Below are 137,279 nucleotides of genomic sequence, written 5' to 3'. Positions count from 1 at the left end.
CAACCCAACCCTAAGTCCTCTTAGCTAGGCCCAGGCCCGGCCCGACCCGACCCTGCCTCAGGGCCAGAAAAGTCTAACCTTGATCTACCCTCAGAGTTGGGTCGGGCTGACCCTAATTACCCTAATTAGCCTTAATTATGTTGCATGCGGTGGCAGTGGTAGTGGTAGTGATAATTTTGTTAGTGGTGCTTCCTCCATAGTGGAGATGGTAGGTATGCACTGGGCTCTTATGGTGGTAGCATGGGTATGGGTTTTGGTTGTGATCAGTATGATTGCAATCAAGGCAACAATGTAGGTGATGCCAAAGGTTATGGCCAGGATGATCCAGAATGGAATTACATGGATAACGATGAGCCCTATTGATATACTAACAAAAAGAAGAAGATAGGGTCAAGTTGGGCTGGATCGGGCTCCATCCAAGGCCTCAATCCTGGCCTGGCCCTGCCATGACTCAGGGCCAGCAATTCTCAACCCTGACCCGCCCTCAGGGCTAGGGTATCTCATCCCAGGCCATGTTCGGGCTCAAGACGGGCCAGGTCAGGTTCGAACTGTCAAGGCCAAACTTACTCCCCTAATTCAATTAATGGAATTGCATATAAGATTCAGATGATACCATCATCATACATGAAAGCTTTTTTGTTAAAAATCTAGGTCAATCGAGCTTGGCACCATTGGATGTCGTGCCTTCCACATGTCGAACTCCGAGGCCCTCATTGCACCTCACTTGCAGATGAGGGTGCTAGAGAGGATTAAATCCCACATCAGAGCTCATCGTAAGGTGCTAGTGTACTATAACACCCACCTGTTTCTTCTACGGGTGACATTTTGTCACCACGATCTGCGCTGGCACACCACTCTGCCATATTGATACGTGGTTGGCGAGAGAGAGAGTGTGTGTGTGTGTGTGTTTCCTGCCCGATAATGATCCCTGATATTGAGGTGGAATCGGATAATAAGGACTTGCTTACTTCCCTTAATCATGCGCATCAACATCCAAAATTATCTAGGACATTTGCACCTGGTTAACCATTTTAGATCTTATTCCTTTTGTCACTGTCCCCAGGGAGATTAACAACGTCGCTAACTCCTTGGCTCAAAAGACCTTGACCATTGCGTGTCAGTTATCATAGTCTACATCTATTCCCTGGTTATCTAAGTATTGTAAATCAGATCCCTTGCATGGGACTAAGGGTGTCATGCAAAATGGAACCGTAACCGACCGTTTATAATTGAACTGAATAGAACCGCAAAGAAATTATCCGTTTTTTATTTCATATATTCCTTTTCCGGTTCGATTATGGTTTCAGAACAAAAAAGTGATAGTTAACTGAATAGAAACCGTATAAAACCGTATTATAATTGATGGTTTTTTTTAATGGGGAATGATGTCGTGGAAACAATGAAGAATTAAAAAAAAACATGGTTTTTTTTTTTTTCCTTAACTACAAAACATTTTGTTCGGGTTTTCTCTAATCCTTACCTATATTTTAATCATTTTCCATAACTACCATCATCATCCATGTATTCTCTTCCCATTGTTTAATCTCTTCCTTATTTTAATTCCTATCCATGGCTGCCAGCATCACTGGTATCATGGTGGGTTACATCCTTACATATGGTAAAGTGAGTATAAAAAACTAATTAAGGCTAGGACTAATCTCTATCATTTTCTATGGGCTGACGACAGTAACTCTTTTCTCCTATCTTTCTTTCCCCCACATAACAAAGACAAGACAAATAGAATTAAAAGGTACAAAAGTGAAATCAGATCTAAACCAATGTTACAAACTGCATGCAAATCAGATAACAAAAATTGAATAAAAATTGGTAAAACCACACCACATATAAAACAATTGGTTTTGATTTCTACCATACAAAATGTATACAGAACCAACATCAGACCGTATAATCAAAACCGCACCGACACGCATGAATAAATAGACATTTTCTATAAAAAAGAAACGTAAGTTAGATAATCTGATAGTTTTCCCTCAAAATAATGGCAAAATATTGGGTTCTGGCGGTTATTTACCGTTAGATCATGCAAATGCATATCCGGTGGATAAGAGCGCACAATCCCTGTTTTTGAGGGATTCCCATTTGTGACAAAACGAGTCATCACGGTTATTCATGGGAGGAACATAAACCGTAACTGAAGTTTGATCTCTCTGAGCGGGAAAACATGGTCCCCCCAAAATGCTATTACAACTCACAAACCCACCTGCAAGTTACTACAGGTCTGCAGTTCCATACTTCTCTAGCTCTTGTCGTCTTCTCTTTCTCCGCTCAAATTTCTTCCCTTTGCGAATCTTCTTCCCCTCCATGGTTCCTAATCCTCAGAAACTCCATCGCCCAAAACGATTTACGGCTCGGCAAATGCGCACACGCGCGCATCATAACCTCTGGCCACAATGGGGACCGTTTCCTCTCCAACAACCTCATCAACTAGTCCTTGAAATGCGGCTTTTAATACTACGCACGCCACGTGTTCGACCAATGTTCCAACCGAAATCTAATCACTTGGAAGTTGGAACTCAATCCTTTCTGGGTATTCACTCTCGGCTGACATCAACAGTGGTAAAGTCGAAGACGGCTTCCAACTTCTTTGCCTTATGCGGAAGTCTATGGTGCCACCCAGCCGGCTCACGTTAGTTCCAATTCTTAAGATGTGCTTACAATCGGGTCTCATCAACCTCGCAGTTTTGACTTTTGCAGAGAAAACTGGTTTAGAATGGGATGTGTTTGTTTCAGGTGCTCTGGTTAATGTATATTGGGAATTTTGGAGAGCCAGAGAGGCACGGATTTTGTTTGATGGGATACCTGAAAGGGATGTGGTGTTATGGAATGTCTTGCTGAGGCATATGTGCAATTGGGTATTGAAGCGAAAGCATTTACACTCTTTTCTGAATTTCGCTGGTGTGGATTACCTCCGGATGATGTGTGTGGTTTGTCCTAAGCGGGGCATCTGTAGTTGATTCTGCAGAAGTTAAGAATGTGGAGCAGGTTCACAACAATAACATAGCCTTATCCCAACTAAATGAGGTTGGCTACATGGATCATTGCTCTCCAATCAGCTCTATTCAAAGTCATACATGAAACGAGGCATAAGCCAGGCTACATGGAGCAGGTTCAAGCTTATGCAATTAAAATGTGCTTACTTGATCATAAATCATATGTATATGTGTGAATAAAACCATTTCCCAATACACCCGGGCAGGTGATAATCAGGCAGCTGTTGAATGCTTTTTGGAGCTTAATGGGTCAAACATTGAATGTGACTATTTTACATTTGTTGTAGTTCTTGGTGTAGTCGCATGTATTAATGATTTGGAGTTGGAGGAACAAATACATGGCATTGTTGTGAAAATAGGTTTTGATTCAGACATATCTGTAGCAAACAGTCTTATTAACATGTAAGCAAAAATGGGTTGCTTGGAATATTCCCAAGGAATCTTTGAGGAAATGTAAGAGTAGGACTTAATTTCATGGAACTCGATACTATCAAGTTGCATGCAGAGTGGATTGGTGGAGGAATCCATGACCTTTTTCTTGGGGCTGTTATGTGATGGCATAAGACCAGATCAATTCACACTTGCAAATGTTCTTCGGGCATGCTCTGTGGTTCATGAAGATGCACACCTTGGTAAACAAGTTCATGTTTGAAGTGTGGAAGATGTTTTTGTTTTAACAGAAATTATTGATGCTTATGGTTAGAGTGGATGTATGGCAGAGAAGCATGGTTTCCCTTTAATAAAACATTGAGCTGCCTGCAATGCCATAATGGAAGCGTATATATAACAAACCAAGATGGTCATAAGGCATTGAATCTCTTCTCTTCAATACAAAAGCATGGAGAACAGCCAAACCAGTTCACATTAGTAACTGTGATTAAGGCCTGTGGTTCCATGGTGGTGTTGGAGCAGGGAAAACAAATTGATGCCCATGCAATAAAAGCTGGTTTGTTATTCAGACTTATGTGTTAGTAGTGGGATTCTTGACATGTATATTAAACATGGTGATACAAGGAATGCATCTATGGTTTCCGATGGTGTCTAAAAGTCTGATGATGTTGCCTGGACAGTCATGATCTCAGAACGGGTGGATAATGGAGACAAGGATCATGCTCATTGGCTTTACCATCAGATGATGCACTCTGGAGCTCCACCTGATGAATATTCCTTTGCAACCCTAATCAAAGCTTGTTCTTTCTTAACTGCACTGGAACAGGGTAGGAAAATTCATGCAAGTGTAATCAAGTTTGAGTGTGTACAGATCCATTTGTTGGGTCCTCAATGCTAGACATGTATGCAAAGTGTGGAAGCATACCAATTATTTAAGAGAATGGAAGTGAGGAACATTGCCTCACGGAATGCTAAGGTTGTGGGTTTAGCTCAACATGGAAAGGGCAGTGAGGCTTTGAATCTTTTTGAAAAGATGAGCTTTCATGGCATCAAACCTGATTGGATCACATTTATAGGTGTAATTTCTGCATGCAGTCATTCGGGCTTAGTGTCTGAAGGTTATGAGTACTTCGATTCAATGTAGAGAAGTTATGGTCTTGAACCTGAGATTGAGCATTATTCTTGCCTAGTTTGGGCAGGGGTTGTCAAGGAGACAGAGAAGGTGATCAAATCAGTGCCGTTTATGCTTCTGCAGCAAATTATAGAGCCCTATTTGCTGCTTGTAGGATGCAAGGAGCTGTAAAAACTGTAAAGTGGGTGGCAAGTAGACTTTTGGCTTTGAATCTACTTGACTCTTCAGCATATGTTCTTCTGTAAAATATATATGCTCCTGCAAGATGATGTGTCTGATGCTAGGAAGATGATGAAGACAAGGAATGTGAAAAAGATCCAGGATATAGCTAGATTGTTGTGCAAAATAAATTACATTTGTTTGTTGTGGATGATAGATCACATCCACAAGCAGATGCAATATATGTAAGGAGGGATATATCCCTGATACAGATTTTGTGCTCTTTGATGTGGAAGATGAGGAAAAGGAGCTGCCTCTTTATTATCACTGTGAGAAGCCTGCTCTTGCTTATGGGCTCATAAAATCATAAGTAGTCCTCCATCTACAACAATTCAAGTAATTAAAAACCTCCATGTATGTGAAGACTGCCATAATGCAATCTAATATATTTCAAAGGTTGCAGGACGTGAAATTGTGTTGAGGGATGCTAATCCTTTCCATCGTTTTAAGAATGGAATCTGCTCTTGCGGTATTATTGGTAATATTGGAATTGTATCTAGATTTCTTTTTTTTGCTATTGATATTAGTGTTGTTATCATTGTTATTTTTGTTACACAATGTTACGTCAGTTGTTTAATGGCCCTTGAATCCATAGTGGCTTTCTTTGGAGGCTAAACTTTGTGCTGTGAATAGGACCCAACATTTTTTTCCTCTTTGCTAAATTGATTTTAGTTTGTCAGTTTCATTAACTCAACCTTTTCGTTGATGGATCACATCTTAAACATGTACCTGTTAGTCTTTCATAAGTGAACTTTCTGGAGTTAAATCTTGGATGCCTGAGAAAAATACTTTTAATGGATGTGGTGGTTCTTGCATTAAGTATTAAGTGGTAGGATAACTGTAATCTTGACAGTTCTGCGAACAACTGATTGACTTATTCTATGTTTAATCACATGAAACTGATCATGAAAGAATAGATATAGGTGGAGCAAATAGGTATCAATAGATCTAGTTAAAACATTTTAGTGAATAGAAATAATCCTCAATGACTTGGTGTGGCCATTTTTGGTCAAGGATAGAAATCTAAGAGGTGGGGTTTCTCTAAACAAAATTTAGGGGATTTGTTCTAGATTTGCAGCCAATGCATAGATGAGAAAGAAAACAAGATGCAGTTTAACTAAATATAGTAAAACTTTATTCCAACTACTTTGGTTTGAAGGGTTTGCTCCCCGTCAGTCTTGTATCATTTAGAATGGCTTAGAACAGGCTCTGGAGCTACAAGTGATGGATGTGTAAACAGATGGTTCTTGGAGCAGAGTTTGAGTGCTATAGAATTGAAGAAACTTCTTAAGAAAATGAATTATAAAAAAGATGTAGATAAAGAGTACGTAAGAGTTTAACTTGCTGCGTGTGGCCATGGAGTCGTGTCCTACTGGCTTCGAAAGTTGCAGTTTATATTTTTCACTTGCAATAGCTGCTGAAAAAGATTACAGTATTATTTCATGTTTAAAGATCTCTGAGCTGTAAGTGGAGATATGTAAATGGTATGAGTAATGGCATGCTTATAAATCATAGTTTGAAGATTGGCAAGGCTTGTAGGTTTTATAGAATTTTATTGAAAATTTTCTTCCTAAACTGGACCTGCTAGAATGGAGCTTTTACAGTTTGGAAATAATAGAAGATGGCCAAATACACAAAGAGCTAGGGGGGGGACTATAAATTGATCATGCAGCAGCCCAAGATTTGTCAGAAGGAAGGGGGTGGGGAGTGAATGGTTTCAAGTGGGACCAAAACTATTTTCCTTTCAGAATCCGAATCCTCCTGTTAAGTGTGGCTGCTCTTGTTGTCTTATTTTGGTTTCAGGTCACACTATCCCAGAGTGGATACAAAAGGAACGTGTGCTGAAGGGATATCCCTTGCAGCTCACATTCCAGAGGTTCTGAACTTGACACTATCCAGTCTTGTTTAAAGAATACATACTAGGGTGATTGCTTTTTGTCACCTAGAGTGAGAAATATTTGAAGATTTTCTGAGGGACTATTAGTTACTCTCTGGAGAGCACAACATCAAATTTTTGGGAAGTAGGACACCCTCCTTACCAAGGTTACCAAGTACTCAAAGGAGCCAGAAACCTCATACTCCATAAGGCACTATTTTGTAAAGCTTTATTTTGTAAGCTTTTCAAGTTGGATACTTTCTCGATTCAGACAGAAATAGGCTTCTTTTTGTGTCCAACAGTTTCAGTAGGAATGTCATGTTCTTGGCACGGCTTCTTTGATTGGCTTGGGGGCTGTGTGTAGTTACAGAACTAGCTCTGATCTTTAGACTTGTTATTCACCATCAGTAATAAAATCTCTTCTTAATTTGTGATAAAGACTTCACTTGTTTCCAGGAAAAAAAACAATTCCCTATTTTTGTGGCTTTTACCTAGAAACAAGTGGGAGTCATAAAAGAAAAGGTAAAGTCATAAAAGAAAAAGTGTTCCCAAAGTTGAAATTTGATGCTTAACACATTAATGAAAAATAAAACATTAGTTGGTCGGTAAGTATTGCACAAACTCTTTCTAAAATGGAAGGAGAAAGACATTCATAGATCTTAGAAGAAAGCCAGAGGATTTTGACCTTGGGGATTTTGGCAGGACAAATCTGATTCCAATCCATTACAGGAATACAAATATAGCAAACAGGGCTGAGTAGGGTAAGCTTTTGACCTGCTCTATTGCCAAGGCTAGTGTCCTTCAGGTTGATGTTCCACAAGTTAACAAACAAAATGGTCTAAAATGGGTCAGCTTTGGATTTGAATTAGATTAACCACTGAGACTAAAGCAAGAAGATAGTTACATAGCAGGACATAACCCTTTTCTTAATCTGGTTAAAAAATGTCGACCCCAATCAGGGAAACAGGTACAGGATGCTAGCTAGCCAATCCCAATTCCCAACCCTGAATGAGCTTCAGGTAATGGTTAATGTATAGGGACAATGAAATTATTGTTAAAACTGATTCATAATATATCAGAGGTTCCCATCAAATTCATACTCATGGCCTGCCTTGTTTTGGTCCATGCGGCCATGCAAGAACTAATTCCACCATGGTGTGTTAATTTTTGGCATTTTGCAACTCCATTGCTTGAGATTATAGTTCCCCAACTGTATTAGATAGAAGTAATTAGTGTTTATGCTGAAAAATGTCACAAGTGGAGAAGTGACAAAACTGTGAAGGAATTATACATGAGTCTGGTATATCTTGTTATGGATTTGTGTCTACTTCAGGACCCAATCATAGCCTGTGTGACCTTAGAATATGAATGGCATTAGAATGAGTTCGTGAAACTTTTAACTCACTTTTTAACTAGTTCTCATGCTTGTTGCAGGCTTAAAGTTGATCAATGATATAGGTGTGAGATCTTCTATCACATAGTCTTACTCATGTCCATTCATCTATGCCGCGTGGTATTTGGCACAGTATAAAAGTGACTAACCGTGATGGGTGCTTTTCCAAACATTCAAGAGGTAAAAAAGAAGAGAAGATCTTTTTCTTTTTGTGATATAAAGATGAGTTCTATTACTATGATGAAAGGTCTCGTGGTTTGCGTAGATCATGTAACTTTGCTTGATTTGCATATCTAATTGTGCCATATGAAAGGGTAATGTGGCAAATCTGATTGCTGGATATCTGTGAATGATACTGATTGGCTAGGTTTCAAATATCAACCTCAAATCCAATCATTTTTACCTCCCATATATGTCCATGCTCCTTCTCATTTAGGCTTGTGTTTGATGCTCCCAATCAAAATAATTCAAATTCTAATGGGACTAGCATATAAAATATTAGAAAACCCATATGCATAAATTCTTTTAATTTGGGGAGTAGGAAAGAGTACTTGAATTCTATACCTAAACACTTAAATTCTTTATCACCATGCCGCTTTAATAAGACCAACCTTCGTGTGCCACATAGATAGATGATGTGGCTGTTTCGATTGTTGGATGAGAGAACATGGTTTGAATTTGCTATATCTCAAATTTTATACTCAAATTCAGTTCAGTCAATACAAAAATATCCCCATGAACATCGATGACTTCCTATATATGTCTATGCATGTCTATTATTTTCTTATCATTTTATGCACAGTTCCATTATCTTAACTTTTCAAAGCTCCATTTTGTCACTTGACAAACTCCAATTGAACTGAAATTTGACATATAAGCAAGAGACCTTAGTATCTAACTCTTCAAACAATTTGTCCCATCTACTTTACCATGTGGTAGATATTTAAGCTATTTTTTTTTTTTTGGTTAAACTTAGCAAAGCTGCCCATACAAAATTTTGCTTTAAATTGTATAATTTAAAAAAAAGGATAATCTTGGTGTAACCAAGAGTAGTGATAATAAGTCATCACCATCCTATGTGGCACACAGTAGACAAATCCCTCTTCATATGAGATAGAATTTATTAAAATGATAATTTTTTCGGTATCCAAAGTACCCTGTAGTGTACAGGAGTTTCAAGTTGACAGACAGCTTTGCTCAAAAATGTGGTTACATCAAGTAAAACCTTTAACATGTTAGGAATCTTATGGAAGACAAGAACCATGGCCTATGGGAGGTGGGGTGGGGGGGGGGAAGCCACCCAACTACTCTGGGGACAAGGGGGGTTGTGGGGGTGGGGGGAAGGAAGGCACCCAACTACTCTGACAGACACAAAAGTCTGTGGAAGCAGTGTAAAAAATAGAGGTGGTTGATGGAGATAAAGAGGTGTTATACAAGTAAAAAGGGCAGACAAGTAAAGAAAGGCTGAAATGGACTGTTGGGGTCTAAACAGTGTAATTGTTTCAAGGCAAGGTGAGTTGGAGACTAGTCAACACAATTAAATATGACCAACAAATAGTGTTGACCTAGGACCAACATTGTTTGGGCCCAACAGTCAAATGCTCCGAATAGCCTTGGCATATCAGTCTGATTGTCCACACTGGCAGTGTATGAGAAATTGATGCATGGCTCTTGTGCTTTGTCTCTTTTTAAGTTATTGGGTTCGGCCGACACTCATAACTCCTTAGGGAAAAGTAGGGAGGGACCAATTTGGCTGCTCTGCTTTGTCCCCACTGCTAACTAAAATTCTTCCCAATCATGATAACCAATATTTGAAATTAAAGACCTACCAATCGTTACACAAACCCTACAAGTATTAACCCATACTTATTCTAAACCAAGTTGTGGGTTAAAAACGGGTCGGATCCAAATTGAAAATTTTTAGGCATAAAACTTTATTCCTAAATATATTCAACTTAAAGCACAACATTTCTAATGGGTACACTTATTTCCTGCATGACACACTGAGGGAAGCTTTCTTTTATGGTCATATATCTGCCAAGTAGCAAATCCTGAGAGTCTAAATATCACACGTGCAAAATCAGAGAAGCTACAACATGAATATTCCACCAAAATAGGTTTTGAAGAATTAGTACATGACATGTTAATGAATTTGAAAGAAATTGTATTGAAAGTAATCTGTATGAAACTCGCAAAGCATCTATTTGTGTTCTATAAGCAGGTAGGGTTAAGGTTTTCCCTTACTCACATGTAAAGTTTCAGTCTTACATTTGCATGCCAAAAAAAAAAAGAAAAAATTCAAAAAAAAAAAATATTGAATTTAAGGAGAGATAAATCAATCATTGCATCATCATAATTTTTATCTTATTATGTTTTTTCATTTATTTTCTTGGCATCCAAACATAGCTTAGAATATCGATAAACAAAGCTGACAGGATCCACTAGAAATTCAAACTTTTGTAAAAATATTTAAAAAAGAATGGATCACAGAGAAAAAAGGGATAATGTCTATGTATGAAAGATAAATTATTGAATTTAGCTTTGTAACCACACCCTAGATCACTCTTGCATGTGGTACAAATAGTAAAATTTTGCCCATAACATAATGTATATCAGATTAGAATTTGGATGTCGAGTCAGGCCCGACTGACCCACCAATTCAAATCTAAAAAGTTACATTCTGAATGAATGCATTTTATTAAAATGGGCTTGACCCACCTTTATTCTAAGCCGGCATGCCATGTTGTGGTCCCAATTCCAGCAACTAAAGGACAATCCATGAACAGGCTTATGATGCTGATATGGGTCCTCTAAATGGCCAGACTTAGCCAAGAAAGTTGATTCAGAACCAGATGAACACAGAAACAAAACGGTTGTTATACCCTACCTGCCCCGGCAAAGCCCAAAAGCCAATTAAAGCCCATAATTTTGAATTCTGTATCAGTACTACTTCATCATCTATTCAGGACCTGATGCTGTCTAGCACGTCTTTGCCTTTCTCTCTCTCATACAAATCATAACCTTGCAATCATGGAGTTCCCCACAGACCCACCAAACTATTGCCGAATCCCAAGAAACATCAACTTTATGATGTTTTTCTTTGATTTCTTCTTCTCTGCAGTTGACTGCCTTTTCCTCCTCTTCTATAATCTAAATCACCTTCTTTACCTCACTTTTCCAAAGCAGAACCTCCTTTTAAATAGATAGAAACCATTCCACATTTAAGAATCATATTACTCAGATGTCATGGCATACACTAGTAATCTACAGAACCTCTCCTCCTCCTCCTCCTCCCTGCTAGATTGGGATCGTCACAACCTTGGAGTTTTCAACGCAGACATGTCCTTGGGTAATGATCATGACCCTTTTCTCTCTTTCTATCTTTAATGGAAAATCACTAGTAGTGTTAATTAATTGTAGTATTCTATCATTGTTTGAGTGTGTTCAGTTATGGAAGCCACTGCACCTTTCTTCCCTCTAGATGATTTCTCAACTGGGTATCTTCAAGATGCTTTGGTGGAGTGGAATGATCGATGTAAGAGAAGAAGATTAGACTTGTATGATCATGGTCATGATCAAAGAACATGTTTGGAGAACTACTGGAGCTCGAATTGGACTGAAGACCCACTTGAGAATTTTAATTGCTTGAACAAGATAACTGAAGCCAATAGAGTTTCAGGTAATTTAGATTAATGCCTCTCACCCATTTGATTAATTGTCTCTGTTATTTACTTTCTTCTTGAATCATCATGATCTAAGTTGAACCCATCTTTCTTTTTGGCTATTCCACCAATTTAACTGTATCATCTTCTAAATGGGTCATAGGGTGGACCTTGTGACCAAGAGGTCACGGGTTCAAGTCTCTAGAAACAGCCTCTCTGGGAAATCGGGGCAAGGTTGCATACATTATGACCCTCCCCAGACTCTACAGTGGCGGGAGTCTCGTGCACTGGGTATGCTCTTTTTCTTCTAAATTGGTAAACAATATACTCAGATATGGGTCTCTGTACTTGATCTTGACAGATGAATCATTGAACTCCTCAATTAGCAGCATAAGTGAAGGAGAAACTATTTTCTCAGAGATCAAAACATTAGAAGACTCAGTGTCAGCCCCTCATGAAACAAATAAATCTCCATACGAGGACCCACTTGTAGGAAAGTTCATGCATGACAGAGAAACCCAAATTTCTAGAGAACCTAGATCTTCCTCAGGTACTATACTACTTGCTAGCTTGTTCTTCATTTCTCCTTCTTTATACCTTCTAAGCTTAGAGTAATTTTGGTTGGTTTTTTGGTATTTCAGATGAAGGAGGATTTAAAAGGAAGAAGAAGGTCATAACTGGAGTGGTTTACCCATTTGCATTAGTGAAACCAGGAGGAGTGGATGGTGACATGACCCTAAATGATATCAATGAGAGGATCCTTATGCCACCAACTAGACCGGTAAGGCACCCGGTGGGGGACTTTGCTGGTCGTCCATTTGTGTCTCCAGATGGGCCAGGTCTCTCTGGGAAAGCAGTAGTGGCCCTCACCAGAATTCACACTCAAGGAAGAGGAACCATCACAATCATCAGAACCAGAGACTGAAGAAATTAATGAATTGAAGGGCTTGTTCTTAATTAATTACTTTTTTAGGTTTAATTAACCCATGCATGTCTCAATTGTATAGTAATTATAGGTAGATTATGCATATAAACAAAGAAATTAAACTGAGTTTATGGGAATTGGTTATGATGATGATCTCTATAGTATGAAAAAGAAATATTTGATCAAACCCACTTTGAGGATCTATGGTATATATATATATATATGTCTTAGATAAATTAATTTTTGGATTAGGTTTTGGTCTCTTTAACAAATGATTGATTGGTGAATGTAGGGGAAGTTATAGGCTTTTGGATTTTGTCCTTTTTAGGGTAGATGGATTAAGGTATAGACCTTAGCACAGAATCTGAAGAGATGAGTGGAGTTGAATAGATAGAGTTATCTTTCTTATTTTTGTAATTTGTAATGGTTGGTTATAAAGAAAGATTTCTAGGAGTATGTGAGAATATCGTGCTTTTGCTTTCCCACATCCCAAATACTTTCATTCTTTATTTGTATGTGGACATTGGGATTTTAGGAAGGAGAAAGTTTATCTTCCCTTCTTGAGGAAGGAAGAATTCTGTTTATGACATCATATGAATCTTTCATGACGTCAAACATATTAGTCCAATGGTTTGCCTAGACTTGGTATAATCTCTAGAGACGATTCCTATAACGGAAAATTACCTCCTCTGGTTCCCTGCCCGGCCTGTTCCCTAGTGCCTGTAATGGGGGGGGGGGGTGGTTGGTCCCCATCTAGGTAGAGTGTTTGGACAGCGGTAGGGTGGTCATTGCCCCCCTATTACAAGCATTGGGGGAATTGGGCCGGGTAGGGTACTGGAAGGGACAAAGATCTCTCTTATACATGCACGCGTCCCCTAGAATGCATCCTTGGTTCAGGACGAAGTCAAGCCGATACATACGATAGGCGAATGCTCTTCGAATTGGTACCTAAACCCTAGTTAGTTCATGCCACCTATGCAGTTTCCCTTGCTGGTAGGTAATCAACTATTGGGATAGCCAATTCAAAGGTAGGAGGGCTTCTTCCCTTGAGAAAGGGTTAGCACGGTCTTGGCAAGATCTTGCAAATATGGGAATGTTTCACTTTAGTAATGATCTTGTAAACAAAGTTAGACTGATTGGCCTAAAATTCGAAAATTCTGGTGGGCGACTTTGATTTGGACCGGTGCCTAACAAAACCAATCCAGATAGATCTACATCGGACCAAACCAACCATTAGTATCCCTAGTTGGATAGAATACAAGATTTGGAATGATCACATACCATTGCGTGTATTGGAATGCATCACATGTATGTTTGTTCATGTACAATACTCTTAACTACTTCTATACACTCCCTTATTCTTAAATTTTTAAACCTCAAAATTATTACTTGGCAAACTCTATTTTAGCATAAATTTCACATGAAAATTGGGGACAATGGATTCTGCCCTCTGCAAATTTTGCGCCCCTGGGGGGGCCCAAATGTTTTGAATAGTTAGAGCCAAGGATCCCCTATTCACATGCAAATTTGCAGCCAAAGCATCGTTTGACAAGTTGTGAACTTGAAGTTTGAAACAGGGTCGGGTTGGATTAGACTGTTTAAAATTCCAGTCCAACTTGAGTCCCCTTAGCTTGGCCCAGGTCCAGCTTGGCCTTGACTCGGGGCCTTAAAAAAACAAACTCTGACCTGCCTTTTAGGGCCGGACTTGAGAGATGAAAATCCTATATGCACTTATTATGTGAAAGCTACATTATCTTCTAGGAAAGATAATTAAATATATATTATAGATGTAGTAACTATTTATCAATAAGAATAGATTTAATTTCCTATATGGAGTTAAAGTTTGTAAATTTTAAACTATCAAATAAACAACTTCCTACACGGGCAGTGTAAGAGATATTTTCACATTGACACCTTGTTCCATTAGTAGGGATGTAAATGATAAATCAATCGAATCGCATCCGTATCAGGGGCATCCGTATTCGTTTAGAGATATCGAAAATAATCCGAATACTCCGATAAATCGTCCAAAAACAATACTTAATAATAAAAATTAAGTAAATAATGATTTCAAGGGTTTTGAAGATTAAATAAGTTCTAGAATATGATGAAAAGAGAATCATGATCTAAGAGATATGGATTGAGAGTGAATTGTATCCCTAGGGAAGGTCCGGTTACACAAGCAGATGTAACGGATGGTCTCAATCCGATCCATCCGAATCCATTTAGAGGTATCCGTATTCGACGGAATATCTCGATCACATCCGATCCGTATCCGATCCGAATCCGATCCGTTTACATCTCTAATGAATAGATGGGAAATTCCTTTTGACTTATCACTATGGTTAGGGACATTTAAGCTTGTCACAAGTTAAATATTCCTTTCCACATAGCGAATATGGCCATGGTCATCTAGTAGAGCAGAGGACCCCACATTCATCCATAGTTTGGCACATGGCAGCTACTTCAGAACTTGTGACATGACCAAACATCATCAATTGTAGTGACATACAAGTTAAACCCAACGTCTAGAGCCCAAATATGGGTACCCAATGTCCATCTCAAGCCATTGAAAAGTCCAGGCCCAGTTCATAGTGGGTCAGATATGGGTACCCCATTCAACTGCTATGGTGTTTAGTCCCACATCGGGAAGATCTTCAAAATGTTGGTTCTTTATATGTTGGGTGTATACAGCAATCTGCCGAGGTCCGCACCGCGAGCTCGTAACCCAAGCGGGTCATCAAGGTGATGGGATGCTGGATCTACTCATGTTGGGTCGGGTGTAATGATGCAACCAACTGGTTTGTCCTTTCCAAGTTGGAAGTTGAACCATGTGGTTTGGACGAAGGCCTACACCGAAGATAACAAGCCGGGGTGTGTCTTGGGCCCATGAGCTGATCTCAATCGTACCATCATTTTTTTTACAATTTCACCACCTTCACTTCTTTCAGTTATTTGATCTCAGCCGCACGATCCTTAAAAAAATGCGAATCAAATATTTGTGAATTATGATGGTCAATACCTCGGGTTCGCTTTACCCTTAGGAGTATGTAACTCTTTCCGTCTTTCTTTTTATTGCATTCTTTCACATTTTGTTTTGTGATATTTGAGAATCACCGTCAATATTTCGATGTAAATCTGGGATAATCTTTTGTTCCATAGTCTTGGGGAAATCATATCAACAAGTCTTCCATCTTGCAAATAAGGCATGTCTTGTCTTGGCAAAATTTTGGAAATGAAACCCTTATTCTCATGTCTTCCAACTACTTTATCATCTACTTTGATTTCATGTTTCACAAGATACAATATCAGCTAGGTATCGGTATTAGTTACCTTCAAAATCGTGAAGTATCAGGCGATTCGATCCCAATACCTCAAACCATACTTTAGGGGTAGGGGGATCGTTGCTAGGAATGCTAGGCTCTGTAGCCCCTTCACACTCTCTTTCCTCCCTAATATATGGGCCTTTTGTATACAAACTGTGTGCGTCCCTTTATATATATTGTCATTGGTTTGATGTGAAAGATTTTATCCTACATCAGTAGCATTGTAGAAGAAAACACACTTTTTCTTCTACCATGGGTGAATGAAACATCTACAATCTCACAGTCGTATATACTCTATTTTATATTAGACGAAGTTGAAAGTACCTCTCTCCTCATAATAATGCATATTCTACTATCATAATGCCTCATGGTCAAAAGATTCCTCTTCATTGTGGGTGAAAAGAGACTGGATCCAAATAATATATGGACTAAATTGAGGAGTTAAGGGTGGTTTGTTTAGGATTCATGTCTTTCAGGACAAGACTCCACTCCATTTGAACTAACAAATTTTGATTTTTTGAACATCATTTCATCACGTATCTTAATCTTTTTCTTGTTTCTTTCTAAATTTATTTTTCCTTTTGGGTGAAAGTTTTTAGTCACCCAAGGTTCAAATAGTGATTGGATGCTATGATCCGACCTGTGAATTTCATCATTAACTCCCACTCCAATGTGGAAGGTTTGAAATACTTCTCCCTTGGTCGAATAAGAGGATCAAACCCATGGCTGAAGAAATTCTCTTTTAGCTAAAACTTGGTCTTTTTTTTGTTTTGTCCTTTCTAAGGGGTCACATGAATCACTTTGAAAAGAATTGAATACTCATTTCCCGTGCTACTTTCAAAAGGTTTTCGAGTTTTCCTTAAGCCATATTCACTGTGGGATGTAGGGCTTTAGATGCATGCAGGAGGGTATTTTGAAAACATTTTACACCTTATAGGGGTTTGTAAACCTTAAAATTGATGATGCAGTTAAAGAAAACTTTTTCCAAAAACATAAAAGCTAGTCGGGAATGCAAAGTCTGTGGAGCCCAAACTTTGGGGTTCAAACTAGATTAGTTATTTGTTGACTCAGTCTTATTTCATGTTGTATATATGGACTGTGGTTCCTTACACGTGAATGATAGTTTTGGCACTTGGAACCATGGTTGTAGGTGAGTTAGGATCAGATGGTTTTTAATCTCAGGATCGGTCAAGGGTGATATTGATCTGGATCGCTCAAAAATTGGGTTTACTGGATCGATCAGAAAAATGATAAAAACAAAAAAAAAATTAGTAGAAGTGTTATATACATTCAGGCTAGAGTTAAAATAGACACATATTGTCAGCCAAATCATGAATATAAATGTAAAATTTTAAAAATGAAAGAGGTTAAAAAAGAAAAAAACTTTACAATTCAAAAAATTCAACCCTTGCACGTGAATTGGATGCGATCGAGCGTTCAGACGGATTCTCTCAATCCAGTGATTCGTTCAAGGATCATTCGTAACTTGGGATTGTTGATGACTGATGCCATTCTGATCCGGGCAAATCGACCGATTTGATCTTGAGATTACGAACCATGCTTGGAATCATGGCTATTGGTTGACACATGTCCAACAAAAAACCAGATACCTCCTTACCCATCGTTCTCTTTCTCCCGTTTTCTTATCCGTGCTTCCATCCAACTTTTTCAATTACTCTTCCATAAGGATGTCAATTTAGAACCAAAACCGAGTCTAGTCATTTAAAATTGAATCAAAGTAAATTGATTCGATTTTAGTTTTCAAAGTAGGATTCTTTTCTAGGTTCGGCTCGATTTCAGTTTCATGTCTAAAATCGTTAAATCGAACTGACTTGCCTATTTTCAAACCAAATAAAGAACCATCTAAAATTATATATATTTTTAATTTTTCAATCAAATGTGGAAGATTTTTTTTTCATTATTGTGATTGGGAAAAGTTTGTGGACCATAATCTTAATAAATATGGGTTTTTTATTGGGTTTTTTTTTTTTTTTTTTTTTGGGGTAGAATGGGTTTTTTATTGGTGAAAATGTAAAAAAGTTGACCCAAACATTAAAAATAGGACGTAAACCGAATATGAAATCAAATTAAATTAAAACTTACTAAGAAGCTGAATAAAAAACGAATAAAAACCAAAATTGAACTGAACCGAGTCAATTCAATTTTGATTTTGAAAATGTATTCCTTTTTTCGATTCGATTCAATTCGGTTTTAAGTTTCGACATTTATTTTTAAACCGAAATGATTGACACCCTTGCAGAGTTGGGGTGGTAGCGATGGGGTGGGGTTGCAGAGGTGCACTCCTCGTTTTTTCGTCCCTTTGCAGATGGTTTTTAATCTCAGGATCGGTCAAGGGTGATACTGATCCGGATCGATCAAAAATTGTGTTTATTGGATCGATCAGAAAAATAATAAAAAAATAAATAAAATAGTAGAAGTGTTATATACATTCAGGCTAGAAAAGTTAAAATAGACACATATTGTCAGCCAAATCATGAATATAAATGTAAAATTTTAAAAATGAAAGAGGTTAAAAAAGAAAAAAACTTTACAATTCAAAAAATTCAACCCTTGCACGTGAATTGGATGCGATCGAGCGTTCAGACGGATTCTCTCAATCCAGTGATTCGTTCAAGGATCATTCGTAACTTGGGATTGTTGATGACTGATGCCATTCTGATCCGGGCAAATCGATCGATTTGATCCTGAGATTACAAACCATGCTTGGAATCATGGCTATTGGTTGACACATGTCCAACAAAAAACCAGATACCTCCTTACCCATCCTTCTCTTTCTCCCGTTTTGTTATCTGCGTGCTTCCATTCAATTTTTTCAATTACTCTTCCATAAGGATGTCAATTTAGAACCAAAACCGAGTCTAGTCATTTAAAACTGAATCAAAGTAAATTGATTCGGTTTTTGTTTTCAAAGTTGGATTCTTTTCTAGGTTCGGCTCGATTTCGGTTTCATGTCTAAAATCATTAAATCGAACTGACTTGCCTATTTTCAAACTAAATAAAGAATCATCTAAAATTATATATTTTTTTAATTTTTTAATCAAATGTGGAAGATATTGTTTTTTTTTTTTTTTCCATTATTGTGATTGGGAAAAGTTTGTGGACCATAATCTTAATAAATATGGGTTTTTTATTGGTGAAAATGTTAAAAAGTTGACCCAAACATTAGAAATAGGACGTAAACTGAATATGAAACCAAATTACATTAAAACTTACTAAGAAGCTGAATAAAAAACAAATAAAAACCAAAATTGGACTGAATCGAGTCAATTCAATTTTGATTTTGAAAATGTATTCCTTTTTTTGATTCGGTTCGGTTTTAAGTTTCTACATTTATTTTTAAACCGAAATGATTGACACCCTTGCAGAGTTGGGGCGATAGAGATGGGGTGGGGTTGCGGAGGTGCACTCCTCATTTTTTGGTCCCTTTGCCTAGGAAGAAGAAAAAGAGTAACTCTTAAAAAAAAATTCATGAAGAAAGACGGAAAGGAAAGGTAACCAGTTTTATATTTTGCCACGTGTCAACCAACCAAGATAATACAAAATAATTGCTAGCTCTTTCGCATACGCGCGGCTGATCCAGCTTCATAGCCTGTGAGGGATCCACTCAAGCAATATGTTTTTTTTTTTTGGAGAAGAAAAGGATTATATATATAAAGAATAAGATTACAAATTATAGTAAAAATGACCTCGCATCCAATGCACCAGGGCCAAAAGCCGTGGGGGTAAGTTGTCTATACAAAAGTGAATCTCTTGAGGAGATGTCATAAAACTAGCCAAAAAATCTGCACAAAAGTTAGTCTCCCTCACTCTAAAATGGAATTCAACAGCACGAAAGAGGGCACAGAGATCCCAGATATCATGAGTAACATCTAAGGCCTGCCAAGGGGGAGAGACCACACGAGTGATAATTTGGATCGCTAAGAAAGAGTCAGAAAGGCAGCTGACGAGCCCCAACCCAATACTAGAAGCTTTGCAAAGACCTGCCCGGATGGCAAACAACTCCATTCGAAGAACATTTGGGATGGGGAATCCCCCAACGACAGCAAAGAGGGGGTGGCCGAAGTGGTTGCGGCCAATTGCCCCATACCCACCAAAAGAAGCTCGAACGGAACCGTCGCAGTTCACAGTAATCCAGCCTGGAGGAGGAGCCAGCCAACTAAAAGGACTCTCACAGTCATGATGAAATGAGACCGAGATACCCCATCGAGCAAGGAAAGAGCGAGAGGCCACATTGTCCTGGACAAAAGAAGTAAAGGAAGAGAATTTACACCGAGTATCATTGAGAATGAGATGAAGCCGTAGGAGGTTGGGAAGTATTTTGAAAGGCTTGCTTATTCCTCTCCGCCCATAATCGGTACAAAGTCGCCGAGAAGCAGAATTGTTTGATTCGAGCAGTAATTGAGACCCCCTAAAAATGGGAAGAAATCCAATCCAACTCACTCTACCAAGAGGACTGAGGGACATGGTCATATCCGCACATCCGTAGCACCTCGACCCATATCATACGGGAATAAGAACAGCCAAAAAAGAGATGGTCAAAATCCTCATCCCCTTGATAGCAAATATAACAAGAGTAGTCCGTGGAGATGCCCCAAGCTGCCACCGTGACCCGAGTGGTAAGAGCTTCTCGTGCTGCCAACCAAGTGATGAAGGCAAACCAGGGGTGAGAAGAGGAAGCCCAGACGCTACAATGCCACGTGACCAAATAGTGATGAGTCCGAATGGACTCCCAAGCAGTCTTCACCGAAAAGATCCCAGAGGGGGAAGGGGTCTAAAAAGAAGTGTCCACAGGCAATCAAGGTAGGCACTTGGTGGACTGAATCTCAGGCCAGCAAGACAGGACAGCTGGGTCATTTGGGGATTCATTATCCATAAACTGGGAAGCAAGAAGAGCACTGACCGGCTGAAAGAAATGGCGACCAAGGGCAGGCGCCAAGAGAAGGTCGGGCATGATAAGAGGGCCTCCCTGTAGCCACGGATTATGCCAAAGGAGAGTCTTCGATCCATCCCTCAAGAGAATCCTGGTACAACGAATAGCATCACATCTGGTGTCTAAGATGGTACGCCAAGTAGCCGAGCACCGAGTGGGAATCGGCACAGACCAAATGGAATGCCGGCATCACCACCGGTATTTGATGAAATCCACCCAACAAGAAGGCCTTTCAGAGGATATGCTCCAGATGTGGCGCATTAAAGAGGCCCTATTCCAGTCCTGAATACACCGAACGCCAAGGCCACCCTCAGCTTTAGGTCAACAGACCACATGCCAAGCAACTTTGTGCATCCCCCGATCAAGTTCCCAAACCAAAGGAAGCGAGCCATCACACGCTCCAGGTGCCGAGTCACAGAGGCAGGCAACTTGAAAACATTGACCCAATAAGAAATGGTACCAAAAATTACAGACCTGAGAAGCTGTAATCGGCCTACAAAGGATAAAATACGCCCCTTCCATTAGGCAAGACACTACTCCACACGCGACGTGAGAGTCCCAAAATCATTTGGCTTCATACGATGAGAAGAGATAGGCACACCCAAATAAGTGATAGGGAAGGAGCCAATAGGGACATCGAGCAAACCCAAAATCTGCTGTTGGAGTAGAGGAGCACAATTCCCAAAGAACAGCTGAGATTTAGCCTTTTTGAGAGTCAAACCCGAGAGCAAGGAGAAAGCCGAGAAACACTAGTGAAGTTCAGCCGCATCCTCCACCATGGCCTTGGAGAACACAAATAGATCATCGACTAAGCAAAGGAAAATAATTCCAGGCCTAGCACATAGCTAGTGATACTGAAGATGACCAGAAGAAGCTAGGACCTTCAGAGAGTCATTAAAAAAATTCAGAACAATGGAGAAGAGAGCCGGAGACAGCGGACAGCCTTGCCGAAGCCCTCTATTGCCTATGAAGGCCCGAGACTGACTACCATTGACCATGACCACAAAACTTGGGTTGATGATACACTCCACAATCCATGCAATGAAAGTCGGGGGGAAGTGCAAGCGATGGAGAAGGGTGAATAGAAAACTCCGATGAACTAAGTCATACACCTTCTTGATATCCAATTGCGCTGCAAACCGAGGCATACCCCCAGGAGAATGTTAGTCATGAAGGAGATCTTGACAAAGGAGCACATTATCAGATATAGAACGACCCGTCATAAAGGCCATTTGGTTCTTATCAACCAGATTGTGTAAGACCTCTTAGAGCCGATTAGTAATTAGCTTCGCAATGAATCGATACAAGATGGAGCTTGCGGCAATAGGACGAAAGTCAGCAAAGGAGGAAGGATTAGAGCTCTTGGGGATGAGCACAAGCTTAGACAGCTTAATCTCAGATAGAAGTCTCTTATGTTCAAAAAAATCTTGGACGGCAGAGCACACATCCGGGCCAGTAATATCCCAAATAGAGGTAAAGAACTTAGAATTAAACCCATCTGTTCCAGGATCGGAGTCCTCATTATAGGAGAAGACCACAACCTTAATATCATCCGAAGTAAAGGGACGAGTAATAGAAATACCCTCCTCGTCTGTGAAACACCGATCAATAGGCAACTCGAACGGAGTGCAGACTACCTACGGAGAGCCACTGAAAGATTGCTGGAAAAAGCATACAGCTTCCTCCCTAATGGAATTGATGCGATTATGACATCGTCGAGATGAAAGGGATCGGTGGAAGAAAGCTGTACAACCATCACCCTGGTCCAGCCATTTATTTCGGGACCATTGACGAATCTCAACCTCGCTACAAAGGGAAGTCCTGCGCAAAAGAGAGGTTTGCTCATGTTCCTGATGAATGAGCGTGTCGTTGCCAGCATCACTCTTTAGCCGAGATTGAGTGGCATCAAGGGATGCCTTAGCGCTGTCCACCAGCTAATCAAGGTTATGAAAGGCAGACCCAGACCAATCTTTGAGGCTTTTCTTAACCTCACGAAGTCGAGAGACCAGGCAAAAGAGGGGGGTGCCCTGCTGGGAGATAGCCCACGCTGTCCTCACTAAGGGAAGAAAAGCAGCATCCTCAGGCCAGTGGTTAACAAAAGAGAAATGCCGCCCACGGGAGGGAGGGGGGAGCCCAAGGATACAAGGGCAGGGCAGTGATCAGAAACGATGGAGTTCAAAAAGAAAGCCTGCGACGAGGGAAACATAGCAATCCATTGAGGGTTAACCAGCACCCGATCCAGCTTACAGGTAATTCGATCAGTGCCAAGACTGTGGTTAGTCCACGTGAAGGGGTGGCCGCACCATTTAAGGTCCATTAACTCGGACGCCCGTCGATAAGAAAGGTACATAGAATGAATAACGGCCGCCCAGTCATCGCGGCTATCTCGTGCGTACGAGTTTAGTCCCACATCGCTCCGTGGTGTCGCCCTCGGCCATATATTGGATCCTATACCTTCCCCTATTAGACCGGTTTTACGGGTGTGCTGGCGTGGTCCATATCTAGTATCAGAGCCAGGGAGGCCCAGGGTGATGTGATCGCAGCTATCTCGTGCGTAACGAGTTTAGTCCCACATCGCTCTATGGTGTCAGCCCTCTGGCCATATATTGGATCCTATACCTTCCCCTGTTAGACCAATTTTACGGATGTGTTGGAGCGGTTCATATTCTCATGAGGGGCCAAAACCGAGTTGAAATCGCCAAGAACGACCCAAGGTTCAGAGGAACCATTTGCAATGCCCTGAATATCCTGCCATAGGGGGAGACGCTCATCAGCAAAGTTTAACCCATAAACGAGGGTACAAGAGAACCGTTGCTAAAATGATTTGATAACCACAGAAGTGTGAATCAGCTGGGATGTGGACGAAAGAACTTGAACACCCACAATCATAGGATCCCAAAATAATAAAATCCACCCATTAGTAGAGTGGACAAAATTCATGATGCACTTCCAGTGAGGAAGGAATGCACGAGCAATAGCTAGCAACAAAATTCGGTTCACGAATCCGAGATTCAAGAAGCCCAAAAATGGAAAGGTGTTGAGATCGAACCCACTTCAAAACCAGACGACGCTTGTCGGGGGCATTGAAACCCCGCCTGTTCTTGCTAGTGAGCTTAATCATGTAAAACATGAGTTTGTAACCCACGCCCAGGCTCCCCTGGATTGGACTGCGATCACGCTCCTATAGAGAGGGGGAGATACCACCTTTAGCAGGCGCAACATCAATTCGCACATTGGAGTGGGGGATAAGCACAGAGGCAGAGGACGGTTGCTCATCCACAGTGAGAGGAGAGAACCGATTTAAATTACGATCGAGCCCCATCGTCGGGGGGCTTTTACGCTTCCCATTAATCAGTCGTGCCAGAGCCTTCACACTCATAGTCGACGTCTCAGACAAAGTCACAGGTGGGAGCGAATCGATAACATTAGGAGGGGCCGTAGGCGTGGGAGGTTCAGCTGTTGTGGGAAGCGAATCGATAACATTAGACGAGTCCATATCCAAGGCAGTCTCAGGGCCAGAAGGGTTATTGGTATCCATAGGAGCAGGTGAGGCAACCGGGCATTTGGATTGCCGACGATGCGGCAAGACAGCTTTCCAAGACGACGGCCCTTCCACAAGGGGCTTAGGAGCCCGATTTTCAGCCAACAAGGGACAGGAAGCAGAGCTATGACCAAAAATCACACACTGCTCGCAGAGCGGAGGACGCCAATCATATTCAACCACTTGATTCAGCCTAGTACCGTCGGCGAGAGCAATCGAAACATGGGAAGGGAGGCCGTCAGCAGCATGGACAAGGATGGATACCCGAGCAAAGGATAGTCTCTCACGATTCATGGTACGACAGTCAGTGCAAAGAGGATGGCCAATCACGCTAGCAAGGCGTTCTAGACACCGTTCCCCCCAAAGATGGAGGCTCAGGCCAGGAAACCTAATCCAAAGGGGCTGGAGATCCTCCTGCTTGGAAGACAACGAAATGTCAAGGGACCACGGCCTGATAATAAGGGGGCGAGCACCAAAGCGCCACGACCCATCATGCAGCCCCTGTTGGCGCAGCTCAGGCGATTGGAAATCAAATACAAAAACTCCGCTCTCCAAACCAAAAACTTCAACCGCTCCGTTCTGCTCCCAGTGAAGCTGAACGAAAAGTTTCATCGAGGAGAAAGACGGGGAAGGACCAAGAACATAGCCAACGAGTGCTGCCTCCCAACGATCAATTTCAGAAGCCACATCCTCAGCGGAGCAACAAGCAACCTTTTGGCCATCAATACACGCTGGTTCAACAAAGGATGGTGAAACCCCCTTGTCCTTTGAAGCAGCATTTGCGAAGAGACCTTTCCAACTAGCATTTGTGGGAATAGATCCCGGGGACACAACAAGAAAAGAAGGATCCACCATAGAAGATAGGGACACAGGAGCCACTGGCGGGAGCCCACCAGTGGCCATGGAACAAAACCAAAGGGAGAGGAAACCGTCGGCAAGAGAAAACCCTAAAAAATGGCCAGAGCCAAAACCCTAGCTTTTTATGTTTTGATTGTTTTGATTATAAAAAGAAAAAGGTTACCTTGGTCAAAAAGTATAACCAACATCAATTAAGGACAAAGTCAATAGATTCGCTAAATAGGGCAACACGAAATTAAATGGGAAATTGGCCCACACGTCCAACTCTTGGAATCATGACTCCGTTGACTCTTTTGAATGAATCCATCTTGTGCCATGCCATTGTAGATAAGTAATTCAGCTTTTCATATTTGCATTTGGAGGATGGATTAGACTTTAATTCCTAATCCAACCTAGCTAATCCATAATATTAATCAAATGGATATATAAGAGAATGAATGAAAACATAGACTATAGAAGACAATGGATAGAAATATATGCTTTCTAATTAATCACTCCCGTTTGGGTTTATGCATTAACATGTTGATCTTTAGATTCGTACTAAGAGGACATATGAGGTCATGTTCACTATTTTACTTTTTAAAAATTCTAGAATAGACTCTTTTACACGGTGAGTTGTTGCTTCATGCTGCTACAAAGTCTCAGTTCTGTGGGGATCATGGTTTTAGAATGCATGGTCCTAATGTTGTGGGGATCAAGGTTTTAATGGTATTGAGAGTATCGATTATCAGTAAAACAGATACGATATTGATACGATATCAAAATGGATTGAATGTATCAGACAGATTTACCCCAAATCTCCTTTAAAATTGGGTTTGTTTTTTTTTTTTTTTATCATTTTACCTTTAATCTATACCGTATCATTGATATGGTGTCAATATAATATCGAGATCGATTACTTACAAAATCAGTACGTATCGCCTGAAATCGATACCTCAAACCCATGGTGGGGATGTCCACGTAATAAATGATTCACATCCATCGTACAAGTTAGGTATTAATTCAAAATAATTAAACAGTAAAATTACCTTAAAATTAAGTTTAAGTTGATTAAATTGCATAAAAAATGTCCTTAGATTCCATTACAATGAAATAGGATAACAGAACCAGCCTATCACTTTATTACTTCATTTGACAACCCACACAACCCATCCAAATTAGAAGTCTTTTTCATCATCAAATATTTCGGGTAGGTCATGAAGATTTGACTGATTGGTTAACGAGGAGTTTCAAAGACCAGACAATAATGACAACAATAGGAAATAAAATCATTGATGGAAGTCAGGAGAGGGAGAGACGGTAGAAAAGCGAACGGAACAGAGCAGCGCCTCTGCATTTAGAAGCAGAGCTGAGATAGCCATCTTCAGAATACCTTTTAAAATTCTACCCCTCTTCGGCGGCAACCAAACTACTCGTGGTGGCACCGCTGCATCTCCTCCACCAGTGCTGTTGGTGGTAGTGGTGGTGGAATTGGTATTGGGGAGTCTTATCCTTGTCCCTGCTTCTCTTTCTCTTTCTCTTTCTCTTTCTCTTTCTCTCAATGTGCCCGAGTTTTGTCTTAACCTTTGGCCAAAGCCAAACAAAACACACATATATATAGCCCATAATCTACGTTCACGTGGAATTGGGGTTGCTCAGCCGCCGTATGAGATCGATTTCGGCGATCGTGACGTTTTTTTATCTCCACGGGAGTCTTACTCTGAACACTCTCTATCTCTTTCTATGACAATGAGAGAGAGAGAGAGAGACTTGTTGGGGGCTTGGGCCTACAATCTAGATTCAAAGTACATAGATGCCGCGTGAGATAGTTTCGGCCGTCATAATTTTGAATATCGGCGTTGCAGTTGCGTCGTCCTTGCTGTTAATCGCCCACGAAATTTTCAAATTTGCTAGTAGGATTGACCTATGAGACCTCTGTCCCCTCCCCCGGCCTGTACTGTACTAGCCTACGTCGTGTGGAAAGAGAATATTGGTCGGTACGGTCCGAATAGGATCATGTTGTCCCCTCACATGGGGGTGTGAAATGAAAACTTAATCTCGCCTGGATAGTGTGTTCGGGTAAGGGGTTAGGTCATCATTTTGTGCTCCCATGTGAGGGGACAGCACGGTCCTATTCGGGCAGAAGATAGGAGAAGATAACGATTCCTTTTCCCCCTTGCATCGTATTTGTAGGGTTTTTATAGGTATCTAGACACTCTTTTCTTAACGGCTAATTTTTGAAAAAATATACTGAAGTCATACCTCAAGGGAAGTTTGTTTAATTTATCCAATAATAAACATATTTCTTAAGAGAACAGATAGTATGAAGCATCGTTGGAAAACCAGGTTTTCATTCAGACGAGTCATCCGAGTCAAATCAAAATTTCATAAAACCTGGTCAAGATGGAGAATACACTTTGAATATGACTGCCAAGTCAACAGAATCCATTCCCCATCCCCTTCAAATGTATCACATATAGTCTTTTTTGTAATAATTATTTTACTCTTTCTCTTTTATTTATTTTTTATTGTAAAATGCAATGAGAACAAATGTATGCCATGTTAAATTCAAATTCCATTTAATAATTTTTTTTTAAAAAAATTTATTATTTAATAAATATCAAGTAAATAGAATAATGGATTTTCATCAGGCATATCAAAGTGTCTAACACCTTTCTCGGATCGTAACTTATGATATTTAGATTTAAAGTCAATTTAATTGTGGGTTCTAAACCCAACTTAATCTACCTGACGACTCCAAATTTCTAGAAAGTCTATTTTTTTTCGAAAGGAACGACTACCTGGGTGTGTGCAGTGCTTCAGTGCTGACCTCACATGCCTTGGGGAGACGGGGGAGGGTGGAGTCAAGGAGTTTGAGGGAAAAGATTAAGGGTAAAATATTCTTTTCCAAACTATAACTAACACTAGATTACGTTAGCCAAAAAAGTTATGAGTGTAATTATTAAAAAACATAGAAAAAGAGGTGTAATTAGAATAAGGTACAAGGGAGGGGGTGTAATTTTCCTTGAAATTAAGAACAACCGTATATGAATATCAAATCATTACCTTGGGGAATTTTATGGAGCCTGGACCACTCATATCTGACATCAGGAGGCTTTCAATGTCGTGCCGTCATCCATTCAGTGGATTCATGAACCTAGAGCAAAGTTTACTTGACCAAAAAGTAGAAGAAGAAAGGAAAGAAAAATTCCCAACGATGCCTAAGACTCTTCAATAAAAAAAATTTGCACCAAATAAGAAAACATTTCTATGAGTTGGATTATGACATGGTTTGATTTTGAAATTAAGACTGTGTTTGGTATACAATCTCAAAATGTATTCTAGGTTGATTTTGCATTCTCATACGATAAAAATAGTTGTTTTTATTGTCTGAGAATTCAAAATCAACCTAGAATGCATATCAAACACAGCCCAAGATGCCTAACGTGTATAGGTTTTTTTTTTTAATAGAATCATGTTGTATATAGTTGCTTTGTAAGGAATGGAAGGATGGATATTTATGAATACACTATGATGTACCTCCCATGTTTAAGGCCGTAAGGATGTCAATTTAGGATCGAAACTAAAAATGAGAGCGAAAGCGAAATCAAAATCAAAATCGGTTGTTCAAAATCGAATTGAATTGAAACAAATCGTTTTTTTTTTTTTTTTGTTTTAAGATATGGAATCTTTTCTCGTTTGTTTTTATTTCAGTTTCACGATTGAAAGCGTCAAACTACACCGATTACCTATTTTCAAACTGCATAAAATTCTAAAAACAAACAATCGAATAAAATTTTACAAAAAAAAAAAAAACCGAATAAATTATTTTATATTTTAATGTTTTAATCAATTTTTTATATGATAAATTTTTCTTTTTGATGTTTGTGAAAAGTTTAGTGGATTGTAATCCTAACAAATGAGGAGTTTTTTGTCATTAAAGATGTAAAAAGTTGGCCCAAACACCTAAAATAGGGTCCAAACTGAAAACGAACCATGTCAAAACCAAATCAATTTGATTTTGATTTGAAAAATAGGCTGAGTGGTCTCTGCACCAATGTGGGGGCAAGGGGGTCATTTCTCCCTTCTTGTGTCTGAATGCAAGTGTCACGCGACATGCCAACCTTCTTTTTTCCAATATATATTATATTACCATTTGGTTAATTCCCTTTGGACTGATATTTGAAATGTGGCAAGGGATCTTAGGTTCAATCTATCTACAAATATATATGAACTCCATGCAATTTCCATGTGCAATATATATATATACTATGGGAAGGCAGGAGAAACCATTATTCAAATCTATGGGCCTAATGTTTGAAAGTTTGAAACTATCATTTCCCCGCAAAACAGATGTTCAAAACCACTTTTCACCAAAACCAGGAAATCAATCGAAAGGTGGTTTCGATTTGTTGTGTTTTATAAAACGAAGTTTCAAAATACCTCAGCGTGTTTCCGGTTTTGATATTTTTTATTGTCTCTTGAAAGGATACATCCCTTGGGAAGAGTGTCTCCAAGGGATCTGATGTCGACTTTTTTGTTGTGTCTCTTCAAAGGACACATTCTTTGAGAAGGATATCCTCAAGGGGTCCTTCATCTCTATATATAGAGGATGCTTTTAGACACTTTGTAAGTGAATTACAAGTGTTGTTACACACTCTGTCAAGTTTTTTTCAAGTTTTCTTTCTAGTTTTTATTGTTTTAAGAGATCCTGTTATTCCATTCATGTTATTGATTTAGCACAACTCGAACGTGTCTCGACGAGGTCCAGTAAATGAGTACAACGACTATTGAAAGGGCCAAAGGGTTGTTTTATCTTGGAGGCTAATTCGCAAGAACCCAATTTGCACCATAGAGTCTACAATCTTAAAGACAGTGTCCATTGATACGACTAAGCTCATTATGTTTCTCAAGATAATTTTAGGTTCGTGACGTTATTATTGGTGCTTGAGTTATCAACATCAACCTTGGTTTGTCTACAAAACAGATAAGTAATCTAAAGTTAAAATGGTGTTTTTTTTCCCTTAAGTTTTAAGTTAACACTATTGCTCAAACTCGGTGCGGTTGTAATTTTTTTCAAAACGTGCGGGTTACGTGAGTTTCGAGCTAATTTGAAGGGAAGTACTAGTAATTTACTCAAAAAGAAAAGTATAAATTACATAGCCCTCTCCTAGACTATGGCCCGATCCCGCTCCCGCTCCCCTGTGTTTTTGAAACTTGCACCTGTACCCCTAAAGGCTAACAGTGTTAGTCAGGTGTTAGTTGTGAAATACAATAGACCATTTTACCCACGTCGTCAATCAAATGCAAACCAACGCGTGTGGATGAGAGACATGGTTGCCTTGATTGTATACCTGTCATCATTTTCTTTCATTAATAACCAACCTGCAAAATCCACAGTTGCAGGAGATGGCGCCACTCATTTTGAAGTGTTGTGGTGTGTGGTGAATAAGTTTGTTACTCGAGGAAAGCCTAACTAATATTGGAGGTAGGTGGGAGTACACACGTATTGTAGTTGGCTAATGGGTGCCCCAGTCAGTGGTGTTCTGATTGATTCTTTCATCTCTTGGAAGCCCATGAATGCGCGATTAAAATTGGTTATTGTCACTTGGACTGGAATTTTGGGGACTACTGATTCACCTCCCACTTCTCAGTAGTAAAATCTAGTACAACAAATATAACCGACCATGAGGACTCAACAACATACTCCATGATAACTTTATCACTACCCCATGTCGACTAAATAACATGCTCCTAACTTACTGCAATCACACTGCTAGTAACTCCACCAAATAGCAATATAACCAACCATCAATATACCATGTGGTGTGACATGCATGGCATGGATTATGTAACAAGCAGTGACCCTGATATTTATCTGTCCAAACCGATGATTTTGCTCGAAGGGGAAATCGTAAAGTAGATATATTATTGACAACTCCGTATTACACTGAGCATGACCCTTAAAAGTGAGGGTTATGGGTTATGACTGAAAAACTACTAGATTTTAATATAGTGAAATGGTATTCTTGCAATTTTTATGAAATTTTAATCTCATTTTGATTATTTTCTATGCTTATTTCATGTTGAAACTTGATCAACGAGATGTGCATCGAAGGCCCTAAAAATAAAAAAGTGCTAGCTTGAGCTTAAGACAAGATGTATTTCATAAGGCGGATAAAAACCCTCTGCAGTGCGTAATCTTGTGGTGTCTTTGCAATTCGGGTCTACGTGTAATGTTTTCACCATATGTGGGATAGCATCCAGTCATTGTATGAGCATGGACTAGCTGATAGGTATTGGCTGATGGACATGGTTGGATGAAGTCGTATGCGGGAGGTGGTCTCCTTAGTAGGGAGAGACTTCAGTATACCCGTTCTAATAAATGTAAAGAATGATTTTATATGTGGATCTACTTGCAGTTATGTCTTATTATGGGAGAGACATAAACTGTTCTTAATTATAGGGTTGATCCTTGCTCCCAGTCTATATAATGGTAGCAATCCTCATTAGTTGCTAACCTTTGCAATTGTATAGAGAAGGGAGTTGACGAGATTAACAAGAAGGAGAGAAGAGCATTCGAGTAATTCATCGTCAACCGATATGGATCCGGGTATGGTTCCATCGAATCTCTATTATTATATGTTATTTGTATTCAATGGTTCATCATGTTGATCTTGTAAAATTATTTTAACACTGTAAGCTCGACATGTGGAAGATGCTTCGTCCAATGGTGCGAGCTCGAGTAGACTCAGTTTTTTTTTTTTTTTTTTTTTTTTCTTTCTGCTTCAACTCACACCGTTGGATGAAGCATCTTCCATGTGTCGAACTCACAGACTTGATCCACAAAAGCACCACAAGATTAAGCACTGCATAGGATTTTTATCCTCATAAGACTTCGTTATCATCTTGAGCAACTCCTAGTCTAGCCCCTTGAAAAAAGATCCCATTTGACTAACTGGACTACCATTTCAACTGGCCTTCTTTAGACTAACAATGTTACTTATATTTCCATAAAACAAAAATAAGGACTAAATTTCCCTTCACCCATAGAAGACTGTTCACCCACCATTATAGGATTCACTATGTTCCAGAATACCCTTCCGATAAACTTTCCTGACCTCTCCCACCTCGTGGTGAATGGGATCCTATTTACCGTGGGTGGAGCGAAACTCGCTCCAAACAACTATGTTAGTTTCAAATTCAAAAGTCACAATAGTCTTGATGAGGGAACAACACACTTAATAATGGCATGACAGCGTATGGTCAGAGGCCCATTGACGGATGGAGGTTGACATTAATAATAATTGAGCTAATATTTCCCAAAAATAGAGTAACCTTATCCCATTCACAGTGGGGTGGAGCGAAACTCGGTCCAAACAACTATGTCAGTTACACATTCGAAAGCCGCAGCAGTCTTGATGAAGGAACATTACACTTAATATTAGGATGGCAGCGCATGGTCAGGTGCCCATGGTCAGATGTAGGTTGACATTAATAATAATTGAGCTAATATTTCTCCCAAATAGACTAATCTTATCCCATTCATCGTGGGTGGAGCGAAATTCGGTCCAAACAACTATGTGAGTTACAAATTCGACATTAATAATAATTGAGCTAATATTTCTCATAAATAGACTAACCTTATCTCATTCATCGTGGGTGGAGCGAAATTCGGTCCAAACAACTATGTGAGTTACAAATTCGACATTAATAATAATTGAGCTAATATTTCTCATAAATAGACTAACCTTATCTCATTCATCGTGGTGGAGCGAAATTCGGTCCAAACAACTATGTGAGTTACAAATTCGAAAGTCACAACAATCTTGATGAAGGAACAGGACACTTAATATTGGCATGGCAGCGCATGGTTGGGTGCCCACTGACAGATCTAGGTTGACATTAACCTTGAACTATTGACATCTCATCTTTAGATTAGACTAGTTAAGGGTGTTATCGATTTCATACAATAGGAGGTGGGAGTGAATTATGAAACTCATCTGCCTAAAAGTCCAATAATAGGGTTGCATCATGATGGATTAAGAGGTTCTCTCTCCATCCTGGGCTCACAGAAAACTTTTTCCTTAAATCAGATATGGAAAAATATCAGTTCTTTGGTACTCATACCCAGTTTACCACTTTGGGCCCTTATAATTTTGCCACATGTACAATGTTTGGGGTATTAAGACATAAAAGTTGGAGCCTAACTAAAAGGGTAGTTGGGTAATTTAGTAAAACCTAGTCTAGTTCAGCTTGGATTGATTCTTGATACTTCCTGGGCTTAGTTGGGCCTATTCAGATTTCAGACCCATTTTGTTCCCTTAAGTTCACACCTTGGTATTTTACTCCATTATCCTTTACAAGACACTTTACACACCCCTAGCGAATCTAAGCAGGTAATTGGTCAATTAGGAGAGTGGTAGTTTCTTACCCTTTATTTAATTAGCCAAGAAGAGATTCCTTCCCTCACTTACTTTGTTGTTTGTTTTTTTGAGTGGGGTAAAAATGTCAAAAATATTCTATTAATAAAAATGAAAAAGGATATATTTACACCCATTCTAATCTACATCCCTAGCATCCGGGCCAGGGATTTTTCCGCTGTATAAGTTGATACGTATTAATATTAGCGATGATCAATACCAATACATCGATATGTATCAATCGATACGATCAAATATTGCCTTTTTTTTGTACTAGTATTGGCAGCGACCCATACTCACATCGATACCATGAAAACTAAAACCTTGACCTTGGCCCAACATGGCTAGGAATTTTATTGGAAAGTCAATGCAATCCGGCTCTCTCTAGGGAGCTCAGTGCCCAGGGGCATCTAAGGGTGGGGTTGTGCTGCACACACCTCAATGCATGCCTAAAAATACGTGTAACACAGCCCAACGGTTGGATGCTCTCCGAGCGTAATGGGCTCCCTGAAGACGAGCTCAACTCGGTGGAGGATATATATCGGTACACAGTTGTACTTTACTTGCAAGCACATTATCAAATGAACATGTATATGAATTTGAAGTTAAAAGATGATATTCATTTTCAGCTTGACAAGGTCTAACAGTCCGTCAATATATAGCTAGAATTAGGGATGTAAATGGATCGAATTCGGTTGGATAGTGGCATTATCATATTCGTATCCGATTATATTTGGACAGATTCGGATAATTTCTGTATAGTGATTTTTTAAATATCGATTCTCCTAAATGGATATGAACACAGATCGAATACGAATTTTTGACTATCAGTTGACATCTGTACCGTTTTTATGATGAGGGTTAGGGTTGAGGCTTGAGAGTTTAGTAATTACCCTTTCTTCTACTCCTCTTAGTTTTTTATTTTCTTATGTTTTTTTACTTCTGATTTTATCTTGTATTTATTTTAATAGATATGTGATTCCATGTATCATATTGCGTAAAACAATATATGTGAACCAATAGCAAATCTAGAAAAAGAATAACATTATCTTAACTTATAAATTTATAAAAATAAGATAAAAAAATCCAATAAGGTAACTTAAAAAGATAGACAAACCCAGAGATATATTTCAGATATTTTATTACGTTTGGATTGCTAAACGAATCGGATAATAATCGGCCGGATAGGAGGATTATCATATTCGTATCCGATTAGTTTCGGACGGATTCGAATTCTCCTAAATGGATACAAATGCGGATTAAATAAGGATTTTCGAATATCCGTTTACATACCTAGCTAGAATACCATAAATTAAACTACTCGTTTCTCTCTCCTCAATTTTAATTTTTTTATTTAATTTTTCTTGACTTCTAACTTCTAAGTATAAATGAAAGATAAAAATAATGAAATTAAGGAAAGCTTATGGCCACAACGGAGGTATGGTCATCCCTTCCTCTCCTATCTTTTCCTCTCTCCTCTTGACGTTCTCTCTTTTTTCTAATCATATGCGTCCAATGCATGCCTCCATTTGCTTGGAGCGTGGGAATCCCTTAAATTAAAAAGAGGGAGAGTTTCCTTAAAGATTAGCATAGCCTCTACACCAACATGGGACTAATGAGAATATATGCAAATGCACCAATAGGAATGAGATTTTCATCTTTTATGAGGGTTGGACTGTCATTTTGTACCCTTGATGTTTACCGAGCCACACTTTCAAGGTTTTTTTTTCCAATTAAATAATCATACATGATGAACCATAATTGAAATCAACCAATCAACAGGCAACGCGTGGTAAGACCGTCCGGTAGCTAAACCGATCGATGAACCCAAACCAATCCATCTTGAAATAAGAATCAAATAATGAATATGACTCGATCATTTGACCCAGTGATGGACGGACGGATCCGAAGCACTGAATTGATCATCGAGTCAACTCAGATCGGGCTGGTCTACTCGGATCAGATTCGGGACTCCAATGCCTAATGCAGTTAACTAACCTAACAGCATGACTGACACGGTTAAGGTCATGCTTTCTTCGTGACTTCCAACCCGACAGGTGCCAAATCCTAGGAACGACACTTAGGACTATATAGAACCAAAACTACTATACATAAACGGGAAATTCCCATATCGATCTAGTAATTTAAATCTATAAATAGTGACATTTATCCCAAGTATGGAAGTCTCACTTTCAAACTCTTTGGGTTTAAAAATTTATCTATTGCAAAGATCTGACTTAAGCATTGAAATGTACCAATCGACTCAAGGTTGGTATTCTTTTTCCTTGTGTTGTTTACTCGTGCAAATCAACTTGGCAAGGTGGACGTCAGATCAGACTTGGTCGCAACAATAGAAAAATATTATTTCTTACGTGGTTTGGCGCAGAGGAAGTCCTCTCGTTTCTCCTTTCAGTATACGTGTGGTGAAAGATTGAGAATTATTTTGACTGAAAAATTATTTAAGAAAGTAAGGATATGACGTCATGTAGAGGGATGGCATCAGCCAATTAGTCAAAAGAAATTATGTTCAATGACTGCTTGACACGTTAACAACTGTGAAAAATACAAATGCTTTACCATGTTTGATAGCAAACGCTCCAACGGTGGGAAGGCACATCTCGGCAGTTGGATTGGAATAAGTTTTCGGCAATTTTTTGACCCACTACCATGATTTTAGGGTTCACCCAAGATCACGTGCTAAGTCTCAATCAGAAATGATTATATTTAATTAATCCGGTCAATAATGAAGACTGGGCTCGGTCATTACTTTCCAATACTTGCTAGTTGCTACAGAAAGTATGACGTGGATAGAAAATGCTGATGTGGCAAGTAGCCCCACTGCAAGAAGCCCTTTAGGCCACAAAGTAATAAGCCACGTCCAAGCTTCTTTAATCTAACTACCACTAATAAGTAACTTTGTAACTGCCAAAAAGAACATCGAAAAGGAGTGCTTCGTAATTTATAAATGTGACACGTGGAAACAAATTTTTTTTTTTGCACTTTTACCTCATCTGGGGATTCGGATATGGTGATTTTTATTGATACTGGACTGTACCAGTAGTAAGTGACGTAATGATGACGTGGACAAACGGTACCACTGCTTTGGAGCTTTTAGGTTTAAGGTAGCATGCCAGGACATTTTGACCGTTGACCCTTTTCCTAAACATATTCTCTTTTTCAGGGTAAATTCAAAATCATATCCACCTGAAATTCTGGAACATTTCGACCATGGATTTCAGACAATCGGAACAGTTTGATTCTGTTAAATTTTTTACACAGAAAGAGAAACAGAGAGAGAGAGAGCAAGGAAAATTGAAGCTGGTTGTAATGTGCTATCTAAGATCAAACGATATAACCTTGAAATCCAACGCCTACTGCTAATCGAAATCCAAATGCAATTCCTGGAAAAAAAAACAACACAGAACAAAATAATCTAGAAAACAGTGAAGCCCAATTGAAAAAACTGGACCTAGTACAACAAGAATGTACAGGAAAAAAGAAAGAAAAAAAAAAAAAATAGAATCCCTGTCCACCAAATTCCCTTCTATCTCCCCCTGTTTGAACTTTGAACTCTCTTTCATAGATTCCCACTTTCCGGCAACAATCTGGCGTGTACAGATTCCTATTCCGATCCACAATTCAGAAACAAAAGTGTGATTAATGGGAATAGCGAAATGGGTATATGAATTTGGTGATGGGTTTCTTGTAATAAGTTATTTGGTTCAATTGGATGGAGAAACAGAGAAGGAGCGAACACGGTTTCTCCGGGGACGGAAACATGAGAAGGCTCTCTTTAAAATGCCGATGAGAATTCGACCCCTCTTAGGAATTAAACGAGGAGCACTTCCTCCACGGCGAACGGTGACGCGAACTACAGGATGTCGGCCGCGCCGCCTCATCTGCGTTACAGTTAGGTTGGTTCGAGTGGTGGTTGTTGCTTCCATCGTAGCGACAAAGCAGAGCAGAGAAATCAGTGTTCTTTTGTCAAGTTCGTAGCTTGCAGGTTTCCCAGAAGGCTCGTCTAGGTCGACAACACCTCACCGACTCTGGCTTATAAAGCTAATGGCCTCACGCGTTGGGAAAAACCGCGTTGAACGCGTCTGCGAGCTCTCGATATATAAGACTCACAAACACAGAGGGAGAGAGGGAGACGGAGGGAATGAAAAGAGACCAAAACTCTCCCCTGTTTCTGAATGAGTCTTCCTGAGATCCAAAGACACAAACACGGTATCGTAGACGACTCAACCGTGTCTGAAAAACCCTCATCACTCTCCTCCCTTTAAATCTCCATTGGGATTTGCGAACCAACGACTCCACGGTTCCTAATCGCCTTTCTTGCTCACTAAGGTTATAACCTATAACTGTCACCCGCCTTGAATTTGTAATTCTGGTTTGACTGGCACTACCGTTTCAGATGACCATTATGTCCTCCATGAAATGTATCGATAGATACAAGGATGATCAAGAATTCTGAGGGTGTTCGAGTAAATCCAACTTCCATCCCCGGATAATTCCATTCTGGTAGTCCCTTCGTATTCTCTTCAACTTTTTTTTTTTTTTTTTTTTGCCCTTTTCCAATTTAATACTGAAGATGAAGCCGAGCTTTGAAACTGCATTTCACATTTGGTTGTGTTCACACTTCGGTGCTTCACAGCTGGATATGCTTCAAGTCGTTTGATCCATCCTGATACGTAGACGTGTACAATAACAGATTGGTCTGATAAAACCAAACCAAACCAAACCAAATATGATAAATGAACCCAAATTCTGAACCGTCCGATTAATAGGATATAGGGGGAAGCGATCTGAATTGAATGGCTAAAACTTATCTTCCTGACGTCATTATTGACAATGGCTCTAGCTAAGGTGATTACCATTTTCGAGCTCAAATAGTCTGGGTAGGGTTGCAATAGGGTCGGGTTGGGTCGGGCTTTATAAAACCCTAGTCCAACCCTGAGTCCCCTTTGATGGGTCTAAGCCCAACCCGACTTTAACTCAGGGCCCGAAAAATCCAATCCTAATCTGCCCTCAGGGTCAGACCGGGCTGACCTTGATTGGCCCTGATCATGGGGAGGGAGGAAGGAGATGCATAGGCTGGAATGAGCCAAGAAAAAAATTATCAATTTTATGTAAAATAACACTATAATAAAATATATATAATAATATATATTTAGTAATATAACTTAAAACAGGGTCGGGTCAGGCCCCACAGGCTCAGGCTAAGATCTCAGCACTAGCCCGACCCTAAATCAAGGCTAGAAATTTCTAACCCTAACCTGCCCTCAGGGTCAAGATATCTCAACCTAGACCCTGTTTGAACTCAGGGCGGATTTGGGCCAACATGACCAAATTTGCAACCCAAAGTCTGGGTCACTGTGTTAGTGAGAAATGTATCTGCTAGGGTTTTAAATGAAAGGCAACAATAATAATCTCACATCAGAAGTATGTAGCTCAATATAAAAACTTATAGGTATTTAGGCACTCTCTCTTTAATGATTAGCTTTTGAATATGATTTCTATCCAAGTCTCTAACAAATGATATCCAACATGTACGTTTTGACATTAAGATTCAACCCTAGTCCGGTCTAAGTTGAATTGACCCTTTTAATTCGGGTTATGCTGGTAACGGGTCGATGGATCCTATCCGGTACTTAGAATTTTTGAGTGAATAAATGGACCATTGGACCTGGTCCAATTTGAAGAACAGTGTCTGAGGGCAGATTTTCTATGCTGATGTTTTGACCAGAGCAGAGTTTTTGGAAAACAGCTCACACAAGAGTTATTAATATTGATTGGTGTATTGTGTTGGTGCTAAAATCTGAAAGATATTTTATGGGTTGTGATTCAAAGAAATCAAGACCAGTTTCTTAGGGACTAAGTACCTTACCAAGAATGAATGGGTTAGGAAAGTTCTTCAAGTTTCTAAAGTTTCGGCTGGTCACTGACACAGTAGGGGTCAGTTTGAGCACGTGGGATGGTGAGGTGTGAAGGACCCCACACCAAAGACCAAATTTTGAAGGACCCCACCAAAGACCAAATATGCACGATTTGATTTTATTTTTTGACCAACCTCTTACTAAACTCCTTTTAATTAAACCTTTTACTAAGTTAATTACCTAAAATTAAGAAAATATATTTCATGGCTTTCTAAGTTAATTAGTTAATCTAATGGATCAATGAATCGGTACTGTATGCTGATACTTGATACCGATATGATATTGTTACAGATCGATACAGGCCTAATATGATCTGATCCATAATGTATCGGTATTGATATTGGTATCAGTACCAGCGATGATCGAAACTGCCACCAATACCAATACCTATAACCTTGACCCACATTGCTTACAAGTTAAAACTATAAAAACACTCTGACTCTAATTCTACTATTGACAATGTATGTGAACGTATAAATCCCAAGGTCCCATATTAATATGTCAAGTTTTAGTCTTATCAGAATTTGTCATATGGCAAAATAGAATTTAGGATTACGAGAAGATGCATGGGACTATAATGAGGTGCATGGATATACACGAAAGATATGACAATAGATGAAGATCGATTAAATGGTTAGCATCAGATGTGGAGTGTCAGTCTATGTGAGGAACATCTGATTGTACACTAAAACAAATCCTAACAAATTTTTTAATTTCTCAATTGTTGATAAAGATTTTTTTTCCCCCTCAACGTGGTACACTTCATTTGGACTAATATTTACCAAATGAATAGGAGGCGATGAAGACTATATATCTAAAGATTTAAACAATCTTCATTATGATAAGACATAGATTAATCCAATCAAAGCTTAAATTAGTGGTTCACCTACAAGTAGTGGTCTCTCTCTCTCATTGAGAGGAAATAGGAATGGTGGATGGTATGACTTGGTCTCTCTCATCTTAGTTTATAAATTAATCAGTTACATTAGTTGTTAGATTGAGGTTAGAGTAATTCTTAGACAAACTTTAGGATTTATTATTTTTTCAATGGAAAGAGAAAGGAGAGTCAAGGGTTGGGTGATGAGTGATGACTTTTTTGTTTTGGTAGAACGAGTGATGACTTCACTTCATCGTAGAAAGAATGACGAGAGAAATATAAAAAGCAATCATTCTTTGGCTTATTTTTATCAAGTGAAAAGAAATATAATTTATTAAAAACCAAAAGAAATAAAAACTGGAAATTATGTGATTATTCTAACCGTTAGATGGAGAATTCGTTGTCTCGACTAGATACGTTTTAAATTTCATACTCAAATGATCAATTATTAAATTATAAGTGGAGATTGGAATAGGTTTAACTTCTAATACGGTTTTTGTTTACGGTTATGTAAATTGATTTTTAAATAATAGATAATTTGTTATATCGTCATCTAATTATTAGTTGATTTCTAATCTAATTCAGTCATGTTATATTGAAATAAAATCTAAATTCTTTATGGGAAAAGACCGTTCAACCCCCAGTAAAATCAAAATTTTCATTCAAACCAATGCTTTTGTGCGCATTCTCATTGATCCTCGTATTGATGTAGAGCCAATATGACCAATTAGCATTCTCTTGCCCAATCTTTATTTATGAAAATAAACAAGCATAACAAACCAGACATAGTGAACTATATAATTGGAAATTAATTACCGTCAAATTCATCTTTAACTTCCCCATCATCCAACGATATAGAGACCTAGACCTCCCATCTTGGGCTGATGTGAACATATTCCTCCTTTCTACCAAAAAAAACAGAAAAACATATTCCTCCCCTCCACCCCCACCTTATTAATATCAGTCCACAGGTCACCCCAAATAAGTGTACACTTCCTTTAAAAAAGTTGTTATTTGATTTTTAGGGATATGGATAGGCACATTGCTTGCATACAATAAATTAGTGAGTGGCACTGATGGAGGCACAGGACAGAACATCATATAGGACAGGCAAGAGATCGTTTCAAAGGGGAAAAAGAGAGATTGACACAACAGACGCTAGCTTGGAGTACTTTATCTCTATTTTTTTTTATTTTTTTTGTAGTAGATTGTAGATCTTGAGAGTACTTTACCTCCATGTGGTATGACCGCACAAAGGTTAATAGACAACTTCCTGTAAAGCATCTCCAAATGGATATAACGTACTAACCATACTATCGAGTAAGTCAATCCATGAACTCAACATTTCATACAAAAGGAGAGGACGCCTAGAGGTTCTGCCAGTCTGAAGGTGTAAATTGGTTTGATTCTAGATTGCTGGTGTGTGAACCGAAATCAAATCAAGAACTAAAATCAGTTTACAAATCGATTATCAAACTGAACCTGCTAGGTTTGGTTTCAGTTCTTATTTGGTTCCGACATTCAGTTCTTACACGGTTCGAGTCCGATTCCTGTAGGTTCGTAAATACTTTAATATTGTATTTATAAAATATTAATATACTATAATATAGTAGTGTTATAATTTATTTATATATTACTATATTAACACTAAAATATTCTAGTTATTAATAAAATGGGATTTGGTGCAATTGCCAATTAGAAAGAAAGAATTGTACAACAAATGGGTATACAGAAAGAAAGATGAAGTTAGAGGAACAAAAAGATATAAAGGAATAAGGCTCGTAGTAAAAGGGTTTGCATAGAAAAAAGGTATTGATTTCTGTTGCGTCAAGAAATCGTCGAGCGGTCCTGCTAGTGCCGTCACCTGCAAGTGGACCAAAGGGGTCAACAGAGAGAACCGGTGTGGTCCCGGCCTAGGGCTCTCCGATGCCAAAGTTAGATCTCCTGGCGCAAATAGATGAATAGTGATTATTCAGTATGAGTTTAGATGTCCCCTGATGGGGTTGCGTACCTTGCCTTTTATAGTAGCATATGGCGGTGTATGGCGGTGTGGAGAGTCCCCGTTTGATGGCGATTGTGCCATTGAGTGGATAGAGGCCCTGGGTAACGGGGCTCTATCCTGATTGGCCATCTCCCCGTGGGAGGGAGTGTCCTGGTGGCATCAGGATCCTTGGTGGATAGATACCCGCATGTGGTGATAACGTCCTTGGTGCTTGAATCCGTCTGGATGACGTGACCTCTAATCGGCGGTCTAGAGTCCTGGTAGTGACATGAGTCTTAGCGATACGATAGGATCGTAGATGGGTGGGCCCCACCTCACGTGCCCACGATGTTGTGCCTGGGTGCAGGCCGTGCCTGGATGTGTGGCTGCGCCTAGGTGAGGCCGCGCCCAAGTGGTGGCCGTGCCTGAGTGAGGCCGCGCCCTGGTGAGGAGGCCGCGGCCTGGGTGAGGCCTCTCCCTGGTGAGGAGGCCGCGCCTGGGTGAGGAGGCCGCGCCTGGGTGAGGAAGCCGCGCCCTGATGCGGGGCAGCGCCCTAGTGGTGGCCGCGCCCCCGAGTGGTGCTGGGACCCCGGTTCGTTCCCCTTAGCTATGGAGCGGGTCGTCTGTGACACGTGGCGGTCGTTGATTGGCCCGATGAATATTGGATGTATCAATTTCTAAGAAAATTTCCTCATGTGGTTAAAACGACTTCAATTCGCATTATGTTAAGCATGGTAATTGTATAAGATTTATGTCTTGAGTAATTAGACGTTAAAATTGGTTTTCCCCATAGTGATTTGGATGAAGAAATCTATACGCATCAACCTGAAGGGTTTGAAGTCAAGGGCAAGTAGAAACTGATTTATAAATTAAATTGGAGCTTGTATGGCCTCAACCAAGCTTCAAGATAGTGGTATTTGAAATTTGATAAGGTAATGTAGGACTCAAACATTTACATGGTATTAGTCTGACCGCACTGTGTTTATTTTTCAAAATTTTGAGAATGTACATTTTTTAATTCTTGAATTGTCTTTACAAAGTATTACTAATCTCAAGAAAAATCTACCCAAAGTTTTTTACATTAAAGATTGGGGTGAGGCGAAGCAAATTCTTAGCAGGCATATAAAAAGAGATGGAAAACCAAATAAATTATGGTTATCTCAAGAAGAGCTACGTCGAGAAGGTATTGAAAAGATTCAATATGGATAAGGCGAAGCTGATAGCTACTCCATTGGCATGTCACTTTAAACTTTCAAAATATATGTGTCCTTCAAGAGAGGAGGAAAAGGAGTTCATAGCAAAAGTGTCATATTCTTCAGTAATTGGAAGTTTGATATATGTGATGGTAAGCACGAGACCGGACATTGCACATGCAGTGGGAGTTGTCAACAAGTACATGCAGAACCCAGTAAAGGAGCATTAGAAAGTAGTTTAGTGGATACCCAAGTTTCTCAAAGGTACATCCAGTTACTATTTATACTTTGGGGGTACTAATATTGATATGCATGGATATGTTAACTCAAATCATTCAGGTGATTTTTTTTTTTTTGGGGTCAATAATAAATTTATTGCAAAAAGCGAGAAACACTCCTCGTATCCGAAGTAGCACCTTCGGATAGCAAGGGATCGGAATAGGGCCAAATCATCCTTCCCGAAACTGATAGGGCCCTCCTAGCAAGGCAGTCTGCTAGGGAGTTAGCAGCCCTTGGAATATAAGAGAACATACAATCATCAAAGTAAGAGGAGATATGTCTAATATCTTCCACAATTGGCAAGATTTTTAGATCAGGGGGCTTTGAAGGGTTCAAGAGGTAAGAAATGATGACGAGATTATTACTTTCAACCGTAATGGAGAGAGTTCCTTCTGATATGGCTTCCAAAAGCCCTTCCCTGATCGCCATCGCCTCTCCAACCAGAATGTCACTGAAGGTTGTCGGATTTGAGATGGCAATACAACTCCTACCCAAATGGTCCCTGATCACAAAGCCAATGCCACTACGCTTCAACCCAGGGTCAAAGGATGCATCACAGTTCAGCTTGAAAGCACCTAGAAGCGGGGGGGACCAAATAGAATGCGTAGGCACTCGAGCAGAGGCCTGTGAGAGCTCAGATTTACTGGAGGCTTCCAAAAATTCTTTACACGCCTTATGAGCTGCCTGAATTACCTCCTCACCAGAACAAACTTTTCCACCGAAAAGCAGATCGTTTCTAGAGGTCCAAAGATACCATAACACGAAGCAGCAAAGGGCCGTTACCTCCTTGAAGGTAGTCTTACCACGGTTAGAGAGGGAGCTCCAAGTCTGAATAAACTGGTATAGGCTGAGGTTGTTGCCACCACGAGCCAACAGGGAGTTAAGGTTACAGCCGAACCAAATAGCCCTCACAAACGTGCACTTTAGGAGGATATGGTCAACAGTCTCCTCATGGTCACCACACCTGTGACACCAAGTATCAACTGGAATTTGGCGCTAATGTAACGCAACAGCCGATGCCAAGCCTCCAGCACAAGCTCTCCAAAGAAAAGTTTTAATCTTAGGCAAAGTATTGCTTGACCATATCATCTTCCACACCGAAGTAGGTACCAAATCCCAAGAGTGAACTTTCGCAGATGAGGGTTTGGAGGACTCCCTTTCCTCCCATTGATTGGAGAGGAGGTGGTAAGCACTTTTCACTGAGAACTGCCCATTTTTAGCTGCTCCCCAGACCAAACAATCACTTCTAGGGAAGAGGCTCAACTGAATTCTTCTAATGGCTTCTCTATCACTGGGGTGAAAAAGCACGAAGGGATATGTTTTTGTTGTAGGTGAAACAGCAGTCACCTGGATTCCAAAGCTACAAAAGGTGGTTGCTCTATAGGCATCATCGGGTAGAGAGAAACGATATTCTGCCCCTAGCAAAATTTAAATCGTTAAGCCTTAGCCATCTTTTCTTTGTCGATTATGTGTTGTTTTCTCAAAGGTAACCCCGAGTCTATCGTCTCCATCATGGACTCTATAAAGGAGTTTTCTGGGATCTCTGGGCTCAAAATCAACCTGTCAAAGTCGATTATTTTCATTGTTGGTATCCCTAAATCTAGCAAGGAGAACCTTTGTTCCATAATTGGGTTCTCCTTAGGGAATTTTCAGGTTGCCTATCTCGGTTTACCCCTCCTTTTCTCGAAGCTCTTTCTGCACCATTGTTTGCCCATTCTTGATAGGTTACACAAGAAACTTTAGATTTGGAAGAGTAGACTCCTCTCTTATGCTGGAAGACTTGAATTGATAAGATCAGTCATTCAAGCCTCGTATCTATATTGGGCGAGTGTTTTTGGGATCCTAAAAACATCGTCAAGATGATTGAATCTTTATTGTGATTCTTCCTGTGGAAGAGACAAGAGAGCTCCAATTTTCTCCACACATGTAGCTACTAGGTTATTTGTCTTCCTAAGGATAAGGGGGGCATTGGCATCAAAAGTGTAAAGGAGGCTAATATTGTAGCTCTATTGAAGCTCATATAGAGAGTTGTGACTACAGAAAATTCCATATGGGTGAAGTGGATCAGTTCTAAGATTCTTAGAAAGTAGTCTATTTAGACTATTCAAAATTCCTTTACCTCTTCTTAGACTTGGAGAAAGATGCTTCAGTTGAGGCCTCTGATTATTGTTTTCAATCGTCTTCCATTGTAGATGAGGAAGACAATGCTTTGGCTTGACTCTTGTCACCCTAAAGGTATTCGTATCTCCCATTACGAAGACCGTATTCGATATGATGCTGAGTTTGATAGGTTAGCCAGAGTTTCATCTATTCTTATGGATGAGATATGGAATCCTAGGCGTCCTACCTCTTCAGTCCTTTTTGAGGCCTGGGAATACCTCCCTCTCATTCCTAGGAGGCCTTGTGGTTGCGGGGATCTCACCAGGTGGATTGCTTATTCCTCAGGTAGATTTTGTTTGCCTCCAATTGGGATTTGATTAGATCGCGGCAGCCCAAGGTTCTATGGTTTAATATTATCTGGGAGAAGGATTACTTCCCAAGGAATAACTTCATTGCTTGGAGGGCTATTAATTATACTCTCCCAACCCAAATTTTTCTTAGGAATCGATCAATCTAAATTTAATCCCAAATTGTTGTCTATGTTGGAATGATGGTGAAGATTAATCATCTATTCTTTAGCTGCCCCTTTTCTAAATCTATTTGGAAGAATATTCTGGTCAAATGTTGGCCTTCTGGTAGGCATATTCGGTCTTCAATGGAGAGTGAGAGTGGGTTCTCTATCAATTCACATGGAATTTAGTACATGATGTTGTAGGCAAAATGGTGTTTTGTGCAATCATATGGTGTAGCTCTTCGCATTCATATCAACAAATCTGGTTCTCTATTAATTTTGAGGTGCAGCAGAAATCCCTTTTGATTATCATATCGTGCAAAGATTCTGGGAGAAACAGATGGATCAGTTTGGCTTAGGATATATCTCTTCTATTCATGCCTCCCCATTATTGGGCAGTTGCAATATTTGCCCCTTCCCCCCCCCCCCCCCCGCCCCTCTCCATGTATCCTCAGCTTTTTGTTAGGGGCTTTGTATGTTCAACCACCCCCTTGTTTAACGCCCTAGGTGTTGGTTTGTTGTTGTTTTTTCAGTTTGGTTTTGTATTTCTTTTTACCCTTGGTTTAATTTTTTTTTTTGGTAAAATTTTTTTCCCTTGGGTTTAATATATTTTTATCAAAAAAAATAAAGGATAGAATATGTTGCTATCACTGAAACTAGTAAAGAGATTATTTGGCTTAATTTAGAGATTTGTGAAAGAGTTGAATAGAGTGCATGAGTGCAATAGGTTATGGAGTGACAGTTAAAATGCTATATACCTAACAACAAAAGTCTCTCATTCGAAAACTAAGCATATTCAATTGAATCTAAGTGGGGTCCGTCTCTCCTTTAAAGTGAGAAGAATCCCAACACCTATTTCCTCCTCTCCCTCCAACCCAAACTAATGCCACTCCTTAGTCCACCCCCAATTAAAATCGAGTATTCCTTTAGTCATGGTCAATGGGAAGATCCATTGATCGAGGCCTTCGATTGATATCTAGGGATCGATCATGCTCAATCAAGGACATGTTCGAACATTTGTAATTAAGGAGCAAGTTTTTATGCCCATTGATGTGAACAGTCTTCCCCTAATCAATGTACAATAAATGGCATAGTACTTAGTAAGTAGTTCAGTAGGAGTTCATAAAGAAAAAGTTGATTTTTGTTTTTTAAAAATGAATTCTAGTTGTTGAGGACACTTCCTCGCAACGCGATATGATCATACAAAATTTAGGCTGTCTTTGGTATGCATTCTTGGAATGTATTTTATTTTTTTTTTATTGTTCGATGATGTGAAATCAACTTAGAATGCATTCTAAGAATATATACCAAATGCTGCCTAAGCAAAAGTCAATTTTCCATAAAGCAATCTTTAAAAGGAAATACATTGTAATCTTTAATGGGTGAGGAGGGTAGCGGCGCTTAGGAGAGTTGAGAACTAATACTCATTGTAGTTTATTACCGGGAAAAAAAAAATACTCATTGTAATTCATCTGAACCGTTGATTTATTTTACATGAATCCTAACTGTCCATTAATTAACCTTTCATTAAACTATTACCGGCTGTTAAAGACACATCCATTTACTATTGTTTTGCATTGCGAAAATTTCCATCACTCCTTTGTACTTACCTTCTAATTACTCGAATTCCCCTACTTAAATTTTTTTTCCTGATTTCTCAAATGGGTCTGCATTTACCTCTCCTTCTCCCCCGAAAATTTTAAAATATCCAAATTATCCCTCTACTTGTATAACTCAACCGGTTTCTTCGATTCTCATTTAATTGGTTCACATGATTTGAATCAAAATCAAATAACTTGAACCAATTAATCGACCCTGCCTTCTCCCACATCTCTTACACTAACAATTTCTAAAGAAAAATCGGCAACCCCCTATCTGAAGCTGCTCTTTGTTTTTTTAAATATCAGAAAATGTGTGACCCACACCATCTTCCACAACTCATCTCATTTCTACTCATCCTCTATCCTCACGAGTTCGGTTCTTCTACACGTACCAACAGGTGAACATACATGTGAGAACCAACCAACTCATAGATTTTGGGTTTTTTACAATTATCACCTTAAAAACTTTCATAGCTACTATTATCTCATCCAAAAAACTTTCAAACAACTGCTACCCACCCTTGTTGCATATTAATAACTAAGTGACCCCCACGTTACAGACCCGTAATGGAGGGGGTTAGTAGTGATACTGTGCCATTGTCATGGAATTTGTAGGACGCAAATGCCCTTCGTCCAAAGTAAAAATTTTTACAATTACCACCCCAAAAACTTTCACATCTATTATTACCCCCCCCCAAAACTTTCAAACAACTGCTACCCTCCGCTGTTGCATACTAATGACTAAGTGACCCCCACCGTTACAGACCCATAACGGAGGAGGTTAGTAGTGATACCGTGCTGTTGTCACAGAATTTGTAGGACAAAAATGCCCTTCGTCCAAAGTGAAATAAAACAATCTTCAAAGGATTATACCTTCACTTCCTCTTCACTTCACCTATTGCAGCAAATCGGAGGAAGAAGAACTTCGTCGGCGGCCGAAACATCGCCTGCTGAAGAAGTTCATCAACGCGATCCAAACATGCAGCAATGGATTTCTCATCAGCTAAAGAATTCCAATCCTTGGATGTGGACAATAATTTATCAATGGTGGCGAGGAAGGTTAAGGAATCGACAGAAACAGACCAAATGGGCTGTTCAGCCGAGACATACTGAGAGATCTGACGATCAAGAGATTTCAAAGTCTGCTCCAAGGCAGCATAACTTCGAGGATCATCGCTGTTGATCTTCTCAGACAACTTCTCTCTGGAGAAGCGACCGTCGAAGGAGGAGAAGAACTGAAGAATGTCATCAGCCATGGTCTCAGTCCGGCCAAGAGTCTTAACAATGTGGCGAGCCACAACAATGAGTTTGTCTTCACCATTTTCAACCATTAACATCTGAACCTATACGATTTAATCCAAACTCTCTCTCACCTAAGGCAATAACCACATCACTAAGATTGAGAATGAAAGGGGGATAAGGTTTTCTGTACAGATTTGGCTTCAAAAATGGTAATCAAAAGAAGAAAAAGTATCTGTGGCGAAGTGTTGGATATGGATAGGGAGATAAGAAGATGAAGAAGATGAGACAATAAAGGGTTCTGGTTCTCCTTCAAGGAACGTAGTTTCTGTGAAAGAGAGTAGCTATAGTAGTAAATCATCCTAATTCCTATGGAGGGTAGATCGGTGAGACAAAGAAAACAAAAAAAAATAACCCCTTGGAAGATTGTTTTATTTCACTTTGGACGAAGGGCATTTTCGTCCTACAAATTCCATGACAACGGCACAGTATCACTACTAACCCCCTCCGTTATGGATCTATAACGGTGGGGGTCACTTAGTCATTAGTATGCAACAGGGGAGGGTAGCAGTTGTTTGAAAGTTTTGGGGGGATAATAATAGATATGAAAGTTTTTGGGTTGGTAGTTGTAAAAAATTTCACTTTGGACGAAGGGCATTTTCATCCTACAAATTCCGTGACAACGGCACAGTATCACTACTAACCCTCTTCGTTACAGGTCTGTAACGGTGGGGATCACTTAGTTATTAGTATACAACAGGGGAGGGTAGCAGTTGTTTGAAAATTTTTGTGGAGGTAATAGTAGATTTGAAAGTTTTTTGGGTGATAATTGAAAAAAACCTCATAGATTTTTTTTTTCTCAATCAAAAAGAAAATTATGAATTCAAACAAAAACAACGGTCAAACTTCAAGTACATCCCAAAGAAAATAAGGAAAAGCTAACCTCATAGATCATTATCAGTGTTGAATAAAAATACGAAACAGCCACTGGACAAAATTTCAAGGCCTGCACTAAGTGCTTGCACAGCCCCACATGACTTCTCTCCTCTTTTCCCTACCCCCACACACACACTTTCCCTTTCTTCATATTCTAAATGATTGGCGTAGCGGTTTGACACCACTATCTATCTAGCTATTTCTACCCTTTGGGCCCACTTGGCTCCCAAAAACAAAAAAAATTTGATTGCTTGCTTGCCATTAGAGAGTTGGATGAGACGATGAGTCTTAAAGTCGTGTAAGCCCACTTGCTTACTGCTTTCGCTATCTGAGGCAATCGGGAAAAAGATCGTTAGCATGGTTCCTGCACCTAAACACAAATCAATATCCTTGTTGTTACACAAAAATACCGATTAGTTTCTAATGAAATAAAAAATCGTGTCAAAATCAATGCCTTCGCATATTTTCATTGGCTACCATTTAATGCAAGGGCTATTGGACCGGTTAGCATTCATTTTGTCCTTTTAAAATATGATTTACTTTTGAGTTGTTGTGATGAACAATACGTACTATGGTGATGGTTTTAGTAGGAGGCTGGATCAGGTTCTCGTATGAGAATCATTCTTGTACGTCCTTAGCCACACAGATGGAATCCCAAGAAAGTAAGTGGATTAGATGTGGGACTAAAGCTGAACAAGAATGGCTCTTTTAGTAGTGGGTTCCTTGCTCTGTTGAAATTAGTGCTAATGAAGTTTTATTTTCTGCAGATGGTTTGTGAGGCTGGGGCCTATTGTATCAGTACCTATGCTTGAGTATTCTCTTGTACTTTTTTCCTTCAATTAATACATACTTGCTGACCTTCTAGCAAAAAAAAAGTTTTATCTTCTACAGATGGTTTTGGATAAATAATGTAAAACATAAATTAATGTCATTTTTAGTATGATGTAATCTTCTTCGGTAGACAAAAGAAATGAAAAACATGTAAGGATTTTTTTTTTTCCTTTTTTGTTAAAAAAATAAAAACGTGTAAGACTAGACATAATGGTTAGTCACTTTTAAATTATGTTGACAATTCTTTTTGTACTTAACTTAAAGAATTTTTGTGAATAAAACAACAAGAAACAATAAAACAAAGTTCTTACTTCTAAGTTGCACTCTTTTGTTATATAATTCTTCTTTTTTTTTTATTTTTGGTAGTGTAATAAAATATGGGTTTTGGGCCCAACTTGATCGCCCACATGTGGGGGCTGATCCCAGGCCCAAGATGAGAGAGGGAGAGAGACTCTAATTGTGTTCACCTCATAGGGTTTGAGCCAAATAACTTATTTATAAGCTAAACCCCTAAGGCTTCCCCACTAATCCGATTCCCTCTAGGAATCTAATCTAAGGGATAAGAAGGGGGGAAGGAATCGATCACTTAAGCGATCATTCCTCCCTCTCTCACCTTGGGCCTGCGATCAGCCCCCACATGTGGACGATCAAGTTGGGCCCAAAACCCATATTTTATTACATCTCCCACTCACCCACATAGGGCGCATAAATTTTGTTATACCCGCACCGGATCATAATTAATTATTATTTCTTTCCCGTGACGTGTGGTTATCACGCCGCGTCTTTGGTGAGCTTCTCACTTGGTGGTCAAACCCAGTTACAAATTATTGATCATGATACGGGCTTACCATTGACTCACCATGGCAATGGAAAAGTAAGTTCTAGCCTCAAGTCTTATTAATTATTCTTCCCTTGGTAACCTCGAAGTGCGGGTCCGGGCTTGAACCGCTCGAGCTATTTCATGAGAGAAGGGAATAATTTAAGTTCGGGTCCCACGTACCTTTAGGAAGTACATTGGGGACTTATACCCATCTCTTATGAACCCATCTAAGAATGGGCTTTTCCCTAATTAAGGTTGTGGGCAGGCCCATTTAACTCTATTTGACCCAAAGATGGGTTAACCCATTCCTGTACCCTAAATAAGACCATGGGTCAACCCATTAAGCCCTCTTGACCCATTTAACTTAAACTACCCATTTGGCCTAATGACCCATTTATCTTGGATCCACCCATTTAACTATTTGACCCATTTAACTTAAGGGACCCAAGCCCATTTTCTATAAATAAGACAAAGGGGGGGGAGAAGGATTCATTTTCATTTCTTCTCCCATCTAGCCTAAATCGTGGAAGAGAGAAAGAGGAGAGAAAGGAGAAAGAAGAAAGAAGAAAGAAGGAAAGAAGAAAGAAGGAAGGAGAAAAGGAGGAAGAAGGGTGGAGAATCTTGGTTGGAGGTTTGAAGATCACTTCTTGGAGCCTCAACATGGAGCCTTCTACCTTGGGGTGGGTAAGCCATTCAATCCCATCTCTTTTCTTCTATTTTGGGTTTTGGGGTTTGGGAAATGGGAGAAATTCGACCTAGGGTTCTCTTGGAACCTAAGGAATCGATGGAACCTCTAAACCTAGACTATGGTGGAGTTATTTCACTCCATTACAAGCCCTAAGCCTAAGTAATCTCTTTCCATTTAAGAAATTTAAGGTTTCTACCATATTATGTCCTAATTTAGGTTCTCTTTGTTTTCTCTTAAATCCATGGGATTACATGGACCTAATGAGGTCTTAGAACCCTAATGGACCTAGGAGGAAGCTTTCTTGAAGCCTCCCTACCTTTAAACCCCTTGGAAAATGAATCCCTAGTGAGAAACCCTTCAATTTTCGGTTCTGCAGGTATGTGGTTTTACACTCGGATTCAATTTTCTGAAACCACATCTGCATCCGACCTTGACTAAAACTATCCTAAGCCCCTGGTTAGCTAGGATTTACATGTGGTTTCAGACCTGCAAGAAACCACCCTGAAATTACCTCCCGAAAGGCCCCGTGAAGCTCGGATTTACACTGATTCGTTCAAACCACATCCGCATCCGACCTTGACTAAAACGTCCCGGCCCCGGTTTCCTAGGATTTACACTCGGATTCAGTTTTAAAACCACATCTCGCATCCGACCTTGACTAAAACTGTCCTGGGCCCCTGGTTTCCTAGGATTTACATGTGGTTGCAGAATTTGGGCATGAAACCACACCTGCAACCACTTCACTTCTGAAACCTTATACTTAAATGATTAATGGGAGACCTTTTGGGGATCCGTCCCTTTACTTAATTAACCCTATTTTCACTTTTTATTTAGGTTTAAAGTTTTCATCTTGTGACGTGTTACTTGATTGCGCGACAACTCATAACATCGGGACATAACACAAATTGTGAGTGGGTTTGGTTGTTTGGGCTTGATATTATTATTGCATTGTATATTATGTCATCATTATAAATTATTAAGCATGCTTGCGCATATTGCATACTTTTATATATGAATGTTATGATGTTAATTGGAGATGCTTTACTTTGATGGGTCTCGTGCGGTGGGTGCGGTGCAAAACCCGGATAATATATATATTTATGAAGAAATTATGTTGAATGTCATGTTGAATCATGTGCCGTCCGTCTTAACCGGGCACTAAACCGATGATGAAAAGTTGATGCGCCGGATTACCTCTCGGGACGATAGGACTTGCATGTAGTCGTGGCTAGGATTTTACACCCTTATGCTACGACCCTTACCAACAGGGGTTTAGGTGTTGGGTAATCGACACCGGATTCTGTGGAGGTGGGAGAGGCCATCATGGTAGTATTGGTTATCAGGGGTCTGCCACTGAGTGGTCTTGGAGGCTTCGATCGGCGTAGGTCCCAGGTGACAATTGAGGTTTCATTGTGGCGATAAGTTAAGTGACCACAGTGTCTCGTTGTCACAATAGCATATGCCATTGACTTAGTTGTGATGTTAGGTGGAAAATTTACTTAACATATGCATGCATCATTGGACTATGTGAATTGTGTGTTTGTGCATCCCCATCCCCTCACTGGCTCAGTGGAGAGCTAACCCCCTCGTGTACACAATTTTTAGATTATGATGCAGGTACGGAGGAGCCGGAAGCTATGTTAGAGGAACATGGCAGCGGGTGTCCTTGTGACGATTGCGCCTACGGGCCGTGAGAATTCTTGGGACTTGTTCCCCTTTTGTTTATTTTAGGGCGTAGGCCCATGTAAAAACATTTATTGTTATACCCTTGTTAATCATTATTAGATGGTAATGAAAAATGGATTAACTACGTATTTATCATCTAGGCTTTGATCATCTTGTAATATTGATTTTATACGCTCCGAAAACTACTGATCATTTGGAATGTAATATTTTCCTTTCCGCACTCGATATTATATTGTTTTAATATTAGTTATGATATGCGTTGGGACACTTGTCGTGATCCTGGCGGCTTAGTAGGATGACAAGCGTTGTCCTAGTCACCCCTTATAATGTATTTTATCCCTTGTTGGGATGGGGCGTGACAGTGGTATCGAGCAATGATGCTCGCACCGACCACGTCTCGCGGACTCTTGATTTACTCTCCACAATTAGGTTCTAAACTAAAAATCTTCAAGAACATAAATGATTGTGTGCGGACATAGGAGAAGACTGATTGTGGTGAAACAAAACTTAGAAGATAATAGGCAACATGGCACTTAGGACTTGAACCATAGTCATTAAGCTACAACTTTGAAATTGCTTGGTTGAGCCTTAAGTAGGTCATAAATGAGTAACTATATGTTAAAATTCATAAACAATAATGAACCAATTATAACCAAGCATAATTATCAATAATGATTTAAACAAGAAAGAAGTAAGCAAATACATAGAGATACATATAAGATTAATTACAAATATTCAATCGTTCCAAATCTTCTTGGGAGGCAATCATATCCTTCCCATTTCAACATTCATGATTTCATCTATTCCAACAAAGACATATGATTCTATCCTGCTCAATCAAAAGATACTTATCTAAACACCATGATTGTTCCAGATTCTCCGCTTCGGCATAATGCGTGTCTTTCTCAACTCGAAATGCAAGATCTCATCTGTTCCAACTCAAAACATTTGATTCTATTCATCTCAGATTAAATATACAAGTCTACCATTTCTAAAAGTTCCCAGTTGTTCATCCTAAGACAAGAACTATAAGAACTGATCCGGGATAACTTTAATTGTTGAGAGAAAGCTGAGCTAGACATTGCACCACCGCCACCATCGCGACCAAGAAAGCTGTCGATGTCATCTACCCCTCTCTCGATACCCTCTAGGCGCCAAGTCTGATTGGAGAGTTGCTTCGTGACCTCATCGAAGCCATCCACCACTCGCAGGTTCAGCCCTGATGGCCATCGAATGTCAATACCTCCCACTTGATTAAGGTATAGGGATTCCTTCTAAGTGAACAATAGGTCCTTGCTCCTCCAATGGACACGTTGATAACGCCGCCAACGTGCTGCAATGAAGGCTATAGGAACCCCCTTGACACATGAAACAACCCGATAGTTTTGTGTGCCTGGGTTCTCGGTCCGGTTGCATAGAAATGGTAAATGAGTTTAGGTAGTATGGTTCGGAAGGTTGAGAATGTTGGTCCACCCCAATGCCTCGAATCTCTGCCCCACCATGGAAGCTTTGAGATCATCCAACACTACATCCCGCCCTTCCACTATATTTTTAAAGCGGAAGTAGTCTGGTAAAGCTCTTGGTCCTCTATCTTTTGAAACCATAGTGGATCTAGGACAGTTGGTGCAACTTGTTCAACGCATGCACGCCGTGTTCTTGGAGCCATTGATTGTTTTAACCTGCAGCTAAAAGCCAAGATTGATAGCAAATTTGTACCTTGAATGCTAAGGCCTAAGTAGATGATCAATGTAAGGTTGTGAAGTTCAAAACCTAGTCCTTGATTTTCCTTCCAAAGCAAATTAAATTTCAGCAGGATTCTTAGGCTAGAAAATTTTGATTTTATCCAATTGTGATCTAAGAAGTTAGGGAAAAAAGGAAAGGCATGGCCATTATGTGAATGACATGATAAATAATGAAGATTCATGGTCATATTATGCCTAGGACATGATATTTTATACAAAGTAGTAAGTTCAAACAAGAAGTAGACTTGTTCGATCATGGAGCATGCCTTGGGCTTCAAAAAAAAAAAAAAAAAAAAAATTTTTCAGATTTTGTGATTGGAAGTTTGAATCTTGAGAAACAAGTAAAGTTGGCTTGTGACAACTCAAAGGATGTAAACTAAGCCCTATCTAGTAAGACCGATTCATACATGGCAAAAGAGAAGAGGAAAATTTGAGTAGGTTTTGGTTTTTTCCAAAATCCAACCTAAATCCTTGAGTTAGATGCCAAGATCGTATGCAAGCCCTTGTATAGGTTGCTTATGGTGAGAAAATGGTTAAGATTAGATTGTGAACAGCCTACTGAGCAAAAGAAAGCAAAACCCCCAAGTTTTCAAAACCTAAATTATGTTTTGGGGTTTCTCCTTGAGAGAAATCAATGGGAGAGAGAGAGATCTTACCTGAATGTGATTGGATGTTGTTGAGGAGTAATTTGGAGCACTAAAATCCACCAAGGAGTGAGGAGAGAGCAAGTATGGTCAGGCTTGGGGTTTCTCCGAGCTTTAGAGTTGTGTTTTGAAGGAGAAAAATAAACCTCTAAGTCACGGGTTTTAAAATTTTAATTTTGGGCCATGCGGTTTCACCCGTGGATTCAATTTTGTGAAATCGACTGAGAATCCATGAATTTCTGAGAACAAAATTTGATTCTGAAAAAGCTCGGATTTACCTGTGGTTGCAACTTACTGAAACCACACCTAAAACCGCCCAAGCCAGAAAGGGTTTTCTTGCCTTGTCTTGATGAACCAACCTATGTTAGGCTTTTATTACCTCTATTTGATGTTTCCCTCGCCCCTCTTGTGGCATATCTTACCCCGGTAACTTAAGCTTTATGCTTGACAAATAAAAGTATAGAAGTGAAATGTATACAAGATGTGGAAATGGTATTGTGACAAGAGCATATAAGGGAAATGAGACATGATAACCAGAGGAAGATGTTTGGAGTGAAGAGAAATGAATAAGATCAATGCACATGTAAAATCCGTGTGAAATCCCTAGTGCATGGACGTGAATAATGAGATCAATGTGAACAACATATACTTTTGGCTACTTTACATCCCAACGAATATGAAACAAGCAAGTTATTGGATGAAAATACCTCAACAAGAGACAAGAATTATTTATTTGAGGAAGAGAGGAAAGATTCTAAGGATTTTATCAACGATCATGTATACAAGAGAATATGCTTGAAGATAAGACAATGTGATAATTTTCTATGAGATTTTATGGCATGTAAAAGAATTAGATTTGAACTTGGAGAGTTTTCCAAAATATTGTGAATTGAGGATTTTACTATAACTAAAACCTGAACATAATCCAAGTAAAATTCAACTAGATATGACGAACATAGCAATAATCTCTAAAATATTTCTTGCAAAGACTTGAAATTTATAAAAGATGCAATAATCAAACAAGGATCCAACAACTTAGTGTCATCGATCAAATAGGACTTGATTTACACCCAAAAACCCTAGTTCCAATCGGTTTGGCATGGATTTGGTGTACATGGCCATGGTATTACAAGCAAAGTCAAGACATGATCACAACTTGAAATGATTCATCCCAAATCCAAGAAAAGAGAAAGTAGGAATGGGAAGAAAGCCATATCTTGAACAAGTGAGAGTTAAACCTTGAGGCTTAAGATTACAAGAAAACCACCCGAGGGAAGCTTGAACGGAAGTCCTTGTAGAGCTTTTTCTCCCTGTGGTTATGTTCCTTTCTTTGGAGCCAAAAGTGAGTTTTAAAACTCGCGGCTCTGTTATGTTAAATTTCTGCAAATGAACGAACGAGCGAATCCACTTATCGTGAATCCGCTCCGCATAAAACTTGAAATTATCATTATAAATCTGTGCGGATCAACGAACGGATCCACACTCATGCATCCGTCCGTAAATCCGTTTGACTTAAACCCTCTCGGCCATTGAGACTTTTGAGATTGGACAAACGAACGGATTCGCATTCCACATCCGCCCGTTAGTCTGCTCTCCCTATTTTCGCGGAGGAGCCACGAACGGACCCAGAGTACTGACACCGTTCGTGAGTCCACCTGATTTCTTTTAGGATTTTTAGCTTGTTTTGGAGACCTTTGACTACACTTATATGTGATGATTATGTGCCTATACCCTAGATCGGACACCCCGTTGTGTGACCCATTTGTGGGAACCACCTAAGTCTAGTCAATACCTTGAATTGAAAGAGGTTAGGACTTGTACCCGACTGGGCCAGCTAATAAGAACTAGCAGGCATCGGTAACCGTTGTGACTCCTCTCTTACATAAGAGGAGAAGAGTTACCTTTGAGGATGAAGACCTTCGATCCTATGAATTTAAAGACCCGAACCTTATGGATAGAGAAACCTAAACCTATACGGGTAGAGACCCTTAATGCGGTGCGTAGAATCTAAACCTATGGATAGGTACTAGGAAAGGAAAGTAATAGACTGGTTTATTTGAGTAAGCCATGAAGGTCACGTGTATTTGGAAGTCATTCATAACACCTCAAGCTAGTGACGACTCTATTTGAACTTTACTTGGTCCATCCAAACCTTGTTTAGACTCATAGAGAAAGTCCTACACCGTGATTTGACTTTCCAAAAAAAAAAAAAAAAAAAAAAAAAAAGACTTAGTGAACCGTACCTGAGAACTTCTTGTTCTGGTGGATTGACCTAGATGACAATTATGTCCATAGGGATTTGAATGTAATTATTGAATCTATGCCTACATATTGGTGTGATAAATATATATAGATATACCTTAGAACCTTGGACTTGTGTGACTAGAGTGATTCTCTGGTACTACAAACCTTAGGGTAATGAAGAATGAATTTAATGACCGGATAGGTTAAATTATGGAGACTGCTTGAAGAGTTGACTTGGACAAAAGCTAGTAATGGTTATTGGTTCTCGAAAGAGGACTGATGTGGACTCTTCCCTGTGGGATAACTGTGTAGTAGGTTAAAGGTTGTGAAAGTTGAAACTGAAGGATGTAACAAGACCTTCTCCAACGACAGATATGAATGGGGTAATGGATCACCAAATGCGTCCCCTCCGTACTGGGAGTGAACAATAGGAGATTCCATCAATATTCCAAATCATTCTAAAGTTGGGTTAGGTAATGAGACAACCAGATGTGAAAGCCTTTAGAATGTGAACCCTATGTTGGGACATGGACAGGTTAAATCCTGTAACCCAAGACTGACCAGAGTAGTGAAGGCTAGAATGGTATCACCTGATCTGGAAGATTTAGGGAACTCTGTTCCTTGAGACTTAACTTAGTAGTTGGAACCCTATTTTTCTAGGGTTATTGTGAACCACACCCCTGTGGTAATGCGACCCTGTAAGGAAAAGAGAATTGTGGAACCTGACTTGCTGTGCCACGTAGGCACTGCCTCATCTTGACCCGACCTTTGACTTAGTTCAAGATGTGGGTGACTTGGGATGTTGTTATCCAACAGCCCTTCTCACTTGAGACCCTAGCTGCCTCAAATTTCGGGGATGAAATTTCTTGTAAGGTGGGGAGGATGTTATACCCGCACCCCGGATCATAATTAATTATTATTTCTTCCCCGTGACGTGTGGTTATCACTGCCACGTGCTGGTGAGCTGTTCTCACCGGTGGTCAAACCCGATTACAAATTATTGATCATGATACGGGCTTACCATTGACTCACCATGGCAATGGAAAAGTAAGTTCTAGCCTCAAGTCTTATTAATTATTCTTCCCTTGGTAACCTCGAAGTGCGGGTCCGGGCTTGAACCGCTCGAGCTATTTCATGAGAGAAGGGAATAATTTAAGTTCGGGTCCCACGTACCTTTAGGAAGTACATTGGGGACTTATACCCATCTCTTATGAACCCATCTAAGAATGGGCTTTTCCCTAATTAAGGTTGTGGGCAGGCCCATTTAACTCTATTTGACCCAAAGATGGGTTAACCCATTCCTGTACCCTAAATAAGACCATGGGTCAACCCATTAAGCCCTCTTGACCCATTTAACTTAAACTACCCATTTGGCCTAATGACCCATTTATCTTGGATCCACCCATTTAACTATTTGACCCATTTAACTTAAAGGACCCAAGCCCATTTTCTATAAATAAGACAAAGGGGGGGGAGAAGGATTCATTTTCATTTCTTCTCCCATCTAGCCTAAATCGTGGAAGAGAGAAAGAGGAGAGAAAGGAGAAAGAAGAAAGAAGAAAGAAGGAAAGAAGAAAGAAGGAAGGAGAAAAGGAGGAAGAAGGGTGGAGAATCTTGGTTGGAGGTTTGAAGATCACTTCTTGGAGCCTCAACATGGAGCCTTCTACCTTGGGGTGGGTAAGCCATTCAATCCCATCTCTTTTCTTCTATTTTGGGTTTTGGGGTTTGGGAAATGGGAGAAATTCGACCTAGGGTTCTCTTGGAACCTAAGGAATCGATGGAACCTCTAAACCTAGACTATGGTGGAGTTATTTCACTCCATTACAAGCCCTAAGCCTAAGTAATCTCTTTCCATTTAAGAAATTTAAGGTTTCTACCATATTATGTCCTAATTTAGGTTCTCTTTGTTTTCTCTTAAATCCATGGGATTACATGGACCTAATGAGGTCTTAGAACCCTAATGGACCTAGGAGGAAGCTTTCTTGAAGCCTCCCTACCTTTAAACCCCTTGGAAAATGAATCCCTAGTGAGAAACCCTTCAATTTTCGGTTCTGCAGGTATGTGGTTTTACACTCGGATTCAGTTTTCTGAAACCACATCTGCATCCGACCTTGACTAAAACTATCCTAAGCCCCTGGTTAGCTAGGATTTACATGTGGTTTCAGACCTGCAAGAAACCACCCTGAAATTACCTCCCTGAAAAGGCCCCTGTGAAGCTCGGATTTACACTCGGATTCAGTTTTCTGAAACCACATCTGCATCCGACCTTGACTAAAACTGTCCTGGGCCCCTGGTTTCCTAGGATTTACACTCGGATTCAGTTTTCTGAAACCACATCTGCATCCGACCTTGACTAAAACTGTCCTGGGCCCCGGGTTTCCTAGGATTTACATGTGGTTGCAGAATTTGGGCATGAAACCACACCTGCAACCACTTCACTTCTGAAACCTTATACTTAAATGATTAATGGGAGACCTTTTGGGGATCCGTCCCTTTACTTAATTAATCCTGTTTGCACTCTTTATTTAGGTTTAAAGTTTTCATCTTGTGACGTGTTACTTGATTGCGGCGACAACTCATAACATCGGGACATAACACAAATAGTGAGTGGGTTTGGTTGTTTGGGCTTGATATTATTATTGCATTGTATATTATGTCATCATTATAAATTATTAAGCATGCTTGCGCATATTGCATACTTTTATATATGAATGTTATGATGTTAATTGGAGATGCTTTACTTTGATGGGTCTCGTGCGGTGGGTGCCGTGAAACCCCGGATAATATATATATTTATGAAGAAATTATGTTGAATGTCATGTTGAACTGTATGCGCCGTGCCGTGCTGGTAACCGGGCACTAAACCAGATGAAAAGTTGATGCGCCCGGATTACCTCTCGGGACGATAGGACTTGCATGTAGCTGTGGCTAGGATTTTACACCCTTATGCTACGACCCTTACCAACAGGGGTTTAGGTGTTGGGTAATCGATACACGGATTCGTGGAGGTGGGAGAGGCCATCATGGTAGTATTGGTTATCGGGGTCGCCACCGAGTGGTCTTGGAGGCTTCGATCGGCGTAGGTCCCAGGTGACAATTGAGGTTTCATTGTGGCGATAAGTTAAGTGACCCACAGTGTCTCCCGAGTTGTCACGTAGCATATGCCATTGACTTAGTTGTGATGTTAGGTGGAAAATTTACTTAACATATGCATGCATCATTGGACTATGTGAATTGTGTGTTTGTGCATCCCCATCCCCTCACTGGCTCAGTGGAGAGCTAACCCCCTCGTGTACACAATTTTTAGATTATGATGCAGGTACGGAGGAGCCGGAAGCTGTGTTAGAGGAACATGGCAACGGGTGTCCTTGTGACAATTGTGCCTACGGGCCGTGAGAATTCTAGGGACTTGTTCCCCTTTTGTTTATTTTAGGGCGTAGGCCCATGTAAAAACATTTACTGTTATACCCTTGTTAATCATTATTAGATGGTAATGAAAAATGGATTAACTACAGTATTTATCATCTAGGCTTTGATCATCTTGTAACTATTGATTTTATACGCTTCCGCAAAACTACTGATCATTTGGAATGTAATATTTTCCTTTCCGCACTCTGATATTATATTGTTTTAATATTAGTTATGACTGTGCGTTGGGACACTGTGTCAGTGATCCTGGCAGCTTAGTAGGATGACAAGCGTTGTCCTAGTCACCCCTTATAATGTATTTTATCCCTTGTTGGGATGGGGGCGTGACAAATTTAATTATGCATTCAAGTTTTTCTCAATTGGATTAGTGGGGGAGCCTTAGGGGTTTAGCCTATAAATAAATTATTTGGCTCAAACCCTATGAGATGAACACAATTAGAATCTCTCTCCCTCCTTTCAATTTCTGTGTTTCCTAGGGTTTCCATCGTTGCCTAAGGTTTTGTGATGTAGAGTTCTCTGAGGAGAAACCTGTAGAGATCGTGTTGTGCTCGTAACTATAAGCCGCATTCGATCATCCCTTCCGCTGCGATTCCATTCGGTTCAGGTAATCCCTAAACCTCTGTGATTAATGGAATGCTAATTATCTTACAGGTAGAAAGCAAGGCTATTCATTCATGCGCGCCCAACGCCAAACAAAAGAAAATGAAATACATAAAACAGTTAGAGAACATGATAAACACAAGGTATGGACATACGGTATCCAAAACCAAGGAGTGAAAATTGACCCGATCGCACATGACATTGACTGGATCATCCAGACTAGGGGTTGGGTCACTACCACTTCCTTAGATAATAGGCTTTAGCCATTGTTAATTTGAAGCGCGTGCACATACGTGCCAATAGAAGGGGCCCCAAATGTGTTAAACAATCCATGACCGATGGTTGGAGCCTCAGAGCCGACGTTAACCTCGGTGCCACAAACACCTAGGTAGGCAACACCTACAAATACACAAAAAAAGGAAAAAGAAAAACCACCCTTGACAAAGAACCCAGACATCGATACATATCCTTGGAGCACAAAAATTACAATTTTTGGCCGACGATGACCAAAAACCCTAATCACCCAAAGAAAGGGCCCACTAAGCATTGTCTCCTCCTTTTTGTGCATATCGATAATCCTACCAGAGCCAGTGGCGGAGACGGAGGTGAAGGCGCCGACGCCTCCCCAGGTGATGTCGCAAACCAGGTTGTGGGCCTCCATGGTGGGAGCAGGGTGGAAATGGTGTGGAAGCAGTAGTAGGTGGAGCAATATGGGATGGGGGTGTATCTATTATCGTTTCTCCTTGTGGGAGTCTCGGATTTGTGCTCTCCTCACAAAAAGCTCAGTTGAGATATCATTGAGTGGCACCGTCGATAAAACCGAGGGATACTTGCTAGATTTCGACATGAGAAGCCTAGATCTGAGTAGATCTGAGCAGAGGCGAGGGAAAGCTGAAAAACTGAGAAGGCCGAGATCATGAAGAGGCGGGTGAGAGAAGGAAGAGAAAGGGAAGGGGAAATGAAAGGAAATCAGATATGAAAGATCTGAGAATAGGCGAGTGATACAGAAGCTGAAGAAGAGAGTTTGAGTTTTCCAGAAGGCCAGAAACCCGTGAAAGCCCTGAATAAAATCCCATCGCTGGTTCTGGAAACACGAGTTTCTGAACCAGAAAAAACGATTCTGGAGGCCTAATACAAAAGGGGAAATGATTGGTTGGAGTTGGTATTTCAGGCAAGAAGACAAAGAAAGGGAAGGAGAAAAGATAGAGAAAGAAAAAAAGGAGGGAAGGGGACATGCCACTGGGGGCGGAGATGGGCACGCCACTGTGATGGAGACGGTTCACGCTACTGGGGCGGAGGTACTACATCGTGCAAGAAAAACCATGAAAGGGGAAACAACGGTGGTGAAGTTGAAGTTTCAAAAGCTTGATCTCAGCGGAAAAGGAGGGATTGAAATCTTTTATACAATTCTGATCTTAGATCAATTGACTACCATGTTTGTCACAATTTAAAATACTAATTGAATAATCATAATCAAAATAACATAATTAAATATTAAAATATTGTGATTGAACCCTATCTTTTTAATTGTAATCTTTCTTAAGTTGTTTATAATGTGCCAAAATTCAATAACAATAAAAAACTCAATTTTATCCCAACTTAATGAGATCGGCTATATCGATAAAGAAAAAAAGAAAATGAACACCAACACATGAAAGGTGGTACATACAAAAAAAAAAAAAAAAAAAAAAGAAAGATAAAAATAAGAGGAACAATGCACCTCGTTGAGATCTATAGATGCCTTTCATTATTGAGATCTAGAATACGGAATCTTCAAATGTGCCAAAATTGTTTACCAAAAGATTTATTGTGTAAGAATTTCCATTTCATACCCTACATGTTACATCTCATTGAGATTTATAAATTGGACAAGTCCAAAGAGAGAGTCGGTAAGGATGTATATATCAATATAGAAACTGCCGTCGCCGGTTGCCACCCACAGTAGTAGTAATTTAAGGGAAAAGAAGCCCACCACGACACTTCCTATGTAGCATATTCCTTTACAAGCTCTCTCACATTCGATTTATTGACTCTAGACTCTCTTCATATAAACTAAAAGAAGGTGTCAAGTTTAAATACACATGTTTTTTTTTTTTTTGGGTAGACTTTTAAATACACATGTTGCATACAATTTTTCTTGAACTCATGGCGAAAAAATCTCTTCATCCATTGGATCTTATTTTTTATTAAAATTTAAAAAAAAAAAAACATTTTCGATTTTCAATAATGGGGGAATTATTGATGACATTCACTCTTTTTATGGTCTAATCATAATATCAAATCAAAATGAATCATCTTATTTTTTTAAAAAGAGATAATCTTGATGTAACCATGTAAGTCGTCACCATTCTATGTGATAATAAGAGACAAAATATCATTCCAAGTAAGACAAAAGCATTAATGAAAGTAACTTTGTGATTATCCAAATTAAATACCTGTTATACTGAGGAATTTTAATCAAATGTCTTGGTGCCAAGATAAAAAATTCAATATAATCAATCTTAGCTACACACTTACACCAAATACGACCCTGATCGTGCTACAGTGAAACAGTGAGGCGAGGAATGATCGCTTTACCCCTGGGCAGGGGTAAGACAGTCATCCCCCATCTTGTTGTGTCTCGACAGCATGGTCCTGTTGGGCAGCTCGGCAGTAGAAGATCTGAATCCATGAGAATGATATGTCATAAATGTCCCTCATATTGTAAGATTCCAAAAAGAATTCCTTTATATGCTTAAAAATGCATTTGGACAATGTAGACAACCCTCACCCCCAAAAAAAAAAAAAAAAAAAAAAAATTACTAGATTCAATATAGATACTTGGGTGCAGGAAAGTTCTTCAATTTTCCAAACTTTCGGCTGGTCACTGACACAGTAAGGCGGTGTAAGGGTCAAGCTTGAACACGTGTGATGGATCCCACTAAAGATCATTCCGATCACTCCGGATGAACTTTTGCTGATCCAACCGTCTCAAATACTCATTTAATATTTTCTCTACTACTCTACATTATTTATGTCGTGTAAGCCCACTTACTGAATTGACTGAAGGTAGCCATCTCGTCAATCCCACACAAACGTGTTTATTTTAGTTTTTCTTTTAAAAGATGATATACTTTTGACTAGAGTGATGGTTTTAGTAGTGGGTGTGCCTTGTTCTGTTGAAATTAGTGCTATTAATCTGAAGTTTTATATTGTGTAGACTACTAGACTTTGTTAGTTGTAATGTGAAAATGAAACTGAATAAATTATGTAATCCTTTAACCAAAAAAACAAGTAAGATTATTGAGAATGAGAGAACGGTGTATCACTTTTAAATTATTTTAAAAATATTTTTTTTATTCTTAACTTAAACAATTTTTGGATAGATGATAAAAGAAATTCAAAAGAAAGTTATAACTTCTTAGTACTTGACCACTTTATTTATAATAAGTTGCACTCTTTTGTTATATAACTCCGGCGGTTTCAGAGCTGAACTGACTGAAAACAGGAGGGCCACCAATTGGTGATCTTTGTGAATCTGCAACATCCATTGGCAAAGACGTAGAAATAGAAAGGCATCACTGGCTCACATTCACGCTCATCTACTCCTTCATGTATATGATTCTAAAGTTGTGTTTGATATGCATTCTAGGCCAATTTTGCATTCTCAGACAATAAAAATAACTATTTTTATCATCCGAGAATACGAAATCGATTTGAAATGTATTTCAAGAATACATACCAAACACTGCCCAAATCTTCTCCAATCTAACATTTCAACTGTCCAACTATGTCTATATTAATTACAAAGGATATATCTTCACCCCTCCTTAGTTGTTTTCCCCTTCCATCCTTGAATGAACATGTTTTCAACCATGGAATTGGAATATGAGGAAATGCAATGACCTAAAAATCTAAATAAATTACCATGTGTAAATCAAATGTTTAAAATGACCCAATATGATGGGTTCAATTATATCATACAAATTGTAATTATTTAGATTTTTTTGATCATTTGATCTTAGATCAGGTTGTACCATCGTGTTTGTCACAATTTAAAATAGTAATTGAATTATTATGATCAAAATTTAAATAATTAAAATATCAAAATATTATGATTAAGTTCTATCCTTACAATTAAAATCTTTTTGAAGTTGTTCAAAATGTGTCAAAATTGTTTACAAAAAAACAATATGCAAAAAGGGCTGATATTCTCTGTGTTGCAGCATAGACTGCGCCCAGACACATGGGCCAACCATTCAGGAGAGCAAGGTGATCATTTTGCCGACCCCATGTGTCTGAGCGCGGCATACACTCTGGCACAGAAAACATTTGACCATTACCATTTGATACCCTACATGTTACAACTTGGGCATGTCCAAAAAGAGAGTCCGTAGGGTCTATATCATTACTATTTTATATCCCTTGATGTATGAACAAAGAAGCAACTTCTTTTGGAAACCTTAAAATAATAATAATAAAGAAACTGCCTTTGCCACCCACACTGGTAACCACGATACTTCTATGCATTTTCCTTTACAAGTTCTTTCACATTCGATCCATTGTGTTGCGTCAAGAAATCGTCGAGCGGTCTTGCGAGTGCCGTCACCTGCAAGTGGACCAAGGGGTCAACAGAGAGAACCGGTGTGGTCCCGGCCTAGGGCTCTCCGATGCCAAAGTTAGATCTCCTGGCGCAAACAGATGAATAGTGATTATTCAGTATGAGTTTAGATGTCCCTCATGGGGTTGTGTACCTTGCCTTTATAGTAGCGTATGGCGGTGTGGAGAGTCCCAGTTTGATGGCGATTGTCTCGTTGAGTGGATAGAGGCCCTGGGTAACGGGGCTCTATCCTGATTGATCATCTCCTCGCGGGAGGGAGTGTCCTAGTGGTATCAAGCTCCTTGGTGGATAGATACCCGCGTGTGGAGATAACGTCCTTGATGCTTGAATCCGTCTGGGTGACGTGACCTCTAAACGGCGGTCTAGAGTCCTGGTGGTGACATGAGTCTTAGCGATACGATCGGGTTATAGGTGGGTAGCCTCCTCCTCACGTGCCCACGATGCTGTGCCTAGGTACAGGCCGCGCCTGGGTGAGGCCGCGCCTGGATGTGTGGCCGCGCCCCCGTGGTGGCCGCGCCTGGGTGAGGCCGCGCCTGGGTGCTGGGACCCCGGTTCGTTCTCCTTGGCTATGGAACGGGTCGTCTGTGACACGTGGCGATCGTTGATTGGCCCGGTGAATATTGGATGTATCACATTGATTCCACATTCTCTCTCTACGACACTGTGTATGCAGATTCCTCTACATACCCTTTCACAATTTATCCATTGATTCTAGACTCTCTTCATGTTAAATACCTTATGGGATTTATTTTTTTCTGGGAGTGGGGTGAGGGAGGGAAGACGGGTGTAGGTCGCACGCCCAAACATAGTGGGGGTGAAATGATCAGCCCGCCTCCATGAAATACAGAAATTCCACTCTTGAGATGCAATGCGTGTGGTCCCTACACTCCCCCACAAAGAATACTCTCCCATATCTTTTATACCAAGATTCATCATTCACAATATTTACAAATTATTTTGAAAGCCTTTTTATACTCCTATTTTAAACAACTTTTAAGAATAAAACAACGGGCTATTAATAGAAGGGGTCAAGTCTAAACAAAGTTATAGAGTTGTCATTCACACACTCCTTATATTACCAAGAAAAAAAATTCAGACACCACCCCCTTTAAAATATTGGTTACCTTAAACATAGATGGATTTAATTTCTCTTAATCCATGACGAAGAAAGAATCTTTTCATCCATTGAACCCTGACCATTTGATTAAACTAGAGAAATAAAAGTATTTTGAACCTTCAATAGTATGAGTTTGGTTTCTCTCCACGTACCAACAGGTGAACGCACATGTGTGAGCCAACCACCTGTCTTATTTTTGTCATTTACAAGGAAAGAAGGGGTTTTTATTTAAACAAAATTAAACTGTGATTGGCTTTGAGATGTACATTCATCTATTGGTACGTGTAGTTCCTTTTTCCAATAGTACAAGAATTAATGATGACATTCACTTCTCCCAAAGTTTAATCATAAAATATCAAATCATAAGTTTAACCAAAAATATATGTATATATATATATATTTATATATATCAAATCATAACGAATCATTCTATAATTAAAAAAAGATAACCTTGGTGTGTAACCGAGAATTTGATAATAACTCGTCACCATCCTATGTAGCCACAAGAGACAAAATATCAACCTACGTAAGACAGCCATTAATAGTTACTCCACATACTTCTATAATGCGAGTGTTATGTGCAATAGTCCCACATCGGTCCCATAAGAGATTAGATGTGGGCATATATGATATTGGGTTCCTTCTTTTTGTAGATCGATTTATGAGGGTGAGTTTTTTCAATCGTAATATTGATGCTTTCATTGACCCGTCCTTTGCGGTTGGTTACTCGGGAGGGGCGACCTAGTGCTAGAGTGCGAGCCACTAGGAAAGGGCTACATATCGTCGAAAAAGGGTCCTGGAGCAGAGTGGAGCCGCCTAGAAAGGGCTACTTGATCCAGAGTGTTAAAGGGTGGAGTAATGTTATGTGCAATAGTCCTACGTCGGTCCCATAAGAGATTGGATGTGGGCATATATGATATTGGGTTCCCTGCTCTTGTAGACCGATTTATGAGGGTGAGTTCTTCCAATCGTAACAGTGAGTTTCGAAGCAGTTGTCTTGGTGCCAAACTTAGTGAAACCAATTGCGGTTATACTATGCAACTCTTTTAAAAAAAAATTAGAGAAAAGTTTTGAGTGGGGAAGCGTATCACCCATGCCTTGACATAGCGGAGGCGAAATGATCTCCCCAACCCTATGAAAAATAGAAATCTCACCCATTATGCCAACATACATGCTCTCATTGGCCTCGAACACATGCTAGGGCCCACAAGGACGTGAGATACCTCGGTGGATGAACCATTCCTTTATGGGTTCTAGATCTCCGGTTCTTTTGTTGTTTGCTTTTTTTACTTCTGACTTTTATCAAGAGGAGAGGAGAGGAAAGGAAAGGAAGATGAAAACATTGTGCTCAAAGTAGAGGTCAAGTCTGGTGACTGTATTATTATTATTATTATTTTTTGATAGAAGTCCAATTTTAAGTGGTGTCTGTATTATGAAATATGAAATGCTACAGAGAAACAAGTGTAGACTCAAGAAGACGAATGGCTTTCCCTATAAAATTGGACTTCTCCTTATAAGAATATCACGAAATAAATGTGTGACAAGCAACAGTTGCCCTCTCTCTCTCTCTATAAATACGTGGTAGTGGGCTTCGAGCCCTTGACCACTTACTCATCTCTCTAGCTTGTTGCATATTGCAGTGAGAGAGAGAGAGAACAGTGTTTACGGAGCTGCTGTGCCCATGGATCGCTTGCGCACAGCATCGAATGGAACTACCCTTGTCCCAGAAATCGTTATTGAAGCAACTTCTAATGGACATTCCCAGAATCTCTGCGGTCGTAGCAGTTCAACGTCTTTCACAGAGAAAGTGCGTTCCCAACAATGAGTACCCATATTCCCTCCCCCATTAATCTCTCTCTCTCTCTCTCTCTTTCGTATCTCGTTCTCTCAGACTCAAAGATTTGTTTACATGAATTGGAAATTGATGGGTTGGAGTTGGATCCCCAGATTAAGTTTATGTTCTCTTCAATTCTGAGTTCCATTCCCTTCTTTTGTATCGAAACTGGTGGCTTTAGGATTCTCTGTTCTCCTTATGAGATGTTTATGCCAATATTCATTGAATTTGTTACTCTGCTTCGTGTTTGTTCGAGTGTGTGTGTGTGTTTCTATCCCTCTTTCTTTCTGCCTTTTCCTATAATTGATATTTATGGTTTCTAATTTCAATTTTTGGATCAGGGGAGTGGTCGTTGGAGCACCCTATTTCTTGCTTACAAGACGTTGGGAGTTGTTTTCGGGGGACTTGTTACTTCCCCTCTTTATGTATACCCTTCAATGAACTTTAAAACTACTCCTACAGAAGATGACTATTTGGGAATCTATAGCATCATGTTCTGGACTCTCACTCTCATTGGGGTTGTCAAGTATACCCTCATTGCTCTTAGAGCAGATGATCAGGGTGAAGGTATGACCATTTTTTACTCCTTTGTTTATACTTTATACTATTATTGATTTAATGTTCTAAGTGTTCTATGCAGCATTTTCAATTCAGGATGTTGCTTTCTTTATACATATTTATAACTGAGCTCCTGAGAAGCATGGGTTTGGCTTCATTCTCTAAAAGATTTTTTTCCCCCTTAATGTTGTGTAGCCTCCTAAATTGCCCATAGTTGAACCAATTATTATTCAACTAGAAGAATGTGCAAGAGTCCCCCTTATAACCAAGAATTATTGTGTAAGGAAATATTATTACAAAATTATAATTTTTTTATTTTTTTGTTTTGGAGGGGATGGGGCGCAGTAGCCACAGATTTATTCTAACAGTAGGAGAGTGAAAGAGTCATGTTTAGGTGTAGTTCCAATTTCATCACACTGGCAAGCCATCACAAAACTGTAGTGTATCCTCAAATACTATATATAGAATTTATCCCTGATGAAAGCATATTTTTCTCAATGATCTGCCAGCCCACTACTTATCTGTAGCCAAAATTTAAGGACCATAAGCCATTGTTGTTGCTGCAGTAAGGAGTGGTTACATGGAGTATTGAGGCCAGAGGTACCACATGTATTCTGGGGATGAAGCTGGTTGATTACTAAATCCACCTTCGTATTATGTATAGATAATCATGTTCCCAAAGTACAAATTTACTAGATGCATCTTCTACATCTCACCTTACTGAAATTTGTCTTGAGTCACCTCTGGCTGCACCATTACTATTCAACTTTGTCGATCCTGCTGGGGGAGGACCTAGCCAGGGTGAGACTTATGGGTGGGTGATGGTCTTGCTCCATTGAAGGCTTGGTACTTTTATGTTTCTCCAACTTCATCGGAAGCAGTACGCAATGTGCATGTTCATCAATGATTTCAATCGTCGTACTTTTCTATATAATTTTATTTTGTACTCCTACAAAAAAAAAATACAGAAAAAGAGTGATGGGGAGAGAGAATGTAGATGATTTGGTTCACAACATTTGTTTGTTAGCACTTGTGCACTAGGCCACCCTTTAACCTCAAGGAAAGAAAGAAAGAAAATAATGGGTGAACAATGATTAGTTTAGCCAACCTACTGTCAGTTGCATGTTCACTTAAGCTATTAAAAAGATACATGCAACACCCTCTGTAAAAAATAGAAAAACAAGCCACAAATGTTAGAATTCAAGAATGCAGGGGTATGATCCTATAGAATAAATTATGTTCAAGTAAGGTCGTAGTACAGAAATGTTAAGTGTCAAATTAAGTGGTTTATACTTAACGTGGAACTAAATCTGCTGATGCTTAGTCAACCTAAAACTCAACTCCAGTCACCATCGAACAATGACTTGATTGAGTTTCTGATTTACAAATTGTCATTTTAACTTTGTCCATGCTGAATTTGTGCTTCCTAAGAAGAAATAGTTGCCATAATTTGTTGACATAGAAGGAGGTGGTACATTTGTTTGCCAATTTAGAAGCCTCATGACAACTGTAACATTTGAGAGAATTGACAAAGGTGCTACTTTTGTTAGCTCATGTCAGCACATAACTTTAGAAGCTAGATAAGAAATTGATATCCTTATTTTATCTTCCATTTGACAATCTGGTCCATGTATAAGTATTCGGAAACATTCCTTATTTCCAATATGTTTTGGGTCTTTGATAGGAGGCCATTTCATTTTCCCTCTGTATTTGTCATAACTTCTCAACATTAGGCTACCTAGAACATAGTTACATAGGAAATTTTTTATTCATCAGAACACAGCCGAAGATCCATGACCACCTTGACTAATTAATGAAAAAATTGTTGGGGCATATAACATCAATCGAATGTTAAAAACAGGAAAATGATTGATCTACATTACATCTTGTTGGGTTTATAACCTCCATCTACCACTATGAAAAACTAAGAAAAGAAAGAAGAAAGAGAATTCAAGGAAAAACAACCCATCAGACTTTGTTTTGAAAGGCATTCTTTTCTGCTAATAATAGTTTCTTTTATCTTTTACTAATTTATGCTTTATACTTTAACAGCCTTCGTACTTATGTTTATGTTTGGCCATAAACTTGAGATTAGAATTCCTCGATGTTATTATAACATTATTGTTCACAGATCAGTAATTATCTTCTCCTTTGAATGTATTTTTTGTAATATCATCTCAAGTTTGTGATTGTGGGTTTTGTAAGATTGTTCTGTATTGAATCGTTGATTAGGTTCATAGTGATCAATTGCAGGAGGTACTTTTGCCTTGTATTCACTACTTTGTAGGCATTACAAAATTGGTATTCTTTCTTCGAAGCGCACTGATTCGAACTCAAGTATTTCACCTGATGAATTAAACAGAGAGCAAAGCAAGTTGGGGAAATTCTTTGAACAAAGCCTGGTTGCAAGAAGGGTATTGCTCTTCGTTGCAATGCTTGGAATGTGCATGCTAATTGGTGATGGTATACTTACTCCCGCAATTTCAGGTTTGATACTGAGCCAAATATTGAACTCTCATCTTGATGAGTTTGTTCTATAGCTATTTTATGTTCAAAAGTTTTCTGACTTCAAACATTCGTTTTACAGTTTTATCTGCAATGCAGGGGCTACAAGCACCTTTTCCTTCTGTCCATAAAAGTAAGTTTTGATGCAAATCTGCTTTACTTGAAAGAGTTAAGAAGGATAGCCTGTAAATAAATTCCTTATTTAATATAGTTGTATCATATACACTATGGCAATGAGTCTTGTAATACATCATTTACATAACTGTTATTCTTAGAGATACACAACTCAGGCAGGTAGGGTTAGGTTAGGGACCCACCAGATTCCAACTCTGAGAAATTAGTCAAACAATACCCCACATGTCTCTTTTCCAAAGGATGAGGTCCAACCACCCTGGATGGGTCCACCTAATAAATCTCTTTACAAAAATAGAGCTATACCGTACTCATCTTGATGGCGAAAATAAGAAGTATTTTGATGAGCTAGGGAAGTGGATACCAAGAGCCCTCACACCATTTTAACTGATGGGAAATTATATTAACATTAAGTGTAGGTTCAACTGGCCTGTAAAATGTAAAGGGATGAATTAAAAAGGGCAGGAGATAGATGCACAGACACCAAACTATAGTCATGAGATGTAAAAAATCCTTTGGAATCAGTGACTCAAGGAGACTTATCTCTGTTATTAAAAGCATAATTGATTTGGTATATAGGATCTGTTTGAATTCAATCAACGTAATATAAAAAAAATAGTTATGTAATTGCAAAAGATGAAGAAACTAAAAGATTTATAATCCTTTTAGAAGCAATAGTTATGATGCAGATCTCCTTTTTATAGAAGGTTGATAAGCATTGATTTCTAGAAATTGTATTTTTGTTGCATACTTGAAGAATTGTCCTTCCCATAAAGGTTGAGCTTTTCTGATTCTCAAATACTTGTGTTTCTGATAATGCAGTTCATGTTGAAGCTCTCTCTGCAGTAGTTCTGATCGTGTTGTTCCTAATGCAAAAATTTGGTACTTCTAAAGTGAGTTTCCTCTTCTCGCCAATCATGGGTACCTGGACTTTGACGACACCAATTATTGGTATATATAGCATAATCCACTATTATCCAAGCATATTCAAGGCTTTATCTCCACATTACATTGTTCATTTCTTCTTGAAAAATGGAAAGGAAGGCTGGCTGTTGCTTGGTGGAACTGTTCTTTGCATCACTGGTAAGTTGTATGTCAAAAGCTTGTTGCCCAAGATGTATAGAACTTGGAAATTTTTTCATGATTCTCACTTGCTTGAGTATTTTTTAGCCTATTCTAATTTCCTGAACGCCCATGCACTTGCTTTATTCATGTGCAAGTGGAAAACAAGTGGCAGTTTTTTTCCCCCCTTTTCGATAGCCTAACAAGAAAATCATCCCAGGTGGATGATCTTTACCATTTGATAGGTGTAGCTTTTATTGACATTTCCAGTTAATGGTCCAAGATGTCCAATCATATATCTGGAGTTCTCTCCTCTCGACTGGGTGAGAGAGAGGGGGGCATCAATTGGTTGGATAGTCTAGACCTACTTTCTTTTTACCCATATGAATGGTAGATGGATGAATAGGCATAAGGTTTCCTGTTATTGAAATTCATTGTGACTTCTGATGCCATGTCTCATGCAGGTTCTGAAGCATTGTTTGCAGATCTTGGTCATTTCAGTAGGAGTTCAATTCAGGTATGTGGTACTTACCACAATGTTTATCAAAATTTTCTACCGGTGTTTCAACAAGAAGATTTCTTATACTTCCCCATGCCCCAACAGGTAGCCTTTTTGTTCACTATATATCCGTCACTGGTCCTGACGTATGCAGGACAGACAGCATATCTGATCAAGAACCCCAATGTTCATCATGACGGATTTTTCAAGTTTGTACCTACCGCAGTGTACTGGCCTATGTTTATTGTTTCCACACTTGCAGCAGTTGTTGCAAGCCAGTCGCTAATATCTGCAACCTTTTCTATAATCAAGCAATCAGTAGTACTGGATTATTTTCCTCGGGTTAAGGTGGTGCATACCTCCCCAAACAAAGAAGGCGAAGTTTACTGTCCTGAAGTCAACTATATCCTCATGGTTCTTTGTGTTGCAGTGATAGTCATTTTTGGAAACGGACAAGATATCGGAAATGCTTTTGGTATGATGAGTCAACTATATCCCCTGCTTCCTGTTTCTTAGATAACAATTAAACAAAAGAAGAAATCCAAGGAACTGTTGGTAGACAATAGGGACCTCTACCACCAGCATCCTATCATTGTGCATGCTTATGTGATGAGCGTATCAATGACTCTCTTCTGCATGATGAGAAGGCTAATGGATTCTTTCTTTTTGGTAGAACACACAGATTTTTGCATCTTGTGTCTTCTAACCAAGGTTCTAAAACTCGAGTTTCAACTAGGTTTCGACCAGCTAGAAAATGAGTTCGTCTCGGTTTCGACCATATCTCGGTCGAAACCTGGGACTTTCTCCAGGCTAACCCAAACCTTGGTTTCGAGGCTCAGAAGTTGGTTTTTGCCCTGATTCTTATTGTGTTGCCTATTTTTGACATTTTAAACTCAATCCATGCATTAGTTTAACATAGAGAACACTAAAAATATTACTTATGGTTTTGATCCAAGTTTGATACTGTATATTGTTCTTGGACACGGTATCGAAAAAGGTTTGACAGGAATATAACTCCTTCAATATAAATGAGATTTAAACAATCTTGGATTTGCTAGAAAGCTTTGTTTTGATAGTTTTCCAACAAGTCCAAGATTGCTTAAATCTGATTTATATTGAAGGAGTTATGTACCAGTCAAACTTAATTTGGTGTGCGTGAATGCTGTTAAAATCGCTCTGAATGAAAATATTTTTTTGGACATCAAAACAAATGAATATTTTACCGCACTTTTGGTTTTTAGCAATGTTTTATCATATTAAGATTTATAGAATTTTTAGATTTGAGAAAAACCCCAACATTAGAAAGTTAAAAATTGTACCTACCGTTGAAAATCCAGTTTTTGTTCTTGAATTGGGGAGGTTGCCTTTTTTTTCTTTTGGAATTTGATTTTATAACTATTTTTATTAGATTCAAATAAGGGGCATTTGCTTATTTATAAAGAATATCTTAAGTAAATGAAATACAAATGCAAAATCATTTACTTAAATGATATTAGGCATAAATAAGTATCTGTCCTGGTAACTGGCATACTTAAGTACCTGTACTGGTTTCGGGCCAGGTTTCCCCAAGTTTCAATGGGCACAAGTGTCAAAATTTGTGAAATTACCAACATCTCGGTCGAAACCATTGAATTTCGGTCAAAACCCAGGATTTTTTAAAATCACTCTTCAACTCGTCTCAAAAACCTGCGAAACCGAGTTAACTCGGTGGTTTCGATAGGTTTCGGTCGAGTTCTTCTTCCATGCTTCTAACTCTTCTCATGTGCATGTACACCAATACTATGTTAAACCATTCAAAATTTTCTTTTCTTTTCTTCTTTTTTCCTTTTTGGGTCAGCCGCATTCCTGCAAATATTTGGCTGTTTTTTTGGGTTCTTCTGATAGTTGTTAATCCGTAAGATTTTCTTTGCAGGTGTTGTGGTTAGTCTGGTAATGCTTATCACGACCATGTTGCTGACATTAGTTATGGTTATGATATGGAGAACACCACTTGTGCTAGCTGGACTATACTTTGTTGTATTTTTTGTCATGGAAGGTGTTTATGTAAGCGCCGTCTTAACTAAGATCCCTGAGGGTGGTTGGATACCTTTTGCTATTTCCTTTATCCTTGCCTTCATTATGTTTGGGTGGTTCTATGGAAGACAGAGGAAGACAGAATATGAGATGACCCATAAGATAAGCTTAGACAGTCTTGCAGTGCTCTTATCAGATCCTGAGATCCAAAGGGTACCTGGCCTGTGCTTCTTCTATAGCAACATTCAAGATGGGTCGACTCCAATTCTTGGACATTACATAAAGAACACGAGGTCCCTACATAGGGTGACAATTTTTACAACGCTCAGGTACTCATTGGTTCCTAAAGTGGCCCAACATGAGAAGATCACTGTCAAGAAACTGGGCCTTCAAGGGTTGTATCAGTGCACCATCCACTATGGGTACGCAGATTCTATCAATCTTGAAGGATATGACTTCATAGATCAAATTACTGATAGCTTGCGGTACCATAGCTCAAGTAGTTTACCCTCTGGTCCTCTGTCTATTGAAGAAGAAACGCAGGAGTTGGAGCGTGCAAAGCAGGCTGGTGTAGCTCATATTAGAGGGAAGACAAAGTTTCATATAAGCAAGAGTTCTAGTTGGTTTGACAAGATCATGCTTGGATTTTATGAAGTCCTTCACAATAATTGTAGGTCTGCACTCCCTACTTTAGGGGTACCTATTCAAGAACATATTGATGTTGGTATGCTCTATGAGGCTTGAAAGAAATGTTTTCTGTTCTCCTTGCATTATGATCAATCTGGAATGGGTTAGTATGCTCAAATTGCCATCATTCTTACTAATAAACATCCCTGACATGTCAATTGGAACTCTGTACAAAAGCTAGCAACTTGGAAATGTCACTAGTGCTGCCATGCTAGTGTGATTTTCCATACAATCAAAAACCCAATCGCTCCTTTAACTTTCATTTTTCAGATTTCTCTCAGACAGACTCTCAGTATTCTTTCGTGCTCTGGGTGACCATTGTAAGAGAGAGTACCAGTCTATGCGAATCTACACAGTTTTTTACAGGCTTCAGGTTCCCATATTCGAACCGTGATGGTTTGACAAGATGGGTTTGGATTTATTTTTCAGAACCTGAACCTGAACCTGACATAACCACGCATTTGACCAAAGAATAAAGGAGAACCTTGACCAATCCACTTGGTTCTTTCAACCCATTCAATAAAATGGGTTGCATAGGAATATTGACAACTCCCTCCAGCTTGACTCCTCAGTTTCTCTAGTTCTCTGAACACCAAGTCCTCTTGAGAATCCCTACATAATAAGGGAGAGTGATAGACACACCACCCCACGTGGGGCACCAATAAGGGCATAGGGCGGGGCATAATACAGGAGGGGCAGGGGAGTCATTTCACAAAGCAGAAGAGAGACATAGACACAACAGGTGCTAGCTTGTGGTATACCGGCAGTGAGTCCACCCTTTTCCCAAATAAAAATAAGGGAAAAAGTACGTTGCTTGGTTGTGTGGTTCCTGCACCCAGACTTATGAGCATTCGAAATATCCGCCCAGCCCTTCCTGAAATTTAAAAAAAAAAACATCTGTGTTGATGCTCTTATCTACGTTGTCATTGGTCCCACGCTGGTGCAGGGGCTACACGAACTAAACAGCGATCTCTTGCCCTAAAAATAGAAACCAATTCAAAGTTTGTGTGAAGTTACCTAATCCACTAAAGGAGTGAATTCTAGCTGGGCTGGGTTGGGCAAATGGTGAATTTTGAATGGGTTCAAGCCCGAGGCCCAACCCCATGTGTTACAAAATTGGGCTTGAATTTCTCATGGGCCTACTACACCAATTATTAGAATTCCTATCCCAGGTATGACCTGCTTTGGCTAGAGTTTCAGATTTCTACCCTCAAGGACTTAACAACCATGCTAGAAGGACTAAGGGGAATATTATTGTGAAATTGTGAGAACCCAAGTCAGCAATGCCAAGTTAGTGGGGGACCAAGGTGGTCCCACCTCCAATTTCACGCATGTCTCAACCCTGACGTGTAAACTGGGCCCCTACAGAGATTGCATGCAAGTGGAAAAGAAAAGTCCACCCTAAAGATAAAAACCTTAGCTGCTCCCTCACCTGCCTAGTGAGAAAATTAGGAAAACAAAAATTGAAAAAGCTCCAGGATTTTGAATTTCGTCCTTCCATTACTCTTTCCCATGAATCCATTATCTTATTCTTATATGTCAATTAATTTGACATCAATTCGTTGCAATTATTAACTACCCCACAGTACATTAACCTCTTCTATTAACGAATTAAAAAATAAGCCAACAAGAAATCAAAACAAACAAAGCCCTAAGCAAAGCCAAAGAAGCAAATCCCATCAGTCCATCACCTCCCCTTCCTCTCTATCCCTCTTTCTCTCCTTTTTTGTTTTCTCCCTTTCTTGACTGACTTCTTCTCTCACTCCTTTCTAATCTTTCTTTTTGAAAAGCTTGCCAACAAATAGAAGCATTTGTTGTCCTTACCCTATAGTGGACTGGACACTAAAGCAAACACTACTGCTCAGTGTTTCTTCACTCCTCTACAAATGTGCTTCACTTCTTATTCAATCAGGGTCGTTCAATCAGCCCATCATGTCTTAGATGGTCTTTTTATGATCAAACCCTGCTCAAGGTATGGCTCACTGTGATTGAATTGCTGGGAATTGGGATTGATTTAGTTGGTAGGACATGTGTATGGGCTTTTTTTCCTTATTAGTAATTGAGGAGGAGGGCTAGTAGCTCTTCCTTCCCAAGATATGGCCTATGATGATAGTCTATGCCCCTACTATTTCCCTTCAAAAGACAGTGATCTACAAAGCTTGGGAGTTTTCAAAGCAGACATGTCTTTGGGTAACCTCTTCCTTTCTTTGCTTTTCTGGTTTTTTTTTTTTTTTTTTTACTTTGTCTTCTAAGAGTAATAGTGACTTCCTTTCTTCCTTTGGTACATCATATAATGCTTTTCTTTAGCAGACATGGATCCTGTCTTCTCATCAGACTTGTCCACTGGAACTGGATACCTTCAAGATGCCATAGTTGCATGGAACAATCGCTGCAAGAGGAGAAGAATATCATCTTACGCTCATGATCAAATGGCTGAGTACTCAAAGGTTTATCCCTATTCCCTTCCTTAATTACCTTTGTAAGGTTAGTTTTTGAGAGACAGAGAAAGAGAAGCTGACACACTCATGCATGGATCTTATACAGAAACAGAATTGCTGGTTTCCCTCTGAGGATCATGAAGACCCATTTGAGAAATTTGGCAGTTTGGTTCAGAACTACAATCTAACTCCAGGTAAACCCACCTTTCTCCTTCATGGTTCATTACTAATTTGGGTAATCTTCAGATTCCATATGGATTCTTTTATATACATAAAATATACTGATCAAGATGAATACACTAATAATTCTATAACCCACAAACCCATCAGTTTTTTTTTTTTTTTGGGCATCTTCTCCTTCATTCTCACTATTCCAACAAAAATTCTCCTCTGTATCTCTCTAATGGGTAGATTATTCTTACTCTGTTTTGAAGTTTGAATAAGAGAATTACAAATTTGAAATGAAGTATTGAGAAAATAACTGATGGGTTTTCCCTTGTTATTACCATAGAAAGAAACCCTTCGCAGAATTGGGTAAACAGTGTTGGCAAAGGATTGATAGCTCCAGTGGAGAAGAACCAGCTTTTTTCTTTGTCTTCCTCTCACATGGATGACTCAACAACCAAGGACCCAATCAAAGAAAAGGACCCCTCAACCATAAGTATATTTGCATTCTATTCATAAAGCCCTATATTGTACTTTTTTTCTTTCTTAGTCTTCTTTTTCTTCTGTCTTTTTCTTATGAGGACTATTAATTTGCTTTCTTGATTTGGTTCATGCATGGGTTGTCGGTCATGTGTTGCAGAGGATAATTGTTGTGTAATGAAGAAGGTGGCCTACCCATTTGACATGGTGAAGCCTGGAGGGATTGAAGGGGACGTGACACTTGAAGACATCAATGAAAGGATGCTTATGAGACCCACTAGACCTGTTCGACACCCTGTGGGAGACTTGGCTTGCCGACCGGTTGTGATGGCAGGTGGGCTGGGGCTTTCAGGGAAAGCTGTGGTTGCTTTAACCAGAATTCGCACAAGAGGAAGAGGCACTGTCACCATTATCAGGACTAAAGGCTGAACCTACAGATCAAGATTGATTGCTTCTCATGTCTTCAGAATTTTAGGGTTTGCTTTCATGGTTGTGGTTCACGTAGAATTTATTTGGATTGCTTTCAAGGTTCGTGTACAATTTAATTAGAAATGTATATATATATATATTCAGATCCAATCTAAATATTGGATAATTTTAAGGCTCAAAAACTTATTGGGCCGAGTTTAACCTGTTTTAAGGGATAAAGTTCTCTGCACTGGGGGCGCAGGGTACGTCCAGACACATGGGAGTAGGCAAAATGACCGGCTCGCTCCCTAAATGAGCCAAACCCCGCCCATGTCCGCTTCCAAACAGAGAACATGGCCCCTTGTTTTAATTTATGATGGAAATCCTGATGGTCCCCCTCAGAGGTGGAAGAGAGTGTATAATAATGTCTAGAATACTAGTACAAATGCATATATAGACATACACGAGGTGTGTTCCAATGCAAAAGAGAGTGTTTGATTGAATTAGATTTTGAAATTTGACACATGGCTATTCTAGACCATGTCCTCCTTATCCAATGGTTGGAATGGACATATCATTTGTCCATATGATAGAATAAATGTTTTGTGATATTTGAAAAAATAACAGAACTTTGTGATAATAATAATAATTCATTATTGCTGATGATGAGCTCCTTTGACCATAAGAAATTAGATGGTGGGATCTAATATTTGCATGCAAAACAATGGCTAGGACTTGGGATTCAAATTTTGTGTACAAGTATGTATTATGTACCCTAAATATTTAATGATTGTACTTGTCAATCATCATTTCCTATTCAATTTGGACTTTTACCAAATTATTTGAGGCTAACATTTCCACAATGACATTTGACATATGGGATAAGTCCAAAATCGAACACACGGGATTCGTCTCCATTGATTTTGATTTGATTGGGATCATTAATCGAATCAATCTAAACTTTAGCAAATAAAATTTAGGGACATAAAAAGTAAACATTTTTATAAATATTTGATATTTTGGAAGTTTGATTATAGATCTAACTATAAAAAATAAGTATTATCTATATTTTTTTTCTATTTTACAAACTAAAAGAAGAAAATTTTTGTCAAAAAGAGTTTTGGAAATCTATGGAATCGATTGATTTTTATATCTATGATCCAATTTCATGTGCAAGGCATGACAAGTCATAATAAATCTAAATGTCATCAGCTAAGGTGAAACTTTGATTTTCCTCTTTAATCATAAGAGGGCCAAGTGGCTAAACCTTGATGTTAACCGATCAAATGGTTGTCATGATGGTTTTAGAATACTTGGTTTCGCTGTGCAAAAGTTTGAATTGAAAACACGTATATTGGAAAGGCGAAAGTTTTTTGCCACCCACAACTAAAAAAACATTGAGATTCTAAGAGCAATTCTATTGGAGATCGGATCATATCCTTGTACAAGTATCGTCCAAGGTCTTCTATGGGTCCTACAGTGGATTCAATGTGACTGGCACTCGAGGGCCTTGGACGATACATGTATATGGACATGATCTACGCTTAAACCCTCGATGAAGGAATTCTACTTCTACCTTCACAATGGGTGAAGGAAGACTCAGTCCCCATGTAATTGGAAGATTTAGATGAACAAAGCTAAGGTTGTGGTGGGTGAGGATGTTGGTCAGACGAGGAAACTCATATAATTGTTTGCGATGAATCCCATTGATGCAGTCATTCTTAACTCTTGAATGGGGAAAGGCCCGTTACTTCTTTGCCAATTATATTGAGTTTTCCATAGCGTTCAGACCATGTTGGACAAAGGTCTACAAGAGGTGGCACTGGCAGTGGCCTTATCTTACCTTGTAGGGTTGGATAAAATTTAGCTTTTATCATTTACAAAAAAAAATTCTTTTATTGGGTTGCTTAAATGGTAAAATGAATATGACATCAGCATTAATGTAATTTTAGCTAGAGATGTAAATGGATAGTAAAAAATCTTTATCAAATATTCTGCGATGGCAAATATTGGCATTTGAATATGCATCCATATCCGATTAAAATAATTAATAAAAAGTATTTGACTATGTATTAAATAATTATAAAGATTGATTAATTAAAGGGTTCATTTTTTTGTAACAAGGTTCTAAATCTCGGTTTCGACCAGCCAAAAACCGATATTTGGTCGAAACTGAAAATTCAAGTTGGTGGTTTCAAGGTCCAAAAATGCTTTTTTTTGCTATGGTTTTTTCTGTACGGTCTATTTGAAACATTTTAATTCTTTCTACACAACTCAATAAAGAAATCCATTGCATGTAATGTCATATAACTCAACAAAAACACATGATTGTAGGGTTTAATATGGTTTATGTTCTATTTATAAGGGTTACACTTTACTCGATTCGGTTTAAAACAATGGTTTTATTTTAAATTGAAACCAAATTGAATGAAAGTTCACTTTCAAAACCAAAACTATATCGATTTGATTCAATTCGGTTTTAAACAACTGATTTCCATTTTCGGTTCTGGTTCTAAATTAGCACCCTTATTCAGACACACCCTTAAATTATATTGGGAGAATGTTTCTTGTCTGGGGCATAGCCTACACTTGCACCCTCTCTTTCTCTATCCTCTTCCCCATGAAACGATCTCTTTACCCCCTATTGGTTGAATTGATAAAAGGGGTGCTCATTGGCTCTTCCCTGCCGTTGTAGCCTCCGCTACTCCACATAAAACACCCTCCCAATAATATTTTATGGGGAAAAAGAACCTGCTTGGTTGTGTGGCCCTAAGTCCAGACACAAATGGTTTCAAAACTATCACTCAACCCCAATGAAATAAAAAAATTTCATCTATATGGATGCCCCTATGTGTGGATCATTATCACCTACAATTCTGACACCCTTCAATTCCCTACAATCCCTCACATGGGAGTGAAATGACCACTTACCCACTGCCTTGGGAAGTGTGTCCAAGCAATGGGTAAGTGGTCATTTCAACTCATGTGAGGCAGTGTAGTGAAAATTGGAGGGTGTCAGGTTTATTGGAGATAAAAATTCCCCTATGTGTTCTCATTGACTGCACACCACATTGGCAATCTTTTTTTTGAAAAAAACACAGGGGTACATTTGTAATTAAATAGAAACTGTAAAATTATTAGGTAAATTTATATTATCTCCCAAGGTATCACATAATTATAAAAACACCCATTAATTTTGGATGATTACTCATACAGTCATACCCCTACTTTTTAAATAAGTTAACAAATGCACCCATGTCGTTAGTTGTTTTGTTAATTGCAAACGGTAAAAAGTTTTAAATCATTTTATGACCAATATACCCTTGATAGGGTAGAATGACATTCTTGCCCTCTTCTTCTTCTTCACCTCAGCTTCTTCTTCCTCGTTCTCACCCTTCTCTTCTGATCCAGCGCTGCCATCTAGAAACCGCCACCTTCTTCCCTATCTTCTCCTAATTTTCTAACCCCTAACTTAGAGCCATGACCACCGACCTGAAAGCTGGATCTAACTCTTGATCTGATCTGTAACCTCTATCTTTACGTTCGTCTTAACGATCTCACTTTGTGATCTGCTTCTGTGTTTGATTCCATGTATTGACGGATTTGCTATAATTAGTTTAGTGGACTCTGCTCAGCTGACTTGTACCGGGTAATCAGATCTTCTCCCTCCACATAAACTCTTTCTTAAATCCTAATGGGGTTATTTAGTTTCAGGGTATCTTATTTCGCTCGAAAACTTTGTTATTTCTTAGTTGAAGTATTAATGGTGATATTTTGGGTAGCTAGGATCAATTACTTAATGGTATAGGATAGAGAAACAGAAAACAAAACCCCTTTGAGGAATTAGGATTTTAGAGGGAAAGAAAGAATGGAGAGAAAGAGACTCCATTTATGGAAGCTTTTGGGAATGATGAATTAGGGCTAGTTCTTAAGAGGGTTATTGATCGGAATGACATGAAATCTTGTGCTCAGGTTTGTAACCGGTGGTTGAAGGTAGAGGGCGTAACCCATTTGGCTTTACAGATCTTAGAACCAGAACTCCTCCGTAAATTTTTGTCGAGGTTCCCTAACTTGATTACTTTGGAAGCAGCTGGAGGGATCACAAATTCAGAGCTTGAATTCACAGCAGAAATGTATCCTGATCTTCAGGTGCTCAACCTAAATCTTCATCAAACGCAAAGGGTTCTCGATGAGTTCAAGGAATTGGGTCCAAAAGATGTTGGCGATAATGGCATCTACGCGATCGTGATTGGTTGCCCTGCTTTAACCAAGCTTTGTCTGCGTAGGCGGAGTCGAGTCGGGAACATGGGACTGCGGTGGAAGTTGTCGACCTCATAAAATTTTCCCAAAATTAAACGACTTTGGATCTGACAAAGTGTAATAAGATCGCCATTGGAGCAATGACATCACTGGGAGAACCAAAAAGAAGAAGAGGGCAAGAATGCTATTCTACCTATCAATCAAGGGTATATTAGTCATAAAATGACTTTAAACCTCTTGCCGTTTATAATTAACGGCATGGATGCATTTATTAACCTTTAAAAAAAATAAGGAGTATGAATAATTATCTAAATTTAATGGGTGTTTTTATATTTACGTGATACCTCAGGGTAGATACGTGTAAATTTCCCAGATTATCAAAATCCCTCTCCAACACAGGCCGCCCTCTCTCTACTACTGGCCCTACATCGTCGTGTTGGGGCCAAATCCCAGAGACGGAGAGACCAGACGGCCATACTTCGCCTGCGTTCTCGCATTCTTCTTTTCTTCTCCTTCTTCTTCATTTCTTCCAGTGCTGCGGGCTGTGGGGGGCCTTCCTTTTTCTGGAGAGGAAACTCGTCAGCCAAGAGATTACTTCCTCTGCATTCAGCGATCCACAACTTGTAATCATCCTTTGATTCTCTGTGGATCTTTAGATATTTTTTCTCAATCATCGGGGAGACAACTCTGATAAATCATGAGGCTTTACGATACTTGGAAAGCCATTCTGAGGATACAAAAGTTCAGGAGAGTCGTGTCCTACACTGGATTTTATTGCTTTGCTTCCTTGTTGAGCTATGCCTACACAAGTAATACGTGAGTATTTTTGTGTTCTGCATCATGTGTAAGGAAGCTATTGTATAATTCTCCCATTAATTTTGGATATTTGTTTGTTTTGATTTCTTTCCTACAGAACTAGAGCTGGGATCTCCAGAGCTGACCAGTTTTATGCATCATTTCCTGCTGGCACAGAGCTGCTAGCTGACACTGCAAAAGTATGATTTAATATGACGAAGACCTTTTTGTGTGGCTTTTTCCAAGCAGCTTACTACTTGATTTTGACCTTCTAGCATTGGATATGGATAATAAACTGTGTTTTTTGTGCAGTTATATAAAGCTGCACTTGGCAATTGTTTCGAAATTGAAGAATGGGGTCCCATTGAATTCTGCATCATGGCTAAACACTTTGATCGCCAAGGGAAACCTCCTTATGCATACCATTCTGTAAGTTTGATACCTCTCTATAGATAATCTTACTACCATTCTTTTGTTTTTTGTATCATCTCATAGTAATTGTTGGATGCATTTATAATCCAGTGATCTCTAGGGAAGAAAAAATCCACGTGGTTAATAGGCAACTGTTGCAAAATACTTAGGTTGTCTTTCCCCTAATTTTTTGGCCTAACTTATGCTTGTTTTTGGAACTCTTTTGAATAGCTACGTCATGGCATTCCTGAGTGGTTTTTAGTTCATATAACTGGTCTAAGGTTACTTGTGATGCCCATTACCAGAAAGCAAACTGAATGTTTCTTCAGCTTGTTCCAATCTCTGTGCAATCATGGTGGGATCCATCTCAAGACCTAGTTTTCTGTGTTCATAACATTCCAAAGAAATTAGGACAGCTGCAAAAGAGGACTCCTATTTGAGTACCAGAATGTGAGATGCTAGATTGGGGGTTTAGGATGGCCCTTTAAATGAATAGTCTAGTTCTTTTTTCTTACTTCTACTGTTAGCATGAGCTTCTTGAATATAACAGTCATCATGACACCAAAAGATGTTTATGGTCATGATCATTTTAAGAAAGAATTTGCATTTTTTTTTTCTCTTGGAGGTTGGTTGTAGCTTCTGTCCCTCCTTGGCATCAGGTAACCATACATGAATTGATCTGGGACACTTAACCTTGACAGAAGCATTTGTTTCTGCTATTCATTTTGTGACTGCTCAAGCATTCCAATTACATTTTGTTGAATGCATGTAAAAGGTTGTCAGTATACAGATACATTATGCTAGTAAACTTTTCAGGGGGCTTATTGACGCAATTGCATCGGACTATGATCCCGTATGGAGGCCTAGACAGAAGAGGCAGGTGGCGGTGCAATAGGCTGAAAACAAGCTTTGAGCAGATTGGGTCTCTTATAACTATAAGCATCCTATTAGTAATTATGTTATAGGTTGGGCTTTTTATTTTATTGGGTTTCATTGTAACCGGCCTAGTTTATAAGTTCATAAAGTGGGGGTGAAGTTAGTACGTGGGCTAGGCAACACCTAGGCCCCTTGGTGGTGTTGCCCGAGTTTTTGGCAACTGTCTTGGGTTGCCTAGTGCTTTGACAACTATGATTAGTAGTCAAGTGTTTGAGTTAGATTAAGATATTTATTAGTGTGTGTGTGTGTATATATTTACTTTATTCAGTGTGAGTGATGTCGACAGGTTCCTGGGCCAGAAATATAGCCGTAGGAACCTAAGGGGCCAGGTCCATGTCACTACTTAAGTGGACCAGGTTCGGCCTTTGGGTCAATCCTTTTGGGTTGGGTGTTACTGGTTCACTCAAAACCAGATTGTGGGGTTTTGTTTAAGTTATTTTATTTAGTAATCTTGCTTTAGATATTAATTTGAGTTAAAATCTAGGATCTTTAGTTAGCTTTTTGTACAAGTCCCAATATTGACTTGTAAGGGACTTCCTATTTTGTTTTCTTTCCTTTTTTATTTTCGCGACAATCACCATATATGTAATGGACCATTGAGAGTCCTCCCCATGATTTAATGAATTTGATGAGTTTTGGTTTTCAACCAAGATTGCTGTGAGATGCAGTGAGGTTAGCCATCTTGTTCTTCTTTTCCCTCAATCGGTTTCTTCATCTTCTATTTTATTGTTCTGTGGTTAACCTATTACTGACTGATATTTGAAGTCCTGGAATATTGCTGAAATTTCTATTGAGACCCTTAAAGATCAGTCCATCGAGTTCCAGTTGAGAAGAAGACCTGAAGATCTAATTTTCATCCTTGCGGCTCCCTGGTGCTGGAGATTTCTGCAGAGAATGTCGAGACTTGTAACTCCTTATCAAGCCATCCATTTAAGCCCAGATTTTAACAGTGGAATACCTGCCTAGAGTCCTCCCTTTGAGACATTCCATCGACCTTAATCTCAGCCCCACCTAATGGTTGGTTCCGCCACAAGTTAGTTATAATTCTGTCCCTCTTTACTAATTTCATGCCTGTGATTCTATCTTCCAATTCGACCATCAGTTTGATGTAATATTTGAGGGATTTATCCAGCCATCAATCCCTACCTTTGGTTTTAATTTGGTGTTCATCTGACCAGCAGTTTGTTAGATCTTGGTTGTCGCAGGAGTAGCCAAAAAAGATGCCTTCATCTGCCCTGTCATCAAATTTACTGAGGTTATGATCAGTTCTCTTGATATAGCATTTGCTACTAAAGACTTTGAAGTATCTTTTTGTACCCTTCTTCCCATACCAGAGCTTATATGGAGTCTTAGCTCATGTGGTCTCAACATATACCTATTTTAGATATAGATTGTTGTATACACTGCTTCCTTCCAGAATCTCTTCCGTAGGTTGCTCTCAGTCAACATGGTTCTTGCCATCGGCTGTACTGTTCTGTTTTTCCTCTCTGCAATACCATTTTGTTGTGGTGTTTTGGCAGCTGAAGTTTGTCTTCTAATCCCATACTTATAACAATACTCTTTGAAATCACCCCAGGTGTACTCTCCTCCTTTATCTGATCTCAGACATTTGATTTTTCTTCCTGTTTCATTTTCAACTTGATTTCTAAAAATCTTGAATTTCTCAAGTGCCTCTGACTTGTGCTTCAAAAATACAACTCAAGTCATCCTGGTGTAATCATTAATGCAAAACATAAAATATCTTTCACCAGAGATGCTGAGTCCTCAGAGGCCCGCACAGGTTCCAATGGCTTGCTAGAGCAGTGCTCCTTTGCCTTATGGGACACCCTAGTCTGCTTCCCCTTCTGGCATGATGAAAAGGTTCTATTGGAGGCCTTCTTGATTTTAGGAACATCTCTCACTGCATTCTCCAATGTGATCTTGGCCAAAAGCTAATATGCCTTAATCTCTTGTGCCACAACCAATGTTCCTCATCTTGTCCCATTAAACAGGATCCATCCAGACTCTCAATCAAAGTGTACAGATTTCCTGATGTTCTTGACCCTGGTACCACAGGTTTGGCATTGCTTTCCCGTCTAAATTCACTGCCGTTCTTGTTAAAGATCACATGGTGCCCCCTGTCACAGATTTGACCAACACTGAGCAGATTGTGTTTGAACCCTGCACATAGAGAACATCACTTGATTTGATTCTTCCACTGTTTAGGATGGCTGTTCCTTTCGCAACAATTTTGGCACACTCACTGTTGCCAAATTTAACTGACCCTTCTTTACATTGGTTCAGCTTCACAAATCTCTGTTTATCCCCCCATTCCTGTGGCTTGAGCTGCCACTGTCAAGAATCCATGGAGTAGGTTTGTCTTGTGCTTTAAATACAGTCTGCACAACAAATGAGATATTATCTACATCTGAGCTGTTCTTCTCCTTCCGGACCTTCTTTATCTTGCCTTGAGACCTTTTCTGTAACTTCTTCTTTAGTGCCTTCCTCTTTTTCTTCTTATCCTGCACTGTCCTAGAAGTCTTTCCCTGTTGGCTGAATTCCCTTTTCTGATAGCCTTGAGGCGAGAACACTGTCTTGCAGTCTTTGGCTAGGTGCCCAAGGTTGCCACATCTGTAACAGTCAATTGGGTTCTCCATCAACGGTGCAAATGAGTTTCTGCTGGTAAAGTTTACAGGTCTCAAGTTAGGCCTGCAGGTTGCAATTTTGTGTCTGTACCATTGCACTTAAAGCAGTATCTTGGAAAGAATGTACTGTCTTCACTGGGGGCCTCTGCCATCTGTGGGGTACACTATAGCCGTCAGTTCTTCTGGGCATGTAGTGAGTGAACTGGGTAAAGCCATATCTGTCCCCTCTCCTGCCTTGCCATGCATGGTAACTCTTATGGGATTGAACATGACTAACCCTTCTCACTGGTCTTTGCTCCTCGTTGCTTTGAACCTGTCCAACTTATGATGATCACAGGCAGATGCTGCCTGCTCCTCAACCTGAGCCCTCAAAACTGTGACTTCCAGTTCATCTTCAAACTCGTGATGATCACAGGCAGATGATGCCTGCTCCTCAACCTGAGCCCTCAAAACTGTGATTTCTTTCACAAGTCCATTGCATTCTGTGATTTTGACTGACACCTGCTTTTCAAGCTCATCTGTAGTCTTTCTAGCTTCTTTAATTTGTTCCTGCAAATCAAGAATGAGTGCATCTCTTCCCTTAGCATACTTTGTCAGCTTCCTGTCATTATTCTTTTCTCCCTTGAGCTCTTCAATGGCTGCTATCTGTTCACCTTCCAAGTCAGTTTGTTCCTCTGACTCCTCCTCATCACTATATTCAATCTCCTTTTCTTGGTCTTTCACTACAAAGGCCATAAACAGGGCCTCATTTGGTTCATCATCAGAACTTGCATCTGAATCATCTTGTGAGGAGTGGCTTCTTTTGGAAATGAAGCTTCTGCTTTTGGGCTTCCCTTTCTTGGCGGGAAACTGCTTTTTCTTCCCACCACTGTTTTTCTTGTGGTCATTATCATCATTACTGTCATCTTTGCTCAGGTGAGGACACTTTACTGCAAAGTGTCCCATTCCTCCATGGTTAAAACATTTAAATGGGAGTTTGCCTTTATATTTTCCTGTGCCCTTAGTTAGCTTTCTTACAAAATTTGCAGCCCCTTCATCCTCACTGTGATGCAAAGCTGCAGACCTACTCTCGTAGGAAGAAGAATACCAAGGGGGAGGCCAAACCGCAGCATAGTTGCTGTTTTTCTTACTTTGTTTATTTTTTATGTCTTTGTTATGTTTTAATCAATTGAACCATGGTCCATGTTGGTCCAATGTCGGTTCTATTTGTAAATAACAAAAGAAAAAGAAGAGGAGGAAGAAGAAGAAGAGAAAACGAGAGAGAGGGAGAGACGATGGTGTAACTTTGGGAGAAAAGAATTAATTCTTTCTCTTCCCTCGAACTTTATTAAATAAACATCACAAAAGGGTATAACAGTAAAATACCCATAAAACTAAATAAATAAAACAGGACCAAATTGCCCCCTTTGCTTTCTAGAGATCATATGTACCAGGCGCTAATACCGAGAGTCTCATACTCTTGATAACACTATTTAAGTGAATATTTCTTTTACTAGTTAATTGTTTTATTAGCTAGGCTAGCTTAGAGAATCGACTGTGGGGTTTTCCCCTTCCAACTCAAGGGCCGCCCATTCATAGCCCGTGATTTTTTAGAAATAGAAATACTGCTGCTACTGTGAGTTCTCTTCATAGGAGATCCTTGTGTGTGATCAAGGGAGAAGGGGTTGGTTTTTGATAGAATTGACACCTTGCAATGAGAAGCCCGGGTGGATCATCTTGTGTTCATCTTCTTATACTGCCGTTATTTACTGGTTTATTAGGTTATATTTTGTAGGAAATTGTATGTCAGAATATTGAGAGATCAAACATAAATGGGTTGAAAGTTATTTTTACTATAAGAGCTTTCAAACAATTATTTGCACTGCCTCTTTCAGGAACCTGTAACCAAAAATTATGTTAGAAAATTTGCAGGCTGAGTCGTGTCACTTGACACTGTCCTTAAGACCGTAGTCGATTACTAGACCCCTTCGAGTACTACAGGGGTGTGCTCAAACTAAAAGGAAAATACTTATAATAGTATTACTTCCAAAACTCAACAAAACAATGAGAATAAATAATAACATGCAATATATGCATGCACATGACACAAAGGGGAATTCGTCTCAAGAGAGACTTGATCAATCTCAAAGGAGACTTGATTCATTTCAAAAGAGACTTGATTAATCTCCATAGGGATTTGATTAATCTTAAGAGGTTTTGATTACTCTCAAGAAGGACTTGATTCGTTGATTGCTCCTTAAAAAAGATAAGCCCTTCTCCCCTATTTATATTGGTAAGAATTAGATGATTGAGGAGGAATAAAGAGATGTCTTTAAGAGGAGGAATTAAGATGAGAATTAAGAGTATGGATTTACTAATCCATTAACATAATAGAGTTTTCCTTTTCTCAAGTAGCTTCAAAGGGAGGCTATGTAGCACCTTAAGAATCAACATGAAGAGACATAAATGTCTCCAAAAAGAACTGAAGTGATAAGTAAATAAAGATATAAATATTATAAAACTGATTTTGTATTTAAATCTATTTTGAATCTTAATTTGTTTTAAAAACTTCATTTAAAACCAACATATTTCTTTTTCTTTAATCACAGTCATCAACATGTAATCTTTAATATGAAATTCTGCAACTAGAGCCTACCTTTCTTGAAGATCATATGTATCACTTTTTTTGAGATTAAGCAAACCAGCTATCAGATCTGGCTGAAATTTTGATCAAGTCTCAAGCAGAAGGGGAACTCGATCTCATTGCACCCCATTCTGACCAGCCGATTGGCTGCTAGAGTGAATTCTCTATTTCGCCCTTTTCTTCTTAAAGCCCTATTTTCATACTTGATTCAACTTCTGATTTGCTGATTTGTTTAGCTACTGTTTGTATGATATTTTCATGTCTGAAACCAGCTACCTATCTTCAATATTTAAACCCTAATTTCAGTGTTAATTTACCGTTTACCCCCAGTCCTATTGCTACTAGGAATTAGCTGTATTTGTTGATCTGGTCATCTGCTTAGGTTCAGATTTTCAGCAAACATTCCTTCTATTTGCTACACTCGATCCTAGTTTCAGCCCTAACCTACCATCTGATTTTGTGATATTTATTATCTCCCTAATCTGAATTTTCCGTTGATTATAAGATCTTGTTATTGGCTACTGATTTGAACATTCAAATCAGTACTACTTTACGCTGCTGTCTTCCTCATATGATTTTTCTATGATTTTACGATTTTTCAATTGAAAGCTGCCTCCTTGTCCCCTTGAGTTGCCTTTGCTCTTGCCTATTCTCATCTCATAGGCAGTGAGAGTTCCATGAACCTCATCTAGTGTGATGGTGTCCAAATCTTTGGCTTCCTCAATGTCTGAGACCTTTGCATCAATTCTTGGGAGCAGAGATCTGAGGATTTTCTGACAAATTATCTGAGTCAAAGCATGACCCAGTCCTCTGATGGAGTTCACTACTTCATTGACTCAGATCATATAACTCTCAATATCTTCATCCTCTATCATTTTTAAGATCTCAAATCGAGCTCTATGAATCTAAAGCTTGGCCTTCTTGATTTTTGCATCTTCTTCATGAATAACCTTCAACTTGTCCCATATCTGCTTTGTAGAAGTACGTTCCATCACTTTCGTCAGCTCACTATTTGTAAGAGCACTCTTGAGAGCATTCATTGCCTTGAGATTGTACTCATGTTTTGTCTTTTCAGTATCTGTAGGAGCAATACCAGCCAATTTAAACTCCGTCTGAATTGATGCCAACACATCATATCCAAAGGACCCCAAATATGTTGCCATCCTGTTCTTCCAAAACACTAAGTCAGTGCCATCAAAGAAAGGTGCCTTTCCTGACGAAGATCCTTCTCCTAAAGCCATTACTGTTTAAAGGATCCCTGACCTGTTGATGAAACTGTCACCGAGCCTGGTGCTTTGATACCAATTGATGAACTTGGCTTGACACTGAGAGGGACGGGGTGAATCAATGTATTTTAAAATTTCCTTTCTAATTGCTCAAACGTACTACAAATCGCCTGCTCAAATTTCTTGATTGCTAACTGTAATTTTCTACACCCTGTGTAATTTGCGACATAGTCATGTAGTACACCCACAGACAAACGAACATAAACAATCCTGTGGGGGAGGCCTACCAGGTGTAAACACCCATCTTGCAACAGATAACACTCCAATAGATGTATAAATTATAGTACCCACAACACTAGAATTTTACGTGTATCAGCTACAAACCTATGTCCATGGAGCAATTCCTAGTTTAGGGCTTCGTATTAACTCAATACTCAACTCAATGATTTAGGAGCACCTACTCCTAGTTTTTACTACACCCATGTAAAGGTGCACCCACCCCTGTTATCAAGCACCCACTTGATAGCCAAATACAATGATGGAAAATAGAAGTAAGCTTATAGGACAATGCCCCAAATACAAGCATCCGTTGGTTCAGACTATTTTTCAAGCACTTGTCTACCCAACACAGAATTAAGTCACATGACTCAAATCTGAGATGAAAGTAATGAATAACAAAAGCCAAAGATAAAAGAAATCTTACAACCCTTGCTTTTTAATCAAAACTCGATCTCTAGAGAGCCAATAAACTTCAATCAGTGCCTTTGATGTGAGCTTGAAGCAACCAAGATGAATCCCCAATTTTAAACCCTTTCTCTTTACTTTTCTACTCCCTAATGCAAACCCAACATGAATATCCTCACAAAGCGCCCAACAACCAGTCTTCAGTGCTTTAATGGAGCATTTAATCCTTCAAGAATGGTAGGTAGTGGTAGGAGTCTGGTAGGTTTTTGCAAAGGGGGCTCTCTACTCTCTTTTTCTCTTCTCCTAAGACCGACTTTTTCGTTTGTAGTTTGTGCAAGGGATAATACAGGAAAAATTGCTCAAGTAGGGCTCTTAGTTAGTAAATACGCGTATTATATGCGTATCCGAATGTTTTAATAAAAAAACGTTCTTCACCGTATATTTCCGTATTTTTGTTAAAAAACTTGTTTTTTATAAGCTGGCGTATTAAATGCTTATAGATACGAATTAAACGTATTAATACTTTTTAAAACTTAATCTTAATTTGTGAAAAAAAAAAATCAAAACGGAAGTCTTGAAGAGAATCTCTTCAGGTCATTCTCTTCAGGTACTCTTAGTGACTTCGAACCCTAGCCGCCGCTGCCCCCAATCCGTATTCATCTTCTCCATCTCCGTTCAACGGCTGCCGGCGAATCTTCAGCTCAATTCTTCTACGGCAATGGCGTTGGCGATGGCTCTACTTCTCTCTTCAATCTTCAAGGCCACGGCTCTGCTGAAGAGTGAAGACCGTCCATACTCCATACTCTGTTCCTCCTCTTCTTCACCGTCTCCGTTCGGTTGCAGCGGCGATTGCAAGTATCCATCCATCTCTATTGTAAGTCGTTTCTCAACCTATTGAAATCCTTCTTTGCTGTCTCTTGCTCTTCTCCTTTTGTCCTCTAGATCTTCACCCCCATATAATTAGAAATGGAGGAAACCTAGAACAAATCTACAAGCAAACCCATTTCCAAAATGAAATCCAAGAGGGCATGGAGTCAGAATTCAGAAATAGAGAAGAACCACAAATAAGAAATCTGCAATTGCAAAACCCATTTTCTATCTGTGATTTTTCCATTGAAGGGGATAGGCTCTTTGCTCTTCATAGTGAAGAGAATGTTTTTGAGATATGGGAGACTCCACCTCCGCCAATAATGTGATGATGATTTGATTCTTTCGGTTTTGCAAATTGGTCCTCCTCTGTAGTTTCTTTTGCATTGTAGAGGAGGGTGTGTAGATAATAGGTTTTACATCCCACCATGTAATTTACTAGTTTAGAGCTTGAGTTTGTATATGGTGAGTTCATATTTATCCTTACATCGGATTAATGATAAAAAAGTAGTACCCGTCTATAGTAGGGCTTCAAAACACGGGTTGAACGAGAGTCCTTGATTTGGAATCTTTTTCGTCAGGCCTAATATTGTTTTGCGCACCAATAGGAAAATTACCATATCTCACTCATCCGATGTTGGAATGATCTGATTTAGTTGGCATTGGAAAGAAGATTAAAAGATCTACCACTTTTCTGTTATAAGCTTTTGAAGATTCCAAATGGACGGTGACTCAAAATGTCCATGAAGTTGTTGTATGTGTCAAAATAGCAATTTGGAAATTCTGCGCAACAGATAATGTTTGAGTCATATCTCCCTCATACGAATTCCGATTGAATTGATTCAAAGCCAATGGAAAGATGACTTGAAGGGATACAATCTTTGTGTTTTGAGCTTCAACATATTCGGTCTCTAAGACGACTAAAAAATTGTACGAAGATGATGCCAGTGCGAAAACTAGAGTTATGAAATTGTCTTGCCTACTCTTTCTAGGTCACTTCACCTTGGTCCTTTCCACTCTCTATTCACTTGAACATGTATGCTATCCAAACATGTTGCCACATCAAACTCATGCTGCCACATTAGCCATATGCACAACGAAGGACGAAATGCCACTGCCGAAAATGACCACTCACAGGATGTTGCCAACAATGACAACTCTATAGACATGCCCACTGTCATTGTTCTGACGCCGAATGCCCAACAACGATGTCAACGATTGTGAGCTATGTTGTTTTATTGGCCTATAGATTAGTCAGTCAACAAATGTAATATTTATTTCTCAGGTTTAGTGTGTGAAGGAGATGCTCAAGAAGTTTACCATGGAAGACTGCATGCCTGTAAGCATACCTATGATGACAAGATGCAAGTTGAGCAAGGAGGATGATTCTCCCTCAGTTGACCACACCATGTACAGGTCAATGATCAGGAGTTTACTTTACTTGTAGCCTCTAGGCTTGATATTCTTTAGGCAATTTGCATGGTGGCCAAATTCCAGGCAAACCCAAAGGAGAGTCATGTTACAGGCTTACAACTTTGAAGAGAATTTTCAGGTATCTCAAGGGAACTATGGCTTATGGCTTGTGGTATCCAAGAAGCAAGAACTTCACTTTGACAACTTACTCGAATGCATACTAGGTAGGGTGCAAAGATGACAGGAAAAGCACCAGTGGTGGTGCATTTTTTACTTGGGGAGCAGACTTGTGGCCTGACACAATATGAAACAAGAATACCAATCTCATTATCAACAGTAGAGGCTGCATACATGGCAGCCACCTCATGTTGCACACAGGTGTTATGGATGAAGCAGATGTTGAGAGATCTCAGTATTGAGTAGAGTCAGCCTATAACAATGTATTGTGACAACACTGGTGCTATCAATATATCTAAGAACCCAATAATGTACTCAAGAACTAAGCATATTGTCATTAGGTATCACTTCTTGAAAGAAAAAGTCAGTGTTGAGGAGATTAGATTGGAGTTCATTCCTACAATGGTGTAGTAGATATCTTCACCAAACCACTACCCAGGGAGACATTTGAGAAACTTCTATAGAAGTTGGGTGTGGTTAACATCCTAGGCACTGAAGTGCATCTTGATGTACGAGGGAAGGGACAGAGCTGCTCTTATTGTACCTCTTGCTCCCATGGAGGTGTGCCAGTGATGGAAGGGTGTGTTGGCATGTTCTTTTTAGATGGATGGTTATGTGTAATGTTTGGAGTTCTATGGTAGTATTGTCAAAGGGAGAGAGAATGTTATCAATAAAAAGGGGTAGGGGGGGGGGGGCAGAGAGAATGTTATCAACAAAAAAGAGAGTTTCACAGCTGTTTATAGTGTTTATGGCAGTCAGATAAGGACAAATTCTACACGGGGATTTTTCTTTGTTTGCATTATGTGTGTTTTTCGCAGTGTTGTTCAGTAGTTCTTTTTGCAGATGTGTAGAGTTGCCAACAATGTCAAAGTTGGAGATTGTTGGGCATGTAGCATCAGATTAGTGACAACAGACATGATTGAAGAGTTGTCATTGATGGCAACATCCTGTGAGTGGTCATTGTTGGTAGTGGCATTCCGTCCTTCCTTGTGTGTATGATTGATGTGGCTGCATGATTTTGATGTGACATGATGTTTGGATGGCATGCATATTCAGGTGAATAGAGAGTGGCAAGGATCAAGGTTTTTGCACTGGCATCATCTTCATGTAATTTTTGAGTCATCTTAGAGGCCGAATATGTTGAAGCTCAAAACTCAAAGATTGTAGCCCTTCATGTCCTCCTTCCATTGGCTTTGGAATCAGTTCAATTGGAAGTCTTATGAGGGAGATATGACTCGAGCATTATCTGTTGTGCAGAATTTCCAGATTGCTGCTGTTTTGACACATATAGCAACTTCATGGCATTTTTTTTCACCTTCCATTCGGAATCTTTAGAAGCTTATAACAGAAAAGTGGTAAATCTTCGAGTCTTCTTTCCAATGCCATCGGAATCAGATCACTCCGACATCGTATGAGTGAGATATGATCATTTTCCTATTGGTGCGCAAAACAGTAGAAGGCCTAACTGGAAAGATTCCAAATCGAGGACTCTCATTCAACCCACGTTTTGAAGCCTTGCTTAAACATTTTTTGAGCTATTTTTTTGCTGTATTCTCCCTTGCACGAACCAGAAATGAAAATGTTGGTTTTGGGAGAAGAAAAGAAGAGGAAAAGAGAGTGGAGAGCCTCCTTTGCAAAAACCTCCCACTACCTACCCTTCTTGATGAGTTAAATGCTCCATTGAAGCATTGAAGACTGGTTCTTGGGTGTTTTGTGAGGATATTCAAGTTTGGTTTGCATTAAGGAGTAGAAAAGGGTTACAAATTGGGGATTGGTCGCTTCAAGCTCACATCAAAGGCACTGATTGAAGTTTATTGGCTCTCCTGAGCTTGAGTTTTGATTAAAAAGCAAGGGTTGTAAGCTTTATTTTATCTTTGGCTTATGTTATTCATTACGTGCATTTCAGGTTTGGGTCCTGTGATTCGGTTTTGTGTTGGGTTAGACTAAGTGCTTGAAAATTTGTTTGAACCAACTAATGCTTGTATTTGAGGCATTGTCAATAAGCCCATTTCTATTTTCCATCATTGTATCTGGCTATCAAGTGGGTGTTTGATAGCGGGGTTGAATGCTCCATAATAGTGGGTGCTTCTGAATCATTGAACAAATACAAAGCTCCAAGCTGGGCATTATTGCTTCATGGACGTAGGCTTGTAGCCGAACCACTTAAAATTCCTGTGTTGTGGGCACTATTATTTGTGCATCTATTGGAGTGCTATCAGTTGTAGGATGTGTGTGTGCACCTAGTAAGCCTCGCCGAAGGATTATTTATGTTTGTTTGCCTGTGGATGAGAGGTGGGTATGGACTACACGACTGTGTGGTAAATTGCATTGGGTGTTGAAAATTACGGTTAGTGCAGTCAAGCAATTTGAGCAGGCAATTTGTAGTATATTCGAGCAATTAGAAATGAAATTTTAAAATACACTAATTCACCCCCCCCTCTCAATGTCAAGCCAAGTGCATTATATACATATATATAACCCCCATCAGTTAGAGATGATTTGATAATAGAAATCAAAGCTGTTTTCAAAATTTTCGAACTGTTGAGCTCTGCAAATGTGGGTGAAGGATCTTCTTCTGGCCTACTGTTTTCTTCTTCTTCTAGTTCTGCTACCTACACTTTCAGTTGTAGTAGGAATTTCCTATATTTACCTGTTCTATTATCAGAATTTCTTCAGATTCTACTGGCCTGTCCTACTGATAGAATAGACCACAGAATTTTGGGCTATTCTGAACATTCTTTTCTGAGTTATAGGTTTTTTCCGTTTTCTGGTTTATATTCTCTGTTCCGCGATCTTGTATGAACTACTCTTTGCCGAACTTTTCTGGTTTGAGATTAGAGTTGAATTACTTGTTCCATTGCATTAGTGGCTAACTTGTAGCAGTCATCTTTTTTTTTTATTTTTGGTAAGGTAGCAGTCGTCTCATGTTTACTGACATTGAATTTATACATGAAGACTCAGATTCTTTGGAAGTATGAATAACAAAATATTTTATATCCCTATTAATGTAGTCCTAGAATAGGAAATAATACTACTAGGAGCCAGGTAGAATCAAGCTTTGGTCAAGCCTGCTGTTTAGGGCTGATTTGGGGCTGTTTTAGGGAAAAATTAGGGTTTAGGATGGAAATTTGGAAATGGGGTTTATAGGGTTTTAATCTGCAGGTTTAGAAGGTCATTATGGTATAAAAATATCTGAATTTGAATCAGTTTTAATTTCCTGCAGAAATTAGGGTTATGGTTTCGGGTTTTGTAATCAAGAAAAACAACTAGAACTAGGGTTAACAGTAGGATTCAGGGGCTGGGGTTTAGGTCGAGTGTTAGGGGGACTTGGGGGAAGGTTCGATCCAATTATGAAGGTAATCTGTCGGCTGAGACAGTCTAGACAGAATTTGGGCCAATTAGGGTTTTAATGGGGAAGAATAATTTAGGGTTTGTGATGGATGGATGGGATCCAAAGCTGGATCGAGTGGAGGGGACATAGGAAGGGGGCTGTAGCCTGATTTTGATGGTAATCTAATGAGGGAACAGGTCTGGGCAGAGTTAAGACTGGCTAGGGTTTATGGAATACAAATAGAAATAAAAAGAGGATCGAATGGGGAAGGGGAAAGAAGGATAAAACAGAAATTAATAGGTAGACTTACAGCAGATATCCACGGCAGTAAATGTAGCATTGAAGGATAGAACCACCTTCACAAAGAGCCTCCCAACCGTCACGGCATAAGGAGTCGCAGGATTCCACCCACCCTTCCACCTTGATAAGCCCACAAGGATGCACACACTCTTGGAGAGCAAGGAGCAGCAAGCAGCCACGAAAATCTCTTTTTTTAAATTCAAATCTGTTGTGGGGGAGCCTCCCACGATTCCTTTATTTATAATTAAAGGCCTAAGCCAAATCCTCATACAATCTAATCTCCTCCTCACTTAAATCGTGGAAGGGATCTAATCAAAGTCAAATTACTAATTTAAAATACTAAAATGTCCTAACTACCCCTACTAACTTAAAATAAAAGAATCTAACTTAAAAACAACTAATTAAAAGAAGATTCCATATTAGCCAATAGGATAAAAGAACCTATTAACCAATAGGAACACTTCACTTAAATTAGATCTATTGAACCACTTGGATGCAACGAAATCTAAACCGGTTCAATCTAAAAACATAAAAATAACTAAGTATTGGGCTAATACCGTATGCAACCTAAGTACCCCTAATTTAGGCTCATTAAAGTGGCCTATTACATAAAAAAACCCTTGGGAACAAAGGCCTAACATGGATATAACCCAACCCTAGGCCTATTTCTAAAGAAATAAGCCCTATTTGGTGATCATTCTGCATCAACTCTCCCCAACTTGAAAAAATTCGTCCTCGAATTTTGTAGTGATGAGGGGGAATCAACAGGTGATCAGCAACTTTGACCATCCCCAAACAGAATTCCGATGAAGCAGGAACATTGGGGATAATATCTCCAAGGTGTGGAGCTTTCTCTTCGAAGAACTATGGTGGCAGAACAAACTCTATGTGTTCACTTTCTGAAGCAATAGCAACTATCAATGTTTCGTCCATAGAGCCTTCAGCGTTAGCAACCTTCGCATCTAATGCATGAGACACAAGCTTCACCTCTTCAAGAACAGCATCTTGAAGGTCATTGCCTTCCTGTGGAGTGTTCTCAGCCACCTCTTCATCTTCTGCTGTTTCCACTTTGTCTTCTTTGATTTCTTCGTCATTGACCACTTCATTAGGGTCTTCTACATGTCGACTGTCCATCTTTGAAGCTATAGGTGCTGTCTCTTTCTTTTCATCACAATTCACTGCCACTTCAGCTTTATCTTCAACTTGTTCTCTCTCAATTTCCTTTGGCAATGTAAATTTGTATTCTCTATACATGTCTTCTTTGTAATCCTTGTGCCTATCCCTGTCTTCCCTATGCCTTCTATGAGGTTGGTGAACTTGGGACTGGACCTGATATCTGTCCTCATCTAGGGGAATGTTGATGCCCCTATGAGGAGTAACCTGTCGTTGCTCAATCAGGTGCAACCTTGCAGTGATAGTCCTCTGTGTAGCTCTAAAGTCTTCAAACAACGCCTTCTGGTCAGCAGTAAATTTCTGAAACATCTCTACTATTGCTGCCATAGGGTCGAGTGGTTGTGGCAGCACTGGATTGCCATGTTCAGCCATGGCTCTGATACCAAAATAATGTAGTCCTAGAATAGGAAATAATCCTACTAGGAGCCAGGTAGAATCAAGCTTTGGTCAAGCCTGCTGTTTAGGGCTGATTTGGGGCTGTTTTAGGGCAAAATTAGGGTTTAGGATGGAAATTTGGAAATGCGGTTTATAGGGTTTTAATCTGCAGGTTTAGAGGGTCATTATGGTATAAAAATATCTGAATTTGAATCGGTTTTAATTTCCTACAGAAATTAGGGTTAGGGTTTCGGGTTTTGTAATCAAGAAAAACAACTAGAACTAGGGTTAACAGTAGGATTCAGGGGCTGGGGTTTAGGTCGAGTGTTAGGGGGACTTGGGGGAAGGTTCGATCCAATTATGAAGGTAATCTGTCGGCTGAGACAGTCTAGACAGAATTTGGGCCAATTAGGGTTTTAATGGGGAAGAATAATTTAGGGTTTGTGATGGATGGATGGGATCCAAAGCTGGATCGAGTGGAGGGGACATAGGAAGGGGGCTGTAGCCTGATTTTGATGGTATTCTAATGAGGGAACAGGTCTGGGCAGAGTTAAGACTGGCTAGGGTTTATGGAATACAAATAGAAATAAAAAGAGGATCGAATGGGGAAGGGGAAAGAAGGATAAAACAGAAATTAATAGGTAGACTTACAGCAGATATCCACGGCAGTAAATCTAGCATTGAAGGATAGAACCACCTTCACAAAGAGCCTCCCAGCCGTCACGGCGTAAGGAGTCGCAGGATTCCACCCACCCTTCCACCTTGATAAGCCCACAAGGATGCACACACTCTTGGAGAGCAAGGAGCAGCAAGCAGCCACGAAAATCTCTTTTTTTAAATTCAAATCTGTTGTGGGGGAGCCTCCCACGATTCCTTTATTTATAATTAAAGGCCTAAGCCAAATCCTCATACAATCTAATCTCCTCCTCACTTAAATCGTGGAAGGGATCTAATCAAAGTCAAATTACTAATTTAAAATACTAAAATGTCCTAACTACCCCTACTAACTTAAAATAAAAGAATCTAACTTAAAAACAACTAATTAAAAGAAGATTCCATATTAGCCAATAGGATAAAAGAACCTATTAACCAATAGGAACACTTCACTTGAATTAGACCCATTGAACCACTTGGATGCAACGAAATCTAAACCGGTTCAATCTAAAAACATAAAAATAACTAAGAATTGGGCTAATCCCGTATGCAACCTAAGTACCCCTAATTTAGGCTCATTAAAGTGGTCTATTACATAAAAAAACCCTTGGGAACAAAGGCCCAACATGGATATAACCCAACCCTAGGCCTATTTCTAAAGAAATAAGCCCTATTTGGTGATCATTCTGCATCACCTATATAATCAGCAATTCAGTAGATAGCTTCTCACAGTTACACTGGCAGAAAAGTAATCTACTCTCTAGCTTAGTTGGCATCGGCAGTTGTTGAAGTATATGATATAGCAGGCATTCAATTAATCACTTGATTATTGAACACAGTTGTCTTCTATGTCAGAAGGAATCAAAATCAGAAGTGCTGGCGTACACTGATCACTGGGCACTATTACACCTCTGTCAATATTGCTTATTTGTTTTGAAAATAAGCAATAAAAACTATTAAAGTGTGTCAATGTTAGAAGTAATAATAATAGAAGGCATTATAACAGAGTAACTGCCAGTATTTACACGATGACACTATCAACCTTCACAATGACCATTCTTAACTATGTTTAGAATGATAGAAGTGGACCATATGTCAAGATAAGATAATGTTTTTTTTCAACCATTTAGGAAGAGTTTTTGCTCAGAAATCAGCCTTCTTTTCACCTTTGATAAGAGTTTTTGCTAGGGTGTTTGATTGGCGTCATTTTCCATGTTTTCTAGAAATACATGGCACACCTTCTTTCTCATGGAGAGCTTGATGGGAGTGGCTAGTCATTGATCAATTAAGCATTCACCACACATACGCAGCCAACCATTTAGCAACTTTTTGAAGTTCTATGAGTACCAATCAGGGGAGTAAAATATAGACCTTGCAAGGCCATATAGGAACTCTTTCTTGGCAACAGAAGCTGCTACAATGGTAAGTACTTTCAGTGATACATAAGCTGCCACTTAACTCCAGTTGTTTTGTATTAGATGAGACCAAGGACATCTTACTCAAAAAGTTTTGGTATCTTAGCATGCTCGTCAATTTGTCATTTCCAATTGTTTTATGTTCTACCTGCTGCTTAATCCTAGTATGGCAAACACTGTTTATGGCTTCATTTCCAGTATTAAGAATCTGTGGATATGTTGTACGTTCAATAAATAGCGATTGATTTTCATTTTAATGGGAGGTTGGTGTTTAACCATTGAAGCAATATTGTGAACTAAAATTGCATGTTATAAATTGCACTTTTGATACTTTTTTGGTAATAAATTGAATTAATTTACTGTTATTTTCACAAAGAGTCGTCTATCCTCATATCTAAACATGAACATTACAACACATACATTTTCATCCCCACACAGCACTTATATATACATTTTTTCTGTAATCTATCTAAAGTTTAAAAATTCCGAATTGAATACGGGAATCAGTCTTCATTGATCCCGATTCGAATCATCTTGGAAATGCCTGGGAATCAGTTAGACTCCCGGGATTATTGTCCATCGATTTTCAAAACCTTAACTAATCAAATAGATGAAAAAGATGAAACAAAGTTACCCCTTTTACGCGACTGGATGCCCATTTGGAGCCCATATCCGAATGGGCACAACGGGTCATAAAGTTGGTCCCCATAATTCATGGGCAGCTGGTCAACCCGGCGAAACCATGTCCTTGGAAGCCTACCCTGGAAATCATAAACTCCGAATACAACGTCAGCAATCCCTAATCCAGCCCCAGTCCCCGGCAGCCAAGCAGCCACCAATGCCTCCATCATGTCTACATATGGCTCTATCGAAAAGAGTCGACCCAACAAGATGATGACCAGACATTTCACCTCACTGCACACGATCTTGATCGTCTCCTGACCATCGAGTGCTAGGCTGAGCTACTTGCTGTCACCCTATGCCTCCGCATAGGGGACCTTGCCAACAACAACGATAGCGTAGGTAGAATCCCGGTTCTCGTCAACAAATTTCTTGTCGGGTTTCTCTTGGAACACGACCCGAGTCCCCACTTGTTGACTGTGTTCTTGATTCCTTCAAGGATCGTTGTTCCTTTGGGCTTTGGTGATGTTGCCTGAGTTGCCCTACCATGTTAGAGTCCACCCTCCACATTGAAGGCCTATGTTGTGTGCATGGGAACCGAGCACCATAATCTTAGGGGCATTCTTGTTCAATGGAAGCATCTTATTCCCGTTCTTCAACAACACCAAGCCCTTTCTTACGGCTTCTCTTGCTAATTTCCTATGCCTCTGTGGGTCTCAGAAGAAGATGAAAGAAGTTAAAAATTAAAAGGGAACACAACAAAATCTTTTTTAATGATGAAAATATCCTTATTAATAATGAAATGATTCAAGAATAATAATTCGGGTTTTGAGCAGACCTTGTGTCCAACCATGTGAAGAAGGGATTGATCAGCCATGGGCCTCTCAAATAGCCCGGCTGTGAACTTCACCCGTAGGATTCTTCTCACAGCATTGTCAATCCTACTGATCAAAATCTCATTAGATGACACGAGCTTCATCATATCTGTGAAGTATCGCCAATATTTGAAAGGGATCATGACCATGTCGATCCCGACATTGATAGTTGCCTTTAGGCTCTCCTTGTAGTGTGAACCTGGTGGGTTTGTAATCTTATCAATTGCTTTCCAGTCTGATATGAGCATACCCTGTAATCATGTAGTGACTCTCGCAAGGATTAGGTTGAGGGTGAGGGCAAAATGTCAATTTAGAATATATTTTTGGATCAGGGGAACCAAAAAACCGTAGACAGAAGGGGTAACTAGGGTGGATTTTTCTTCCCTTAAAAATGTGACACCTGTCCATCTATAATCCAACGGTCAAAAGTAAAGACAATTTAAAACCCAACCCCACCAACCCTAATTATGGTTTCAAACCCAACTCTCCTCTCTCTCCTCTCTCTGTTGTAACTCTCGAAGACGGCAACCATCGCGGCATCGCGAAATGGAGAAGAGAAAAATCCAACCGGTATCATCTTCAAGCCATATCATCCTCCTCTTTTCTCGGTTGTCCATCCAGTGCTCTGTGAAGTCCAAGATGGTTTCAGTTTTGTTCTTCCCTTCCTCTGTTTTGGTTTGGCTGGCGGCACCTCCATTTCTCCTCGTCTCTCTCTCTCTCTCTTGTAAGTCTCGGAGACGGCAAGGCAACAATCGCGGCGACCCAACCCTCCTCTCTCGCTGCCTGTGGCCCAGCAGCAGCTGCCTCTAATCTGTTTCTTTTTTCCCCTTTCTGTTGATTCCTCATTGTATTTTGGTGTGATGGGTACTAATGATTCTTTTCCCCCTTTCCATTCCATTTTTTTTGTTTTAATCTTTGCAGGGAAAAATTGCAGGTTGAGATAGTTTAATCAGTTAGATCCTAGGATCAACAGGAAATCTTTCAGTGATGTAGAAGAAGAGAGACTTTTAGCTGTTCACAGACTAGGATCTAAGGTCTGTGGTAGAGGCCATTGGTGACCCGCTGAAGATGCCAAACTCAAAGAACTTGTCACACAGTATGACTTCAAGCCTCTTTACTAAGGCTGTCCTAAAGGTGGCGCGGGAGGTATAGCTACGCCCAGAACGAACAAAAGGCCCCAATATGATTGGGAAGCCAATCCATTGGCTTATAAACCCAGAAACTAAGACAGCTACAAAAATGGAATAGATGGAAGCTGAGCCCCCCTCCTTATTCCTTTTGATTATAAACAATGCATGCCACTGGCCGGATGATGAAGATGATGCCCAACATTAAACCAATAGCTCGGAGAATTGCTGGAAATGATATGGAATGATGGTTACTACCCCACAATTGGAACTAGACAGAAAAAAGTCACCTACAATCGATGAAGACAATGCCATACCACCAAATTCTGAATTTAAGATATTAAGCTCGAAGAGATAGCGAGCAATCATTACGAAGGGGATTGATAGCCTTCTTTCAATGATACATCAGTAAGGGAGTCATATACATAATAAAAACCAAAGAGAGGTGAAATAACTGAAAAGAAGCCAGCTGCTGACATTCCTATTGCATAAGCTTTCTTTCCAATCCTCTTTACTCTCCATGGGTCTATATAAACTCCAATCAAGAAGAAATAGAACATGATTCCCCAGTACTGCAATTACATCCAGCATTATGAAACTCTGGTAAAGTAAACAATAATCTTGCAAGAGGAAATATCATCCCCCTCCCTTCTAAGTATCCATAATATCAAACCCCGCCCCCAAGTTTTGAATAATAATAATGCCCTCCCTTATTTTTGAAAGATTCTATCACCGGTATCCATTCTCTTGAAAAAGGCTGTTAAGTGATGACATCAGCCTTAATACATTCATTTAAACCCCAAAATGCCATTATGTAATGTGATATTCTAAGATTATCCCTATTAACAAGAGACTAAAATGAAAAAGACAATAATACCCACATCTGTAACCTCATACCCTTCTTTCTTCTTCTTCCTCCTGCAATTCTTTCTTTCTTTCTTCTTCCTCTGCAACCCATCGGCCTCCAGCGCCACCCGCCCCCTTGCAACCCAACCCCACGATCACACTCGAATGACCTTCTATGAGCCCTTGGAATAAACCATTTGGTTCCCATTGATCTGATCAATTGGGCCATTGGGGCAGAAAATTGAATCCTGAAGCTCGTATGTTTTTTTTGGGTAGATACTTGGACTCCTGGAGCTTAGTTTCGACTTTTGACATCGAATCAATTGGGGTAAATATGACGCTAGATGTTTTTTTTTTCTTTTGGTTGGGGATGTGGAAAATTTTCTCGAAAAAAAAAAGGGGATATGCTCACGATTCATACAAAAATTGGTTTCTCATTTGCGATTGAAGCGCTCATTTCAGTTTCTCTCACAGAGTAGCAGCAGGAAACAAATTCTCTTCTTTACTCTGTTTGTTTGTTTTTTTTTTCACATTCTTTCCCTTCTCACTTTTGGAGTTTTGGACTTTGAACTAAAGGAACGTAGAAAGGTTAATGAGGGAGAGGGAGAGGGAGACTCCCACTAAAATCAGAGACGAGACGGAAGTATTAGAAAGTCTGGTTTTATCTGGTAATCATAACTTTCAAATCATTCCAGTTTGAGAAAGCATCTCTTCGCAAATTGTTGTTTTATTCTTTCGATCAATTCTTATCCTTTTAGTTGTTTTCGTGCATTGGACGTCCAGGCACATGGGGGTGGGTGCAATGACCACCCTGCCCCCCACAAAGAACATTCTCCGTAAAAATAATTATGGGTGAGTGGTGGCAAAAGGGGTTTAAAGGTATTATGCGGATTTAGAAAATTTGTAAATGCCACATCATCACTTAACAGCGTTTTTTAACAGAATGGGTTCCGTTGATAGAATCTTTGAAAAGTAAGGGAGGGCATTATCATTATTCAAAACTTGGGGATGATGTTTGATATTATGGATATTTAGAGGGGAGAGGGATCTTCCAATGTGCCAAAGCAGAAGGACCTAGCAGGACACCAGCCTGGTCTGGATATGGTAATATCATCATGACTTAGATGTGTACATTATTACTTTGATCGATAATGGTGGAGGGTCGTGTCTAATTTCCCAATGAAAGAACACCATATCAGGAAGAAACCATTATTATTTTATAATTAGCATTCTTTTTCAAGGGTTTTCTTCTCATTTTTCTTGTTATCCATAATGCTACTAGTCCATCTGAATGACAACGACCCAAAAATTAAATTCTTTGATTTTAACAGAAGAAAGAAAGAAAGAAGAAAACCAGAGAAAGGAACAACAGAGCATACCCAAATTTGGGCAAGCATAAGGGGTTGGCTTAGAGGCTTGAGAAGAATTGAGGTGAATAGAATTATAGTTATGGAAGCAAGAGACATCTGCAATATGAGGATAGGGACAAAGCAACCAAGAGGAAAATCGCCATGTATGATGCCCGCTTGAACTGGTCCTGTTGGAGAGGCAGGTCTGCCCCTTAGTTGTGTACCCCAAGTAATCTTCAAAAGCCCAGAACTCCTCTGGTTCCAGCATCCTCGAATCCATGGTGCCCCACGTCCACTCTCTACAGAGAGACACACACAGAGCGAGAGAGAGAGAGAGAGAGGAGAAATGGTGGTGCCGCCAGCCAAACCAAAACTGAGGAAGAGGAGGATGACGAATTTTTATCTGCTGCTGTGCCATCGTGTGGTGCAGCAGCAGATCTCACTGTGCACACATGACCGTTGCTGCTCTGCACGATGCGCACAACAGTGCCTCCAGTACTAGAGCGGATAAAGATCCGAGGATGACTGACTTCAAACTTCGAAGTTTGAAGTGTGAAATGGTGACGAAATGTTTATTTTTCGCCACATGGCATGTTGTGTTGGGTGGGTACCCAAATATTCACTGACTTCAAACTTGGAAGAACGATTGTAATGGATGGAAAACCCACCCAGATTCACCGTGCTGGGTTGGTGAAGGTATACACCCACGTACCTATTTATTTTCCAAGAGCCCACTTTTACATCCCCTGTTTACTGATGAGTGATGATGTATAACTTTCTCTCTAAGAGAGGCCAGTTTGGACCGAAATGATTCAATTCGGTGGTTTAGTTTGGAGGATCAAGCTTGTTGGTCTTGGCTTGTACTTTCTTCTATCGTAGATGTTTTGAAAAACTTGACTCTCTTTGCTTCTCTCACTCTTTCAAAATGGTGGATGGCATATATAATTAAGTTGCTAATTAAGTTACCTAGATTTGGCTCCAGTACAACATACCCAGAATGCGAAAAAATTATGTTATAACAAGATCACACAATCGACCAAATGAGAGCAGATTGAGCATCAAATGAGGTATTAATTAGCTAGACATTGGAAACAGGTAATTGAGGCGTAGAAACTTGGTTGATGTGACTAATATTGTGAAGAGAAAACCCATTGGCAGTTTGAATGGGAAGTAAAGAAGGATAATCAACTTTGAAACTAAAGAGAAGGATTATAATAAGTCATGTAATTGAAAGCACTAGAATCAATGAACCAAGAGGACTTACCTGATGACAAGGCATCAGGGTAGCTACGAGCTCAGACGATGTTAAGGTAGGTTCCATCATAGGTGGCGACTTACAACAAGGATGGAGATATCAAACAACAGTAGATCTTAATTATAGATGTTAAATGTCCGGATCAATGAAGTTTGGCTTTGTAGTTAAGGGCTTTGTGATATATTTTACCTTACGAATTCTCTATGCCCCCCTTGAAACTTTATCAATAGCTACATAGAGTTAGTTGAAGAAACTGATAATTTTAATTCCGTTAGTTTCAGATGGTGTAATGATAGAAGTACCTATACTTCTATCTCTTCTAATCCTTTTTGACTTGTTAATATATCTTTCTTTTTCATATTTAAAAAAAAAAAAAAAAAAACTAAACTGTAGATCTTAGTGGAGAGGGGTGATTATAGTGTGTTATTGGTGAAGCCTGATTTTCATTTCAGATCTGTCGTTGGAATCTTCGAAGGACCATTTCTCCTTAACAAAGGCGGAGAGTTGTGTTGGCCTCATTGAGATCTTCGAAAGGGCTATATGAGAGGTTTTGTAACATTGGATGTAGCTTCCCATCTTGAGGATGAACCACGTAATTCTCTGGTGTTGTGTGTTGTGTGCTTTCTCTGTTTTTTGTTTTCTTCTATAAATCGTCATTCCAGGCGTTGTTTTCTTAACAATCTCCCCTTCCATGGGAATGACAAATACTTGGAGCCTGAGATCAAATCCTGAGAACCTTCAGTCAAATGAAAATTTTTATGCTCCGATTCTGATATTAGTTTATAAAGAACTTGGGTCTCATCCTTAAAAATTAGCCATTAAAAAGAAAATATCCAAGTACCTATTAAGTATTAACTCATTCACATTCCTTTTCCTATCCGATGAAAACTTATTCTTTTTAACTTATATGTGGATATCCCAACATAATAAATCTCCATTGGGCACAGGAACAAGATGCATGAACACGTCATTAGAGGGGCAGGTTGTGACGTATAAAAATCTCAAGCAAATGCAGACCGTGATACATAAAATGTTACCAGTAGAGTGTGAAACGGGTGACCAATTATAAATGCCCACATATGTGCTTTATCCCTCGTGTGATTCAGGGAATATGGTGTGGGGCCGGTGTACTAATTAGGTCCATGCGGGTGACCACATTTGCAGACTTTGGTAGTGATAGACAGCTCTAAGTCTCCGGTCAATAATATTTTAACATAAAAGTAGTACTGGTAGGTAGGTAGGGTAGGGCTTTCAATCAATAATTCTTGCATGCATAATTATGTAAACGTATGCATGTGATGTCACCACAAAGGGAATAATTTGTGTCCCCACCAATGACTCAATCATAATAATGCTTTTTCATTCCATGGATCAGATTAGTTGTATTTGGCTTTTTGGGGGATAATCTTCACTTTCCCTGAAGTGGCAGAAAGACCTTTAGCAGCCAGCAGGACCTTTATTCCTATCAGAACCATTGAAAACCGTGGAGCTGGCGCAAGGGGGTAAAGAGAGTTGAACTCAAAACGCATGTCGATTCTTTTCGATTCTTTTCCATTTATTATGATTTAGGGGATGGAATATATGCATTAGAGATTCCTCTCCTATGAACTATATTTTATGGGAAAAAGAACGTTACCTGAACATAAAGTCCGTGTATGGATCCTATGCCTATACACAGAAGCCCACGAAAGTATCGTGTTACCTCCATGAAAAGGTAAAATTCCCAATCAAGGCGATGCTCTCTTGCGTGCTTTCAGTATCCAACAGGCCCATGCAGGTTCTAGAGGTCCAGGCAGCGATGATCTCTTTCCCTTATTTCATAAACGGCCAGGGGTGTTTCCATCATTTCAAATGGACGTTTACGTTCATCTAACTATATTTCATGCAGTACAGCCACACATGAAAACTTTTGTCATTACGGAAATGGATTCATGCACAGGGAGATTCCTCCCATCGATGTTGTTTAATAGGGGACAAGGTTACTTTGGTTAAGAAAACTTGGGTCATGAAGATGTAAAACAATGAAAAGGGTTTATTTTTCTCTCTAGCCGGAGAAGGTAGTTAACATCTTTTCCTTTTTATCTCACATGAAATGACTTCACCACCCTCCTACGTAGGAAACCATTCTGTCGCATCTAATTGGTTCGCACCTCTATATTGCATGCTCAGAGAACCTTTTCCCTTTCAATATTGTTCAATCTTAAAAAGAGGTTATCTTTAAGACCTAATAAACCGGGATGAGAAATTCATTAAAGATGTTTTTGACTGGTCTTGCTCACGATTTATTGGCTCACTAGGGAGAGATATCACAAGCCTCTTAAGCAGAACAAAGTCTAGTATAGTTTCTTCCTCCCCCCTCCCTTTTATTTTTTTAAGCATTTTTTGCTAAGATGGCCCCTCACAATAGTTGCCCGGAGAAAGAAGGTGAAAAAATTTTGCTGCTACACCCATAGTAGGAATGTTCCTGCTACAAGGCTAGTAGCCAAGGAAATGAAATAATTCACTTCCCCTTTGGGTTCATAAATACCCTCCTAAGTTTTGATATTTTCTAAAATATCCTTTAAGATCCCATTTCCTTGGCTGCCAGCCTTGTAGCAGCAGCCAAATTTCATCCAAAAGTAGGTGGCATGCCACCCAATTGGGAGGTTGGGTTAGGAGAGTCGATAATTCGACCTCCTTGGACTTACACTAAACCAGTTGAACCCTCACTAGACATTAAAGGGTGTACGGTGTACCTAGTGCACTCCAGCCATTGCAAGATCTAGAGAGGACCATAATATATGCAGTCTTACCCCCACTTCACAGAGAGATTGTTTTCTAACAAACCTATGACCACTTGATCACAATGGAACAACTTTACCTTTACAACGAGATATGCCCTCCTCCTTGGACTTACACCAAACCAGTTGAACCTTCACTAGACATTACCAAAATAAAAACCAATGTTTCTACTGTTTCTTTACGACAAAAGTTTATTTTGATGGTGTGTCCTCATAAGTTATGCTCAAGGTGATTATTCACATGTCAAATATCATTCTCAATTCAATCAAACATCCATTCATAATTGAAGTCTTTTTTTAATTTTTTATTTTTTATTACTTTATATATATATATGTGGAAAAAGAATTCCCCCACAAATAACAATATAAAAAAGTTCTCTATGGGGACACAGGGCCATGTTCAGAGATAGTGGGGGGGGGGGGGCAAAATGACAATCCCACCCCCATAAACGGCAGAAATGAGATGTCAGCCCACGCTCTCATTAGCTGCCCCGCACACATGACCCCTGCGCTCCCCCACAGAGAACAGAGAACATATGACTGCTGATATGATTGGGTGAGCTTATCCAATTCACTTTCCTCATGCAAAAAGACAGACGTAACATATATTTTTCCAGCTCAGTAGTCCCTTAAGTCCATCGGAGGATTGTCCCAGCATCAACCTTTATTTTCCTCCAAAAGCTACCACTAGGTTTGTCGAGCTATTTGTCCAAACCCCATGCATGATTGAAGGCTTTTTTTTTTTTTTTTTTTTTTTTTAAAAATTTGGTGATTGAAGTCACGGTCGCATAAGTGGTGTTTTGCTATATAAAAAGTGTAAACGAAGAGGCATTTTTGTATACAAATAAATCATAGGGAAGAAGGATGAGTGAAGAGTGCAAGGAGTGGGAGAACTCTCTGCTCAACCATTTTCAGTTTGCTAGCTCTATGCGTACGCTAGTAGAAGTTGAAAACAATGTAAGCCTTTTTTTTAGAGGTTGGATCAGGTTTTTGTACGAGAAATCGATCTGATACGCCCCCCAAGGAAGGGGGCACAGATGGAATCCACTCACTCTCATGGATTCCATTTGTTCGCCTAAGGGCATGCGAGAACCTGAACCATTCTCCCTTTCTTACACATCTCTTCTTTTTTCACTGTTGGTCTATAAGTCTGGTTTTTTTTTTTAAAATATCTCATTCAATTATTTAAAATGCCCTTTTCTAATCTATAACACAAACTACAAATAGGATTTGATATGTAGAAATTAATCATAAGGTTTTATATATAGGGAGTATATAATTTGCAAAGATCATGTATATATATTATTTAATTTTAAGCACAAACTAGTACTCTGAGTTTGGCTTCTCTTATTTAGTAAAAAAGTACGAATTGAAGTTGTATTTCTATATGATCTGCTTTGTATCTGAAGACTCATCACTCTTGCCCTTCCCCCCTCTCTGTTTTTTTTGTGATGTCATAGGAGTAAATACATGCCAATTAAGCCACAAACAAAGCTTCCTTGGAAGCTAGCTAGCTACCATCTCATGCAAGATTAGGCTGAAGTTCAAAGGGCTTTCTATATATAAAAATCTTATAGAGGAGGAAAGACAAATACATATATATAATAATAATGGATCCAAGACTGATGGAAGTGGCTAAGAATGGAGATATAAATGCATTTTACTCATTACTTGGAGAGGATCCTTCCATCCTTGAGTATGTGGAAAAGATTTCATTCATTAATACTCCTTTACATTATGCTGTGTCAGCTGGTAATATTTGTCTTGTGAAGGAAATTATAAATTTGAAGCCTTCTTACACTTTGAAGCTAAACCAAGATGGATTTAGCCCTCTACACTTAGCTTCAAAAGATGGGAATCTAGAGATGGTGAAGGTGCTCTTGAAAGATGAAAGTGGAGAGCGCCTAGAGAAACAGAAGAAGAGAGGCATGGACGTTGATGATGATGGTCTTTGTAACCTGAGAGGCAGAGAGAAGATGATTCCTCTTCATTGTGCAGCTATTGAAGGACATATTAAAGTTTTGGAAGAATTGCTCTCCAGTTGCCCAAACTCCATCAAAGCTTTAACTGTTAGAGAGGAGAGTGTGGTTCATCTGGCAGTGAAATCCGATGAGGTCAAAACCTTCAAAGCATTGTTGAGTTGGGTTCAAAAGCATTGGCACCACGACATTCTAAGCTGGAAAGACGAAGAAGGCAACACTGTCTTGCATCTTGCTACCTCAAAAGGACAATATGAGGTAACATTAACCACAGTACTCTCTGTAGACCCTGAAGAATTTTTTTTAATCCTTAATTAAATTCCCTGTCTCCCTTAATACCTTTGTTACACAGATAGTAGAGGTATTGCTACATAATAGCCTCCTTGTTAGAAACGTTGTCCGAGTAAATGAAAGAAACGCGGATGGGTTGACAGCAATGGATCTCCTACTGAATCTTCCAAGTAGTAGTACTCCAAACAGAGAAAGAATTAAAACTATGTTATCCGAAAAGGGAGCTAAGAAAGCCAAAGACATTAATGGATGCCAAGTAGCAGCAAAGACTACTTCTGTACTGAAATGGGTGTTTAATTCATCAAGAATTAAAAGTGTGTCAAGGTATTTCAAAATGAAGGTGGAGAAGGATACTCCAAGTGATGAGCGTAATGCGCTGTTGGTGATAGTTGTTTTAATTGCCACTGCAACTTATCAAACCGGAATTAGTCCCCCTGGTGGTTATTGGGATAAAGATGGTACCACCAACTACGGTGGAACATACTATGCAGGACAGCCAATCTGGTCTACAGTAGCACCAATTACATATAACTTGGTCATGCTATTTAATTTTGCTGGGTTTATTCTGTCATTGATACTTGCTTACAACCTCACACTAGGATTCCCTCTCAGGGGTCCCCTGCTACTAGCTCTGGTCTTTATGTTGCTTACTTATTCATGGTCTACTCCAATCTTTTATAATGATTATGGTAATGGTCCTGCCGGTGATGATTATCTCTTGGGGGTTGGTAATTTGATGTTGTGGCTTCCGGTTGCCATAGCAATAATCATCTGGGCCATTACGGCAAAATGGATGGAGCAGATCTGGTGGAAGCTTTCGCTACTTACTGGTCATGTGAGGTATTAATAAAATTTAATTGAATCATTCTAATATCAATCTTACATGATTATTTCTATGCACCCTAGTAGTTTTCTGTTCGGCAGCACTCCCATGTGCCTATCTCTTTCTTCCTTAAAACAAAGGGGAAGAAATGTCTTTTCATTTGGGGAGGAGAGAGAGAGAGAGAGAGACTCCCACACTCCCGGACAGAAAAGAGTTCTTTTTTCTCTATTTGCTAAATGAGTTTAATGATTTAGGGTTTTTTCAAAGAGTCCACTAGTTTTACATCCCCTGTTTTTTTTGATGATGTACCTTTCTCTCTTTGGACTAATTACCTTGAATTACAACCTATATATGGATCATCCTATTCTACTAATCTTTGTTGGAATTACAGGATGCAAGCAAGAGGCACAAATCAAAGGAGCAACGACGCCAATGAGATTCTCGACAATAAAGATTCGAACAAATTCATCAAAGATGATTCGATGGCTTAGTTTGCAGGATCATGCTTGTTGGCCTTGGCTTATAGTTTCTTCTATCCTAGATATATATAATTTGAGAGTGTGAACTTTCTTTACTTCTATCTCTTTCAAACTGGTGGATGGTATTTTCATGTGTGTAGCTACTAAGTTACCTAGATTTGCTTCTCTTAGTCAGCATAGTGGTGTTGATTTTTTCTTTTTCTTTTTTTTTTGATGAAGAATAGCGGTGTGTGGTTAATGCAGATGATTACTTTATTACTATTTAGTGTTATTTTGCTATTTTGTTTTTGATATATAAAAAAAAATAAAATAAAAAAAGCTAAAGTTATTTGGTGGAGAAAGCCAATAATTATGTAAAAGTCATCCAAGGACTTTAACAATAAAAATCACAATATCAAGGACATAAATAATGCAGCCAACTAATTGATTACATAAGATTAACAACATTTCATTTCTGGTCTGCCGAAGTTGATAATATGAATGCCTATTCTTTAAGATAAAAATCCTCTCCAATACTTTTACTTTTATTGCACGACAAATGGCACAAAAAAATCCTGTGGTGGAGATTCTTTCATGAAGCCCAACCGGATTTGGCTTCCGGATCATCTAAACCCGAGTAGATTCTAAGCCCCAAAACAGAGGAAAAAAGGCAAACCCTGCCGTGCTTCAGAGGTCCAAGGTAAAAAGCTCAAACCTTGCAAGAACATGAAGAAGAGGAAGAAGAAGCCAATAATGAACAATCTACCCGTAAACATCGCTTACTTTACAAAATACAAAAACCCAATATTGTTCAAACCAAGTTTATTAAACACATAAGCGAAGATCCTGGAGTACAAGTGCCAAATATGCTGATATATCCGACATGGCTTACTGTTCTCCGTCACAAAATAGTCTATTGTCTCCACAAAGGGATTCAAGTTTGTAGCAGCAGACCATAGAGTGTGCAAAGGCAATGCCAAGAAGGCCACCCAGCATCTAAGCAGGCACGCAAACCAAACCAATAGGGAAGGAAGAGAAGAAGAAAGAACGAGGGAATTAAAGACGACTTTCTGCTTTGCTTTTCATGAGAAGATCTGCAGATATTACAACTTAAAGGAGTTTAGGGTTTTCAAAATTCATTGGGTGGAGAGAGGTGGGGGAGGTCACTTAAAGGGTTAGAATGCTCAATGATATCATTCGAGGTTAAGGGTTTTTCAATTTTGTCCAAAGATTCTTGGATACTGCAGATACAAAAATAGCAAACCCAACCCAAGGACTTCAAACTAAGGAAATAGGTGCACTAAATTGACGCTTTCAGACCTCTGAAGCAAGGCAATAACGGGAAGGAGATGAACCGAGCGAGAGGTCAAGTGCGATTTGAAAGCCTGTCCGAGCACCTGAGTTTTTTTCTCTGATTTGGGTTTATTTGCAAAGGAAACCAGATCTGGTTTCAGACTTTGAAACTCTCCAATGGTGGGAATGAGGGAAGGAGATGCACAGAAAGAGAGGGAAAGTCGCGGGTTGAGATGATCCGGAAGTCAAACCGGGTCCCGGATCCACATCCTCTACTTCCATAATAGTACCTTGCATGCACATCACGCCATCTGGCCTGACAGGGATCCAACGTCTGGAGTTGAAAGGATTCAAAAAAATTCAAAATGGTTTTCAAAATCTGATGAGACCTTTGAACCAAGCCTTAAACCTTTAAACCACCCAACCCGACCAATTCAAACTCACTCAAACCAAACCCCAAACCCATCAACCCTCAAATCTCCTCTCTTTTAGAAAAATCTGTGAGTCTGAACTTATTTTCTTCTTTCGAAATACTCAGAGCAATTCCATCGAATGACGGTCTCCTCTTCTTCCGAAAAACTCAGAGCAACTCCAAATCCATCGTTCATGGCCATGGGGATCTAACGCACTCTGCTTCGCTCTGCTGCCTTAGTCTCTTCTTCCGGAAACTCAGAGCCAGAGCAGTACCGTCGGGTTGGGTTCTCTGTTGCAGTCAAACGGCTTCTGTTTTTACAGATCTAAGATATAAGTTGAACCTCTAGATGCCCCCTGTGGTCTAGCATTCTCATTTGAGTCCACTAGTTGCACTAAACCCCTTTCCCGGGGTGTTTACTTTCATTCCTAATGTAAATCTCTTTGATTCCCCTAATTTTATTTCTATTTCTATTCCCTTAGAAAATAAGAGATTTAGTTTCAGAAGCACAAATGAATTTGGTGGGTTAAATGAATCGTCGACATTAATTGAATTTTTTTTAACTAGTCCTAACTATTCAAGAGTTGGTAATTGAAAATTTTGGATTTGTTGGTCTATGAATTGTCATGGAAGATTTACACAGTTGGAATTCAAAGGATAAAAATTTCCAAAAAACAAGGTACCGTACCTTCTCTAAGAGAGAATAACCATGAATGCTAGGTTTATTAGGTGAATAGCATTTCTCTTGTGGTTATGCTAATTAACTTAAATAACATGCTGATATGAGATTCTGCAAATCCAATTATAACAACTCATTTTCCTTACTGTTCTATGGAGTTCCTAGAACTCAGTGTTTTCCCTGTTCTACTGGCTATCATGCAACCAGGTTAGTATTAAATAGATAATCCAAATTTTCCCATGTTATTTCTAGAATTTTCTCTTTATCTTTTTTTTTTTTTTTTGGTTTTTTTCTTGCATTATGACAACGTTAGACAGTTAGATAGGTGAGTCTTTAGCTCAAAAAGGAAGAGCTCCTGGGTTTGTTCCGAGGAGATGATGGTTTGAATCCATCAGGGCTCGTACAAACCAATGAATAGATAGAACCTCTCCTTTTTTATTTTAGGAGAGCAGGTTATTATTGTCTTTGGCTCTGTGTTTGTCTTTCAGGTTTTCTAATATTTTTTGAATGTGGTCCATCTTGGATTTTTCATCTTATACAAGAAAACATATATAATATATATAATATGGAAATCTCAATTGCCAAAACAAGCCAGCAGAGAGTGTGTTTTTTGGCCTCAATGAAGGGGCAAAACCACAGCCAGCAGGTTTCCTTATGTCATTCATTAGGTGTTCCACATCATGTGTTTGATATTGAGTCTTTGCTTTTTCTTTTTGTATCATCGGTGTGAAATTTGGTGTTCAGAAATTTCACGATCCTCACTAACAAGTTCTTTTGATTCTTCACCATCCTACACAGCTTTCTTTGAACCACTTCTTTGATATTTATCATTTATAACTTGATGGTAGGAGGGTCAGGGGTGCTGATTCTAGTCCTTGGTTGTAACTGCTCCTCTATAAGCTTCCCAGGTGCTTAAATTTGTCTAATTTTACTTTTATTTTCATTCTTGTGGGGGATAATGCAATGCCAGGGCTCAATGCTAAAATATGTGATTGTCAACTGTGGACAGAGCATGGCTGTAGACCATAATCCAGTCACATACCATACTTTTGAAAAATTCTTTCCCATGGAAGAAGCCTACAGAAGTTTTAGTTTTTTAAGTTAAATAGAAAAAAACATTGGCTGAGGAAAGAGTATGACTTCTGTTTCGAAATGTGGGAAGCTAATTTGGAAGCTTAGGTGGGGTTAGACTTGTGTTTAGTTTTGGTTAAACTTGGTTGAGTACCTAGAGTTTGGTTCACTTATGGGTTAAAGTTCAAGCCTTGGTGCTGTAACACCAAATCTGTAGTTCAGTGCAGGTTTTGCTTCTCCTTTTTGTAGCAGTTCTTTATTCATACAAGTTGAAACAAATATGATCCCATCTTGCTGAATTGAAATGCATTTGTGGTGAGGAAGATCTCAGACTGATGTTCAAGTAACTGTAAGGCAAAGATATTCAGTTGAAAGACTCTCAATCTCAATGAGAGACTTGAGAGATCAAAAATTCTATCTAATAGTAATTCACAACTGTTACAGATGGATGGTAAGTTCCTTATTTGATAAACAGAGAAAGAATAAGGGTGTACCTTTTTCCCCTTCTTAATCCTTGGTCAGCCTTGTACGTGACCCATGTGTTCCATTGTGTTATGCACACAGATGGGTTCGTTAATCACTTTGTTGATTGGTTGGTAAGCCAGGGTGCAGTGAACTGGGTTCTCTTACAGTGAACAATGGTAGAATTGAAATGGCAGAAACAGATCCATTTGAAACAAAACAATGACTTCTATATGATGTCAGAAACATGTCTACAAACTTAACAAAATTCTTACTGAAGACATTGTATATTCATTCATTCCTAAAAAATCATGTAAGAAAACTCGATCCAGTGTAGTTTTCTCATCCCATACTAATTTTACAAATAACCACTTTTCCCCCCTCGTGTTATACACTTTCTCAGTTGAATGCTTTTCTCCATATAATTTAACACTCATGGTAAAATAGTTCCATGACTCTTGGTGGGTTCGAACCACCATCTCCTTGGTAAATCCAAGGTGCTCTTCCATTTTTGAGCTAAAGAGTCACCTACCTGCACTAGCCATTCCATTATTCCGATTGCCAAAAAAAACACATCAATTTGTGTTGGTTGACTATCAAACAGCTCAGAGCATCAAGCAGACTATCAGAGAGAAAGAGAGAGAGAGTAATCTCAGAACTAACAAGGTTGCCTAGGTTTTGAAGCAATTTGGATCCGGTGTAACCCTTTGGGTGGATACAGTTTGCAATTAACAGGGTTGCCCAGAAATAATTTTTATTTGAAATTGGCTTATCAATAAACCCTAATTGATTACAAGATTTCACCAGCAAAAACAGAGCACCTAAGTCACGACCAACATTACCAATGAGAGGAGACAAAAACAGCACCTTCTGATCATCAAAACAAATAAATTATTTTATTTAACTGAATAGAATGGTATAAAGAGGTCTACCATGATTAAATGAATAACGCTTCTCAACAAATCAACAAATGAAATCGAGAGCCAAAATCCAAACTCGAACGACCCTGGATCCCACCTGGGCAGAGTGTTCACTCGGCCAAATCAACAAAAGAAATTAAGAGCCAAAATCCAAAACAGGAATTTTGTTGCATACAATCAATTTCAGCAGTACAGTAGATTGCAAAGGAGGATTTGCATCTAAAGGTGCAACCGACCAAAGAAAGGACTTAAAAAAATTTTCAGGTTCGAAGCTACCCTTGAAAGAAAGAAACCTAGGATTCAACATTTCAACCAGGTCCCTTCACCCATTTATTTCAGATTTTCTCTACAAAATATTTTTTTTGCTTGGCATGAACACAAAAGGCCTTAAACTAAGATAGATATTTTCAGGTTCCATCATCCATGCGAAATGAAGAAAGAAGTTGATAAGTGATTTTTTTTTTTTTTTTTTTGAAATAGATTACTCCTTACATCTTGTTCTGTAAAAACAGAAGCCGTTTGACTGCAAGAGAGAACCCAGTCCGATGATGCTGCTCTGGCTCTGAGTTTCCGGAAAAAGAGACGAAGGTAGCAGAGCGTAGCAGAGTGCGTTTAAATCCCCATGGCCATGAACGATGGAGTTGGAGTTGCTCTGAGTTTTTCGGAAGAAAAAGAGACCTTCATTCGAGAAGAAGAGGAGAAGTTTAGATTTAGGGATTTTTCTAAAAGAGAAGATTTGAGGGTTGATGGGTTTGGGGTTTGGGGTTTGGTTTGAGTGAGTTTGAGCCGGTCGGGTTGGGTGGTTTAAGAGTTTAAGTCTTGGTTCAAAGGTCTCATAAGATTTTGAAAATCATTTTGAATTTTTTTTGAATCCTTTCAACTCTAGACGTTGGATCCCTGTCAGGCCAGGTGGCACGATATACATGCACGGAAGTAGGATGGAAGTACTAATGATGGAAGTAGAGGATGTGGATCCATCCCACCATAGGATCTGTCTGTGCCACATGTTGCACAATGAAGGTGGTATTGCCAGGCATTGCCAGATTAAAGAATTGGAGAGGATTTTTATCCCTTTCTAAAATGTTGATGTGTGTACTTAGGGTACAAAGACAACTATTCTATAAACTTACTCTTACTCCTATGTCTTCGATCCGTCTTTTGAAACATGGACCAAAAGATACGTGCTGGAAACTAACTCCAGCAAGAAAAATCTATTTCTAAAAAGTAAAAGGTTATTTTTAAATGTTTCCTTAAAAATGGTCAAACTTCCAATTGTCCTCTTGAATTTTCATTAATTCCATGTGCACTCCTGCTTATCAAACTAAGTATCATTATAGTCCCTGTCGTTAGACAGAGACGTTATAACATCACGGATCCCAGTATTTGAACATCAATGGACCATTCTACCCCTTGATAGGTAAAATGACCAAAATGATCTTACTTGAAAAAAAAAAAAAAAACCAACTGATCTTCCCCAAATCGTTTAGGGTTTGGGGAAGATGAGTTCTTGAATCGATGGACCATCTTCCCCTGGTGATCTTGGCCGTTTTCTTCATCGCCTTCGTCTTTCCTTCTGTGTCAGTTGGCCTTGGTTCAGCCTCAACTCTCTCCGTCAGTTACGAATCTGGTACGGTTTGTGGAATCCTCTCAGGCAACTCTTCCCAGAGAATCCAATGCTACAGAGGAGGTCAGACGATTTCGATCCTTCCTAATGTGTCTTTCGAAGTCATCTCCGGAGGCCGAAATTTCTTCTGTGGACTGACTTGGGATGGATCGATTATGCTTTGTTGGGACACTAGTTTCTCTAATACGAGTTTTGAATCCAAAAAGGGAGAGACAGGTACCAAGACCAAGAGATTCCAAGAGAAAGAAACTGCATTCGAGTCTGAGATAGCATTCTTGTCACGGCTTCACCACAAATATCTGGTAAGTCTAGTGGGTTTCTGCGAAGAGAAGGATGAGAAGCTCCTGGTATACGATTACATGAAAAATGGGGCACTTTATGATCACTTGCATTCGAAGAACAATGTTGAGAAGAGCAGCAGTGTATTGAATTCCTGGAAAATGAGGATCAAAATCTTATAAGACGCAGCAAGGGGAATCGAGTATCTTCACAATTACGCCGTTCCACCCATAATTCACAGGGATATCAAGTCTTCAAACATATTGCTTGACGAGAATTGGACGGCGAGAGTTTCCGATTTCGGTTTATCACTAATGGGGCCACAATCTCCGGGTGAGGAGTATTTGTCCATGAAAGCAGCAGGGACAGTTGGGTACATGGATCGTGAGTATTACGGACTTCATGTGTTGACAGCGAAGAGTGATGTTTATGGGCTTGGAGTGGTTTTACTTGAGATATTGACAGGGAAGAGAGCTATATTCAAGGAAGAAGGAGAGGGAGGAGAGCCAACTAGCGTGGTGGATTATGCAGTGCCAAAGATTTTGGCTGGGGAGCTGGAGTCAGTGCTGGATGCAAGGGTTGAGCCACCTGAAGCGCACGAGGCAGAGGCGGTGGAGCTGGTGGCGTTCACGGCGGTGCATTGTGTGAACTTGGAGGGGAAGGAGAGGCCATCCATGACAGACATTGTTGCTAATTTAGAGAGAGCATTCTCTCTCTGTAATGGCAGCCATGAAAGATTCTCTAGTCCTACCATCTCCAATGCTCCGACTGAAAGTCAAAGAAATTCCAGGATTCATACAGAAGATGATATTACCCTGGATTAATTTTATGTTCTAATTTTCTTCTTTTTTATTATATTTTTTGATTAATTTTTAGAATATTAATGTTACACTTGACATTCCAATTGTAAAGAAAAAACAGAGTTGGGGAGGAGGGGTTCACAATTCTCATAGGAATAACCTTCTGCTAACAGGCACACTGGATTTTCACCATTGATTATATATTCATTCATGGGTTCTGATTTCAATGCTTTTTTTTTTTATTGTTTTATGCCTTCAAGTTTGAGATCGAACCTTGAATTTAGCTTTCTTGCAAATGCAAAAACTATTAGGTTGCAGGTAGATGCAGAAGCAGTTGGTTTTGAGATTGAACCTTGAATTTAGTTTTCTCATCTTTTTTTCAGATTCAAGAACTCATCTTCCCCAAATCGTTTAGGGTTAAGATTTGGGGAAGATGATTTTTTTTTTTTCAGGTAAAGTCATTTTGATCATTTTACCCTATCAAGGGGTAGAATGGTCCATCAATGTTCAAAAATTGGGATCCGTTATGTTATAATGTTTCTGTTTAACGACAGGGATTATAGTGGTACTTAGTTTGAAAAATAAGGGTACATATAAAATTAATGAACATTTAGAGGGACAATTGTGAAATAATTCAAAAATAAAAGATAAAAGATAAAATGTAAAGATTGTTGTGTTGTTCCAGGGATCCCTTCCTATGTTGTTGAACTACTCTTTTATATACATTCTTGGCTGTTTTGGTGGTATTTGGTAGTTATCATGTAGTTACACAATTATCATTTAAGGATTTGTTATAATTACCTTGTTGATCATTCGTCTGTGACCGTTTGTCCGACGCTAACAGGTCGTTGGTCATTGACCGATAGATCAGTCTTGTTTGAAATAGGTTCAATCTATTACCCGAAATAAGATGTAAACAATGTGTAACATGTGAGAGGGCCTTTTTAGACTATTCCCTAAATATCTAAGAGTTGGATTCACCGCATCATTTTTCTAACAATGCAAAATTTGGATGTGCCAATTAAGGAGGTTCCATCCTAATAAGTGTGTGGAAAACTTGTTAGGATTGCCGACCTAAACAATTCAATTAAGGCAATGGAATCACAAATTTGATTCTAGAGCGTCAATTGGGGAGTGGATCTTCTAGAAGACTAGAAGTATGTTAACTTGAACGTTCATCTCATGTGCCAACACCTGTCCCTTGTGCTTCCATATATATACCCGTCTTTAGGTTGCATGGCCCTTGGTGCAGGGACCAATGCGAATGTTCGCCCAAGCATCCAATATGAGGGGTAGGATGGTCATTTTTGCCACCCATGCATCTGAGCGTAGGGGGCGCAACCAAACAGCTTTTTTTTTCCCTATAATTTTATATGGGTAATTTATATATATCTCTCCTGAGGTAAGATGAAATTACAGATTCACCTGTAAATTTTAGATATTTACTCATAATTATCCAAAACACACGATTAACAGAGTGGATTTATTTCTTAATTATTTTGAAAAGCTGCCCGCGGGGAAAACTCAACCCAGACCCTGAAAATTTTTCCAATTTGCAATTTGCCGCCAACCTTTTAGATAAGGGCGTAGCAGACTAACCTTAGCAGAGGGAGAAGAAGAAACGGTTAAATCTAGTGGCCAAAAGCAATACTTCAAATCGAAGAAACGAGATATGCTTCTGCAGAGTGTAGCTCAAGAGCTAACGTCCTCTGCTCTCACCATTGCCACCACCTCTACCTTCTCCTTAAGTCCTAACCAAAACGCCACCACTCTTTCTCTTCCCATGCGCACAGCCCTCTCCTCTTCCATTAGGGCTTTTCGCTCCCTCGCCTTCTCGCCCTGTCTCCGAAACCTCATCCGCGATTCCTCTCCCCGAATCATCTCACCTTTCCACCGAAACCGTAACCGCTGCTTATCAATCTTTCAGCCCACTTCGGCTGCTTGTGCTTCGACTGCATCGATTCAGCAGCTACCGAGAGAGGATGAGAGGGTTAGAGTGGAGGAGAGTTGGGGTTTTGATGCTGAGAGTGAGAAAGAGATCTTTGATTTCGATGCTGGGTCGGCAGCCAACGATTTGAAGCATCTGAAGTCGCCTTCGTTTGAAGTGAAGGAGCTGGAGGAGCTTCCGGAGCAGTGGAGGAGATCGAAGTTGGCGTGGTTGTGTAAGGAATTGCCTTCGCATAAGCCAGCGACTCTGATCCGGATACTTAATGCGCAGAGGAAGTGGATGACCCAGGAAGATGCTACTTATGTTGCTGTTCATTGTATGAGGATTCGCGAGAATGAGGCCAGTTTCAAGGTAAGTTAGTTTGTGTTTTAGTTGGAATATGATGCTTGTAAGGTGTTTGTTTTATTGCCGAGCTGAACGGTTATCCTTGGATAGTTGCTTTTTTGGCTTTGGGTTTAAAGTAAACGGATGAATCACCTGACCGAACTAGGAAGGGTAACGATTCCCGGACAGCTTAGAAACTAAATTTTGTCTATCATTGGAACTGGAAATTTGTTGTCTGAGAGTATATTATTAACTTGACTTTTAATGTGTCTGTCCGTTACTTACAACAACAAACAACAACTCAGCCTTATCCCAACTAAATGGGGTTGACTACATGGATGCTGGCAAAGACAAAAACAATTAAGCATAGCAGTAAAAAGAAAAGAGCACAACATCATCGACAAAAACTCAGGGATATCCTACCTAAATGGGGTCGACTACATGGATTGTTGCCCTCTAATCAGCTCTATTCGAGGCCATACACTTGAGACGAGGCCCAAACTATGTATGTCTTTCCTCACTATTTCTCCTAGAGTCATTTTATGCCTGCCCCTAGCTCTTTTAGATCCTTCAATCTGAATCAAATCACTCCTTAGTATTGGTACATCTTAAGGTCTTTGTTGAATATGACCATGCCACCTCAAACGGCTCTCTCATAGCTTCTGATGTATAGGGGCTACTCCCAACTCTGCTCTAATATGTTCATTCCTTAATTTATCCTTCTTAGTCTTGCCACACATCCATCTCAATATCCTCACCTTTGCCACACTTAGTTTATGTACGTGCCACTTGTTAGTTGCCCAACATTCCGCATCATACATCATAGCTGGTTGTATGACAGTTTTATAAAATTTTCCTTTGAGTGTTAAATGTATACGCCAATCACACCATACGCCAGTTGCACCTCTCCATTTCATCCATCCTATTTTAGTTCTTTGGGAAACATCATCCTTTATATTGTCTTTTTTATTTACAATAGAGCCCAAATATCTAAAATATTGATCACCTCATAAACCGTTATAGTGTGGCTAAAGTTGCATACCATGTACTCCATCTTAGTTTTACTTATCTTAAGACCATTTGATTCCAAGGTAGATCTCCACAACTCCAACTTGGCATTAATACTTGCTTTTCTCTCATCCACCAACACAATATCAACAGCAAAAAGCATACACCAAGGAATCTCATCTTGTATGTCTCTAGTTAAATCATCCATGATAAGTGCAAACAAATAAGGGCTTAAGGTTGATCCTTGATTTGCCCAAGCGTAATTGGGAACTCCCCCCCCCGATCTTACGCTAGTCACCCTGCCATCATACATATCTTTAATTATGTCCACGCATTTACACGACATCCTTCTCTTCTCTAGAATGTGCCAGATTAGCTCTCTAGGGACTCTATCATAGGCTTTTCTAGGTCAATAAAGACCATATGAAGATCCTTCTTGCCTTCTCTATACCTTTCCATGAGTTTCCTAAGTAAGAATATATCTTCCACCGTGGATCCACCTGGTAGAAAGCCAAATTCGTTATTCAAAATAGTAGTTTCCTTTCTCAAGTGGTATCAAATAACCCTCTCCCATAACTTCATCGTATGGCTCATTAGCTTCATGCTTCTAGAGGTATTGCAGCTCTGAATATCACCTTTATTTTTTATTAGGACCACAATGCTTCTCCTCCATTCATCCGACATTTTCTTTGTGCTCAAAATCTTGTTAAACAGCTTGGTTAGCTAGGCTAAACCAGATAGGCTCTTCCACACTTCAATTGGGACTGTCTGGGTCTGGTGTCTTGCCTATTTTCATCCTTCTTAAAGCTTCTTTGATTTGAGACACCTTAATTTTGCGTATATAGCTACGACAAGTGGTGTCACCATGAGTAATACAGCCCTCTGGGTCATTATTACTCGAAAAGCCTTCATTTAGGAGACTACAGAAATAATTTCTTCATCTCTTATTAATACTTCACCATCTTCACTTTTAATACATTTAACATGGTTGGCATCTCTACTCATCCTTTCTCTTGCTTTAGATATCCTATAGATAAATCAAATGGTAGGCCCGGCCCTTTATATACATTTATTTTATTGGGTCTTATAGGTCTCATTCTATTCTGACCCAAGACTAATTCCAAAACCAAAACCAAAACCAAAAAGAGTGCAAGTGGGTTGGGATGTCTGCCTTTATTTATAGGCTTCACATTCTCCGTTCCCTTTCTTTAGTTTTAAGTGTGGACAAAAAAAACCTTTTTTGCTCTGAGAGAGGAGAAAGGACAAGAGAATGCAGTCATTTTTAGTTCCACATTGGAAATTTAAGAAGAGGTGGGACTAAGAGTCCATAAATCAGAGGGAGAGATGGTGGTGAGTCTCAAATTTTTTTTTTTTTTGGGATAGGTCCTACTCTATTCTATTCTAAGGGGAAGGGAAGGTGTGAACCAGGAGGCTTGAACCCAAGACCTCCTGGTAGCAATGGGCTTTTACGCACCACAAGCTACCAAGGTCTCAAAGTTGGTTATTATTGGGCTAACCAATTGGTCTTTTTGGTACAAAATTGGCCTAGACCAAGACCAAACTGAAAAATGAAATTTTACTAAAATTGAAATTGGATCAATAAATCAAGTGGTCGGTTGGTTTTAGGTTAAAATGGGCGGTTTGGGTCAGGACTATCTGTTTGGCCCATGTTTTGACAGGGGCTGGCCAAGCGCAACCTGCCCTGGCCTGGAGCCCTTGGGACCCCGGGTTGGGCCTGGGTTTTTGAAACCCTGGCCCAGCCCGGCCCTGTTGCACCCCTTGAGAGACGGGTATCTTTTCCGTTATGGATTTTGGCCTGGTAACATAATGATGCAGCCAAGGGAGCAAAAATCCCTAATTACTCCTGCAGGTAGGTCCAAAAGGAACTTGAAGAAAAAAACTCTAAAACAGAACTCAAGCAAGATGGTTTGATGGAGAAAATAAGAAAACATTAGTAACTATGATTAAAAATATTAGAGAAGTAAAGAAAAATGTAGAAAATAAAATGAGCAATATCTACCAGGCCACTACCCTGGGAATAAAGCAACGCCGAAGGATCACCCACGATTCTTACTCCAAACCATTAGCAATAACCAAAGACTCCAATTCTTTTAACTCATCTCAAAAACATGATTGGACTTGGACTCTAAGACAAAATTCTAAAACAACTTGGAAACTGACTCCCTTTCATAATAAGACTCCTAATAATAGAGAAGTTTTGACTATCCAAGCATATCCTAAAAAAGCATTGGCAGAAATAATCCTATTTCCTGTGATATGATTTCCAAACACCAAAGATTAATCTGATGGCCTGTGGAGCATATCCAAACCACTCAACTAGGCCACTGGATTGCTCCTACATCGCATAGTCCATCCACCCCTGGCTCAGTCAGTCAACCTATAAATGGCTCCGTTAATGGAAGGTGGGGGTTCCACTGGTACTGGCTTGTGTTGTTGGAGTTTCTTTCCGTTAATGGAAGTTGGGGGTTCCACTGGTACTGGCTTGTGTTGGTGGTTCTTCATTGCCGGAGACCTCTCTCTAAGTGTTTGGTAGTACTGTCCAGGAAGCATTTGGACTCCCTCTCTTTCAGTTAAATTTTCCAAAACTTAACTAGGGTGCTTACAAAATTTTAGAGCCAGATGAAGTGTAGAAATGACAATGTTCTTAATAGTTGCTAAAGTTGTTGGCTGCCCCCAGACATGGTCCTTTTTGGGCAATGGCTGAAATGTTCTGAAGGTCCCCATTTTTTAGTGCTTCTGACTGAACACACCTATATGTGCAGGCATCATAAGCATGCTGTGCGTTATGACCAAAAAAGGGCATACCCAGTGCATAGTAGTTTTGCTATTCTAACTAGCTCATCATTCTAATGGAATTGGGCTTTGGATGGTAAGCCATGGATCGAAATTTTGTGAATATTTCGGTTTTGACCTCCAAATGAAATATGGATCCACTCTACAGGTATACCAGATTTCGACTGAAATTTCGATCATTTCGGGCAAAATTTAGAGATTTTGCCCCTTTTCGCCTGAGAACTCCAAAACTAGTAGAAAACTTCAAATTTTTTTTTTTCATTTTGCTACTGACTCAAGACTTGGTGGTCAACTGTGGAGCATCCACTTCAACATTTGGGTAAATTTGAAGCATCATTTGGCCAAATTCCCTCAAATTTCAAAATTTCCACCTATAGGGCTGTTGTGATGGACTTTAAGAGATTCTTTAGGTAGAGGATAATATGGCCATCGTATGTCTAATGCTTCAACCATTTGTAAACATGCTAAATAGACAACCCCTATTAATTGTCTACAATGACATTTTTTTGACATTGGGTTACTATTAAATTGGTTTTCTTCATTCTTAATACATATTTCAATTGCTTTTATTGAATGTTGTGTTTTCTAGTACTAAATTATGTGTAGAATCGGTTATATAAGAGAAAGGATACTGAAACGTATAGCATACAATAGCAACCTAGGGTCCATAGTGAAACTACCATTTCAATGTGTTTTTTTTTTACAATCTGAAGGTTTAAGTATGTTTAGAGATGCTTAGTTAGGGTTTGCCTGAAGTTCCTGCCAAAATATGGTCATTTCACTACTGAAATGTATCAGATTTCAGTCGAATTCCGACTGAAATCAGAATAGGGTCGAAACCAGGTCTAAATCCAAATCTTGAACTATGTTGTAAGCCTTGTGGATCATAAAATAGCCGTGCAGTATACCATTGAACTTTAGGGAAAAGAGTCTGTAGGGATAAGTGTTGTCCATAGAAAATTCATATTTTCTGGGCGTTTCTGCGTGAGGGGAAAAGCTCTAAAACCAAGACTTTCCAAATGCTTATTGTTTCCTGTATGAGAAATCCAGCACATTCGGGACACTGCCCTTCTCAAAGTTGCTTAAAACCACCAAATGCACTGTCAACTGATCCCAGTTGGATAGAGATTGAGCCCACTTTTGGGTAGCAATTTCTTCCTTCGGTGACGAATGATTCAATTCAGTCTCCCTCTTTCACATCCATTATTTGTGTGTGTGTGTGTTTTTAAATCTTAACGGACAAAGCAGACAGTGCGCTACTCTTACATCCGTACTGTTTCTCTCAGTTGCCAGAAGAAGCATAAGGTTTAGCCTATTTACAAAAGATTAAAGTAAAATATTTATATTTTTTAATTTAATACAAAGGCAAAAGTATTTCTTTTTCTGGATGTTTCTATTACATACGAACATAGTTGGAAAGTTTCAAATATTCTTAAATTATTTTCCTTTCTTTTCCTTTTGTTTATTTTCTGATAGAGTCCTGGTAAAAATTAACAGAATCTAAGGGTTTATTACCTTTTAGAATAAGTGGACTCATGATTCCTCTTGTTTCTGGTGTTGTCTCATACATTTTGTGCCTTGAGTTAGCTTTTCCTTGTAAAGGACAGCTTTATAGTTTCCTTTCCTCACATGGCTTGTCTAATGTCAGGTGTACAAATGGATGATCCAGCAGCATTGGTTTAGATTTGATTTTGCAATTGCTACTAAACTGGCAGATTTCATGGGCAAAGAGCGAAAATTTTCAAAATGTCGTGAGATATTTGATGACATAATCCATCAGGGTAAAGTGCCCAGTGAATCTACCTTTCATATTCTGACTGTTGCGTATCTTGGTGCACCTGTTCAAGGTTGTCTGGAGGAAGCATGTGGCATTTACAATCGCATGATTCAATTTGGAGGTTACCAGCCTCGCTTTAGTTTACACAATTCTCTTTTTAAAGCTCTCATTAGTAAACCTGGAGATGCCTCAAAATATTATTTAAAGCAAGCAGAGTTCATTTTTCATAACTTGGTAACATCTGGACTTGAAATACACAAGGACATTTATGCTGGTCTGATATGGCTCCACAGTTATCAGGACACTATAGATAGACAAAGGATTATTGAACTGAGGAAAGAGATGCAACAGGCGGGAATCAAAGAGGGAACAGATGTTCTTGTGTCCATCTTGAGGGCTTGCTCCAAAGAAGGGGACACAGAAGAAGCAGAACGAATTTGGCTTAAACTCCTGAAGTCTGAATGCAGTCTCCCTTCTCAAGCTTTCATTTATCGAATGGAAGTCTATTCAAAGGTTAGGGAACCTATGAAATCATTGGAGATATTCAGAGGAATTAAAGAGCATTTGAGGTCTACCAGTTCTGTGGCATATCATAAGATCATAGAGGTGATGTGTAAAGCCCAGGAAATGGAAGTTGCAGAAACCATAATGAGCGAGTTCCAAAATAATGGTCTAAAGGCCCTTATGCCAGCTTTTATTGATCTAATGGGTATGTACTTGAATTTGAGCTTACATGACAAAGTGGAGTCAACTTTTACTAAGTGCCTAGAGAAATGCAGTCCCAATCGAACTATTTACAATATATACTTGGATTCATTGGTGAAAGTTGCTAATATAGACAAGGCCGAGGAGATCTTCAACCTAATGCTCAGTGATGGGATGATTGGCATCAATACTAGATCATGCAATGCAATTTTGGCTGGGTATCTCTCTTCAGGAGACTACATGAAGGCAGACAAGATTTATGACTTGATGTGCCAGAAGAAATATGACATTGAATCTCCACTAATGGAAAAACTTGAGTATATTCTGAGCTTAAACAGAAAGGTAGTTAAGAAGCCCATAAGTCTTAAACTAAGTGAAGAACAAAGGGAGATCTTGGTTGGCTTGCTTTTAGGTGGTTTGCAGATAGAGTCGGATGAAGGAAGGAGGAATCATGCACTCGTTTTTTATTTCAATGAAAACTCTGATGTACATTGTATTCTGAAAAGACATGTATTTGACCTCTACCATGAGTGGTTAAATTTTCATGGTAGGCCAGATGATGAGAGTGATGACATACCAAATCAATTTTCTACGATTTCACACACTTATTTTGGCTTTTATGCAGACCAATTCTGGCCCAAAGGCTGGCCTGTGATTCCGAAGCTCATTCATCGGTGGCTGTCTCCTCGTGTTCTAGCATACTGGTATATGTATGGGGGCCTCAGAACATCCTCTGGTGATATTTTGTTGAAAATAAAGGGTGGTAGTCAGGAAGATGTTGAGAGAATTGTCAAGACATTGAAAGCAAAATCATTGGACTCCAAGGTCAAGAGGAAGGGGAAAGTGTTTTGGATTGGTTTCCTGGGAAGCAACTCTGTCTGGTTCTGGAAGCTTACTGAACCTTACATTTTGGATGGTTTAAAAGATCTTCTAAAAGCAGATGTTCACTCGGAAGCTAAAATGGCAGAAGCCCAAAGCGTCAACTTTGAGACCAAGTCTGATTCTGAGGAGAGGGTTTGTAATTACAACAGTAAAAGTGATCCTTAGAACAGCTACTAGTGCATGTAGATGCTAACACAACTGTACACTTTGTTTATATGTCTTAGATACAAAGCTTGAAATTTTAGTTGCAGATCTGAGTTCCACAGATTTTTGTTACTTGCTGGGCTGAATAATTCATTGTTGCAGCTTTTGGGAGACGTCAAAAGTTGCTTATCCATGGCATAGAGGTTAAACTTCTCCTTAGTTGTATAGTTCTTTATTGCTCGCTTGTGCATTAATGATCTGAATTAGAGAATTCTTCATGTTCTTTAGATTATCAAGTCAAGTACCTGAGTTTTCCCCTTCTTGGTTATTTTTAATTTCATTAATGCTTATGGGAAAAGTCTCTCTGAACATGACGCGTAGGGTACACCTCCTCACATTTGATTTTTTTTTATTATATTTTCTTTCTCAGAAAAATGAACAAAAAAAAATTTGAATGTGATTAGGCGCACCCTATGCCTCATGTTCAGAAAACCCTATCCCAATGCGTATATATCATAAAAAGTTAATCAGACATTACCCCACTTAAATTCTGGTACCTGATCCTTGGCAGGAGGAGATTGCAGCCTCTCAAGCACGATTCACATTACAAATAATCCTGAAAGACCCATTTTCTTGAAATTCTCTTACATCAAAAACAACAAGAAGAAAAGGTAAATTACGAATTTCTGAACTTAACTAATTTCAGTACTCTGCTCATTTTTCGTACCCTGTTCATTGGATTACTGCCATATTTTGAGGGATTGTTCACCTATACTAGGGTGTTGTTTGACTACAGTTTCATTCCCATCTGAGTTCTGGTTTGAAAGTTATTGCTATGTCACTATTCTGGTCTTATCCAGTACACCCTGCAGTTCTACCTTGTGGGTGGTTTCTGTGATGTAGCTTGGGCCACCCGACCCAGCTTGAACCAGACCTTAATATGGACCAGGTTCAAGAAGATCGAGCGACCATTCTTGGGTGGACCAGCCAGCTCTCAGGAGCTTAGTCTCTAGAGTTTTATTTGCTATTCCTGTTTCTTTTTCTCTTTCTAATTGAATATCTACTTTGGTGCAGGAATGAAAATGGCATGTTGTTCATCTTTGAATTGAGAAGTTGAACTTGCTCTCGAGTCAGATTCGGAGAACCTTTACATACATCAATGCTTGCGATTGAAGTTTTGATCATTGATAAGGACATGGTGGAGAAGATAGAGGTCATTATCATGTTGTGGTAATGATAGAGACCTACCCCATATTCCATCATTCCCTGCAACTTTAGAGACCACAAAGAAGCTTGGCAGCACAACAAGTGATAAACCTTCCCTGTTATGTTCAAGACAAGTTCACTCTCAGTGCCTACTACCTTTATGTGGGCACTGCCTTTGACAATGTAGATCACTTGAACTGCTGAATCTGGAGCGTATCCTGTTGCACACATTGCGTTGGCATTCGGACTTTCATAGTTGGCACTCAAACAAAGTTGTCCCAAGAAAGGAAATTTCCCACTGGTTAGAACACATCAGTCCTTAAAATAAACATTACTGTGGCCTCTATTTTAAAGATCATCTCTTCCTTGTTAGCCTTGGAACCTTCATTAGGACACCAGGCCGACTTTTCACAAGCTTTTGTGTGCTATCTCTTAATCAAAATCACAAGTTCTACTAACATATCAGTAGATACCTTTTCCCTTTTCCTATGTTGGAGATCCGATCATCATATGCAAAGGAAAAACTAAGCTACATTATTATATCACTAATGGTCTAATACTATGTGTTTCTTCTATAATTCAGATCATTTGGTGATCTGTAATATTCAAAAGTGGGTTGTTGATCAACATCTCTTTCCTTTCAATCTTCATTTAACCCTATGCTCCTCACCATACATAACAAACTTGTCTTTTTTCAGACATCTTAATTTATGATGGAAGTTCCTTGCATGACACATGAGGAGCTGGTTGGGGATCTGTTATAATTTACAATAAAGATATTATTGCTGTTTCTATGGATTTTGGAATTTTGCAGGGAATGCAAGACGCAGAGGTTTGGGAAAAAGCAAGGTCTTTAGGGATCGCCAGACGTTTGGACTGATTGTGAGGTGTGAGGCACTAGTACTGTGGGTGACTCAACCCGATCCTCAATGGCCATGAGAGATTTTTACTTTTTTTTGTTGTTGGATATTAGATCTGTTATGAAGTCTTTTATGGAAGTGTGCATTTTAAAAAAGGATAGATCTTTTGTTGATTTGGCTTACAGGCTAGCTATAGGAGCTAGAACTACTAGAACCAAGTCTTTTGACTGTTTGGACTCTCTATCTTTTCTGGTTTAGTTTTGGGTTTTTTTCTTTTGGCTATCAAAATTTTTTTTTTTTTGATTCTTGCATCCGGGACCCTATTACGAACTGTACAAAGGGAAATTCTTGGCTGCACGCCTTAATAAAAGAGTGTCCTTTGACAAATGGGACTCCAGCTGCTGGAATAAAGGAACAACAATATTTACAAATGATCAATAATATCCCTACCTTTTTGCGATACCCTCTCAACACCATCCGAAGACCTCAGTCAAGGGAGTCTAAAGGCCCCGATCAAAGGTGACCGAAGGATTTTCCATTGATCGCAGGATCTTATATTTATTAAACATATATATTTTTTTGTCAGAGCCTCTTTGTGGTCCTTAAATTTTCAATACTGGATTTTATCACTTGGTCAATTCCTATTGGAATGAAACTTGGCGTGTGAGTAGAATTTTGGAGTCAATCCATCCACAAATCTACAACTTTGTCTGACTTGCTATGCCGTAATCAAATTGTCTTTTGGTCCTAAACAAGGTCTGCACATGCGTTTACTCGATCAATATGAGCCCAATAACATTGTATACCAATTTAAGGTTCTAGGTTGTGCTTGGATCGAGTGCCCACAACCCTAGACTAACCCAATCTCACACATTCATTTAT

At 39.3% G+C, this 137,279-nt stretch overlaps 7 protein-coding genes and 2 pseudogenes across 8 annotated transcripts; 8 read left to right on the top strand and 1 right to left on the bottom strand.

Annotated features, from left to right (window-relative positions):
- Nucleotides 1-2,182: 2,182 nt before the first annotated feature.
- Nucleotides 2,183-5,253, top strand: LOC122665897 (annotated as a pseudogene).
- A 5,789-nt stretch (nt 5,254-11,042) lies between these two features.
- LOC122663878 lies at nt 11,043-12,609 on the top strand. Of its 2 annotated transcripts, none has more exons than XM_043859545.1 (4): nt 11,043-11,253; nt 11,432-11,700; nt 12,045-12,233; nt 12,331-12,609. In XM_043859545.1, exons 2-4 carry the CDS (start codon nt 11,472-11,474, stop codon nt 12,606-12,608), a joined length of 696 nt encoding a protein of 231 aa, XP_043715480.1. In that variant the 5' UTR covers nt 11,043-11,253; nt 11,432-11,471; the 3' UTR covers nt 12,609. The 2 variants fall into 2 exon arrangements, with proteins under 2 accessions (XP_043715480.1, XP_043715479.1); XM_043859544.1 differs by having other exon boundaries at nt 12,325-12,609.
- Nucleotides 12,610-44,045: 31,436 nt separating this feature from the next.
- LOC122665896 lies at nt 44,046-45,340 on the bottom strand. Its single transcript, XM_043862028.1, has 2 exons — nt 45,300-45,340; nt 44,046-44,916 (listed from the first exon to the last, which is right to left on the bottom strand). The coding sequence occupies exons 1-2, from the start codon at nt 45,338-45,340 to the stop codon at nt 44,046-44,048; spliced, it is 912 nt and encodes a 303-aa protein (XP_043717963.1).
- A 25,037-nt stretch (nt 45,341-70,377) lies between these two features.
- Nucleotides 70,378-78,093, top strand: LOC122663876 (probable potassium transporter 17). Its single transcript, XM_043859540.1, has 8 exons — nt 70,378-70,547; nt 70,916-71,141; nt 73,386-73,619; nt 73,720-73,770; nt 74,592-74,852; nt 75,296-75,348; nt 75,436-75,805; nt 77,243-78,093. The coding sequence occupies exons 1-8, from the start codon at nt 70,422-70,424 to the stop codon at nt 78,085-78,087; spliced, it is 2,166 nt and encodes a 721-aa protein (XP_043715475.1). The 5' UTR covers nt 70,378-70,421; the 3' UTR covers nt 78,088-78,093.
- Nucleotides 78,094-80,093: 2,000 nt separating this feature from the next.
- Nucleotides 80,094-81,675, top strand: LOC122663879. The gene is made up of 4 exons (XM_043859546.1): nt 80,094-80,220; nt 80,341-80,477; nt 80,578-80,662; nt 81,274-81,675. Exons 1-4 carry the CDS (start codon nt 80,127-80,129, stop codon nt 81,540-81,542), a joined length of 585 nt encoding a protein of 194 aa, XP_043715481.1. The 5' UTR covers nt 80,094-80,126; the 3' UTR covers nt 81,543-81,675.
- A 4,764-nt stretch (nt 81,676-86,439) lies between these two features.
- Nucleotides 86,440-105,060, top strand: LOC122663880. Its single transcript, XM_043859547.1, has 4 exons — nt 86,440-86,597; nt 86,695-86,776; nt 86,889-87,005; nt 104,594-105,060. Exons 1-4 carry the CDS (start codon nt 86,479-86,481, stop codon nt 104,642-104,644), a joined length of 369 nt encoding a protein of 122 aa, XP_043715482.1. The 5' UTR covers nt 86,440-86,478; the 3' UTR covers nt 104,645-105,060.
- Nucleotides 105,061-115,229: 10,169 nt separating this feature from the next.
- Nucleotides 115,230-116,755, top strand: LOC122665895 (ankyrin repeat-containing protein BDA1-like). The gene is made up of 3 exons (XM_043862027.1): nt 115,230-115,535; nt 115,578-115,875; nt 115,970-116,755. Exons 1-3 carry the CDS (start codon nt 115,249-115,251, stop codon nt 116,753-116,755), a joined length of 1,371 nt encoding a protein of 456 aa, XP_043717962.1. The 5' UTR covers nt 115,230-115,248.
- A 6,786-nt stretch (nt 116,756-123,541) lies between these two features.
- LOC122665894 lies at nt 123,542-124,791 on the top strand (annotated as a pseudogene).
- A 1,500-nt stretch (nt 124,792-126,291) lies between these two features.
- LOC122663875 (pentatricopeptide repeat-containing protein At2g15820, chloroplastic-like) lies at nt 126,292-134,434 on the top strand. The gene is made up of 2 exons (XM_043859539.1): nt 126,292-127,028; nt 132,472-134,434. Exons 1-2 carry the CDS (start codon nt 126,402-126,404, stop codon nt 134,350-134,352), a joined length of 2,508 nt encoding a protein of 835 aa, XP_043715474.1. The 5' UTR covers nt 126,292-126,401; the 3' UTR covers nt 134,353-134,434.
- The last annotated feature ends 2,845 nt before the right edge of the window (nt 134,435-137,279 follow it).

This window comes from Telopea speciosissima, chromosome 6 (genome assembly GCF_018873765.1).
Source record: "Telopea speciosissima isolate NSW1024214 ecotype Mountain lineage chromosome 6, Tspe_v1, whole genome shotgun sequence".
NCBI classification, from domain to species: domain Eukaryota; kingdom Viridiplantae; phylum Streptophyta; class Magnoliopsida; order Proteales; family Proteaceae; genus Telopea; species Telopea speciosissima.
Note: the sequence above shows the minus strand (reverse complement) of the source record. Positions and strands in the feature narration are given on the sequence as shown.

Excerpts from the sequence above, each read along its gene's own strand:
- LOC122663878 (XM_043859544.1), top strand. The coding sequence starts at position 11,472 with ATGGAAGCCACTGCACCTTTCTTCCCTCTAGATGATTTCTCAACTGGG. Across the intron at positions 11,701-12,044 it reads TGAAGCCAATAGAGTTTCAG|ATGAATCATTGAACTCCTCA; the intron begins GTAATTTAGATT and ends TGATCTTGACAG. Across the intron at positions 12,234-12,324 it reads AGAACCTAGATCTTCCTCAG|ATGAAGGAGGATTTAAAAGG; the intron begins GTACTATACTAC and ends TTGGTATTTCAG.
- LOC122663879 (XM_043859546.1), top strand. The coding sequence starts at position 80,127 with ATGGCCTATGATGATAGTCTATGCCCCTACTATTTCCCTTCAAAAGAC. Across the intron at positions 80,221-80,340 it reads CAAAGCAGACATGTCTTTGG|ACATGGATCCTGTCTTCTCA; the intron begins GTAACCTCTTCC and ends TTTCTTTAGCAG. Across the intron at positions 80,663-81,273 it reads GAACTACAATCTAACTCCAG|AGGATAATTGTTGTGTAATG; the intron begins GTAAACCCACCT and ends CATGTGTTGCAG.
- LOC122665896 (XM_043862028.1), bottom strand. The coding sequence starts at position 45,340 with ATGCCTATAGAGCAACCACCTTTTGTAGCTTTGGAATCCAG. Across the intron at positions 44,917-45,299 it reads TTTGTAGCTTTGGAATCCAG|GTGTGGTGACCATGAGGAGA; the intron begins GTGACTGCTGTT and ends TTGGTGTCACAG.
- LOC122663875 (XM_043859539.1), top strand. The coding sequence starts at position 126,402 with ATGCTTCTGCAGAGTGTAGCTCAAGAGCTAACGTCCTCTGCTCTCACC. Across the intron at positions 127,029-132,471 it reads AGAATGAGGCCAGTTTCAAG|GTGTACAAATGGATGATCCA; the intron begins GTAAGTTAGTTT and ends GTCTAATGTCAG.
- LOC122663880 (XM_043859547.1), top strand. The coding sequence starts at position 86,479 with ATGAGGCTTTACGATACTTGGAAAGCCATTCTGAGGATACAAAAGTTC. Across the intron at positions 86,598-86,694 it reads TATGCCTACACAAGTAATAC|AACTAGAGCTGGGATCTCCA; the intron begins GTGAGTATTTTT and ends TCTTTCCTACAG. Across the intron at positions 86,777-86,888 it reads TGCTAGCTGACACTGCAAAA|TTATATAAAGCTGCACTTGG; the intron begins GTATGATTTAAT and ends TTTTTTGTGCAG.
- LOC122663876 (XM_043859540.1), top strand. The coding sequence starts at position 70,422 with ATGGATCGCTTGCGCACAGCATCGAATGGAACTACCCTTGTCCCAGAA. Across the intron at positions 75,349-75,435 it reads TCAGTAGGAGTTCAATTCAG|GTAGCCTTTTTGTTCACTAT; the intron begins GTATGTGGTACT and ends ATGCCCCAACAG. Across the intron at positions 75,806-77,242 it reads AGATATCGGAAATGCTTTTG|GTGTTGTGGTTAGTCTGGTA; the intron begins GTATGATGAGTC and ends TTTTCTTTGCAG.
- LOC122665895 (XM_043862027.1), top strand. The coding sequence starts at position 115,249 with ATGGATCCAAGACTGATGGAAGTGGCTAAGAATGGAGATATAAATGCA. Across the intron at positions 115,536-115,577 it reads CTCTTGAAAGATGAAAGTGG|TGATGATGGTCTTTGTAACC; the intron begins AGAGCGCCTAGA and ends CATGGACGTTGA. Across the intron at positions 115,876-115,969 it reads CCTCAAAAGGACAATATGAG|ATAGTAGAGGTATTGCTACA; the intron begins GTAACATTAACC and ends TTTGTTACACAG.